The sequence below is a fragment of the Elephas maximus genome, chromosome 16, assembly GCF_024166365.1.
Source record: "Elephas maximus indicus isolate mEleMax1 chromosome 16, mEleMax1 primary haplotype, whole genome shotgun sequence".
Classification (NCBI taxonomy): Eukaryota; Metazoa; Chordata; class Mammalia; order Proboscidea; family Elephantidae; genus Elephas; species Elephas maximus.
In genome coordinates, this window is record NC_064834.1 from 69,399,976 (window position 1) to 69,544,154 (window position 144,179).

The window sequence follows — 144,179 nt, forward strand, 5'->3', positions numbered from 1 at the left end:
TTGCTGCCTCTAGTTTGTGCCACAAATGACCCATTCTCACCCCTCCACCCCCACTAAACCCACCCTGATGCACCACAGCTGAGTGACTGGCCCTGCCCACCTGGGCAGGGTGGTGAGAAATATCATACCCACAGGTGAGCAAGCAACAAACACAGCCCACCTGCCCAGACTTAACCAAATAAAACAAAAAAGCATGATGAAACAATCAAATCTACAATCAATAAATGAAGAAAATAATTCCTGAATGTCCCAGAGGCAGCAGACAATATCAAAATAAACAGGAAAACAGGAGAGGATGGCTCCAGAAAGTGAACAAGATAAAACACCAGATGACCTTATGCTAGAAGAAAAGGCACTGGAACTACCTGATAGGGAATTCAGAACTCTAATATTCAGATTCTCCAATAGATGAAGAAAAATGCAGACAAAAAAAGGGAAAAAAAAGACAAAATCATGGAAAATACAGACAAAACAGTGGAAGAAATTAGGAAAATAATAAGAAACAAAATGTCAAAATAAATAAACAACTAGAAATCATACAAAAACTAGAAATCATACAAAAACCAAAAGATAAACAATACAATTTCAGAAATGGACAGTGCAATAGAAGGTTTTAGGAACAAATTCGAAACAATGGAAGACAGGATCAGTGAAATTGAAGACAAATCCTTGGATACCACTTTGTTTGAGGAAAAATCAGAGAAAAGAATGAAGAAAACCTGAGAATGAAAAAAGCAAATGTTTGCTTGTGATTGGAGTTCTAGAACAGGGGGAGAAAATGGAAAACACAGAGGGGATCATTGAAGGTTTGCTGACAGAAAACTTATCTAATACTATGAAAGATGAAAAGCCAACTATCCAAAAAACTCCATGAATACCATATAGGATAGACCCCAAAAGAAAAACACCAAGACATATCATAATTACACTCACTAAAACCAAAGACAAAGAATCTTGAGAGCAGCTCAAGAAAAACAAAAAGTCACAGACAAAGGGGAAACAATAAGACTAAGCATGCCATGCAGGCAAGAAAGCAATAGGATGAAATATATATAAAATCTTAAAAGAAAAAAACTGCCAACCAAGAATAATATATTCTGCAAAACTCTTGCTCAAATATGATGGTGGAATTAGAACATTTCCAGATAAACAGAAATTAAGGGAATACATAAAAACCAAACCAAACTTACAAGAATTATTAAAGGGAGTCCTTCAGTTAGAGAACCAACATCATCAGACAACAACCTGAATCTAGCACATAAGACAGCATCAGCCAGATACCAGCTTAGATAATGAACTCTCAAGGACAAAACAAAACTAAAAAATTTACAACAGGGAACCAGAGATATCAATTTATAAATGACAACGTCAGAACAATAAAAGAGGGCATAAACAGTGTAGGTATAGAGCTTTCAAATGGAGAGGAAGTCAAGGCATTATCAAGTAATAAAAGGCTGGTTTACATGTGGAAGATAGGGGTAAACTTCAAGGTAACCACAAAGAAAGTTAACAAAACTATTCATTAAAATAAAGAAGAAAAACAAAGTCTCAGTAAATACAAAATCTAAAAAAAAAAAAGATAAAAAAATAAATAAAAGAAACAAACAAAAAAATACATAAGCAAAAGGAATTCAGCACAGAAGAGTAACAAGAACAAAGAAAACATCAGCACCGCAAAAAAAAAAAAAAGCACTACAAAATGACAATAAACTCACACCTATCAATAATCACACTGAGTAAACAGCTTAAATGCACCCATAATGAGACAGTGACAGAATGAATTAAAAAACAGGGTCCATCAATATACTGTCTACAAGTGACACACCTTAGAAACAAAGACATAAATGTATTAAAAATCAAAGGATGGAAAAAAATATATCAAAGGATGGAAAAAAATATATCAATCAAACGGCTACCAAAAAAGAGCAGGAGTGGCAATACTAATCTCAGGTAAAATAGACTTTAAAACAAAATCCACTGTAAAAGACAAAGAAGAGCATTATATATTGATTAAAGGTACAATCCACCATGAAGATACAACCATAATAAAAATCTACGCACCCAATGATAGGGCTCCAAAATACATGTATTCTAATGGCACAGAGAAGAGAAATCGATAGTTCCACCTTAATAGTAGGAGACTTCAACATACCACTCTCGGTAAAGGACAGAACATCTAGAAAGAAGCTCGACAAAGATACAGAAGATTTAAAGGCCACAATCAACCAACTTGACCTCATAGACATATATAGAACATTCCACCCAACAGAAGCAAAGTACACATTATTTTCCAATATGCATGGAACGTTCTCCAGAACAGACCACATCTTAGGCCACAAAGCAACCCTCAAAAAAAAAAACCAAAACACTGAGATAATACAAAGTATCTTCTCTGATCACACCACCATCAAAGCAAAATTAATAACAGGAAGAGCAGGGGAAAAAAGAATCAAATACATGGAAACCGAATAATACCCTGCTTAAAAATCACCAGGTAATAGGAGAAAGAAAAAATGGAATTAAAAAATTCCTAGAATCAAACGAGAATGAAAACACATCATGCCAAAACCTTTGGGACACAACAAAGGCAGCACTCAGAGGTCAATTTATACCAATAGATAGATGCACATATCAAAAAAGAAGAAATGGACAAAATCAAAACATTAGCTACACAACTCAAAGAAATAGAAAGAGAACAGTAAAGGAAACCCACAGCTCCCAGAAGAAAGGAAATAATAAAGATCAGAACATAAATAAATGAAACAGAGAATAGAAAAACAATAGAAAGAATCAACAAAACCAAAAGTTGGTTCTTTGAAAGGATCAACAAAATCAACAAACTATTGGCCAAACTGACAAAAGAAAAACAAGAGAGGACACAAATAACCCAAATAAGAAATGAAACGGGGGACATTACAACAGACCCAACTGAAATAAAAATGATCATAATGGAGTACTTTGAAAACTATACTAAAACAAATTTGAAAACCTATAGGAAATGGACAAATTCCTAGAAACACACTACGTACAACATTGGCATAACATTTTATAAAGAAAATGTTTTACATTCTACTTTGGTGAGTAGCGGCTGCGGTCTAAAAAGCTTGTGAGCGGCCATCTAAAATATCCCACTGGTCTCACTCCATCTGGAGCAAGGGAGAACGAAGAAAACCAAAGACACAGGGAAAGATTAGTCCAAAAGACTAAAGGGCCAGAACTACCTCAGCCTCCACCAGGCTGAGTCCAGCACAACTAGATGGTGCCTGGCTACCACTACCGACTGCTCTGACAGGAATCACAATAGAGGGTCCCAGACAGAGCTGGAGAAAAATGAGAACAAAATTCTAACTCTTGCACACACAAAAAAAGATCACTTACTGATCTGACAGAGACTGGAGAAACCCTGAGAGTATGGTCCCCCAGACACCCTTTTAGCTCAGTCATGAAGTCACTCCTGAGGGTTTACCCTTCAGCCAAAGATTAGACAGGCCTGTAAGACAAAATGAGACTAAATGGGCACACCAGCCCAGGGGCAAAGACGAGAAGGCAGGAGGGGACAGGAAAGCTGGTAATGAGGAACCCAGGGTCAAGAGGGAAGAGTATTGACACGTTGTAGGGTTGGCAACCAATGTCACAAAACAATAATGTGTATTAATTGTTTAATGAGAAACTCGTTTGCTCTATAAACATTCACCTAAAGGAACTAAGCAACTGTTACAAAAAAAAAGGTAAGAAATGTTGAGCAGCCAACAGACAGCCAATGTCCACCAAACCTGTAGGATGGTGATAATCACACTGTATTAGTTATTTAGTGCTGCTATAACAGAAATACCACAAGTGCCTACTTTTTACAAACAGAAATTTATTTTCTCACAGTTTAGGAGGCTGGAAGTCCAAATTCAGGGTGCCAGCTCCAGGAGAAGTCTTTCTCTCTCTGTTGGCTATAAGGGGAAGGTCCTTGTCATCAATATTCCCCTGGTCCAAGAGCTTATCAGCTCAGGGACACCGGGTCTAAAGGGACCCCGAGTCTAAAGGGACCCCAGGTCTAAAGCTCCTGGCTCTTCTTTCTTGGTGGTATGAGGTCTCCCTCCTCTCTGCTCAGTTCTTTCTTTTATATCTCAAAAGAGATTGACTCAAGATATAACCTAATCCTGTAGATTGAGTCCTGCCTCATTAACATAACTGTCTCTAATTCTGCCTCAGTAACATCAGAGAGGATTTATAACACATGGGATAATCACATCAGATCACAAAATGGTAGACAACCATACAGTACTGAGGATCATGGCCTAGCCAAGTTGATACACATTTTGGGGGGACACAATTCAGTCCAAAACATACACCCATTTTACAGATGAAGAAACTGAAGTTCAGAGAGTTAAACAGTTTTCCCAGGGCCACACACTTCGTGCAGAGCTGGGATTCCAGCTCCATTGTTTAGGCTCCAAAGGTGGTGATCTCCCCACACATCGTTCCTAAGTCTCTATGTACCATGAGTGGGTCAAAAGAAGCATACATCACCCCAAATTCAAGGCCCTGCCTGAGGAAGAACCAAGGCTGGCTTGCTTGGAGGAGTTTTACCTCTGTACACTGGTCATCTGGAAACCGTGGCTTCTCAGAATGTCCGTGTGTTTTCACCCCAAATGGAAATTAAGGCCGTGACCAAGCTCAGGACTTGTTGCCGTGATATGGGATGCTGCTGGGATAATTATCTTATTATAGCGGGCCCAGAGATATAATTTCTCAAACCGTCTGGCTGGAGTACGTGCCTGGGAAGGACAAATTATGATGCCCTTGGAGAGACTAATCAAATAATAAATGGCAGACACACTCCCGAGAGCTCTGGATCACAGTGAAGTAGCCCTGGAAGCTGTTAAGGACCCTGAGGCAAGACAGGCAGCTCCGTGTCCACCTGCCTTTATGCCCTCCTGTCCAGAGTAAGAAGACACCTGTTAGTCCTAATGGTGAGTGGAGAGGCGGGGGGGGGAGGGGATTGGGTTCCAGATGAGAAGCTTTCAGCATAAACGAAATGAGCTTGTTTGTTTCTCTCCTGAAGAGCCCAAGTGATCGTATTTGTGATGAAACATTTCAGATACAATGCCTCGGTAATCTCATCGCCACGATAATAACTAACGTTTAGGCTGCACTTTTCCCCCAGACAGGTGGGGGAACAAGGGAACAAGCAGAAAGAGACAGGCTGCTATACTTGCAGAAACATCTTCAGTCTGAGAACTGCCTGTGAGCAGCGATAAAGCAGCTCTCGGTGACAGCTGGCTCACACCATGAGATAAGCCATTCCCTCTGTGGGCAGCTCCGCACCACAGGACAGCCCGTTGCCCATGAGGCAAACATGATCTCTCTTCTCCAGTTTAAATTAAGCCTTCTCTCCTTCCCTTCTTCCTTCTTTCCTTTCCTCCCTCTTTGCCTCCCTCCTTCCTCCCTTCCCTTTCCCCTCTTCTCCGTCTCTTCCCTTCTCCCTCCTCCCTTCCTTCTCTTCACCCCCTTGCTCCTTCCATCTGTCTGTCCTTCCTTTAACATCCACCACATGGAGAGTTAAAAGCTTGTAGTCTGCTCTTGGGTGCTTGTGCACCCAGGAGCAGGTCCCAAGGGCAGAATTTGGGATCCATGGCTCTGAGGTGCCCAGCTCCTAGCAGGGGGAGGAGAAGGAAACAGCAGAAGCTCAAAGGCAGCGTTTTGTAGTGGTTGAGCCCTGGGTTTCAATCCTGACTTGGCCACATAGGAGCTTTGCAACCTTGGGCAAGTCGCCCTGTGCGTCAGTCTCCTCATCTGGGTTATTATTCTTCACCCACGCCTCTGGGTCCACCCCTTGTCTTCTCCATGTTCAGCGAGCAATGTTCTGTGGGCTGGTAACCATTCTCTTTATGTGCCAGACAGCAGCATTTCCCACAGGAACTTAGAGCAATGACTCCCCAAGAGCAGGGCCTGCAGCCCCCACCCCCCGAGATGGATTACGGGGAGACCTGGGGCTGGTGGGGACTCAGACTCCAGTGGTCTCCCCCTACAGAGCCCAACCCCCTGAAAACTCCATGGGCAGAGAAATGTAGGAATTGGTCTTGCCCCTCACCCTCCACCAGGGGGCAAGACCCTCCTTCTCAGGCACTTTCCAGGCCTGCTGTCAGGCCCTTAGCTCTCCTGAGGAACCAGCTGAGGTGCTGAGGAACCAGCCTGATTCTCCCCTCCCTCAACACGAGCTTCTTCTCCAAGCTGCTGCCATAGGAACTTTGCCAGGCAGAGGTTAATGCATTGTCAACGTGATTAGGGGTAATGGTGCTTGAGTCAGACGAGAGGTCTGTTTTTCAGCTCCTTCAGGTTGGGGTTTGGAAAGCAGTCCCAGCACCGCTCAGGCTTGCTGCTGTGGCCCTCTGCCTCCTCCTGGCACAGGCTCCAGTTAAGGAACATGAGACGCACAGCTCCGCTCAGTGGAGCTCAGATCCGGAGGCTTGGCCACATCACCTGGTTCCAAGGTCCCGGTGCCTGCACCCGGCCTTGCACAGGGACCCTGCCATCTCAGGTGGGCAGGGACAATCTAAAAAAACCAAAAGTCATGTTGCAAGTTATGCCACTGCACCAGGGCCAGGCCCTTCAACCAAGCAGCTGCGCGGCCTCACTGGAAAGGAAAAAGGAGGCCCCGGAGGTGTCTCAGGAAGGTGGCCGCCCCTGCCTCTCCGTGCCATACAGCCAGCCAGCTCTTTCTTGGCAGAGTCCCTCGGTCCTGTGTGTTTAGAAAAAAACAACAACTTTCTAACACTTTCAGCAGCAGATCCCCCAAATGTAAAAGCGGTGAAGTGAAGGCAGAGTCTGATGAATTTGGGGAGCTCTGGTGCAATCGGTGGGGTGTGGGGAGGGGTGACTCACCCAAAGGCCTGTGTGGTCCTGCCTCCCCACGACTGGCCAACTGAGTCCTCTGTGAGGCCAAAAACGCCAGCGCACTGAGAATCACATACCAAATATCCAACTATCCTTCCATAAAAAGTAGCATCAACTCTAAAATTCTCGAACGAAGACTGAATGGGCAGTTCCTGTCGGGAGGCAAGATGAGAAGGCATCAGGCAGGAAATTTGGTTAAACAGACAAATAAGTCATCTGGAAAACTGGCAAGTCTCAGCAATTGCATTTGGTGACAATTTTTTTGACTGATTCACCCAGACCTAGGGCCTGAGAGGTGGCTCTGTCCCTCTGCCCCCAGGTTGTCATTTGAGAGGCAGTTGGGACCAGCATTCTGATGGGAGGTTTAAGGCTGGGACCTCATCCACTGTCCCACTTAGAGACACCCAGTGACTCAGGAGGCTGCTCTAGACAGGCTGGAGGGAGAGGAGGGCCCTCCAGGGTGGGTCCCAGGAGAAAAGGTGTAAGGCTGGTCTGGCCTGGAGGCCCAGGGAGTCCTCAGAGCCTGGTTTGTCGTTGAGGACTCATTGAAGCCTGGGTTCTGCTCGAGCCGTGCTTGTTGACATTGCTGCCTCATCTTCCAAGGACCAACCCAAACACCACCTCCTTCAAGACTCACTTGCTTCTCTCTGGGCCCCCTCAGCACACTGCTTCTGCAGCTGGTGAGCGCTGATTTCACAGCACTTCGGACATAAGTCAGGCTTGAAACGGAAGTCAGCTCTTCCCAATTCTCTGCTCAAAGCCCTTGGGGCCCCCTGCTTATCTCAGAGTTAAAGGCCTCCCCAGTGCCTCAGTCTCCCCAAGAATGTGCTAGAAAAAACAGATCCCAGGACCAGATTACCCAGTAAACCAAGTGCACACTGGCTTACTTTTCCGTATCTACTAACCTATAATGGACAATTCACCCGTTTTTCAAACCCATGTGAAATTGTTCACTAACCCAAAAAATCACTACAGATTAATAAATACCTGTAAACCGTGCGTACCTTGCTTACTGTTAATCTGCCCTGGGGACCCCACAGCAGACGGCTGTACCCTGGGCTCCCCTCTGTGGCCCCTCAGCCCGGCACCGAGCCCTGTGTGCCAGGCAGCGTCACCCAGCCCCTCGGCCTTCTTGTTCTCATGACTCCAGTCCTCTCCCAGTCACGAGGAGAGGCAGGCAGGCAGGGAAAGATTATTGTAAACCAGTGTATACCGGACTTACTGGTTACCCTGGCGCAGGTGCCGAGAACGTGCCACAAACAACTCAGCATCCTCCAGCTCCAGAGCCGTAATTACACCTACTCGTGCTCTGGGAAAGAGCTTGTGTGTCTTTACAGGGGAGTGTGCGAGGATGGCTGAAGAGCAGGCTGCCTCGTTCCAAATGGCAATTCTCCATTACTCCTGTCTGCGTCACGTGGGTAGTGGTGAGCGCCACCATCTTTTGAGCATTACTGAGCGGCTGGAACTGGGCGAGGCATTCGTCCACACAGTATCCATTCCTGATCCTCCTCTTGGCCTTGGCAAGACTGACGGAGGGGTAAACTGAAGTACAAGGGAATGTAGCTTCTTATTCAAACCGCTCTGGAGAGAGCAAGCCAGGATATGAACCCACGGGTGACTTGAGAGCCATGGTTGGACACTTGCTTATTAATCACGTTCAATCTCTATGCAAGGGCTGTGACTTCTCATTATTACGGTCCTCATTTTACAGCTGAGAAAAACGAGGCTCAGAATGATTCAAAGGGTGTTCAAGTTCCCTTGGCTATGAAGGGGCCAGGATCTGAGCTCAAGTCGGACTGATTCCAAGTCACCTTTGACCAAAGTATGTCTGTGGGCAGAAGCATCAGCACCACCAGGGAGCTTGTTAAAGCACAGAATCTTGGGTCCCACCCTACTGAGGCAGGATCTGCATTTTAACGAGATCCATGGGGGACGTTCGAGTTGAGCAGTGCTAATTTAGAGGTGGTTTTCAGCCTTGGCTGCACACTGGAAGCATTTGGGAGCTTTTAAGCACAATCGGCGCCCAGGCACTGTGCCCAGAGGATCTGATTCCCTTGGCCTGGGGGAGGCCCAGGCTTCCGGTAGATTTTAAAGCCCCCTCAGGTGATGCTAGTGTGAAGCCAGAACCAGAACTCGCCTGGCCCCACAGCCTTCCTGGGTGTCTGGGGCTTTCATTTCTCCATCTCCCCTTCCCTCCCCTTCTGATCCCTTGGGGACCTGGAAGCACCAGGCTGTGGAAGATGCTGTCACTGGGCCCTGAGTTCTGTCATCTGAGCATGACAGCCAGTCACAACAAGCCATCAGCCAGGAGATGCTTCCCTTTCAAAACAACTGCATAGCATCCCTGCCTACACCACTTCCCATGGTGCTAATTACCAGGAGGGCAACAGTCAGAACCAGCCCTAGTTACAGATTGCTGATACCCAACCCAAGCTGGGCCAACAGTACAGGACAGAGGGGACCCAGGCCTCACAACCCACTGGCAGACCGACCAACCGACCAACCAACCAACCACTCCTTTCCTGGCCTGCTGCCTGTGGAGGAGCAGGTCTGGACAGGAAGGCTCTGGGCAAGAGGGAGACTGCTGGGCCAGGGGAGGGGCTGGGTAAGAGGGTGTGTGAGGACAGGAGGAGCTGTGTGCCCTGGCTCCCCCACTGGAGCTCAAAGCCAAGGCCCTTGAAAAAAATCCAGTTGCCATCGAGTGAACTCCGACTCACGGTAATCTCATGTGTTACAGTGTAGAACTGCTCCATAGGGTTTTCTTGGCTATGATCTTTACAAAAGCAGATTGCCAGGCCTTTCTTCTGTGGTGCCACTGATGGGTTTGAACCACCAGTCTTTAGTTTAGCAGTCGAGCACAAACCATTTGTACCACCCAGTGCCCACTGGGCACCAGGAGGGATCCTGGCGGCTCCTGGAAGAGCAGCAGCTGGTATGTGGTGGAAGCCAGGATACTCCAATGCCCAGAGGTCTCCAAGGTAGCCAATAGAGCAGACTTGTTTGCTAGCACCTAGGAGATTCCCTCTTGGGTTTTCCCCAAATACCTCATGGGTAAGGTGTGTGGCTGGAGATATAATAGTTGCTGTTGGTGCCCTGTCCAGATTTCCTTTTTTAACTAGCACTCATTTTCCACCCTCCTTTAGAAAACTGCCTTCAGAAAGGGCAGCCATTTCACTCAATAACTCCTGGGAAGTTATGCCTGCCCTGCAATGGAGGGTCAGGGGTTGATTGATGTGAGGTGCAAAAGGCTGACCCCGTGCCTCAAGGTAGGACAGCTCTGTGGCACCATTATGCTCCACAGCTCCACGGAGCCAGGCTGAGGCTAGACTTACGCCAAACCACATCTTTGCTTGGCTCCTTCCCCAGCCCTCCCCCGCTTTCCCCACTCACTTAGTGCTGTCTCTGCGGTACCCCAACCCCCAGCAAACCAGCTGCACAGAATGCCTGCCTCAGGCTCTGCTTCTAGGAGCCTGTTTGAAGAAAAGGATTGAGAACAGTTTTCAGGGCTTGCTCACATCTGGCCAGTGAAATTCTGAGGGACCAGGACCAGATTAAAGCATGCGAAGGCCCTAAGCATTGATGATCTGCAGTGCCCCTTCCTCTGCCTGCTCACACACATTTGAATGGGTTATGTGAGTTTTATATATACATGTATATATATATATATTTATGTTTATGTGTGTCTTAGCTATCTGTGATGTAACTTTTTTTTAAATGCGACTATAATATTAGTGATTGAATGCAAAAGTGGTGTATGCCATTTTAGCAGAATGAGATGAACTGGATTATAAAATTTTTAGTGGATGCAGGGTGCTAAGATTTTTACTATATACCAAATTTTCTACAAAAAGAATATTCCACATATTCTACAACAAAGAAAATGAGTCGGTAAATTTAGTTGCTTCAACAGTCAACAAAAAATTGGCTTCCACCAGTTTTCCTTTAAATGGCTCATACTTCAGTTTTGATGCTTGTTTTATAAGTGCTATAATTATAAATTAAAAGGTGTCACAAAAAATTTAATGATCAGAAAACAAATATTACAACAAATAATTATGTTTTATTTTTAGATTGATCTTTCATCTCTAACATGTTATAATTAAAAACATTTCTATTCTTTGCTCTTAACAAATTTTTCAATGATTTCAGCACAATTACGCTGGTGAAAAATACCTACTTCCATACATAATAAGGATAATGAATCAAGTCTTTCTTGAATCATTGTACGCTGAGGGTTTTTTAATCAGTATGGGGCAAAAATGAGCATTCTGTCATTCAGTTTGTGATCATTAAAGTTAGGAATATGCATAAAAGTTTCAACAATGGGAGATATGCACTGTATTTTTTCTTCTGTAATGGACTCATACATGCCTACATGAGTGAATTTGTCTTTCCTGAGTCTATAAACTTGGTTCTCACGTAAGAATGAAACTGTTGCACTGTCTGTAAAGGTTTGTATTTAAGTCACTTGGATGCCTTCATGCATTCTTCATCAGGTATATCCACATTGTTTAAGAAGGAAAATCTGTTTGAAAGAATTCGTACACTTTTGCCCTTCTTTTCATGCAAGATTCAAGTGTGTCAAAGATGGTATAGTATATGGTTACTCAGAATTGATCTCTGGCACTCAGTGATACTTCTGGAGCACTTCCGTCATTTTCTTGTTTCTTTGTAATGTTTCTGCAATGGTGAACTGCTTGATAATCAGTTTTGTTGCATTTTCGAATTTTTCAAAATCTCTTAAATTATGTAAATACTCTGTTAATGACTGGTAGAGATCTGTGCTGTCTTTAAAATTACTTCTGAATCTTGAAGAGCTTGACTCATCTGACGAAAATGCTGCAACTCCTATTCCACAAAACCAACATAAATACATGCTGTAGTGTTTGTGCTTTGTTGGCGATGTTTTCAGTTCGGCTTTTAGTATCTCCTTTTTGTGTCTGGTCTTCAGCAATATTTTCTAAGGCATCTAGATTCTGAGAGAACGATTCCAGGATTGCACTTGTTGCTACAGTGTGCACTTCCCAATGCGTATTAGAACATTTTAACACTTTCATCAGTGAGTAACGGTGGCAAAAATATGTAGAGTAACTGAACAGTAGAAAGAAAAATCAACTGCTTCTGGACAACAATCTACAGTGATACATGTCCTACAAGATTAAGTGACTGTGTGGCACGTGGTATGAAAATGGCATATTCATTATGTTCTAAAGTTTTCTGTTGCATGCCTTTATAACACCCTGACATATTGCAGCATTATCATAGGACTGGCCTATGCACTTAGAAAAATCAACTTTGCAAATTTCACATAAATAATGAAGTACTTGATTTGCAATTTCTTCACCAGTATGACTTTTTAAGCCAGTAAATGTGATAAATTGCTCTACAGGTTTTTCACCTGTTGGAGCTGCGTATCTTAAAACAGTAACTAGCTGATCTGTATAAGAAAGATAAGGAGTGGGATCTACAGACAAACTAAAATATCAAGCTATACTTATTTCACTGAAAATAGTTAATCAAACTCTATCACTTATTAAATTTATTAACCCTTCACACATTATTTTAGACATATATGATGGGTTGCCCTTTCCTGTGTTTCCATGTTTTAAGAAGTGAACTGCTAAAAATGGATCAAACTTAGCAACGAGTTCAAATAAACTAAAAGAAATGTCCATTTTGTGGGGACTCAAACACTTAATTTCTTCCCTGAAAAGATAGTCCACATTCAGCAATTGTTATGACACCAACAATGTGTTGCAAAATAGCTTTCCAACACTGACTTTCTTCATTAGTTTGTGTTTCCAACTCATGAGTTAACCCAAAACCATGTCTTCAGTTCAACTATGACAACATACAATCTCTGTGAATTTAACTGTTTTCATGTTTATCAATCACACTCAAGTTGCACCAATCGCTAAATCCATCCTTAGCAAACCAAGAATTAAATGATTTAGGACTGAATGGTCTGAAAACAAAATAATATACAGGGCCCACTAATGGAGAATACAGTAGCTACTCCCTCTTATAATTTTCCCTATTAGCTTTGCACCCCAGAAATGTATTCTGGCTACAGAACCTTGTTTGTTTACCATCCAGAAATTTTTGACAAATTTTCAAATGGTCCACTGTGATGTTAACAATCACTAGGCCCTTCTCTTAGTTATCTAGTGCTGCTGTAACAGAAACACCACAAGTGGATGGCTTTAAGAAACAGAAATTTATTCTCTCACAGTTTAGGAGGCCAAAAGGCTGAATTCAGGGTGCCAGCTCCAGAGGAAGGCTTTCTCTCTGTTGGCTCTGGGGGAAGATCCTTATCAACAATCTTCCCCTGGTCCAGGAGCTTCTCAGCACAGGGACTCCAGGTCCAAAGGACCCAGTCCCCTCCCGGTTCTTCGTTCTTGGTGGTAGGAGGTCCTTCTGTCTCTCTGCTCATTACTCTCTTTTATATCTCTAAAGAGATTGACTCAAGACACAACCTAATCCTGTAGAATGAGTCCTGCCTCATTAACATAACTGTCTCTAATCCTGCCTCATTAACATCATAGAAGTAGGATTTACAGCACACAGGAAAATCATATCAGATGACAAAATGGTGGACAATCACACAATACTGGGAACCATGGCCTACGCAAGTTGACACACATTTTTGGGGGATACGATTCAATCCATAACAGCCCTCTTTCAATCCAATAATTTACATGATTAGAAGAAAAATTATTCCACAAAGCAAGATCTGTATATCTGTTATTTATGTGGTCTGAAGATGTCACAATTTCAGATTCTAAAATAGTTTCACTGTCTACACCAATATTAATTTTTTTACTACAGCAAGGAATGGGTGCAGAATTTGGAATAAATTGTTATATTTGTATTGTTATTAGTAATTTCAGCACTAGCAGTACTAGTACAACGATTTGTACCCATTAAACTTGAGCATTCAATGAGGAAGGAAGTTAATTTTGGAATTGTCTTCAGGGATTCACAAATCCTTTTCTTTCTATATTCTGTGAGCTTTCATTTTTGTACTCCACTTAGTTGTTGCCATTTTATTTTACCTAGATATAAAATTATGTCACTTTTTAAATTTGGTTCTACCATAGCAAATAAATTTGAATAATTGAAAATAAATAAAATTTACATTCAAATTTGAGCATTAACACAAAAGTTTATATTTGGAAATTAATTTAAAAAAAATTATTTGAAACATGTAATTTTGTTCTTCAGGTCTGAGATAGTCAAAAGAAATGGTATTTATAACGCAGTCAGAAATAATTTCATTTGTTGTATGATGTTTGTTGGCGGGCCCTTCACAGATCTCCATGAGTGTTTTTTGCCTTGAAATAATACTCTAAAACTTGCGCACTCACTTTCCATCCTTTGATGCTGCATCTGCACAGTTCATTGGACTTCTGCTGGTACCCAGCAGGGGTGAAAGTGATCACAAAGAGCATGATACAAAACAAGGGTACACTCAATCTGAAGACAGGTTTTGGTTCACTTTGCACAGGACCAGGTAGTCACAAGTAAAATGATTATAGTGACGCTGGTGCATTCTTGTGTTGTCCATGAGAGATCAGTTATCCCCAATCAGCCCGAAATGAAAAGGAAAATATAATTGTTATCATATACAAAATTATAAAATGATATCAATTTCATTTAGTCCCTTCCACTGTGGCAGCTCCCTTCTCCTTGTGTCCTGTCTGCTTGGCATCTATGGGTCTTTGTTTTGAACAACTGCTGCCCATCTTGTTGATGCCCTAAGCACATTGCTTACCTTGCTTTTTGTGTAATCTGTCCCAGTAAGGGACTTTCCAGCTCGGATGTTCAGGCCTCAGCTTCCATTGTTCACCTAGAAAAAGCCAAATGGCCAATCCTGCATGCACAAAGACTCCCAAAATAAGGGACAGATGGGTAGCAACATGCTGATGGGAAATTGTTGATGTTTCTATAGTTCCTCCAGTGATTTGTTAGCCTCCCAGGCAAATAGGACCTCATTTGGGGAAAGCGTGTGTGCTGTGCAGGCAAGAAGTCTCACGTCATCAATCTCTGGCAGGAAATAAGGGAGTGTATCTACGAGGCACCGCCAGCCAGGGCAGCAGGCTAATTGGCCCTGCTCCCCACAGCCTTAATGGAGGGTGGTGTGGGGAAGAGGGGGCAGGATGACAACAATGGGACCAAGGAAAGGAAGCCAGCCGGCTGTGCCCTGTAGAGGAACCATAGGGGAAGCTAGCAGGGAATCCTATTTGACTAAAAAAAAAAAAAACAGATGGGGAAATTGAGGCCTGGAGAAATTGTGACGGAAACAGAGCCACCAGTGTGTCTGAGAAACATGCCTCCCTGTGCAGCTCTGCCAATGAGGCATTTCTGAGCCACCTCCCTTTTTTCTGGGCACATGGGAGGCTGGTCTGGGAAGGCGAAAGCAAGTGTCAGATGAAGACAATGAGAGTCTTTAGCAGCTCCCCTAGCAAGAGCCAGCACACTGCCCAGTGAGTGGAATCCTCATGGGAGATGGAGAAGAAGCAACCACCCCTGCCACGCCAGACCTGCCTCTGCGGCTTCTCCTGACTCACTGTAGCCGTACCCCCGGGCCAGCCAGGGTGGTGATCAGCTCTCCCTTTGCAGTTTTACCTTTTGGGCCTGACAGGAAGCGACTGTTGGCCTCTCTGTGCAGGCGGGGGTGATGCTGACAAAGGGGTGCTGCCAGCTCCCGGTACAGGGTCAGAGGATGGAAGACACTCTTGAAGGCTTTAGGATGCCACTGTAGCAAGAGCAGTACCTGGCACAAACGGGCTCTCAATAAACACCTCGTTTCATGGGTTTGTATCCAAGCTCGCTCTTGGGTGACCTTGGATAAGGAAGGGCTGGCCAAAAGAGCCTCACAGAGCAATTGAAGGATGATCCAAGACCACACATGCAAGGAGAGAGCTTAGCCCAAGAGATGGTTGCCCCTATGATATAAATGAGCCCCTGGGTGGCACAAACAGTCAATATGCTCAGCTGCTAACTAACAAAAAGGTTGGCAGTTCAAGTCCACCCAGAGGTGTCTCAGAAGAAAGGCCTGGGGTGCTACTTTCAACAAATCAGCCATTGAGAACTCTATGCAGCACAGTTCTTCTCTGCACACAGAGGGCCACCATGAGTCGGGTGTAGTTGATGGCCACTGGGTTATGATGTAGATGAAGATGAGGACGAGGATTCCATGTGACCCACCATTGGCATCCATCTAGCCTCATCACCCGTGCTAGGTAGGCCAGCAGTGTGTCTAGAAAGACAATTCTCAGCAAGGGGACTGTGGCTTGGGCATACCCAGGCTCTTCTTCCAGAGTTCCTTCCCAGTGCTCTCGGGTCCTGCTCCCATATCCATAGAGTGCCGTCTTCTCTCCCAAGGTCTTGCTCTACGTCCCTCATGAGAGCCCACAAAGGGTGCCCCATGAGTATCAGACAGCATGTGGTGGGACTCCACCCAGGAAAGTGTTGGCTCCTGCAATGCCAGGCGACCCAAACCCTCTCAGCAGGACACTTCCTGGTCAATGACCCACAGGCACTCCGCTTATTGCCCTCGAATGACTGAGAATTGCTGTTTCTGGTGATTCTGGCATTCAAGGCCCCTGTGACGAGAAACCTGGAGTATGAAGGGCCAGTGGGACCCCTTAAATGACCCTGACCCCACCCCCTGCTCACTCTACTCCCCAGACTCAGAGACTGCAGAACCTAAGGGCGAGAGCAGAGGTCCTACCAAGCTGAATCTCCTTCCCTGGATAATGATCAGAGCCAGGCCTGTTGCCAGAGTAACAGGAAATCCGTGTATTTGAGGGAATCAAGAGTCCTGTTTATCTTTCATCTGTATCAACAAGCCCTCGTTGGCAGAGGACTCTGGGGGACCTCACTGAGAAGCTCAAGGTGAGGATGTGTGAGTTGACGAGCTTCCCCCCTGGACCTTCCTGGCTTCCAGAGTCAATTTTCCTGCCCTTATCACTTGCACTGCACAGATGAGGGAAAGGAGCAGGAAACGTGAGCCCCAACTTTGCTCCCAGACCTGCACACCCCAAATCTTCCTACAGGTTCCAGCTGGGGGCAGGGCACTCCGATCCCTCCCTTCCCTGGGTTCCCTACCAGCCCCACCAGACTCCTTGCTTGGGAAAAGGCTGCCTTTGCCCACCAGGTAAGTGCTAGCTGCTTCTCTGCTTTATTAGTCACACCCCTTACCCGTTAGGGCAGAGGGAGACACCCAGAGCTGCCCTGCAGAGCTTATAGCGTTTCTGCACCAATGGGAGGAAGCTGCCCCATGAGCCCGTCTCAGCAGCATTTTGGGGTAAATGCTTGGTTCCTGTAAAGTGTCCTGAAATGTTGAAGTGGCTCAGAGCCTCATGTTCCTGGTGCCACCCTCAAAGTCTGCAGTGTGGCCCAAGACTCAAGAGAACAGCCTTTGGGAGTCAGATCTGAGTTAGACCCCAGTGCTAGGCCCTGGTAGCTGAGGGGCTTTGAATAAATCAAAACCAAACCCGTTGCCATCAAGTCAATTCCGACTCATAACGACCCTCTAGGACAGAGTAGAACTGCCGCCATAGAGTTTCCAGGGAGCACCTGGTGGATTCAAACTGCTGACCCTTCCATCAGCAGCCATAGCATTTAACCACTACACCACCAGGGTTTTCTGGGCTCTGGATAAGTTACTGAATTTCCCTGAACCTCACTTACCTTATCAGTAAAATAAGGTTGCAAACAAGTGTCGGTAGCTTCCTCATTGTGGTGGGTCTTGGGGATAAAAGGCCACCTGCGTGTGAAGTGTTTTGTGCACAGCTTGACACTGGAAGCATGCAATCGTTGGAAGCCACTGTTTTTATCTAGGGACTTCCATTTGGGACCGCAGCCTTGGAGGAGGCTTAGGTTCAGATCTGATAAAACGGGCACTTTAGATTACCATGGAGATTGTCTAGTCTAACACCTGGAGGCTGCTCAGTAACTGTTTATCGAGTTAAAAGAACACAGGAATCTAATTTTAGTCCAAAGGAGGGAAAGTTAAAAGGCAACTTGAATAATGGGCTTTGGCTAGACAAAATGATAGTACTGTAATTGCTACCGTGCTCTCGGCACTTAAACAGCACTTCCTATATGATAATTGCTTTACTTTAAAGAAAACATCACTGAAACTCACTATAATCATGGTTAGTCCTTGGGTCATGCAAATGGTAATGTGTTCAGCTGCTCACTGACAGGTTGGTGGTTTGAGTCCACCTAGAGCTACCTCAGAAGAAAAGTCTGGCAATCTACTTCCGAAAAATCAGCCATTGAAAACCCTATGGAGCACAGATTTACTCTGACACACATGGGGTCATCGTGAGTCAGAAATGAACACATGGGGTCATCGTGAGTCAGAAATGAACACATGGGGTCATCGTGAGTCAGAAATGAACACATGGGGTCATCGTGAGTCAGAAATGAACACATGGGGTCATCGTGAGTCAGAAATGAACACATGGGGTCATCGTGAGTCAGAAATGATTCTACAGCAACTAACAGCGACACAAAGTAATCGCAGCTACTACCATTTTCCCCAGGAGCGACACTGGCCCTGTTGCTAGTATAAGCCCCAGTGAGGAGAAGTGAGGACCACAGTCACACTGCCTAAGTAGCCTGGCCCAGAACTGCCTGCCTCCAAAGCCTGAGTTCCCAACTAGCACCCTATACCCAACAACCCAGAGATGGGCCAACAGCATCTCCCTGCTCTGTGCCATGCTGTGTTAGGATTGCACTTTGAAACCCTTGCATCAGCTCCTGACAATGGGTGATCACTAAGGACCAGGCTCTGAAGCAGACCCATCCAGGTATGGGTCCCGACTCTAATGACAAGGGAGACCTTGGACCAGTCATTCACATCAGCAAGCTCAGCCAGCTCACTGGAAGATGGGGCTGTTGTCAAAGATTTCATTTTACTTCGCTCTACAATCAACGCCCATGGAGGTAGCAGTCAAGAAATCAAACGATGTATTGCGTTGGGCAAGTAAAAGACCTCTTTCAAGTGTCAAAAGGCAAATATGTCAAAAAAAAAAAAAGCAAGACAGACGAACAAATCTGTCTTGGAAGAAGCACAGGCAGAATGCTCCTTAGAAGCGAGGATGGCAAGACTTTGTCTCACAAACTTTGGACATGTTATCAGGAGGGATCAGCCCCTGAAGAGGGATATCATGCTTGGTAAAGTAGAGGATCAGCAAAAAACGAAGACCCTCAACAAGATGGATTGACACTGTGGCTGCAACAATGGGCTCCAACATAGCAACAACTGTGAGGATGGAGCAGGTCCTGGCAGTGTTTTGTTCTTTTGTACATAGGGTCACTATGGGTTACCCAACGACAATAATAACTGAAAAGTTGGTAGTTCGAACCCACACAGCGACACTGTAGAAGAAAGGCCTGGTAATCTCTCATAAAGATGGTTGTTGTTTTTGTTAGGTGCTATCAAGTCGGTTCTGATTCATAGCGATTAGAGCCAAGAAAACTCTATGGCAATTTGTGGTCGCCGTTAGTCAGAATCTACTCTACAGCAACGGGTTTGGTTTCTAGGCCAGTCATACCTATGGCAAGTCAACTCTCCAATCCCTATCTAGAAGCCAAAAATGTACTATCAAAACCAGCAAGACACCACTATGCACAAAACACAGGTGACTTCACACGTCAGCCTGTTCTGTTCAGACTCTGACTTGAAGATTAGCACTTCAGTAATCTTAACACAATTTTTTTTTTTTTTTTTTGTGACTGAGCTTGTAAATCAGCCATCATGCCCAACAGCAATGTGCAGATTGGTGTTATTGCTGCTCCCTATCTGGCTTCTCGGAGGCCCATCTGGCTTCTCAGAGAGGAATTAGAGAAGCTCAGATTCTGGTGAGAACTCTTACTTCATACCTTTTTGTCGTCTCTGAGAATCCCAGGGGATTTTTTAAAACTTTTTATTTTGAAATATTTTAGATTTATAAAAGAGTTGCAAAGACGGTACACAGAGATCCCGGTACCCTCACCCAGGTTCTCCTATTGTGATATAAAACCATGGTACAGTGATCAAACCTTAGACATGATCGTTTGTACTACATGATCAACTAAACCAGATTTTATATGGATTTCACCAGTTTTCCACTATGTTCTTTTTGCTCCTAGATCCCATCCACCATCCCACACTGTGTCTTGTCTCCTTCAATCTGTGACAATTCCTCAGTCTCTCCTAGTGGTACATGACCTTGATACACAGTCCTGGTCAGCTGTCCTGTAGAATGTCCCTCCATTTGGTTCATCGGGTGTTTTCTCATGTATAAACAGAGCTTATGGGTTTTTGGAAAAATACTACCAAGGTGATGATGGAAGTGTCCTTCTCAGTGCATCCTCTCAGGGGTCCATGATAGCATGATTCATCACTTGGTGATCCCTTGGTAAAACTGCTATCTACCAGGTTTCTCCACTGTAAAGTCATTAATTTCCTTTTCTGTACTCTATTTGCTAAAAGCTAATCACTACGTCCAGCCCACACTAGACAGGAGGGTAATTAAGCTCCATCTTCTGGGGGGAAGAGTATCAGAGAATCTGTTGTTGTTAGGTGCCGTTGAGCCGGTTCTGACTCACAGCAACCGTATGTACAACAGAACGAAAACATTGCCCGGTCCTGCGCCATCTTCACGATTGTTATTATGCTTGAGCCCATTGTTGCAGCCACTGTGTCAATCCATCTTGTTTAGGGTCTTTCTCTTTTTCACTGGCCCTGTACTTTACCAAGCGTGGCGTCCTTCTCCAGGGACTGATCCCTCCTGATAACATGTCCAAAGTATATGAGACAAAGAATCTACAGACGTGTTAAAACCACTGGAGTAATTCTTTTTTTGGGAGGGGATAAACTTGAGGCTATGCAACTGTCTTGTTTCTCGTTAAAACTTTCACCCACGAATTTAGCATTCATCAGTGAATGTCGCCTGCAGTAATTATTACCAGGGTGTTTTAATGGTGATTTTTTTTTTTTTTACATCCCCCCATTCCTGCAACATTTACTATTTGGAATATTTCTGTAAGGACGATGTACCCCTTCTTAAGTTTATGAGATTGTAAAGGCCCCTTTTGGACTTCCACCTTCTTTTCAGCTGGGTCCAGAGATTCCATCAATTCCTGAACAACTGAAAAGGGTCTCAGGCGGAGCTCTCTCACCTCCTGAATCTCAGCTTCTGTACTGAGTGGTGGGACCCAATCCTTTTTCCCAAATTACCACCACAGGCCCAAGAAGTCTTGACTCATCTAAAAAAAACAAAACCTCCCTTTTTTCTGAAACAAAACATTTATCTACTGAACATCTCTTCAAATCCCCATACCATTTCTTTTCCCAAATATTACAGGCTTGAATCTCCTACTACCTTGTATGAAAGGTAAGCAATGTTTAGGCTCAAAGGTTGCCAACTGCTAGTTTAATGTGTTTTATCTCATGGAAAATATAGTTCGCTAAAAACAATAAAATTGTGTGTCATCCTCTGGTGAGCCATCTGCTCACCAAGCTATCCACAGGCCACAAATGCATCTTTTTTTTTTTTTTTTTTTTATTGTGCTTTAAGTGAAAATTTACAAATCAAGTCAGTCTCTCACACGAAAAATTATATACACCTTGCTACATACTCCCAATTGAGAAAGCCAGCTGTCTCCCTCTACTCTCTCTTTTCGTGTCCATTTCGCCAGCTTCTAACCCCTCTACCCTCTCATTTACCCTCCAGGCAGGAGATGCCAACATAGTCTCAAGTGCCCACCTGATTCAAGAAGCTCACTCCTCACCAGCATCCCTCTCCAACCCACTGTCCAGTCCAAACCCTCTCTGATGAGTTGGCTTTGGGAATGGTTCCTGTCCTGGGCTAACAGAGGGTCTAGGGGCCATAACCACTGGGGTCCTTCTAGTGTCAGTCAGACCACTAAGTCGGGTCTGTTTATGAGAATTTGGGGTCTGCATCCCACTGCTCTCCTGCTCCCTCAGGGGTTCTCTGTTATGTTCCCTTTCAGGGCAGTCATCGGCTGTAGCCAGGAACCATCTAGTTCTTCTGGTCACAGGATGGAGTAGTCTGTGGTTCATGTGGCCCTTTCTGTCTCTTGGGCTCGTAATCGCCTTGTGTCCTTGGTATTCTTCATTCTCCTTTGATCCAGGTGGGTTGAGACCAATTGATGCATCTTAGATGGCTGCTTGCTAGCGTTTAAGACCCCAGATGCTACTCTTCAAAGTGGGATGCAGAATGTTTCCTTAATAAATTTTATTATGCCAATTGACTTAGATGTCCCCTGAAACCATGGTCCCCAAGCCCCTGCCCTTGCTACACTGGCCTTCAAAGCATTCAGTTTATTCAGGAAACTTCTTTGCTTTTGGTTTAGTCCAATTGTGCTGACCTCCCCTGTATTGTGTGTTGTCTTTCCCTTCACCTAAAGTAGTTCTTATCTACTATCTAATTAGGGAATACCCCTCTTCCACCCTCCCTCCCTCCCCCATCTCATAACCACAAAAGAATGTTTTCTTCTCAGTTTAAACCATTTCTCAAGTTCTTATAATAGTGGTCTTATACAATATTTGTCTTTTTGCAGTTGACTAATTTCACTCAGCATAATGCCTTCCAGGTTCCTCCATTTTGTGAACTGTTTCACAGATTCCTCACTTTTCTTTATCAATGCGTAGTATTCCATTGTGTGGCTATACCATAATTTATCCATTCATCTGTCGATGGGCTCCTTGGTTGCTTCAATCTTTTTTCTATTGTAAACAGTGCTGCAATAAACATGGGTGTGCATATATCTATTCGTGTAAAGGCTCTTATTTCTCTAGGATATATTCTGAGGAGTGGGATTGCTGGATCGTATGGTAGTTCTATTTCTAGCTTTTTAAGAAAGTGCCAAATCAACTTCCAAAGTGGTTGTACCATTTGACATTCCCACCAGCAGTGTACATGTGTTCCAATCTCTCCACAGCCTCTTCAACATTTATTATTTTGTGTTTTTTGGATTAATGCCAGCCTTGTTGGAGTGAGATGAAATCTCATTGTAGTTTTGATCTGCATTTCTCTAATGGCTAATGATCGTGAACATTTCCTCATGTATCTGTTAGCTACCTGAATGTCTTCTTTAGTGAAATGTCTATTCATATCTTTTGCCCATTTTTTAGTTAGGTTATTTGTCTTTTTGTAGTTGAGTTTTTGCAGTATCATGTAGATTTTAGAGATCAGACATTGATTGGAAATGTCATAGCTAAAAACTTTTTCCTAGTCTGTAGGTAGTCTTTTTACTTTTATGGTGAAATCTTTGGATAAGCATAGGTGTTTGATTTTTAGCAGCTCCCAGTTATCTAGTTTTTCTTCTGCATTGTTAGTAATGTTTCATATACTGTTTATGCCATGTATTAGGGCTCCTAACATTGTCCCTATGTTTTCTTCCATGATCTTTATCGTTTTATATTTAGGTCTTTGATCCATTTTGAGCTCATTTTTGTGCATGGAGTGAGGTATGGGTCTTGTTTCATTTTTTTGCAGATGGATATCCAGCTATGCCAGCACCATTTGTTAAAAAGACTGTCTTTTCCCCATTGAACTGTTTTGGGGCCTTTGTCAAATATCAACTGCTCATATGTGGATGGATTTATGTCTGGATTCTCAATTCTGTTCCACTGGTCCATGCATCTGTTGTTGTACCAGTACCAGGCTGTTTTGACTACTGTGGCAGTATAATAGGTTCTAAAATCAGGGAAAGTAAGGCCTCCCACTTTGTTCTTCTTTTTCAGTAATGCCTTATTTATCTGGGGCCTCTTTCCCTTCCACATGAAATTGGTGATTTGTTTCTCCATCTCATTAAAGAATGTCCTTGGGATTTTGATCAGAATTGCATTAAATGTATAGATTGCTTCTGGTAGAATAGACATTTTTATAACGTTGTCTTCCTATCCATGAGCAAGGTATGTTTTTCCACTTATGTAAGCCTCTTTTGGTTTCTTCCAGAAGTGTACTGTAGTTTTCTTTACATAAGACTTTTACATCTCTGGTAAGATTTATTCGTAAGTATTTTATCTTCTTGGGGGCTACTGTAAATGGCATTGATTTGGTGATTTCCTCTTCGATGTTCTTTTTGTTGGCGTAGAGGAATCCAACTGATTTTTGTATGTTTATCTTGTATCCCGATACTCTGAACTCTTCTATTAGTTTCAATACTTTTCTGGAGGATTCTTTAGGGTTTTCTGTGTATAAGGTCATGTCACCTGCAAATAGAGATACTTTTACTTCTTCCTTGCCAATCTGGATGCCCTTTATTTCTTTATCTAACCTAATTGCTCTGGCTAGGACCTCCAACACAATGTTGAATAAGAGTGGTAATAAAGGGCATCCTTGTCTGGTTCCTGATCTCAATGGGAATGTGTTCAGGCTCTCTCCATTTAGGGTGATGTTGGCTGTTGGCTTTGTATAAATGCCCTTTATTATGTTGAGGAATTTTCCTTCTATTCTTATTTTGCTGAGAATTTTTATCATGAATGAGTGTTGAACTTTGTCAAATGCCTTTTCTGCATCAATTGATGAAATCATGTGGTTCTTGTCTTTTGTTTTATTTATGTGGTGGATTACATTAATTGTTTTTCTAATGCTGAACCATCCCTGCATATCTGGTATGAATCCCACTTGGTCATGGTGAATTATTTTTTTGATATGTTGTTGAATTCTATTGGCTAGAATTTTGTTGAGGATTTTTGCATCTACGTTCATGAGGGATATAGGTCTATAATTTTCTTTTCTTGTGGTGTCTTTACCTGGTCTTGGTATCAGGGATATGGTGGCTTCATAGAATGAGTTTGGTAGTATTCCATCCTTTTCTATGGTCTGAAATACCTTTAGTAGTAGTGGTGTTAACTCTTCTCTGAAAGTTTGGTAGAACTCTGCAGTGAAGCCCTCTGGACCAGGGGTTTTTTTTATTGCGAGTTTTTTGATTACCTTTTCAATCTCTACTTTTATTATGGGTCTATTTAGTTGTTCTACCTCTGTTTGTGTTAGTTTAGGTAGGTAGTGTGTTTCTAGGAATTCATCCATTTCTTCTAGGTTTTCAAATTTGTTTGAGTACAACTTTTCATAGTAATCCGGTATGATTCTTTTAATTTCAGTTGGGTCTGTTGTAATATCGACCAACTCATTTCTTATTCGGGTCATTTGCTTCCTCTCCTGTTTTTCTTTTCTCAGTTTGGCCAGTGGTTTCTCAATTTTGTTGATTTTTTCAGAAAACCAGCTTTTGGTCTTGTTAATTCTTTCAATTGTTTTTCTGTTTTCTATTTCATTTAGTTCAGCTCTAATTTTTATTATTTGTTTTCTTCTGGTGCCCGCGGGTTTCTTTTGTTGTTCTCTTTCTATTTGTTCAAGTCGTAAGGATAATTCTTTGATTTTGGCCCTTTCTTTTTGGATGTGTGCATTTATTGATATAATTGGCCTCTGAGCACTGCTTTTGCTGTGTCCCAAGGTTCTGATAGGAAGTGTTTTCATTCTCACTGGATTCTATGAATTTCTTTATTCCATCCTTAATGTCTTCTATAATCCAGTCTTTTTGAGCAGGGTATTGTTCAGTTTCCAAGTGTTTCATTTCTTTTCCCTGCTTTTCCTGTTATTGATTTCCACTTTTATGGCCTTATGGTCAGAGAAGATGCTTTGTAATATTTCAATGTTTTGGATTCTGTTCAGGCTTGCTTTATGACCTAATATGTGGTCTAGTCTAGAGAATGTTCCACGTGCACTAGAAAAGAAAGTATAGTTGGTTGCTGTTGGGTGGAGTGTTCTGTATATGTCTACGAGGTCAAGTTGGTTGATTGTGGCATTTAGATTTTCCGTGTCTTTATTGAGCTTCTTTCTGGATGTCCTGTCCTTCACTGAACGTGATGTGTTGAAGTCTCCTACTATTATTGTGGGGCTGTCTATCTCACTTTTCAATGCTGATAGAGTTTGTTTTATGTATCTTGCAGCCCTGTCATTGGGTGTATAAATATTTAATATGGTTATATCTTCTTGGTGTACTGTCCCTTTAATAATTACATAGTGTCCTTCCTTATCCTTTATGATGGAATTAACTTTAAAGTCTATTTTGTCAGAAATTAACATTGCCACTCCTGCTCTTTTTTGATTGTTGTTTGCTTGGTATATTTTTTTTCCCATCCTTTGAGTTTTAGTTTGTTTCTCTAAGGTGTGTCTCTTGTAGGCAGCATATAGATGGATCTTGTTTTTTAATCCATTCTGCCACTTTCTGTCTCTTTATTGGTGCATTTAGTCCATTTACATTCAGGGTAATTATAGATAGGTATGAATTTAGTGCTATCATTTTGATGTCTTTTCTTGTGTGTTGTTGAGTTTCTTTTTCCCACTTAATTTTATGTGCTGAGTAGATTATCTTTATATATTGTCCTTTCCTCATATTTTTTGTTGATTTTGTTTCTGCTGAGTCTCTTTTTTTTTCTTATATTTTATTTTGATGGGTAGGATAGTTTGTGTCCTTTGTGGTTACCTTATTATTTATCCCTATTTTTCTAGATTTATACCTAACTTTTATTTCTTTGTATCGCTGTATCTTCTTCTCCATATGGAAGGTGTATGATTACATTTCTTCTTGTTGTTGTTGTTAGGTGCCGTCGAGTCAGTTCCGATTGACAGTGACCCTATGCACAACAGAACGAAACACTGCCTGGTCCTCCGCCATCCTTACAATCGTTGCTATGCTTGAGCTTATTGCTACAGCCACTGTGTCAATCCACCTCATTGAGGGTCTTCCTCTTTTCCGCTGACCCTGTACTCTGCCAAGCGTGATGTCCTTCTCCAGGAACTGATCCCTCCTGACAACATGTCCAAAATATGTAAGACGCACTCTCGCCGTCCTTGCCTCTAAGCAGTATTCTGGCTGCACTTCTTCCAAGACAGATTTGTTCGTTCTTTTGGCAGTCCGTGGTATATTCAATATTCTTCGCCAACACAATTCAAAGGCGTCAACTCTTCTTCGGTCTTCCTCATTCACTGTCCAGCTTTCACATGCATATGACATGATTGAAAATACCATGGCTTGGGTCAGGCACACCTTAGTCTCCAGGTGACATCTTTGCTATTCAACACTTTGAAGAGGTCCTTTGCAGCAGATTTGCCCAATGCAATGTGTCTTTTGATTTCTTCACTGCTGCTTCCATGGCTGTTGATTGTGGATCCAAGTAAAATGAAATTCTTGACAACTTCAATCTTTTCTCCATTTATCATGATGTTGCTCATTGGTCCAGTTGTGAGGATTTTTGTTTTCTTTATGTTGAGGTGCAATCTTTACTGAAGGCTGTGGTCTTTGATCTTCATTAGTAAGTGCTTCAAGTCCTCTTCACTTTCAGCAAGCAAGGTTGTGTCATCTGCATAACAGATGTTATCGTTAATGAGTCTTCCTCCAGTCCTGATGCCTCGTTCTTCTTCATATAGTCCAGCTTCTCGGATTATTTGTTCAGCATACAGATTGAATAGGTATGGTGAAAGAATACAACCCTGATGCACACCTTTCCTGACTTTAAACCAGTCAGCATTCCCTTGTTCTGTCCAAACAGCTGCCTCTTGATCTATGTAAAGGTTCCTCATGAGCACAATTAAGTGTTCTGGAATTCTCATTCTTTGCAGCGTTTTCCATAGTTTGTTTTGATCCACACAATCAAATGTCTTTGCATAGTCAATAAAACACAGGTAAACATCCTTCTTTTTTTTTTTTTTTAAACATCCTTCTGGTATTCTCTGCTTTCAGCCAGGATCCATCTGACATCAGCAATGATATCCCTGGTTCCATGTACTCTTCTGAAACCAGCCTGAATTTCTGGCAGTTCCCTGTTGATATACTGCTGCAGCCGTTTTTGAATGATCTTCAGCAAAGTTTTGCTTGCGTGTGATATTAATGATATTGTTTTATAATTTCCACATTTGGTTGGATCACCTTTCTTGGGAATAGGCATAAATATGGATCTCTTCCAGTCAGTTGGCCAGGAAGCTGTTTTCCAGATTTCTCGGCATAGACGAGTGAGCACCTCCAGTGCTGCATCTGTTTGTTGAAACATCTGAATTGATACTCCATCAATTCCTGGAGACTTGTTTTTCACCGATGCCTTCAGAGCAGCTTAGACTTCTTCCTTCAGTACCATCGGTTCCTGATCATATGCCACCTCTTGAAATGGTTGAATATCGACTAATTCTTTTTGATATAATGACTGTGTATTCCTTCCATCTTCTTTTGATGCTTCCTGCATCGTTTAATACTTTCCCCATGGAATCCTTCACTATTGCAACTCAAGGCTTGAATTTTTTCTTCAGTTCTTTCAGCTTGAGAAATGCCGAGCGTGTTCTTCCCTTTTGGTTTTCCATCTCCAGCTCTTTGCACATGTCATTACAGTACTTTACTTGTCTTCTCGAGAGGCCCTTTGAAATCTTCTGTTCAGTTCTTTTACTTCATCAATTCTTCCTTTTGCTTTAGCTGCTCGATGCTCAAGAACAAGTTTCAGAGTCTCCTCTGACACCCATCTTGGTCTTTTCTTTCTTTTCAGTGACCTCTTGCTTTCTTCATGGATGATGTCCTTGGTGTCATTCCACAACTTGCCTGGTCTTCGGTCGCTAGTGTTCAATGCGTCAAATCTATTCTTCAGATGGGCTCTAAATTCAGGTGGGATATACTCAAGGTCATATTTTGGCTCTCATGGACTTGCTCTGATTTTCTTCAGTTTCAGCTTGAACTTGCATATGGGCAATTGGTGGTCTGTTCCACAGTCAGCCCTTGGTCTTGTTCTGACTGATGATATTGAGCTTTTCCATCATCTCTTTGCACAGATGTAGTCAATTTGATTTCTGTGTGCTCCATCTGGCGAGGTCCATGTGTAGAGTTGCCGTTTATGTTGGTGAAAGAAGGTATTTGCAATGAAGAAGTCATTGGTCTTGCAAAATTCTATCATTTGCTCTCTGGCATTGTTTCTATCACCCAGGCCATATTTTCCAACTACTGATCCTTCTTCGTTTCCAACTTTCACACTGCAATCGCCAGTAATTATCAATGCATCAAAAAAAAAAAATTCTTAGTCCTTCTTTATTATTCTAATGTTGTCTTCTTTTATACAATAACATCACTGTTACCCTGTTTTGAGGTTTGTTTGGTTTTTTTTTTTATAATCTTGATTTGGTTTTTTGGATTTCCCTGTCTGGGTTGACTTCTGGTTGCTCTGCCCAGTGTTCTAGTCTTGGGTTGATACCCAATATTATTGATTTTCTAACCAAAGAACTCCCTTCAGTATTTCTTGTAGTTTTGGTTTAGTTTTTACGAATTCCCTAAACTTGTGTTTGTCTGGAAATATCTTAATTTCACCTTCATATTTAAGAGACAGTTTTGCTGGATATATGATTCTTGGCAAGCAATTTTTCTTTCCTTCCATTTTTTAAATATGTCATCCCGTTGCCTTCTTGCCTGCACGGTTTCTGCCAAGTAGTCTGAGCTTATTCTTATTGGCTGTCCTGTGTAGGTGACTTTTCATTTATCTCTCACTGTTCTTATAATTCTCTATCTTTGGTTTTGGCAAGTTTGATTAAGTCTTGGTGACTTTCTTTTAAGATCTACCTTATGTGGAGTTCGATGAGCATCTTGGATAGATATCTTCTCATCTTTCAATGATATCAGGGAAGTTTTCTGCCAACAAATCTTCAACAATTCTCTGTATTTTCTGTTATCCCTCCCTGTTCTGGTACTCTAATCACTCGTAGGTTATTTCTCTTGATAGAGTCTCACGTGATTCTTAAGGTTTCCTCATTTTTTTTAACTCTTTTATCTGGTTTTTCTTCACATATATTAGTGCCAACTGATTTATCTTTGAGTTCAGAAATTCTAGCTTCTACTTGCTCAGTTCTGCTCCTCTTTCTATTGAGTTGCCTACTTCTGTAGTTTTAATGTTCTGAATTTCTGATTCCTGTCTATGGATTTTTCCAGCTTATTAAACTTTTCATTATTTTCCTGAATAATATTTCTAATTTCTTCAATTGCTTTATCTGTGTGTTCCTTGGCTTGTTCTGTGTATTGTCTCATTTCCTTCCTGATGTCTTGAAGGATTCTGTATATTAAACTTTTGTATCCTACATCTGGTAATTCCAGGAATGCACTTTCATTTAGAAGATCCCTGGATTCTTTGAGAGCCTGTTGAGGTGATCATGGTCTGTTTCTTTATGTGACTTGATATTGACTGTTGTCTCCGAGACATCTATAAGTTATTTTATTAATTTATGCTTGCTTACTGTGTTGTAGCTACTTGCTTTGTTTTGTTTTGGTATACCCCTATGGGTTGCGTGAGTGAACTAGCTTGATTATTTTTGCCTTTGGAGCTCTGACATCCTGTCCCCAGATGGCTAGAGCTGTTATCAGGTATATCAGTCTAGGAGTCCATTCAGATTTCTTGTATGAATTCAGCTCAGGTTTCCAGGTAGCTGATCATCAAGTGTGTGGTACAGGCTCTGCCCTACAGTCTTAGAGGGGCAGGGGTGATTGGCGTATATACCGGTATCTGACTGCAACGGGGGGTCACGCCCTGAACAAGGCAGGGGCCTAAGAACTGACCCCCGAGTGTCTCTGAGGAAAGCGCGTCCCTGTTCCCTAGCATGTGCAGGTGGGTGGGTTCTGCAGATGGACCATGGGCACCCAAAGTTTTTGGTCATAAGGACTAGGAGGTACCAGTTATCTTTGGACCCCTGTCACAGGTGGCTGGGTGACCTGAGTGGAGCCACCAGTTCTTAGGTTCCTGATGTGGGTAGGCGAGGACCTTGTTTAATAGGGAAAGCAATGTCAAATGTCAAACACCCACCTCTCCACCTCACAGCTGAAATGATTGGAGTTTGCCAACAAGGGCCTTTTCTCGAAAAATAGGCCCACACAGGTCCATGCAGAAGGGAAAGTTGCTCAAAGTCCACGGACGGTTTATGCCTGGACAGGAGCCACTTCTGTTCTTAGCTCCCCCGGTTAGTGGAGCTAGCAAATTATATTTTCCCCGAACTGCTAATTTTTTCCTTCCCCAAGGCCGGGAGGATGGCTCTAGGTGCTCAGCAGGGCCTATCTCAGACCCAGGGAATTCAGCACTGAAGCCGGCTTGTGGGTGGGGGTGGTGCGTTAACATATACGCAAGTACTTAGCTTTTGCCGAGTGCCGTTCTCAGGTTCTGGAGGTGAGAGTAGGCTGTGTGGCTGGCTGCTACTCCCTGAGGACACTGCAGCCAAATGCTAGTACCAGCCGACCGCCGCTACCCGCTCTGGGAATGGTGCCTGAGGGCTCCCTGCGATTCAGGTCTGGTAACTCCTCTCTGCTTCTGAACAGTTTCTTCCTCCCCCTACCCCTCAGTTCGTTTTCTAAGCTTGCCTTTGAAGCTCAGGGTTCCCAGCTTGTCACAAATATACTCGTTTCACTTGTGTTTTTTTTTTTTTTTTGGTCGTTGTTGTGAAGAGGGCTTGCCGGAAGCGTCTGTCTATTCCGCCATCTTGGCTCCGCCTCCCATAAATGCTTCTTTAAAGCCTGAGATTCCACAATTGTCCAAATCCAAGGGGCCACAACAGGCTGTTGGTAAATCAAAATCAAACTCGAATGATGTAGAGGATTCAATCCTAGCCCTGACTTATTCTATTAAATTTTCTTTGGTACAGCTGTTAGATAAATTTATACCTACTGGACATCCATTGCACACAGGAAGCTAAGCACTTTCCTTTCTTGTGTGATTTTATCTTCCCAAAACAGAAGCCCTAAAACTTAACTCGTCTTGGTGGTAGGTTAGAGTTAGAAAAAACTGGGTATCAACCGCCCTAAAAGGAGCCATTTTATCTGGCATATGGTCTCCCCGTTGCAGTCAAGTGGATTCCAACTCATAGCAACCCTTTATGACAGAGTAGAACTGCCTCATAGGATTTTCAAGGAGCAGCTGGTGGATTCAAACTGCTGACCTTTTGGTTAGCAACCGTGCTCTTAACCACTGTATTACAATAGTCACCAGAATTCAGGAAATGATTCTACCAACTCTACCCAGATCCCTTCTTAGGTACTTTGGAGCCTCCACTTTGGCTTGGTTTGGACCAATCAGCCATGTGGGAGTGAGCTGACCATTTCCAGGTGCCTGCTAAGTGCCCAGGACTGTGCAAGGTGACTGCCATGCAGTTTGTCCTTTAATGCCCACAACGATCCCAAGACCTGGGCGTTAATTAGCCCCACTTCATGCAGAGGAAATCGAGCCTCTGAGGTGAGCTTGAACTCAGCTCTTCATAACCCCAAAGCCCAAGTTCTGCCACCAGATGCAAACAGAGATCATGACATCTGCCTGGTAATGGCAAGGGCCAGGTGACAAAAAAATGTCCAGGAAGCATGAAGTACTCTACACTTTCCAAGAGGTGTTCTTAAGTGCACGACCGTCAGAGTCATGTGGAAAGAACCACTTGGTTGAAAAACTCTTATCTAAAATCTCACTTTCCAAGAGCTCCATCTGACTTCACACCAATTGATAGGCACTGCATGAGTGGCTAGCCCCCACAGGGCTATGGAGTGTTGGTCTAGGAGGTTAGGCAACGAGACAGCAATCACATGCAGAGAGACTCAGACTTATCAACCCCAGCACCTCTGAAACGAGAAAGCAATGAGTGGAGCTATTGGGAATAAACTGGATGTGCAGGCCCACTTGGAGTCCGTGGGGGGTGCAAACAGTTAATATACTCCACTGCTAACTGAAAAGTGGAGGTTCAGATCCACCCAGTGGCATCTCAGAAAAAAGACCCAGTGTGGTGATCTAGTTCCAAAAAATCAGCTTCTGAAAATCCTGTGCAGCACAGTTCCACACATGGAATCCACACACTGGCAACTGGTTTGGGCAGGTCCATTTGCTGGTGGGCCCTGGCACCTGCACTGTAGATCCTCCAACAGCCAGCCAGGCCGATAGATGCTGCCTTCTAGAAACGCCAACCTGCAAGTCTGTATGGATCCTTATAGCTGTGAGCTTTGGCCACAAGTCCCTGAAAGAGAAACCTACACCCAACTACGTCTTTTCCATAGGATATCTTCAACTCTTACTCAGGAGAAGCCCAAAAGGCGGACGCCCACAGGGAGGGGGTTCTGTGGTGGTCCAGTAAGTGCTCCTGCTAGAGATGCAGACATACTGTCCTAGCGGGAACAGGCCCTGGGCTGCCCTTTGATTGGTGGACACAGCACTTCTGCCCCAATCAGTGCTTCTCCTAGGGAAGAGGCCGGGAGACACCTCTAGGGTGCAGGACACAACCTTAGCCTCTGCACTCCCTTCTCTGGGGCACTACAAAGCACCCTCAAGTCATCCTTGCAGAAATTGCCTCGGTGGAAGGTGGCCAGAAAATTCAGAGACGAAGCAGGGGAAGCCTGGTGACGGGTCCACAGGTCCCAGCCAAAGCAGCAGCAGTGGGGGACTTTCCCACTCCCCAGTCTTTCACATGGCTCCTCCCACCTCAGGAGGCTCCTGGAAAATGCAACTCTTGGCTTTACTGGTCCTTTCTCTTACTTATATTCTATTTCCTTTATTTCTGCTCTCCATGATTATCTCATTAAAGTTTTGCTTTTCTAATGCAAGTGCTTAGTTTTTTTTTTTTAATCTCCCTATAAATACCATGTTAGCTGCATCCTCTAAGTTTTGTAGTACTTTATTAAAATTTAATTTTTGAGTTATTTTCTAATTTCTACTATAATTTCTTCATTGACCCCAGTACAAGTTTTATTTTAAAATTTATATACATATGGGTTTTCCTTGTGATCTTGTTTTTGATTTCTAATGTAACTGCATTGTGATCAGGATTCCATTGCAGTTAACAATTTCACATCAAAGATGTGGTGAAAACCACGTGAAACTATTCACACAAATTAGTAAGTACACACAAGTAAGGCCATGTTTACTGGATCATCCATCCCTGTCAGGGACTGTCAATTTGAAAAGCAGCTTTGAATCTGCAGGAAGGTGCTGTGGGGTTGGGAGAGAGGCAGATGCCAGCCATTATCTAGAAGCTAATCATTGATGAGATGAAAAAAAAAAAAGTGAAATTGTTCACTACAAATTAATTAATAAGCCAAGCACAAGGAAGTCTACATGCATTAAATATTTTTGGAGGCTAGCACTATGACCTAGCACAAGATCAATTCTGTAAGCGTTCTAGGTGTGTTTTAAAAATGCTCCTTTTCTTACTGAGGGGCACAATGTCATATATACATGTATATCCAGCAGATCAAATTTATTAGCTGAGCTAGTTACATTCTCTACGTCCTTAATGATTCTGTCTTCTGCTTGATTAATTATTGAGGAGTGTTCAAGATGTCCATTATAATGGTAGATTAATCTACTTCTCCTTACACGTGTGTCCATTTTTTCTTTATGTATCTTCTGGAACATTATTAGGCACTTAGGTGTATCATTATGGAGTTTACAGTTGTTACATCCTACTGGTAAATTAGGCCTTTTACCACATGTAGGGGCTGTCTATCACTAGTCACTTAGGGGAGAGGCCTAATAGTAGTAGGTGAAAACTGAGGTTCAGAAAATAACCTACCCAAGAACACACAGGTAGTTATGCTGAGACTTAAACTTTCGCTCTCAGATTCTACACGTGGTATTATTTCTACTATGTCATGCTTTTTGAAATCCAAACTGTTCCAGAATTTTGTATTATTGTGAAATGGGTAAGCTGAAGAAATAAAACACACATAAACACACAGAGAACCAGCTCCATCTAGAAGAGGTATGTACTCAGTAAAACCAACAAACCATCTGCTAAGGGAAGGGAGAAGGTTTAAAGCACACCCTACTTAACTGATTTAAAAAAAGTTGAAGGAAACCGTCAGATGCAAAGGCAAAAAGTCACTGAATCCTGCTGTTAGAGGTTAAGCAAACAGCAGGTACCACGAAAACACAGCAGAGGTTAAAAACGCGGACAGGTGGGGTGGAGGGGAACCGATGAGAACTGGCACGCTGAGAATACCGTAGGAACACACACTTCAGAAGGCTTGCGTGAGAAACTAAAATTATAAAACGAGGTTACACAAAATCTGGGGGATGTCACTGACTTCATAGCATTCAGTGTTTCAGAAAAAACATCGAAAAACCAAGCAAAAACATCCTCAAGTTATAAAGTTGATTAAAGATCCACCAAAGAAACTGCACTAGTGTTTTAGAAACATCAACAATTAAAAAAAAAACCCTACACGTGTGTGTGTATAATTACACACACACACGCACGCACGGTTTACTACTGGTACAGAAGTCAAGATCAGCAGGCACCCTAAGGCTAACTGTATCCATGGCGTAACAAACATGAACTGAGCACGGTTAGGAAACCCTGGTGGCATAGTGGTTAAGTGCTACGGCTGCTAACCAAGAGGTCGGCAGTTCGAATCCACCAAGTGCTCCTTGGCAACTCTATCAGGCAGTTCTATTCTGTCCTATAGGGTCGCTATGAGTCGGAATCGACTCGACAGCAGTGGGTTTGGCTTGGAGCATGGTTATAGTTTAGGAGGCATTATGAATACACTGTAAGCAAAATCGTATGTTCTGTATTATAACAGAGTTCCGGTGTGCCAGGTATCAACATAACAAGGCCACAGACATCGGTACATGATTTATTTCATTAGCCACAATGTTTTAGTGATGGTAAATACCTTAACACAGAAGGGGTGATTCAAAATCCATCAAAGGTTAAAGGTCAGAACCAAAGTCAGTGGCTTTGAATCCCAGGTCAGTAAGAGTTTCATCCACCATTTTTTTTTTTCTTGATTTAATAAGAGTTGATGTAGAGAACACCCTGTTCTAAACTCCTCCGGGTCTTCCGACAAGAAGCACCACCAGGGACCAGACTTCATGGCTTTATTCTGGCTCTGGCTGAGCTGGTGGGCAGCAGAAGCCTCTTGCCTACGTTTGACCTTCAGTTGATCCACAAGCATTCCATTCCCAGCCACTGCTCCCCACAACTTCTCATCTGAACAATTTCTCCTGAATTGTTTGGCTGTAATATTGACAAACAGGACTAATGAGAGCAATCAAGTTGCCATCTGTTTAACAAAATACGCCCTCCTAAGATCCACAGTCTTATTGTAGTTAGTACAGTCACAACATTGACATGACATGTGAAAATCAATACAAAATGTTTATTTTTCAATCCACAGAATTCTTAACCCCAAAGCCACATTATAAACTTCCCAGAATTGTTCAAGCCATTAACATTTTTCTTAACAAGACAGTCCAAGCTCATTTCAGGCTGGCCAGCACAGTGCAGCACACAGGAGGGTTCTAGGATAATGTACCTTTGCCCAGCACTTTCTTTCACTCTCCCACAGCTGCTCCACCCTGGCCAACACGGTGCAGCACACAGGAGGGGTTCTAGGAGAATGTATCTCTGACCAGTACTTTCTTTCACTCTCCCACAGCTGCTCCATCCCGGCCAGCACAGTGCAGCACACAGCAGGGTTCTAGGAGAATGTACCTCTGATCAGCACTTTCTTTCACTCTCCCACAGCTGCTCCATCGACAGAAATACGTACAGGCTGTGCTACTCGGCTCTGGGAAGAGGTTCAAACTCAAAATCGGGTCTCAGGCAGTGGAGGAGGGGCATGTCAGTGACTCAGTTAAGAAACAGTGGGGACAGAAGAGGAATCCTTTCCCTTGTGAAGGACAAGGTTCCTTTCATCTATTCTGGTGGCCAGAAGCTGGGTTAAATTTCAAGGGGGTAATGAAAGTAACAGGAGAGCCTTCTCTCCATGAACTCCTACGACTTCCACTTACTTCTGGTAAAAGTGACCTTCATCTGATGTGCTCTTATTGAAAACAGTAACCATAGCCCAAAAGGTCCTATAAACTCCAACAGATGTCAGTATTGGGATTCACATTCTGACTTAAAATTCTGAAGTCCCCTTAAGAGGCCCACACTTGGACTAAGTAAACATAATACTCCAAGCTAAGAAGCTTAATGAGACACCACAGAAAAACCAACCCAACTCAAAACATCCAAATAGTGGCCGGAGAGCTAATGTAGGCTTTGTTTTGCTTTTTAGTTGTAAAGTTTTTAATATCTCAGATTAGTGTATACTCATAAAACAATACTCAGTTATTTTAATAGCTGCTTATTAAACAACTGAATTTTAGCTCAAAGGCAATGATGCTTGCATAATAATCACAGAATAACTTGCTGTAAAACAGAAAACAAACACAGAAGAAAATACAGCCAGCCTCAAAAATAAGACAAAATTTGGATGGGTATGCTGGTAGGTGAAACAGCATTATTTAAATACTATGACACGAGTGCTCCTGGTCACATTAGCATTGCAGAAACCGTTTCTGTTTGCTACATCACCGTTACCTTTGCTAGTAAGGGTACAGACCACCACTCTGAAGTTATCCTTTTGTGCTGAAAGACGTTCAGATCCTTCGTTTGGTCAGTACAAAGTATTTCGAGGTGATGCAAGTGCAAACTTTTCCTGAGGAATTAGTTGTGTGTGCAAATCTGCAACCAGACAGAAAGCAGGGTGTGTAGCAAGGGGAGGGCCAGTGGACACGTCCGCAGCACAGGAGCCGCATGTGCGGCATCCCCAGCCAAGGTCATCGAACCTTCTGCAACCATTCACTCACAAATTCATTTCCATCCTACGGCCCCCTAAAGGAAGGGAGGGTAACTGCCTCGAACTTGTAAACTTGTAAAAGGCAACTTTTCCACAAAGTTTAAAAATGCACAACTCATGCAGTCCAGGTTTGTGTTTTCCTTAACCCCAATAACAATTAGATAAGCGTCACTATCCCAGGTTTTGCTTTCTGCCCCCACAAAGAAAAGCAGTAGTTTCTGTCAGGTCTGGGTGCAGCTGTGACAACACAGGTAATGAGATGGCACTGTGACTGAAGCGTAAGGCCAACCTTTAACAAAGTACCGTCTCTGAAAACAATGGTCACCTATTTACTATTATAGGTCATTACTTCAAGGTGATTCCAGAGCTGAAAAGGACCACAATATGAAGCGGCTCTTGTTGAAGGGTCTGACTGCAGGCTGTGCATATGTACTAGTCGGTTTAGCCAAATCAACCACCTGTGCTGGCAAGCAGACAATCAAGCTGCATGTCCAATTCGATGAGTTGGGCTCCACAAAAGCCAGCACTTAACTGAGGTGGAGAAGCTCTGTACACCTCCCTAGCAAGAACACACTTAACCATGACAAGAAAATACTTCTGGCAAGCAGTGCTCATCAATACATAGTGGAGGGCAAATCGCATTTCTTTTCATGTTGCAAACTAAGAACTTTGTTAAGAATTCTGATTAAATAAGCAAGGTCAATTTCATCTAAAAAGTAAGTTTTTCATCCTGCAATGTACCTCCAGGGGCCGAGGTGAGTGACAAGGTGCACCAGGAGGGTGTGTAACCCTTTCTATAGTGCCTTCCAACCACAGCTTTGCAGTACCAAGCCCCGTCCCACAGAGGGCTGCAGACACTGTGCAAAAATTTACAGAAACTAAATTTTGCCCACTTTTTGTTAACACATACACAATAAAATTTAGACAATAAGAAATACTTCTACCATTAACTTAAAAATGCAAAAGCATCCAAAGACTTTAATGCTAATTCACATCATAGTACAAGGCTTTCGTAGGGAAAGTTCCGTTGCTAGCCAAAAAAGAGTGCCGGCTCCCAGAAAAACCACTTGGGTATATAATTAGGGTACTTGAAGAACCCATCTGCCTTTAAAGAAATGTTCCAATTTTACTTTCTTTTGGAATTATTATTAAAACCAATCAGGGGACTTCAGTTCCGGGTGTAAATGATAAGCCTGGGGCAAACAAACCAATTCCACTGAGAAAAGGAAAATTTGGACTTCATGATAAAATGGAGTATCAATTTTCTTCCCTGAAACTAGAACGTTACTGATGTAGCAAATCAAATGGTACAGGTCATACTGAGAGTTCTATATTCTCAGAGTAAGTCGGGGTTTACCAATACACTCTAAGATGCTCACAGAGTTAAAGGAGTCCAATTCAAAGTCCTCCACAAAACCCACCAATGCTGGTTAAGTACGTAGAAAAATAAATCTGACAACCTTTTCTTTTACTTCTCTAAGGATTTTACAAATCGAGGGCTTCTATTATTAGATGACTTCCTTGCGTCCAATCACACTTCTAGATCTCCCACTCACCCCACTCCCCCCAAAAAGGACAAACTGAACTGGCAGAGGCGGCTCTACAGAAACACCTGCACACTGGAGTGTGCCAGCAGCCCTGCTACCGAAAAAGGATGTTATCGGTCTGACAGCACCAGAGTGAAGCCTATGCTCAATTTAGATTCAAGCAAAATCGCAAGGAAAACCACTTTTCCCTTGCCGCATCTTTGCATTTCAAAAACTAGAATGAGCTTCAGAGCCTTTTTATAGAGAACACAAGGGAAACAGCACTGTGGGCGTAGAAGAGCAGGAAACACAGCCTGCCTCAGCGGGAAGGCAGCCCAAAACAGCAGTGCTACTTCTTCCTAGACACGCCAGAACGCCGGTTTAACAGATGCAGACTGCAGGCTTCTTTTAAAGTACTTATCGCACCCATTGAAAATGCAATGGATCAGGAGCCCCACATCATTGATTGTATTTAAGTTTAATAACCATTATCTGCTTCCTAGAGCATCAGAGGAAGTAGCTCTGACTGCTGGGTAACTCGCAACACAAGGAAAAGGGGAGCTTTGGTGCTGAGGCATCCACCCCAAACTAGCATACTGACATCATGACAGCAGCTGGTGATACCGTGTTAAGGGAGAGAGTGAGAATGCTCTACACGAGTTGGTCCCTGACACCAACATGAAGATGCTAATAGTGAAGCAGGGGGAGAGTCTGACCAATGTGTAACGTGTTTCTATTTTCCCACTTAATTAACATGGTGCTCCGAAGTCACACCTAGCATCTCGGTGGGTTCTTTTTTGATACCGTTAACTTCTTCAGGAAGCATTTGTAAGTTTTACATGGTCACACAGTTGCAAAGTGCACAAAGCTCAAGGCACAGAGTAGAAAAGAGAACTGATGGAGGGAAAAGGTATAGCGAAAGCAGAGTTAGTAGTTTTCTTTAACAAGACTTTCTAATGCTAAACAAAGACCAACTCTTTTAAAAGGGGTTGTTTTGGTTATGGGCAAAAAATACTGTATTGTAATGATCTGCTTGTTTTTCAAAGCAAAAGATATCTTGACATGTGAAACCAATACACCAAAGAGCCAAGTCCACGAATGAACAAAACGAGTGCTGTAAAATAGAAAGATTATTCTTCTCTTATATTTTTGGAGGAAGCTGCTGATTTTGGCTGCCGGTTCTCACTTAGCAGTGGTCACTTTCCAAGATGCCTGTTCCTCATGAAATCCATAGATAAACTCATTAAGAGGCTGCCCCATTTCCATATCATCCCAAAGTCTAGCAGCAACTGTTTTTTTTTTGTTTGTTTTTTTTAAAATTACAAACTCAAGTCAGAAGTCCAACATCTTCTCCCAAGAACAGCTTTGTGACAGAGCTCCTGTGTGTGTACAGGACGCCCGCTGTGCTCTGAAGAGTCTGCAGCTCCAGTGTGTCCTCTTTGCAGGAACCAAAGTACATTCAATACATTCACTATCTGTAGCCTCGGGAACTTGCACATGCTGACGAGCTGTCTGAGAAAACACGGGAGCAGAAGTATGAATAGCATCTGATAATGGTAGACAATCTGCTTATTCGACACCAACTTATCACCCCCCTCACAAGCCCCTAAAAGGGGGCTTTAAAAAAAATAGTAACTGCAAAATTATGTGGAATAATCTACATAGTGAAGTGAAGGGGGGCTGGCTCATCAGAACTGAGACTGGGTCATTATCCTATCCTAGCATATGCTAATAAGGAGCCCTGGTGGTGCAAATAGTTAAGCACTCAGCTGCTAACTGAAAGGTTGGCAGGTCGAACCCACTCAGTGGCTCCTGGGGAGAAAGACTTGGCGATTTGCTCCTGCAAAGATCACAGCCTAGAAAACCCTATGTGGCAGTTCTACTCTGTCACATGGGGTCGCTATGAGTCAGAATGGATTCAATGACACCTAACAACAAGGAGATACTAGAGACTCTGAGCTTTAGTGGCCTCTGGACAACTGCCATCAACTGGATTTCAGAGCTGCCACAGCTTGCAGAATACTTGGCTTGACCCTGATCACACACAGTACCTCATGGGAATCCCATCAAGAAGATGACAGATGTTGTTATACTCACTGCAGTTTCTGCCAGTGGCTACCCTACATCACAGAACCATCAGAGATGGAAAGGAACACCAGTACTTACTATAAGCCAACTCATCCCCAGCTCTCTTCCGGGACTGGTCGCCTCTGGAGACAAGAAAACAAGACGGAGTCAACAGACTTCTTCAAACCCCAAAACAGGAGAAACAAATTGATACAATTGATAATGGAAGTATAGCAGATATCATATCTCCATTCTAACCAACAACCTATTTAAAAATAGACATTAAACTTAAACATAATACCTGCTGCCGTCAAGTGGACTCATAGCAACCCTATAGGACAGAGTAGAACTGCCCCACAGGGTTTCCAAGGAGCGGCTGGTAGATCTGAACTGCCAACATTTGGTCAGCAGCCAACTGCCTAACCACTGTAACACCATATACAAAGGTAAATTTCAAATATGAAATAACTCAAAAACCACCGTCATCAAGTCAATTCCAACCGACCACACGACTGTCCACTTATCACCCTAGGCCCTAGCTGGACCGTGGCCTCCTCAGAGGCATTACATGACCAAATGAGCTGGAACGGCCCTTCACACATGCCCCGGTCACTTACTCTCGATGCCATTCTGTTTTATTTTCTTCCTAGCACTTACTGTTACTTGAAGCTATTTGCTTATTTAAATGCTTAGTATTTATCTCCGAACACTAGAGTATAAGCTCCATGAAATCAGGAACTCTCCCTGTCTTGCTCACCCCAGTGTTTGGAACAGTGTTTAGCATACTGTAGGTACTCAATAAATACTTGTCAGATTAACAAATCAGTGAATAATTTAGTCTCTAGAGATTATTAAAATGCTAGCCCAAATAATTATTTCCTGCTTTTGAATAATCTTTCAGATAACCAAAGTTTCTCACTTTCTTTTCTGGTTATGCTTAAGACTAGGGCAGAAGCTGCTGCTTCTTGCTGGGTGCTGTGAGGAGCCTCGATGACTGGCAGGAAGAAAACACACCAAAAGGCCTCTGAAGGTTTTTTTTCCCCCCCAGGTGAGAAAAGCACACACAGAGTTCAGTATGAACTCGCTTCTGGCAGCCTAAAGAGTCCTAACCAGATCCTCTGCCATGCCACTTTTTAAACACCTCTCTTGTTAACACCGTACCTAGCCAAAGCCAGCCGCATGTCTTACATTGTTATTCACACTAGTACCATCACAGCAGCATTCACCAAATATCCTAAAATAAGTTAGTGCTGACCAAAAAGGAGGATACACAGTTTTATATCTAGAACTGCAACTTCCACAGACAACCTTCATTCCCAATCTCCAACAGTTAAATAAAAACGAACACACAAAAACAAGAGGAGAAAAATACAAGTGTGAAAACAATGGGAGGCAAGAAGAATACAAATGTGATGTATGGAACAGGCTGCCAAAGATACTATCTCACCTCACACGTCTGGAAGGCTATAGGCTGCCCTGGAAACTGTAGTGTGACCCACTCAGGTAAAACCGGCAATACCCTACAAGGTTCTATTTAGGTAACAGAACTAATCATTTTAGAAAAAACATTTTATTTCCTTTAAAAGTTACTTGGTACGTCCTCTGAAGGGGACCATACAGGTTGATGGGAAGGAGGCTGCTTCAGCAGAGGCCTGCCATTTTAAAAGTTCCCAAATGAGCTTCTTTTCCAGAATGTAATTTTTGACATGAGGCATCAATCCAGCCCCATCCCCAAAACTGACTAAATTATGCAAGCACCAAATAAAAAGAAAGTATTGCTTTTAGCTTGTCTGTTAATTCTAGCTTTGAAATAAATTCACTCTGTATTTCCGTAAACCTCAAGATCATGTTTTACATAAACTCCAGCTCAGATGAGAATCTGTCCACTAACTGCCAATATTCACTTCTTATTTCAAAACACTTCAAAGACTTGCTCTGTGCCGTCCACATTAAGTCTTGTACTGCCTCTCCTGAACCCCTACATCACGTAAGTGGGACATCGTCTTAAATGAAAAAGTAGTTTGCAAAGCTGAGCAACAATCCTGTGGCTGGGTAGGCAAAAACCATAAAATGACTGCTCGTATTAGAACAGCCAGGAACAGAATTCTTGTGATATCCTGTACTGTATTCTCAATGTTATTTTTACATCGGCGGACGTCATATCTTCCAAAACTATCGTAGCCAAAGAAGATCACAGGTGGCATGGTGTTTGGCAGTGCAGGCTGTGAAGGGTCATCCTCAAGAGCTGGACGCAGGCTGGCTTTCCACCAGCTGATGAGTGTGGTTTGTGCAAGTCCTTTCTAACCAATACGAGTAAACGCAGAGTTCAGTGGAGTGCATGTGAGACTGTGAGCTTACATAGGGTGCCACCAGAATAATTTATGGGGCAGAGTTTAATCTTCACAGTAAGTGTACAATAAATTGTTAATTTAATAATAAAAATGGCCCAATTAAGTTTGTACACTAAAACATTTTAATTTTATTACCTCTTCGAATATTGCCTATTTAAATTGCAGCCAGAAGTTGTATGGAAGCATTCCACTCAAGAGAAACAAAAGTTCCAATTTACACCAAAAATCCCAGGCAATTCCCTGAATGTGGACTAACTTGGCCTTGGCCAAACAGTGGCATGTTTAGACCTTCATGTATAAAGGCAATGTTACCAGAAGGGCTATTTATGGCGTCAGTACTCATCTCATCCAAGCAAATTTTACACTAGAGCTACTATATACCAAGTGGCCCTGCACCCTGTTCTCTTATTCCAGTTCTAGAATGAAGATAAGGGGAACGTCTCTGGACTCATTCATACAGTCCCACACACTGTCCTAGAGGGTGAACCCAAGGTGCTCTGAGAATCCTCAAGAGCTATATTCCTCCACTGCTTCAGTGATAAAAGCTCTCCGAAGAACTTTTAAAGGTATGAGTAAGCTCATCTCTCAAATTAAAAGCGAACATTCAAGGAAAACATAAAAGACTTCAAATTTTTTGTGAACTTGACAAAAACATAAAAGGTATACACAGATCACCTGGCATACATTCAAAATTATTTATGGGAAAATTTAGCTGTAACTCAAGACCAGTTCTCCCGAGATGGTTTGACCTCAGAACCTTTGGAAGGGTATGCACACCAGACCCACGTGAGTCAGAGCTCAACCTGCTATTTGTGGACATAACTTGGCCTAAGTTAGGACTCAGTGTCTTCCTGCATTTGCCAGGGATTCAATAAGAGAAGATATGTAAAAGTGCCAAGTAACCAGGAAGGATTATGGAAATGTAAGGTATTACTGTGCCCTTCAATCATCTGGTGACATAAATTGGTGTTTACCCATAGGGAGTCACAAAAATCTTTATTTTAGTTGAAAATATGCACTTCACAAGATTCTCTGGGATATGTGCATGATACTAAATTGCAAAGTTTACAGAAATTAATAAAGTGTATACATCAAAACCCAGGAATATAAAATTTTGAAACATATAAAGAGATATCCCTTTTAAGAAGAAACAACTAGGCTTTAAATCAAAATATGAAATACAGAATCTAAAGCCTCTTTGAAAATTTAGGGATAAAAGTACATTATAACTACCTATAAAACTCCTACAATGTTCTTTCAAATGTTCAGAACTAACAGGAGAGAATCAGAATTGGAAGAGTTCTTAGAGGCTGCCCAGCCGATGAGAAGTCCCTTCTTTAACATCTCTTTAGTAAAGAGCATCTTCCATAAAATCAAAGCTCAGCTTCAACATTCATAGCCAAAGGGCACTAACTCCTCTCCCCGGGTAGCACCTTTGACTCTTGGGTGGCTATTTCCCTTCTAAGACCCTTGTAGTACCCCTCCCCTGCCAAGCCAAACTGGCCCAGGTAACGGACATATTTGGTCACCAAAGGAGGAAGAAAAGAAAAAAAAAAACTTGCCTCATGAAACCGTTCTGTATAAGTTCTCTTTGAAGTTTCTGATCTTGAGCAGCATATTCAGAAAGTTCAGATTCTACCGCCGGAGGGAGAATGTTTGGAATAAATTTAGAAAACAGAGTTGGAGCCATCTGAACCCATTCTGTGAGAGAAGAAAATGATTCATTAAGAAAATCATATGGAGAGGTTAAATCAGCTGGAAAGGAAAAATTTTTTCTTTTGTTCAAAGAACAAAAAAGTCAATTAAATCCAATTTAAAACGGGGTAAAAATGCAATCCCATTCTGGAAAGCACATACATAGAGGTTAAATTTCCTTTCTAAAAAGAACTTAAAATACAAAGAAAGCAGGCAATTTTATATTTTATACATTCAAATGATCTAGAGAATTTAATGAAAATTCCTAGAGAATTTTCTAATGTATCTTGTCAAAGAATTTCTACATATGGAGAAAAGCATGAGTAAGATCATCCAAGTATTCTAAGTGGGCCCTCCCACTCAGAATTGGAGGGGAGGGTCTGTCTGCTGGAAATACCAGCTCTACTAGGCATTAATTAGAGCAATATACTGGCCCAAGAATAGGAGAGTACAGGTAGTCATAAGCAGACAAGACAAAAAAGGAAGTATCACAAAAGGCAGGGGGGGTGAATATTTAACCAGCAGCTGGGATAACTGATTAGTACTGTGGAAACAAAAATCTACTTTGGTCCATATTAAGTTGTAACATATTAAACAGTATAAGAAAAGAATTAAATGGTTATCAAATTATTAAGAAAAACATCGAAAAAAATCTATAGACAAAAAAACTTTCATGTATCAAAATAAAAAGGCAAAACGAAAACTGAGAATATCTGCATTAGATATGACAAACGTGAATTATTATCTTTATTATAAAGCATTTGTACAAATCAATAAGACCAAACAAATGGGTGAAAAATAGGACTGGGTAATTCGAAAGAAAGAAAAAAACAAGCATTAATATGTAGACTTGTTAATATTCAGAAAAATTCCAGCAAACTATGTAAATACTCTCACCTCCCTATTTAATGAACATTAAATTTAAATAATGCCCACCTGCATGGGGGGGCATGAGGAAACCAGGATCCTCCTTCCTTCCTTGCTGGCCCTAAATTAGCACTGTTAACCCTTCTGAATTCTTTTAATTCAGGTCTTTTAAATGTTCCCTTTTGGAAAACATTTTGACTGCCCATATTAAAAACCAAAAAAATGTCAATGCTCTTTAACTGGGTAAACAAAACCCAAGCCAAACCCTCTGCTATCAATTTGATTCCGACTCAGAGTCAAGTAAGCCCACCTTAAAAAGTGTAATTTGAGTTGGCAGCCAGGTCCAGTAACGGTTTGCATCACCAGGGACTCCAAATAATAAATACCAAAAAGCCACACTTGACACTGTTCAATGCTGGGTCAGCAGAAGCAATCTCTACATCTACTGATGTTGACAGCAGCTAAGTCACAGCCAGCAATGAACAAGGACTCCGAAGGACTCAAAGGTCAGTGCACTCACCACCCACACAAATTCGTGGCAAAATGTTGGCAAGTGTCCCTCCTTGAGCTCAACTCAGATATGGCTTTAAAGAGAGTCCTAATACAGTTTCAGTTGGTTAGTGGGTAATTACTAACTAGCCAGTCTTGGTTAGTGGGTAATAACTAACCAGTCAGTCACAGCCGGCAGGAGTCAACCCTATCTGCCACTCAACAGAATTCTACTCCAGGCAGTTGTTAAAATAAAGACAAAGAAAGTGCAGGTATTATTAAATGAAGAAAGGCAGGATGGGAATGCTGGAACTACTTCTAAACTAAGCTTCTACAGACTGGCTGGAAACACCAAAAATGACAAAAGTCATCAGAATCTCCAAGGATTAGGGCCCAGGAATCTGCAGTTTAAAAAACCTTCTTAAGGTGATTTGGATGCAGTCTACACAGACCAGCACCTGAGAACCACTGTGATGGAAGGAACGTTCACACTTAATCATTGAAAACTGTCTAACCTTAATCTGTCAGGTGAATAAAAATGCTTTAATAAAACAGGAATATAATGAGTACTGGCAAGGAATGGAAATGTCAAAATATGTTTAACAGTATCTCAGAAAATGCCTGGGGCAGCAAAAGGTTAGTCTGTGCTAAAATTCGCCTTTTCAAAAGGCCAATTCTCGACACAGAATTCTCCTCAGAAGTACCGTGAACTCCACTGTAAGAGCCCAAACCTGGATAAAACAGCATTCAGAAGAACGTGTATCTACAATTTTTTATACCCTTAGTGATTAGCTTTATTCTGAGATTTTGTTATTTCTGATAAAAGCTAGAACTGAGTTATGAGAAAACTGCCTGCTTGGGAGGCAGAATTCAGGAATTTGCCATGCTGCATACCAGTGGATGCCATCTAAAACACAGTCATACGCTAGCACGAAAAAAAGCCATGAGCCATTCTCATCACACTGTAATAAAATGAAATTTAAAATTCTGAGAAACTAGAAAAAGAAAAACATTCAGTTGATTGGACACACGTAATAAAATATTTGTGCTATTTCATACAAGTAATTTCTTTTAAAAATTAGGAGGTATAGCACTGAAGACGTGATCCAAATTTAGGTAACATTAAAAGTAAATACTCTAGAAGTCACTAGTAGTTTAAAGCAGCCTGAGAAAGAAGGTAATTCCTGACATCACAGTCCATCCTTGATACCACAGTTTTCAATGGATTTCCATTTTAACAAGCTAAATCCTGACATGTCACCTTTTAAATGAATTAGTAAATCAAATAATCAAGCCATCAGATAATTAAAATAAAATAATCATTAAACCCAACTGGCTAGTAGTAGCAGTAGTTAATGTTGGCATGCTTGTTTATGTGTTGGGTACTGTGTTAAGCTCTTTATATCACATTTTATTTCATTTAATTCTTAAACGACAAAAGATTTTGACAAAAAGGCAATTACTAGAAAGGGGCATCCCTTCTGTCTACAGACCATACAGCAGTGTTCTACCCTGAGAACTTTTGCAATCTCTCTCCCACGGACATTTTTTAAATGACTAAAGAATTGTATAGGAAGTTTTACGTCCTAGCTTACAAATACAACCAAAAAAACAACACCCAAATCCACTGGTGTCAAGGCAATTCCGACCATGGAGACCCCAGGTGTGCCAGAGCAGAGCTGCAGGTCATAGGGTTTTTAATGGCTGTAGTCTTACGGAAATAGGTCACCAGGCCTTTCTTCCATGGTGCCACTGGGTGGATACTAACCATGAACCTTTCAGTTAGTAGCCCAGAGCAAACCATTTGTGCCACCCACGGACTTCTGGCTTACAAACAGGTAGGAGGATAAATAAGAAATTATCTTGGGACTCCTTTAAATCTATGTTTTTATTCTAAGACCAAATCAGAAGCCAAACCCATTGCTACTGAGTCCAATTCTGACTCCTGACAACCCTATAGAAGAGTAGAACTTCCTCATAGGGTTTCCAAGCCTCCAAACTTTTACAGAAGCAGAGTGCCACATCTTTCTCCTACAGAGCAGCTGGTGAGTTTGAACCTCTGACCTTTCAGTTAGCAGCCGAGAGCATAACCACTGTACCACAAAAACAAACAAACAAACCCATTGCCACTGAGTCGATTTCAACTCATAGCGACCCTATACGACAGAGTAGAACTGCCCCATATAGTTTCTGAAGAGCGCCTGGCAGATTAAAACTGCCACCTCTTTGGTTAGCACTCGTACCACTTAGCCACTACGCCGCACCAGGGCTCCATTATTCGGAGACACATTACACTCATTTACAGATCGTGCTTTTGAATACAGTGATTCTTGATTTTTGGTTCTGCTATTCTGATTATCTCTCTCCCTAAAATATCCTTATAAAATGACTAACTTTCCCAGTACTGCTAGACTCCTTGCAAGGTACATAACAGGCCTAAGAAAATGGAGTTGTGAAGTGTGTATCTGCAGTGTGGGGTAGGAAGTGAAAGAGAAACTCCATAAAAATAAAGACAAAGATTAAGGCCGGATATGCGATTTGATTTTATCTAGTGTCTCCTACAAATTATTTCTTGTATTTTCCTCACAGATACTGCAAGAACCAAACCATTATGTTTTCAGTAGTAGAGAGTTACAACTGAGTCCTGAGTTTACATTTCACAATCAATGTCTTCAAATTTTCTGTTAGAACGAATCTAAATACCATTTAAAAAAACAAAAACCCACTGCCGTCGAGTTGATTCCGACTCATAGCAACCCTATAGGACAGAGTAGAACTGCCCCATAGGGTTTCCAAGGAGCAGCTGGTGGATTCAAACTGTTAACCTTTTGGTTAGCAGCTGAACACTTAACCACTGTGCCACCAGGGCTCCCTAAATACCATCAGCCCTCAAAAAACACATATGGAAACACTGCCCCTCGGATAAGGCTGGAACTACCATAAACAGGTCCAATCCCAAAAGAAATTATGAAAGTTTACCTGGTCTGAGGGTATACAGGCCTTTCACAATATTTGCCATAGTTGAAGGTGTGACCTGAAATGGTGTTGACTGGGCTTCTAAAAGTAAAGCTAAAATAAGGGAAACGATGTTATAAGAGGAAAAGAACACTGATTGTCAATGTTTACATTACTCCCTCTCCCAAGGACTAAAGGGTAAACAAGTGCAAGAAAAGAACAGTCTAAGAGGACAAACCAAGAGTTTACACTAAGGTTTTTTTTTTTTTAATAAATCCGATGTAGTAGTTCAATCTAACAAGTAAATATCCGCAGGTCTCTTGGAACACTAATGGGAATGATTCAATTCACAGAGGTTCTGAAAACAAGTGAGCAAAACTTTCCAAAAGCAATAGTATTTGTCTCAGTTACCTACTGCTGCTATCATAAAAATACCACAAGTGGATGGCTTTAACAAACAAATTTACTCTCTCACAGTTTACAAGGCTAGAAGTCTGAAGTCAGGGCACCAGCTCTAGAGGAAGGCTTTCTCTCTTGTGTTAGCTCTGGCGAAAGGTCCTTGTCTCCTTTCAACATCTGTGGGCCTGACTTTCCTTGGAAATCTCCTTGTGTCTTGGCATCAATACGCCTCTGGGTCTAGGAGATTCTCAGCGCAGGGACCCTGGGCCCAAAGGATGTGCTCTGCTCCCAGCACTTCTTCCTTGGTAGTGGGTTCCTCAATCTTTGCTTGCTTGTTTTATCTCATTTATATCTCAAAACAGATGGACTTAAGATACAACCTAATCCTATAGATTGTGTCCTGCCTCATTAATGTAACTGCCTCTAATCCTGCCTCATTAACATCATAGAGGTTAGGATTTCCAACACATAGGATAATTACATCAGATCACAAAATGAAGGCTAATTACATCAAGATCACAAAATGGAGGATAATTATATAACACTGAAAATCATGGCCTAGCCAAGTTGACACACATTTTTGAGGGGACACAATTCAATCCCTAACAGTATTCATCTACTTAGCGAGTGAGCTGAAAGTGCCTCCATGAAGTTCATGATACAAAAGATTTACGTTTGGGGACTAAAATGTTCTCGACTTTAACATCACACAATAAACTCCCTCAATCATTTCTCCTTCCACCAAATCACCATATCTGAGGCTCTTGGCCTTTTTCTGAAAGGCACATACTGGTAATTTTAGTTTTTTAGTGATCAGGGTCAGAGACTCACTTTCCCAAATGCTACCGCTGCAAGTGCATTTTCTCTAACTGAGGGCATCCTGCTCACTTTCACAACCCTGGTAACCATGTGACCCTGTCTCTGCCCATGACCACAGAGCCGGTTTTCTTTTACTTTCTGTACTACCACACAAATACTTCATAATTTTTTTAATAAAAAATGAGTAAGACTATTCCTCTAAATAGGAGATATGGACTACTAGATTTCCTTTTGAATATTCCGTATAAAAAAAATTTTTTTTTATATGCATAACAAAGTTCATTTCCAAATTGCCAGGAAATATAAAAACATATTTACAAAGTAAATAAGCTTTTTACCAGATGGTAGCATTTCTCTATAGCATTTTAATGGGAAAGACTTCAAAATGCTGTATTCTATTTTACAATGAAAGCAAAATGACAATATCAACCTCAGAGGAAATACCTGAATGGTTATAATTAATAGCTGGAATAACTCATGAGATAATGTCTAAAGATGTTGGGAACCATCTCTCCAACCTTCAAGAAAAATACACGGCATATCCCAAAGATTCTAGAATCTCTTGGGAACATAAAAATGAAACATATTATTCTCATCTACAATACGATTTGAAAACACTACCTTTCTAAAATAAAGTGGCCTAATGTTTAAAAATTCCTTCTCTTAATTTAAATGAAAAAGAGTTTGTGGTTAATAATACAATAATCCTTTTGTAAATCCTAGTAAAAGTTCACTGTAAAACCCACTGCCATCCAGTTGATTCCGACTCATAGCAACCCTATAGGACAGAGTAGAACTGCCCTATAGGGTTTCCAAGGAATGGCTGGTGGATTCGAACTGCCACCTTTTGGTCAGCAGCCAATCTCTTAACCACTGGGCCACCAGGGCTCACTGTAGTAGAAACTATGACTAAAAGGAAACAAAAAAATACATACTGCAAATCCAAATATTATGAGTGCAAAATTCTGAAACATGACTTGATATATCACATAAGATATGAGCTTTTAGAGGATGCCAACACATTAGGTTATAGGGACTTCCTAAATTCCACCTGGAGAGAGATATTCTTAGGATCAGAGTCTACCTACTGTTTTGAGGGGCAGGGAGCACAAGAATGGTAAGAGAAGAGAAACTAGCTGCGCTTAGCACTTTGATCTGCTTTCTTAATGATGCACATTGCCACATTAAATATTTTACAAATCTCAATTTTACAGAAAAGCTTACCTAAGATACACAGAAAATGACAGAACTGACCAACTTGACCCACTGCCATCAGGTCAATTCCGACTTATAGTGACCCTACAGAACAGAGTAGAACTGCCGTACAGGGTTTCCAAGGCTGTAAATCTTTACAGAAGCAGACTGTCATGTTTTTCTCCACAGAGCGGCTGGTGGGTTCAAACCACCAATCTTTTGGTTAGCAGCCAAGCACTTTAACTAAACACTGTGCCACCAGGGCTCCAGGACAGAGCCGGAAGAGTCAAAATCAGAGAGAATTCTGTACTACCATTTCAACAATGTAACACTGCAATCCTTCTAAAATTACTGGTAACAAAGTTAGGGGTGAACCCCCAATAATATTTCTCCAATCAGTGGGAGGGTAGAAAAAAGGCAGCGAGTATCAGGCCAGACATGAAGGCATTGTCCAAAGGATAACCTGGCTAAGTTGCTATCAGCTTACTGGGTGACCTTCAAGTCACATTTTCAATTCCTCAGTCTCTCTATAAAACAAGGCTCCAGCGCTTCTTAACATCTGGTTCCAAAGCTGTCAATGCTGGGGTTTATATGGCAATGCTCTCGGACAAAAATTAGATCACCAATGGTGTTATCTCACCCTTAAAATAAATTCACTGACTTACGCATTAGGCTGTAAATGTGCTTTTCTGCAACATGTTCCGTAAACAGCTTTATAAGATCATCCTTTAAGTCTCTGTTAAGCTTGGTTTCGATGTAAAATTTATTCTGGAAAAAAAAAAAGTCCTTTTCAGTGCATCAATAAGAAGAAAATCATTAGTTATTCTAATGAACTGAAGATCCTCCCCACCCAAAAAAAAAAAAAAATTACTTTAGGAAACAACACATAAAGGTGGTCCTACCCATCAACTAAAATATAAAAATGCAACATCAAACACCAAAAACCCTGCCACTATAGTTCAATGTCTTTCTGGCAAGAGATTAAAAGTACTTAAAGATAAAATATAATGAGCCATACACTTCCAAAAGAACACTGGAAGATAGCCCAAAAATTAACTAGACAGGAAGGTACAGACATTTTGGAATCACACGGTGTGACAGGCACTTAGTATGCCCTTTAAAAATACCATATCATCACCTAAAGGCAACCCTGGAAAACACAAATGAAAAAACAAAACCTGTTGCTGTCGAGCTGATTCCAACTCACACTAATGAAAGGTACTCCATTTATCAATGACCAAGGCTGAAAGCGGGCAGCGGACACGGACCAGTTGATTCCCCAACATACATTCTACTCCAATGATTAGTCCAAGTCATTCAGCTTACGACATTCCCTAGAGACTGCCTGTGGCTCAGAGGTAGACATGTGACCCAAGATAGCCCAGACTGAGAGAAACCTAGGTGTGAGGGAGGGCCTTCCTACAGTCATTTTACAACCACAAGGAGAGTAAGATGAAACAGATATTGTGGACAGGAAAGAAACAAAAAGAACCAGAGTCCTCCATTATACTGCTGAATGATGAATTCAACCAACCCTGGAGACTGCATTATTGCTGGCATTCTATTGCAGGAGATAGTACTTTTCTTCATTTACTTAAATCGCTTTTAATCAGGTTTTCCATTTCCTGTAGCCCAAAGCATCCCAACTAAAATGATTTACAAAACCCAGATCAAATTTGTTCACGTTTAAATGCTAACTCAATGCATAAGAGTAGAAAATATAAAAAGGGTGCTCACTGATTCTCTTAATTCTTAACCCAACATTTTCCCCCCTTTCAAAATTTTGTTAAAAAATAAAACCATGTAAAAGAGTATGCAATAAAAACAAGCCTTCCATCCCAAACCCTCTTCCCACTGGTCCCATTCCCAATGGTACCATTTGACAACTGGGAAGACTTTCACATATTCTTTCTAAAATAATCCTTGCATAGATGTGGACATGCTTTTTATTTTCTTAAAAAAGAAGGAAAACCACACTAATGAGGGAATATTACACACTGCTTTGTACCTTGATTTCACACCTAACGTTTTGTCTTCAAGATTTTTCTCTAAAAGTACATATAGGTATGTCATTATTTTTAACTGCATATGTTTTCCATAAATTACTTAAATTATCCTGTTATTATTGTTAATTGCTGTCGAGTCAATTCTGACTCATGGCAACCCCATGTGTGCAGAGTAGAACTGTTCCAGAGAGTTTTCAAGGCTGTGATCCTTCAGACGCAGATCACCAGAAGGGTCTTCCAAGGCATCTGTGAATGAGTTCGAACCATCAATTTTTTGGCTAGTAATCACCATTTAATCCTTTGAGCCACCCAGCGATTTCCCTACTGATGATGATACAGATTTTTTCCCCAATGTTCTGCTAACTAAAAACAATGTTACAACGTCATTCTACATATATATTCATATATACTTGAGTTTATTTGTATGATAAATTCCTAATGTTATAATTTCTGTGTCAAAGAGTTTGTATATTTTTAACTTTGAACAATAACGCCAAATAATCTTCCAAAGAGGTTTCACCAATTTACAAAAATGTGAATTATTTTCCTACAGACTCAGAACTGATTATCAACATTTTCTACTTCCAGTAATTGAAAGAGGTTTAAAAACTTTTGTTTTAATTTTTATTTCTTTAATTACGATGTTGAGTGTATTTTCATGTTTATAAGCCATTTGTATTTCTTTTTTTCTGTGAACAATCTATTCATGTCCTTTCTCCTATTTTCAAGAGAATAGGGTTCTTAAATTGTTTAAAATTAATTCCGAAGACCTAACTATTTACCACGGAAAGCAGTATTTTGTCTTATGTTTTACAAAATTTACTGCAATTCCTTCCATTTACTTTTGGTTTATGGTATTTTGCTGTACAAAAGTTCTTAAATTTTACACCGTCAAAAAGTCTAATATATCTTCCTTCGCGGCTTCTAGGTTTAGGGTCTTATTTAGAAAGGTATTTTATTGCTCCAATATTTGTAACATGATTTCTTCTAGTTCTTTAATTCATTTTTTAAAATTATTCCATCTAGAATTTTTTATAAAGAATATGGGAATAATTAGTCTCCCCTGCCCCAACCCCAAAATGACTACCAGTCATCCTAACAGCCAGCTATGGAATAATCCATCTCTTCCTTACTGGTGTGAAGTGTCATCTTAGGTTTTTACTAAATTCCTATTTCTGGGCTCTGTTCCATTGATCTATTCCTGCACCAATGACAAACATTTCTAATTACTATAGCCTTATCATTCATTTTGGAAACTCTGGTGGCATAATGGTTAAGTGCTATGGCTGCTAACCAAAAGACTGGTGCTGGCTGCTAACCAAAAGGCTGGTGCTTTGAACCTACCAGGCACTCCTTGGAAATTCTGTGCAGCAGCTCTACTCTGTCCTATAGGGTTGCTATGAGTCGGAATCAACTCGACAGCAATGGGTTTGGTTTTGGTTTTTTTTAATCATTCATTTTTATATCAGGTAATGATAGTTACCCCTTCATAGTCATCTTTCATAGTAGTTTTCATGGGTATTAGGTTTATTTTTCTACATGGATTTTATCACAAGAGACTAAGTTGACTGCCGTATTTTATTTCTAAGAATTTCTTTTCCCCTTCGGAAGTAAATATTATCTGGTGAAGCCGTTTATTTTTTTTAATGAAAACCTCAATTATAAAGCTATTTTCACACTCGAGATTTTTAAATCAAAATATGGAGCAAAAATTAATTTGGCAGTCTTTGAAGTGAATCAACATCTCTTTGACAGCCCTGGTGGCCCAGCGGTTAAGAGCTCCACTGCTAACCAAAAGGTCGACAGTTCAAATTCACCAGCTGCTCCTCGGAAGCCCGATGGGGCAATACTACTCGGTCCTATCGGGTTGCTAGGATTGATGGCATCAGGTTTGGCTTTTGGGTTTTGGTTGAGATTTTGTTTCATTTACATATAAGAATAAAAAACAATATAATTGTTTAACTCCCAAAGGAAAATCTTCTGCATTTATAGTACTTTTCACTTCTGGTATATTGTCCCCTTAACATTTAAGGCCTCTGGCACAGCTTTTAACCAGAACCCATTAAAAGATGAAATTATAAAAACTTCTAAAGGACTTAGAAACTCTAAAGTACTTCTACTTCTTTAACAGAAGATGTCCAACTTTTTCTCAGTATGATCGTTTTAAGCTCCAGTATTCCAAATAAGTATATATATTGTCTTTATTTGATCTCTGTGCAACAGCAATCTTGTCTGATAATTTAAGCTCTTAGACGCAACTTATCTTCTACTTTAATGACTGGATTTTTTTTTTTTAATAATTTTTATTGAGCTTTAAGTGAACGTTTACAAATCAAGTCAGTCTGTCACATATAAGCTTATATACACCCTACTCCACACTCCCACTTACCCTCCCCCCGCAATGTGTCAGCCCGCTCCCTCCTTCCAGTCTCTCCTTTCGTGAACTTTGCCGGTTTCTAACCCTCTCTACCCTCCTATCTCCCCTCCAGACAGGAGATGCCAGCACAGTCTCAAGTGTCCACCTGATACAAGTAGCTCACTCTTCGTCAGCATTTCTCTCCAACCCATTGTCCAGTCCCTTCCATGTAATGACTGGATTTCTTAAATACCAATATAGACAGACCACCTAAATCAAAGACGTTAATTGTGGCAAGAAATGCTTAACAAAATTCCTTTTCGGTTACTGTAACTACAAAGGATATTCTGCTGACTATAGCCCTCAACGTTAACATTTCAAACTGTTTTCTTTAAATAATATACTTTCCCGACAGAGCAGTGACAAAGATCAACGCATTTCTATCTTCTGGACAACAAAAAGTTTTCACAAATAACTAGAAAGCAAGTTTGAGCTCTTAAATCTGTATGACAAGTTGTAGTTTAGCTTTATTTTACAACCAAAGATCCTTTACTTGAATTTTGCTCGAAGAATAAGTTGTGGTTCATTTATTCTTAAATGAAATCTACTTCTTAAAGCCCTAGGATCCTATGATAAAGTTTAAGACAGCCAACTGTGGCACTATAGGCAAGTGTGAATGTTAATCACTTTCCTGATTTATTTAAACTAATTTTTGAAAGATTGTTGTTGTTAGGTACTGTCAAGTCAGTTCTGACTCATAGCGACCCCATGTATGACATAACAAAACACTGCCCAGTCCTGCGCCATCCTCACAATTCTTGCTATATTTTAGCCCACTGTTGCACCCACTGTATCAATCCATCTCAGTGAGTGTCTTCCTCTTTTTCATTGACCCTCTACTTTATGAAGCACGATGTCCTTCTCCAGGGACTGATCCCTCCTGATAACATGTCCAAAGTACGTAAGACAAAGTCTTGCCATCCTCGCTTCTAAGGAGCATTCTAGCTGTACTTCTTCCAAGACAGATTTGTTTGTTCTACTGCCAGTCCATGGTATATTCAATATTCTTTGCCAACACCATAATTCAAAGGCATCAATTCTTTGGTCTTCCTAACTGTCCAACTCCCACATACATATGAGGTGATTGCAAACACCACAGCATGAGTCAGGTGCACCTTAGTACTTAAAGTGACATCTTTGCTTTTTAACACTTTAAAGAGGTCTTTTGCAACAGACATGCCCAATGTAATACACCATTTGATTTCTTGACTGCTGCTTCCACGGGCGTTGGCTATGGATCCAAGTGAAATGAAATCCTTAACAACCTCAATATTTTCTCTGTTTATCATGATGTTGCTTATTGGTCCAATTGTGAGGATTTTTGTTTTATGTTGAGGTGTAATCCATACTGAAGGCTGTACAATCTTTAATCTTCATCAGTAACTGCTTCAAGTCCGCTGCACTTTCAGCAAGCAAGGTTGTGTCACCTACATATCGCAGGTTGTTAATGTGCCTTCCTCCAAATCTGCTGCATTCTTCTTCACACAGTCCAACTTATCCGATTATTTGCTCGGCCTACAGAATGAATAAATACGGTGAAAGGATACAACTCTGACACACATCTACGCCAGTATCCCCTTGATCTGTTTGAATGACTGGTTCTTGGTTTTTGTACAGATTCCTCATAAGTACAATTAAGTGTTCTGAAATTCCCATTCTTCACAATGTTATCCATAATTTGTTATGATCCACACAAACAAATGCCTTTGCATAGCCAATAAAACACAGGTAAACATCTTTCTGGTATTCTCCGCTTTCAGCAAAGATCCATCTGACATCAGCAATGACATCCCTCATTTAATGTCCTCTTGTGAATTCGGCTTCTATTTCTGGCCGTTTCCTGTCAATGTACTGCTGCAATTGCTTTTGAATGATCTTCAGCAAAATTTTACTTGCATGTGATATTAATGATATTGCTCGATAATTTCCACATCCCGTTAATCACCCTTCTTGGAATGGGCACAAATATGGATCTTTTCCACTCGGGTGGCCAGGTAGCTGACTTCCAAATTTCTTGGCACAGACGAGTGAGCGCTTCCTGCATTGCATCCATTTGTAGAAACACCTCAATCGGTATTCCGTCAATTCCCGGAGCCTTGTTTTTCACCAATGCCTTCGGTGCATATTGGAATTTTTCCTTCAACACCATCTGTACTCGATCATATGCTACCTCCTAAAATGGTTAAATGTCAACCAATTCTTTCTGGAACAGTGGCTTTGTATATCCTTCCATGTTTTAAAAAATAGCTATTCCCATTTTGCCTCAAAATCCAAACGATGATAATTTACACTTTTTTTCATTACTAATTCCCCTAACATGCTCACTAATAAATTCCATTGAAACAGCAGACATGGAAATAAATCCTCTTGCCTACTCTTAACTCCCTTACCCACAAATAGGCCCTATCCTTCAGCTCCATTTCCATTCACAGTCTCTCCTCATTTGAACCTTTAAAACAGCAAGAATAAGGAGTTTGTTCGCAGTTTCTAAGATATCTACCTAACATACGCTCCTAATGACATAACCCATGAGAGGATTTCGCCAAAATGAGAAACATCATACAATGTGGCTACTTCCCAGGCTTTCCTGATCCTTTCCAAGAAGTTAATTCCACCGAGCCAGATGCACTGATCTCTAATATCGCCAATGATATTCTTGCCTAAAGTTTCATGATTCAGAAAGGAGTTCTGAAACTTAACAAAAAAGTCTTTTCAATTCATTTTCTTCCAAGGTAAGTCTCGTAAAATACAGGCAAAAAAGTTCTTTCTGAATTATAATAACTGGAAAACTCTACACTCTGCCCTCATTTATCGACATGGTTAGGTTCCAAAGACCAGGTCATTATATGAAATCGGTGTTGTGCGAAAATGGAAGCTGACCACGTCAGATCACAAAATGGAGAATTACTGCATCATTACATAACTGCCAAATTACATTACCATGTAATTGCCAAATTACATCATTTCTTAACTGCCAAACCACTGAGACTCATGGCTCACTCAGCCAAGTTGATATATAACTTTAACCATCACAGCCAGCACTACTCTTGTCGCACCTCAATGTTCATTACTGCCAGTTGTATACATCCTTAATGTGCAAAATAATCAGATTTTTACTATTGTTATAAATGTGAGATGTCAGATAACAAGGCAGTCAATAAGTGAGAAGGTATATTAACTTCTAAAATTGGTATTAATACCTGTCCTAGTTATCTGGCACTGCTATAACAGAAATACCACAAGTGAGAGGATTTAACTAACAGAAATTTATTTTCTTACAGTTTAGAAGACTAGAAGTCCAAATTCAGGGTGCCAGCTGTAGGGAAAGGCTTTCTCTCTCTGTCATCCTTGTCTCTTCTGAGCTTCTGCTCCTAGGCGATCTTCATATTGGTTGGCTTGTGTCTTCCCCATTTCTTCCTGCTCCCTTGTTTAATCTCTTCTATATTTCAAAAGAGACTGACTCAAGGCACACCCTATACTTATCTTGTCTCATTAACATAACAAGGATAACCCATTTCCAAAGGGGATTATAACCTTAGGCATGCACAGAGGTTGGGATTTACAACAGATATTTTGGGGGGACACAAATCAGTCAAGTACATTCTACCCTCTGTCTTCAAAAAATTCATGTCCTTATCATGTGCAAAACACATTCACCGCATCACATTATCCCAAAAGTCTTAAATCAACTCCAAGTCCAGAGTCTCATTTTCCGAATCATCTCAATTAAATATAGGTGAGATTTTAGGTGTATTCCATCCTGGGGCAAATTTCTCTTCACCTGTGAACCTGTGAAATCTAGAATACAAGTTATTTCCAAAGTACAATGGTGGGACAAGTAGGTGCAAGGTAGACATCTCCATTACAAATGGGAGAAACTGGAGGGAAAGACGGGATAACAAGGACCACGCAAGTCCAAAACCCTGCAGAACAATTTACATTAGCTTTCAAGGCAGATAATCCTCTGCTCTTTGGGCCCATCTGGGCAAGGGCAGTCCCCTCTAGACTCTGGGTGCTGTCCATGCTCTCTGGACACTGGGTGGAGGCTCATCAGCCCTGGGCTTAAGCTCAGCCTTCCAGATCCACTGGGACAGCAACTCTGCTCCCTTAGCTTTGGGCAGGCCCCATTCTTCTGCCCCATGGGCAGGGCAGCCCCACTCCCTCAGCTTTGGGCAGAGGCCCCATCCTCCTGGCCCCACATTCCAGAACCTAGTTGGTAATGATCAGACTCTTTGAAACCTAGGAGGCCATGGCTCTACCCTTTGACACCCCAGAGGCCCTGGCCATACCCCTTGAGCCCAAGGCAGTTCTGTTTCCTGTGCTCCTTCCAACAGTTCTGCTGATCTCTGAGCTGCTCCAGGGACGGTTCTTTTCTTTTCTTAGAGAACAAGGGATTAGCTCCTTTGATCTGTTTCCTGCCTGCAGAATTCCATGAGGCAGACAGGATTCTCTCTTTTCGTTCTCTCTGTCCCCTTCGGTCTAAACTGATGGGTTTTCTGCTGTGGGAGTTGGTTAGGTCCATCAGTTACAGGCTTAAATCTCTTTAATGGAAGACTGTGCAGCCACATCATCCTTGGTCAAAATTCTAGGATATGTGGCTTTAGTTCATACAAAAGAATTTTCCAAATCTTTAAGGTTTGTTTTCATTTTACACAGTTCATGTTAAAGTCCATCTCACATTTTACTGTAAGCAGCAAAGAGAAACCATGTGACCCCTTTAAGATCTTGCTTAAAAATCTTCTCAGCCAAATATTCAAGTTCATCATTTACAAGTTCTACATTCCACCACACATTTGAACATAAATTCAGACAAGTTCTTTGCCACTACAGAAAAAGCACCGCCCTTCTTCCACTGTCCAACCACATGTCCATCGTTTCCTTTTAAAGCCTCGCCAGAAGCACATTTAACGTCCACATTTCTCGCGACATTCTGTTGCTGGTGCCATATGTGTTCTCTAAGATGACAGAGACATTCTCTGTGGTTCTCCTCACTTCCTTCTGAGCCATCATCAGAATTGTCTTCGATGTCCATAATTCTACCAGCAGTTTCTTTAAGGCACTCTAAGCTTTTACTATCAAACACCTTAAAACTCTTCCAGCCTCTACCTATTGCCCAAATTCAAAACTGCTTCCACATTTTAGGTATCTGTTAGAGCAGCACCCCACTCTTCCAATACCAAATTTTGTCTTAGTTATCCAGTACTGCTATAATATCTCCAGTGGGTGGCTTTAATAAACAGAAATTTATTTTCTCACAGTTTTGGAGGCCAGGTGTCCAAATTCAGGGTGCCAGCTCTAGGGGAAGGTTTTCTCTCTCTGTTGGCTGTGAAGGAATGTCCTTATCTGAGCTTCTGCTCCTAGACTATCTTCAGGTATCTTAGTACATGTCTTTCCTCATCTCTTCTGCTTGCTTGCTTGTTTAATGACTTGCTGGAGAATGACTGAAGACGACTGAAGACGCGCCCTACACCGATCCTGTGTCATTAACATAACAAAGACAATCCATTCCCCAATGGGATTATAACTTTAGGCACAGAGGTTAGGATTTACCACACATATTTTTTGGGGACACAATCAATCCATAACAGTACCTAAGGAATGAAGAAGTATAAATGAAAATCATATACAACATGATCTTTTGTAAAGAATCTTCTAAATTAAAAACAGTTTTTTCAAAGTACGCACGTGTGTCGCATATACATTCGTGGTCCCATAAAGCTATAACAGAGTTCAGAAATTCTGATCGGAGAATAGGACACAGCAACATACTCTGCAAGAGATCCCATCTGTCTCTCTCTAGCTCTCCAGGTTCAGCATTCATCCTGGCCACGGGGCAGCAGGGGAAAGGGGTCCAGGAGCCCATCTGTGGCCTCCTGTCCCACTGTGCTCGCCTCAGGCAGGGACTGCACAGACGCCACTGGAGCTGCTGAGGGGAATGCCCCTCTGGAGACTGCTGCCCAATTCAGCCCAGGTGCCCTGCATGTGACCCCCAGGCCTAAGGCTGCAGCTCCTCCCGCGGACGTCTAATGGTCTGGCAGACTGGGAAGGAAGGTAGAGAGGATGGACAGGAAGGGACCAGTGGCTGGCTGGAAAGCGAGTGTGCACTGTACTCCAGTGGTGGTGGAATTCAAGTTTTTTCACAGTCAGTCAGTATGGAAGCAGCGTGAGTCCCGGACCCAAACAGTAACCATCCTGAGCGTCTGTTTCCTGTATGTAATATGATGTTCGCATTACGTCCAAATCACATAACATCCTATTTCACAGAACGTATTGTAGACAGTAAGCAATGCATACCTGTATATTTTATTTGAAAGAAATCATTTTTAAGATCAATATTCCACATATAGCAATCTACATGATACAGAATGTAGGATCAACCAAAATATCCTATTCCCCAATCTATTAAACAAAGAAGAGTTAAAAGAGATTGTTTCTAAGAGCCCCTCCACTCAATGGAAACACTAACATTATAAGGATCTGTGATTTTATATATTTAAAAGCATAGGAGGTTAGTTAACAAGGTCAACAGTATATCAATTACATTCATGGCACAAATCTCCAAATGAAAGAGATGATCAGAATGGAAGTAAATGTTTTTCTGCATTACTTTTTAAGGAACTAACTTGGGATTTATCATACATCGCATTTTTGGATAGATGTTTTAGCTCTCTGCTTTCTGAGGGCAAGAAATCATTCTTATACATCTTTATCTTCTGAGACCGAGTACAATGCCTTCCACATGGCAGAAATAAATGTGTACAGAGTGACTGCTGATTCTCAGTGTCTGTTTATTCAGTAACTGTCACTTATGGAACTTAATAACAGAAAAAGGAAAAATAACTAATTCTTGTATTTTAACAACAATTAAACATTATTGAAATAGTTTAATTTCCATTTCTAACACAACTAATAGTAAAAGAGAAATAAAACACGCTGAAACATCTGCATCTGTCTGTGTTTAGACCAGTAAACCTCCCATCTTAATGGGAAAGGAGGAAACGGCTCTAACTTACCATATATATGAAAAGAGGCACAATGCTCTGCAACGCTCCCATGTACTGTCCGAGAGCTATATTAAATCTTTCAATATAGAGATCGGGAGGGCTGGCCTGTGTAGAAGAACATAAATGTGATCATTCTGGGAAAGCAGGTATAAAGCCCTATTGCCACAATCTGAAATGCAAATATACCTAGAAGGAATTCAAAATGCATAATGAAGTACGCAGATAAAAGGAGGAGGCTAACCCCCTGAAGTTTAGTAAGACTTCTCTATCTTTGTTCCAAAATCTGTGACGCAAAACTGAGATTCGGTTTAGCCATCTTTAAAAACTATGCAAACTTAACATGCTACTTAAAAGGCTTGCTCTCTTAATATGTTAAAAGGGCACATTCAAAGTTAGGACAAATGATAAAATTATGTGAATTATATAGGCATTTCCTATAGAAACCAAACTACGTTTGGGCCTGAAGGAGAGAAAAAAAGAAATTCAAGGAAGTGGCACAGACTTAATAAATTAGAATGGCTTATGAATGTTTACAATGACCTTAAGCCAAACCAAACCAAACCCAGTGCCATCAAGTCGATTCCGACTCATAGCGACCCTATAGGACAGAGTAGAACTGCCCCACAGAGTTTCCAAGGAGCGCCTGGCAGATTCGAACTGCTGACTCTCTGGTTAGCAGCCGTAGCACTTAACCACTACGCCACCAGGGTTTCCACAATGACCTGACCTTAAAAAAAAAAAAAAATTAGGCCCTGTTAATTCTGAGGTTTTTTTGGGTTTTTATACTAGCTTGGTTGTAAAACACTTCTGTAGCTGCTCAGTTATAAGCATCATTAGCTGGAAAGCAGGGACTAAAATATACATCTGCAACTCTGGATAACAATAAAAAAAAAATGTAATACATGCCTGGTATTTAACTCCTTACCAAAAACCAAATCATGAAGTATCGAAAGAGAACACTTCAAACTGTGTGTTTTCAAAATGCATCCATGTAAAATTTCATTTTATTCTCTGAAGCTAAATGGATCAGGAACCATTTTAATACCGAAGAAACACACAAATGGGCAAATCATTGGCCTAAGACTAGAGAGCTAGGAAATGAAAGATCCAGGTCTTCTCACAAAGAATTCATTCCTGGGGCTGGGAGCTGGTGTGTGTATGGGCGGGGAGGGGTAGCAGACATAGCACAAAAGATAATGCAAACAAATTTGATTCTATACACATTCTCACTTGTCGCAGTCTCATAACATGGCAACCAGATCTGATAAAGTCTTGCCTTCAAACAAGGATGTAAGGAAATGCCACATTTAACAATTCCTAAATATTAAACATGTTAAATTATAAAAGCATTTCAGTTGGACTGTTTTAGGAATGTCCAAATGTTCCAATACCATTTTTAAAGAAGACTTAATTCATATTTTTTCAATCCTCCTTAGATACTTAGGATATGTGTAGTGAACTGCCCTTACTTTTCCCAATTCATCTTCCATTACTGAGTGCTTAGCAGTTTTTGTACTGTGCTAGGTGTTTTATTTACATCTCTTTTTTTTGTCCTCCTAACTGCCTGCAAATTGAGTGTTTTCCCATATTACATATGAGGCAATTGGGGCCCAGAAATATTTAATCGCTTGACTATGGTCCCACAGCTTATAACCAAAGAACAAGACCCAAACCTTGTTCAATCTGACTCTTCAGTATCTATTTGAATTCTTTTGTTGACACCCTGAGACCTTTAAATAAAGTTTGAACTTCTCAATTTAGAAAGCATAGGGTCGCTATGAGTCAGAACTGATTCTACCACGAGTTTGTTTTAGTCTACCTCTCACTTTTCATATTCTGGTTCTTCTCCCATGCAAGCCCAGCACACAGATCCCCTGGAGCTACTAGCAGTTCCCAAACATCGGGGTTCTGTTTTAGGCCCTCTGACTGTCCTTTCTACCTGAACACCCTTCTCCCCATCCCATAACCAGACTCACTCTGGCTCATTTCTCCTATTTATCCTTCAAGACTTGTCACTTCCTAAAAAAAAAATCTGAGCTAGATGGCCCTTCGATGGGACAGGACCACACTTCCACACTTCTCCCAGTAGGGGGGTGGGGAGGGGGAGATCTGCCACTCAACTCCAAGCCCCTGGAGGACAAGATCTGAGTTTGACACAGTAAGTCTAGATAAGTACCTTTATTGCAAGAATAGAGTCTGAAGTTTTATTTAAAAACTCTATTTTACTATTTTACAAGGCTATATTAGGCAATTCATTTAGTCCTCTGAATTTCAATTTCCACACATATAAAATAGGAAAAACACTAATTGTGTTATTTCCAAGACGTGCTGAGAATCAAAAGCAAACGTGTACATGCTTTGAAAAATGTCAAATATTATACACACAAATGCAACTAATAAGAGCAGGCAAAACTCCTTTCTGAATGAAGTACCCATTTGTCTAATATTTCAGAAAAACCCATTAACAATATTAAGAGCATTCTTTGTAAACTAAAGAACTTGAGGGAAAATGATTTCGAATTGTGGGCAAACTTTCAACTACAACTAATGAGCAGAATCACAGGCAATATCTTCCTCTCAACTGCTTCAAAGAGCTCTGGAAATGATATTTCAGTACTCAAAGAAGTAAATTTTAGCAGTATTACATGAAAAGAGAAAATCTGAAGAGCTGATATATTAAAATAATTTTCCTTTTTCATAAAAAGATATTTTATCTATCCAAAAGGTAAAAGTATGAACACTGATCAAAAGACACATTTAATCACAGACAGAATAAATAAAATTGATTCCTTCATTATTCAAAAATTCCAAAAGCCTCTAAGGTTCTGAGCATTAAAAGTACTTTCTGTACTAAACGAAACATCATAACATTTACTTAGCTTTTTTACTTCCACATTTCACACAGCACATATTCGAAACCTTTTAAGTGACAGGACTCTAAATTATCACAGTCTTCTAATATAAACCCAATCTCTTTCCTAGGAACCTCGTAATAGACTGCCATTAAAAAAAAAAAAAAAAAAAACTAATCAAACTGTTCCTCCTTAAAACTTAAGTTCAATATACTTTGGGCCCCATTGGGGAAATTGCTACCTCTTTGATTTACATTATTTCAACATGAATGTATGTCTTGGACATTAAATGAACTTTTCTATACCTAAAATAAACAAGCTTCATTTTCTTCTCAAATAAAACAAGAAAAAAGCTACCAGACAAGGAATAACTATTATTCCAAACTTGTTTCAACTTTTTCACAAAGACCTAGGTTTCCTGAAATTGGTAACACAGCTGGGCAGGACTGTTTAAATTTCTCTTTTTTTTTTTTAGATGGGTAATGCATTCATCTGGTTTAAAATTCATAAGAGTTCAACAGAGTTTACCTTTCATTGCTTCTCCCCAGCCACTCTATTTCTTTTCCTGATCTAACCAACACTTATAGTTCTTTTATGTCCTTCCAGAAGAATTTTGCATATACACAAAAAAATAAGTATTCCATTCATAACCCTTTTCACACAAATATTAGCATACTATCACACTGGCCTACGCTTTCCTTAACCACGTATTTGGAGACTGTTCTATTCTAGCAGTTCTCAAACATTTTGGTCTCAAGGAACCTTAAAAAAAAAAAAAAAACCCATTGCCGTGGAATCAATTCAGACTCACAGCAACCCTGCAGGGCAGAGTAGAACTGCCCGATATGGTTTCCGAGGCTGTAATCTTTATGGATGCAGACTGCCACATCTTTCTCCCACAGGGTAGTTGGTGGGTTCGAACTGCCGACCTTTCAGTTAGCAGATGACTGCTTAACCACAATGCCACCTGGGCTCCTTTCGAGGACCATTTACACCCTTAAAATAACTGACTATTCCAAAAGGCTTTTGTTTATAGGTGAGTTAGATCTACCAATACTTACCATATTAGAAATTAAAATTTTAAAGGTACTTATTAATTCACACTAAACTGATAACAAACCTACAGCATATTAACATTTTTATAAAAAGTTAACTATATACATATTTTTTAATGTAGTGAGTAGAATGGTATTGTTTTTACATTCCTGCAAGCCTCTTTAATGTCTGGTTTAACAGAAAACAGATAGATTCTTATGTCTCCTGTATTGAATCTGCTGTGATATGTTGTTTCGGTTGAAGTAAATAAAGGAAATCTAGCTTCACACAGATATGTAAACAGAAAAGGAAAGAATATTTAATAGAAAGAATTGTAGATGTTCTTCTTTGATACTACACCAAAACTCGACTAGTGGTAGTTTCTTAAATGTTAGTTGCAATATGAAATCTGAAAATGTACCAAGAGCTTTGTCTTCTATTCTGAATGGATCTTTTAACACACATTTTATAACATCACACACTGGTCATTTGGAAAATATTCACTTACTAAGTCATATAGATCTTCCAAATGTTGACACTCTTCATTACACAACATTAAAAAAAAAAAAAGTGACTATTACCACTTATCTCAACAGAAAAGGTTTCTGTAAGTATTGAAAAACTCAAGGTCATGGTGGTACATACAAGTATTCCAAAATGCTAATTTCCACTTTGAAGCCTGAATTTTATCATTGTCAACAACTAAGTTGTTTTCTTTGACGTGACAGATTTATTTCATTCACTTTTGAGAAAATATCTGTCAGATCCCAAAGTCTAAATAACCACAGTTTGTCTATCAGTTGTTCTTTCAAGCTGTTTTTACCTGAACACTGTTTTTGTGTTCTATTGGTGGGGGGAGGGGCTGGCTAGTTTAGCTCAAATCTCATGCAATCACACAGCGCTTTTTCTTTAAACAGCCTGTACTCTGGCATGCAGCTTCCCAATTTATTTACACAGAATTTCAGAATTACACAATCTGATAAAATTAGCAATTTTCACTATTTCATTTAGGAAGGGCATTCTTAAGTAAAACTGGCTTGTTTTTGTTTTTCATCGGGTGTGGAAGTAAAGATTTATGCTAAGGCCTCTGGTTAGCTGCCAAGCGCTTTAACAACTGTGCCACCAGGGCCATACATATATGAGGTAAATATACCAAAATGTTAAAAAAAAAAAAAAAAGTCTACAGCCTTGAGTATGGATTATACCTCAACATAAAGAAAACAAAAATCCTCACAACTGGACCAATAAGCCACATCATGATGAACAGAGAAAATATTAAAATACTGAAGTTGTCAAGGATTTCATTTTACTCAGATCTACAATTAACACCCACGGGAACAGGAGTCCTGAAATCAAACAACACACTGAATTGGGTAAATCTGTGGCAAATTCTCTGCAACAGGAACAACTTTGCTATGTTGTTGCTGTGCGTCCTTAAGTCGATTTCAACTCATAGAACTGCCCCATAGGATTTCTTAGGCTGTAATCTTTACTGGAGCAGATCACCAGGTCTTTTCTCCTACAGAGTGGCAGGTTGGTTCAAATTACCAACATTCTGGTTAGCATCCAAGTGCTTAACCACTGCGCCACCAAGACTCCTTAACTTTGCTTTAACAACTGCTTTAAGTTCTGGTTTGGGTTACAAGAAATATCTCCAAAAAACTTATTCAGAGTAAGTTTCAACAGAATACACATGCAAAGAACTGTTCACCAGTTGGCAGTATTTATTACAGCTGACACCTATAAAGAAAGGGTAACAGGCAGTTTTCTTATCTAAACTCGTCCTCATTCAAGCAAGGAGTAAACAGCATATCTGGAGGAAGCAATTAAAAAAAAAACAACACATTTTGTAGTTCGGTAGATACAGAAATTAACTAAAGCCTTTAACGACATAAAATGTCAAATGACCACACAAGACAACCAGTTTAGTTATGCTGCCACCTACCGGAAGAAACGCAAATAGCAAAGCAGTCCTTTCTCTGATTTTAAATACCAAAAAATCTGGCTTAGTTTATTGGTAGTTTGGCAGTAAGGCTTTTTATATGCAGTCTGACGCCTGTGAAGAGTGACTCAAAGTTAAGTAATGTTGACTAATTATGGTTTAGTTTCTATTCATTTCCACTACCAGTTAATTGGTTTGAGAGCCTAATTATATCTAATTCGACCAAGATATATTTAGCTTAAAAGACATCAAAATTACCCTAGTTTTACTTAAATGAATGCTTTAAATGCAATTAGTTAACTTCCTTTTAATTGAAATAGTGGACAAACACTTCAACTATTTTAAGTTCAGCCCTATTTGAGAATAAAAACTGAAAGACTGTCCTCTTCTCCCTTTGTCTTTGTGATCTCTTTTCCTAGGATCCTGAGCTCTGGCTAGTATTATCAACTGCTATTTTATTCCTGTCACTTTAATGTTACTATCCTGGCCTGGAACCAAATCTCTGTTTAAACACTATTTTGAGGTAACGTACAGTGTAAGTTCCAAACCACTGACAAAAAACTGCCAGAAGGAACGCAACCTGCTAATAGGTTACTGACTATACATACTAGAAAAAAACATAAAAAGCTACTTCATCAGAATGTCAGAATATTTTTATTTGGGGAAACTGAAAATACACTCTTAATAAAGCAAATTAATTTAGACAATAAATTGATCCACACCACTTGAGACAGAAAATGTGCTATTACTGCAGTGAATTCTGGATTCAGACATACACAAAAATAATCAAAATGGGAAAGTATCATTTAAGGCAGTTTTTAGATTCAATCTGCTGCAAACGACCTCTTGAAAGTGTTAAAAAGCAAAGTTGTCACTTTGAGGACTAAGATGTGCTTGACCCAAGCCATGGTGTTTTCAGCTGCCTCATATACATATGAAATCTGGACAATAAATAAGGAAGACTGAAGAAGAATTGATGCCTCTGAATTATGGTGTTGGAGACGAATACTGAATATACCATGGACGAGCTGGTGGCGTAGTGGTTAAGAGCTATGGCTGCTAACCAAAAGGTCGGCAGTTCAAATCCACCAGGCGCTCCTTGGAAACTCTACGGGGAAGTTCTACTCTGCCCTATAGGGTCGCTATGAGTCGGAATCGACTCAATGGCAGTGGGTTTGGTTTTTGGGTTTACCAGAAGAAGGAAAGAATCTGTCTCAGAAGTACAGCCAGAACGCTCCTTAGAAGCCAGGATGGCAAGACTTCATCTCCCCTACTCTGGGTATGTTATTAGGAGGGGCCAGTCCCTGAAGAAAGATACCATGCTTGGTAAAGTGGAGGGTCAGCGAAAAAGACGACGACCCTCAACGAGATGGACTGACACAGCGGCTTTAACAATCGGCTCAAACATAGCAACGATTGTGAAGATGGTGCAGGACAGGCCAGTGTTTTGTTCTATTATACACAGGGTCACTACGAATGGGAACCGACTCAACGGCCCCTAACAGCAACAGATTTTATTACCCAAATGGTGGTACAGCAGAACACGACAACTACTCAAAACACTGGCAATTCAAGTACTTACTGTATCAGTGAGAATAGGTCAGATTATCCTTGGTGACAAACAACCCGAAAAAAATCTCAGTGACTTAAAATAACAAAGCTTGAGCAAACAAAATGTGGTATTACACATATCACACATACACTAGAATATTATGCAGCCAGAAGAAAGGATGAAGTATTGATTCAGGCTGTATTATGGCTGAACCTTGAAAACATTATGCTAAGGAAGTAAAAGAAGCCAGACACAAAAAGCCATGTACTGTATGATTCTGTTAATATGAAATGCCCAGAACAGGCAAATTCAGAGCGGCAGGAAGTAGCTGATTCCCAGGAGATGAGAAGTGGAGGGAATGGGGAGTGACTGCAATGAGTAAGAGGTTTCTTTCTGGGATGATGAAAATGTTCTGGAACTAGATAATGATGATGGTTGAGTGATTTTGTGACTATCATTTTAAAAACCACTGAATCATACACATTAAATGAATAAATGCTAGGGTATGTGAATTATATCTCAGTACAAAAAAAAATTTTTTAATGGATTTAAAAAAAAAAGCTTTCTTTCTCATTCACATTACATGCCCATCTCAGGGTGTCTGCTCCATGTCCTCCTTACTCAGGGAACCATATGGAACACTGTGGCAGAGAGAGGAAAACACGGCAAATTGTGCAGCAGATATTAAAGGCTGCAGACTGGAAGTGACATGCTACACTTTCACTCACAATTTATGGGCCAAACAAAGCAAGTCACTTGGCCAAGTGTAGCTTCAAAGGGATAGAGAAGTACAAGCCTACCATGTATCCAGCAGGAAGAGAACAGGATATTCGGTCAACAGCATTATGACTAGCCCATTTACATCTAATGAATACCTAAGCTTAATTCAAGTCCACAACAGACCAAGAGAAACTAACACTAGTAAGTCAGGATCCTTGCCCTCAAGAAGCTCCATGTTGCGAGGATGACATCCTAATTGATAACTACATCCTATTGATAACCAAAATACATGCCAAGGTGCAAAAGCAAAGCAAAGGAAGAGCTTAGTTAAGTTTGCCAAGAATAGTGATTTTAAAAGCTAAACATAACCTTAACTTCAGAACCACGTCAAGTAGAATGCCTCCCCTGGCAGAAAGAGAAGGGAGGAAAAAAGTGATAAGAAAGCATTTTATGTAAAAGAAACCAAATGAGAAAAGGCACAAGATGAAAAGACACAACCTGTTAAAATATAAACGTATAAATCGTCACACTATCTCACTGAGTTCAGACTTGCCTTAAAATCCTTGTTAAGGAGTGTGGTCTTTGCTCTTCAGGTAATGGAGAGGCAAAAGGTAAAGAAAATGGGCAACATAGTAAGTCTGAGAACAATAAACATAATGGATCAGGGGAAGGTGCAGAGCAGAGATACAAACTGGAAATCTGGTACTGTTGTCCAGGCAAGTACAATGAGAACCTAAACCACTGAGGTGGCAGAGAATTCACAACGGGGGAAATGAGTTCTTTTACCTCTTCCTGGGCAATTGCAAGGGTCTTAGAACATTTTCAATCCGTTTACCCTTTCCACCTTATATGCTATTGTCATGTGTTTTGATTACACATATTTTTACACCCAAGACAGTATCATTATTATTGTTCTATACCTACATATTTATTTTTGCTGTTTTTCACTCCTACCTACAACTCCAAGTTTTCACCTAGAATCATTTTTCTTCAATCTGAAGAACACTCATCATTATTCCTTTAAAGTAAGACACTACTGGTGATGAATTCTCTCAGTTCTTGTCTAAAATTATATTTCATCATTCTTCTTGGTTTTATGATCACCTCATCACTTAAAAAAAAAGTTGTTTTTTTTTTTTTAGTGTGGCTAATTATTTCTGACTTAGTAGTAGCAGATATTGTTAACGAAAAATGATGCAAACAACTTGATGCCTAGGATAATGTTATGTTTCTCCAGAAAGAATTTACTTTTGCTTCTAATAAGAAGCTAGAGGCACTAGCAAATCAAGATAATCTTTAATCCCATCAGGAATCTGGCTCCAGCTACTGAGATGGCTAGTCTACATCCTGTTGTTACTATTCCTGGGATATGGTCATTCAGGATCCCAGCCAGAAGCCCCTGGGAGGAGGTTTTACCAGCTTCCCATCTTTGGTGAGCCCTAAACTCCAATTTTTATCACCCTGGCCCCACACGTCTAGCAAAGCTCTGTTCATTTCCTCAGCCTATTTGCCTCCTCTTCCAGAATCTACAGATGCCCCTAGGAGAGAGGAGCCTCAGATGGGTTTCTTTTTTCCAGATCTTGGCCCTCTAATTCTTCACTTCTTTTTTAGCTCCCTTGCCTAGTTTTTGTAGTTGTTCTCAGCAGAAGAGTTGGTCCAAATTATCTAGTCTTATCAATCGTATATTTACCGCTACACCTAGTAGAGTATTTTGCGTATTTGGATAAAACCAAAAACCAAACCGAACCCACGGCTGTCGAGTCGATTCTGACTCATAGTGACCCTATAGGACCAAGTAGAACTGCCTGATAGAGTTTCCAAGGAGTTCCTGGTGGATTTGAACTGCCAGCCTCTTGGTTAGCAGCCGCAGCACTTAACCACTATGCCACCAGTGTTTCCTTGGATAGGAAAGTGCCAGCTTTATCAGGTTTCCTATAAGGAATCCCTGCAACTCATCAACCAGTGTGGTTTTTTATACTGGCCAAGAAACCAACTGTGATTGAGAAAGGCAACTGCAAGTCTTCAAGGTTTCTAAACAAGAATGGAGCACTGCGATTGATTACTTTTGTGCGTGGCCTTTCTAGTCATGGCCTTGTAACTCCCACCCAGGTAACTGTGCGGGACTGTGTAATGGTGTATTTGTGACCTATCAAGGGGACTGATCAGTTTTGCCTTAAAAGAGAGCCAATTCCAAAGCAAAGAGGAGGATGCTACCACCACCAGGGAAGAACAGCCAAGAGCAGAGAGCACAGCCTTTGGGCCTGGGATTCCTGCGCTGAAAAACTCCTGGAAGCAGGAGACCCAGAGAGAGCAGGGATGTAACCCTGAAGACACTGAGAATCGGTGGCAGGAGAGACTTGGCAGGAGACGGTGCTGTGAGCTTCCCAGCCCATGGAGAGAGAAAGCTGAGTGCCTTTGGGCAGAGGCCTAGGGCCAGGGAGAGATGTGCCTGCAAGCACCGTTGGAAAGAAGCTGTCCTGATGGAAGAACTGTATCCTGAGTGTTCCGGAGCCTGAACTGTAACTGTTATTTCCCTAATAAGCCCCCAAATAGTGAGTACGGTCTGTGAGTTCTGTGTGGTCACTGTGATGAAATATCAAACCCAGTACAGAGTGCTGTGTGAGGAACACTTGGTGTCAGAATTGGTAAAGATGGCAGAGGGAAGAGCTTGTCTGGCCTCCGCCTCACAGAAGTTAGCCTTGCACTGTTGATCTTGGTACTCCTTCTCCCTTGTGGGGTTGGAGGTGGTCAAACACTGCCCCCATGTCATTTTTATAACTGGAATGCCCATCGAATTAGTGTTTTTATAAGATTAATCAAAAAAAAGAAGAGACTACTGAAAGGCAAACCAGTTAGAGAAATAACCACCGTAAAATGGTAGTAGGAGTGTCAGAACTTGTGTAACTTCATGGGGGATAATGAGCATCAAGATCAGCCTAAGACTGATCCCTATGACTCATAGCGACCCTATAGGACAGAGTAGAACTGACCCATAGAGTTTCCCTATGAGGTGGAGGTCAGATATACCTCCACTCTCCCACCTTTCTACCAATTCTGACCACAGCCATTCCTCCACGCCACTCTCTATGTCTCTTCTGGATTCGATAATCCATTGCAATGGCCCCATAAAACTCACAGACATTTCATTTGAGTAAGTATATTGACCAATCCCTGCAGGGTGCATAAAACAGACCAATCACAGGGCAGGCTGCAGCCCAGGACCAAACAAAAAGTATCAAACCACATGCTGTTTACTGCTTATGCAGGAAATGTCAATCAACCTAGACAAAAGTAAGAAACCCTCTGGAGAAAACTAGGGCAAAAGTAACTTCTCAGGGCTTGGGGTGGGGGGCGGGGGGTGGATCTCTCAAACTATTTTCCAAAGAACCAAGGCAAAAGGACACGTAAAGGAACTCATTTCACAACTGCATTTGTCCAGGCATGAGCCAACAATGACACAGCAGTGACAGCGATGGGAACAAAAAGGGACAGGAGTAAGAGACATTATAGTATCCCACCAACCTTGAATAAATCACCGCAAAGAGAGAAAAAAGGAGTGAAAGATGAATACAAAATCTCAAGTCGCTGAGAGAAACAGATTTGGGTGAAGATAATTTAGATCTAAGCATGAATAGGAGGTATCCATATGAAGAAATCCTAATTGAAATATTCAACAGGCAACTGGAGGTCCTGGTCTGAGCCCTCCCTCCTGAAAGTGTGGAGATGGCTAAAAATTTCAACAGAATTTTCTTTTAAAACTAATCAGACTATTATTTACTAAACTGGTGCACCAATTTTCCCCCATAGTCATCTCTTCCCATTCAGTGATATGTCAAAGAAATGGAATTAGAAAAAAAGAAATAAAATACACAATTTCATTATCACATTTAAAGAAGAGAGGAGTTAAGGACAAGAGGGAGGGGGTAAATGGTAAAAAAAATAAGGCAAAATATACCATCACAGTTCCAACAATCCAGCAGCAAATTAAAAAGTAAAGATACATATGCAGTGAAATATAATAGTAAGGAGAATAAGTGGGTTTAGCTATTTGTTAAATGATTTTACTAATTTAACAACAAAACTTTCTGAAGTTACTGAAGTGGTATAAAAGTAGCTTCCAAAATGAAGCAAGTGTGTGTTCTGTTTTGTTTTACAGAGGCAGCAAGTTAAATTATGATATATAAAAATATTTAAGTTCAACAAATTAAAATGATCTTTTAAAATTTCTGAAAACAGTACACTATAGTTTTTAAGTCCATAATACCAAAATATAACTGAGAACATCGACCATTATTTCATATACTCTTCAATCTCCCCAACAGAATATGCCTTTGGATCAGAATAAATAAGTCACTCTAACATGTGAACTATACAAACCAGCAGCCATTTTAAGCTGCCCTTGACAAAGGCCAACGCCTGTAGGTCCAACTCACTGATTTATCGATCCAACACTAAACTGATGATCTGCCAACCAAATGCAATTCATCCCACACTCTTCTTTTGGCTCATAACAACAGTGTTTCACTGCAAAAATCAGCACTGCAAGCAAAATCTCTACCCAAATAATCTCTCTCACTCGTGGGACCGGGCAGAAACTCTTGTTCTTTGTCCCCCTGAAAACTGCCTGAAGGTCTCTATACAGCAGAGGTTACACCAGGCCTCATGCTTGTAACACTGAATAAGAAGTTAATAAAATGTCTAAGCTTCTAGAGGAGTCCCTGGGGGGGTACAAACGGTTAACACACTTGAGTGCTAACCAAAAAGTTGGAGGTTTGAGTCCACCCAGAGGCATCTCAGAAGAAAGGACTGGAAATCTACTTCTGAAAAATCAGCCACTAAAAACCCCATGGTGCACAGTTCTACTCTAACACAGATGGGGTCACCATGAGTTGGAATTGATTCAACCTCAATTGGTATTATTTTTTAAGCTTCTAGAAGACATAAAGATTAGTAGTCTTACAGGCAAATTATGCTACCTGCAGCACGATGGACCACTTTTGTGTGGCACCATGGTCTTGTAACTCCCACTCAAGCGATCGGATAGGACTTTGCAAATAGGATAATTGTGTCCCACCTAAGGGACTGGTCAGTTTTGCCATCCCCCTGGGCCTGAAATGAGCCATCCCAGAGGTGAGAAAGAGAGGATCCCACCATCATCAAGGAAGGAGAAACAATAGCAGAGCATGTCCCTTGGACTGGGATCCCTGTGCTGAGAAACTCCTGGCACAAGGGGAGGAGGGAGGGAAGGAGAGAGAGAGAGAAGAGACTGCTGTAACACTGAAGACAGTGAGAAGCAGGAGGCAGAGAAAGGGCTGAAGGAGAGACCTGCAGAAGACAGCACGGTGGGCTTCCTGACCCACAGAGTGAGAAAGCTGAGTGCCTCTGGGCAGGAGGCTTGCTGGTGGAGTAGGGTGCTCCCGGATACTTGGTGGAGCTAGGTTTCACAACCCACAGAGCTAGAGTCGAGCGGCTTTGGGCCGAGGCTTACTGGCAGAGTGGGTGCCCGGGGTACTTACTAGCAGAGCTAAAAGAACTTTGCAACACTTGCCCGGGCAGGGCAGAGGCCAAGGGCCAGAAAGAGGCATACCAGGGAGCACATCTAAAAAGAGGCTGTCTGATGGAAGAACTGTATCCTAAGCATTCCAGAACCTGAACTGTAACCTGTTACTTCCCTAGTAAACCCCATAATCATGAGTATTGTCTGTGAGTTTGGTGTGGCCATTGCAATGAATTATCGAACCCAGGAGAGAAGCAAAGAGTGCCCTGGGAGCTACGGTTGGTGTCAGAAGTGGTAAAGATGGCAGAGAGAGGAGGCAGCATGTCCGACCTCGGCCTCATGAGTATCAGCCTTGGGCTGTTGATCTGGATTCTCCCTTCCCCTTATGAAGTTAGAGGAAGTCAGACGCTGCCTCCATGCCATTTTCACACTACTCTTTGCATTAGTATAAAGGTCAAATTTAGTTGCTGGACAGTCGCTCTACAAAACATTTGCTGAGTTGTAACTGTGCCAGGCGCTGAGGACAAAAAAAGCCTACAAGACACTCCTAGCACTCAAAGGTGGACCTGTGAAGGAGCCAGACACGGAAGCAGAAACAGTATCATGGCTCAAATAGAGCTGTTATTGCCAAGATGCTGTGGGTACAGAGAATCAGGAATTCCAACAATCTGTTTTGTTTTGAGGTGTGCGTGGGTTTCATGAAGCCTTACACATTACACAGGTGGACACAAATGAGTTTAAGCCTCAGAAGAATGCAGAAGCATTTGGCAAGCAGGGAGCAGAAGAAAAAATATCTTCGAACTTAGCTTAAAGGAATCGCACATATTTAGTAAAGCTACTTCGCTTTAACGTGGAGAAAATTTCTAAGATGCTATTAGCAGATTCAGTCAAAAGCTGGTCCAAAAGCCCAGGTTCGTGACTCTCAGTTCAGTTTGTTTCTAACCACTCCACCTTACTATTTAATAATGGCTACAGAATTTATAACCTTACAAAAGACAGCATTTTGACGTGAATCTGTTTACAGGACCATCCTGCTGACCCCCAAGTAGGACATGTACTGATTTTATAAATAAACTAAATTCCCTAGTTTTACATCACATATAACCTTATTATCAAACAGCATCAAAGGGCCCATCATCTTTGTTTTAATTTTTAATAAGAATTATTCGCATGTTAAATCCTAAGTTAAAATTATTTGGTGTTGTGAACACTGTACTAGTAAAGGTAAGGGGAAACAGGCACTCTAATTTATAGCTGGTCGAGATGTAACTTGATACATACTTTTGTGAACCGCAATATGGACTTAGCAAATGACACCGCTTACAAGACTGATTATTCACTGCGGCATTGTTAGTAAGAGTCAAAGAGAGAAAACCAACCGAACATTCATCAGTCAAACACAGGGTAAGTAAATTAAGGGACATCCATACAATGAAATACTACGCAGTCATGACAACAATGAGGGTGTTCTTCGTGCACTGACAGGGAAAATGCCAACATCTCGGAGACGTACTCTCTGAACCACAGTGACACTAAAGTGTGAACACCCTGTGCAGCCCACATGGAGCAACTAACAGGTTATTTCACATTATTGATAACTCATCAATCAAATTCTTGCCCAAAAAAATACAGCCACGTAAAGTGTCCTTCCAAAACTATTAATTAGATTGAGCTTGATAATACTAGAGTGCCCTCTAGCTTTAAAAATATCTTACAGTAATATTCTAACTGTAAGAATAAAAATTCTTCCAGCGCTTATAAAACGAAATACAAGAGCAATCTACTCAAAGGGAAGCTGCACTATGAGAAATGAATTTAGCAAATCACAATTCTATCAGTCATGTTAACAACCCATGTGTGAAGGCAATACAGAAGTGTAATATATTATAAAATTTCCAATTCCTATTTCATAGGTCAGTTCTCTAAGCCAGATACGTAATATATTCTGGCCTAGTAATTTTAACTGAAATGGTTTACATTCTGTTTTACAGAAGAACGTTTAGTATTATATCAATAATACCAAAATAGCGTTAATAGAACGATCCTTTTTGAAGTCACTGAGTTTTTTGCTGATCTAATGAAAACTCTGGTACTTCTATCCCCCTCCAAAACATGCTCTCAATTCTATGTAAAATATCAAGAGGTTCATAGTTCTACCAACATTGCCTGCACCCAAGACCACCTAGACCTCAAGTTAAGAAACACAGTTAAATTCAGCTTTCTAACAGAAAACTTTTTCACTAACAAACAGTAAATATTTATTCATAAACATTCATTCAATATACATTCCATTCAATAAATACTTAATCCTAGTATGTATAAGGCACTGGGCTAAGCACTGAGAATACAATAATAAAGAAGACACGTTCCTCTGTCGCCTCAAGAGTATAAGGGGGAGTAGGAGAGAGAACAGGGAGGGGAACAGCTAAATAAGCAATTGCAATAAACAATAAACTATGATAAAGCACCAGGTGCTTCAGAAGCACACATGAAGGGCTGCCATACCCAAACTTGGGGGAACAAGGTTTCAGAGAATATTTCGCCAAACAAATGATGTCTAAGTTTCAGCCTAAATGATAAAAGTTCGTATCGACCAAAACAAATAAGAGGGCCAAGCAAGGCAAAGAATGAATGTTCCAGGCAGTTAACACAGCAAAAGCCAAGAGACAAAGAGAGTACAGATGATGTGCAAACAACTCAAATAAGTTCAGCACCTAAGAGCAGAGGTAAGACATCAGGCCACAGAAATACACAGGAATCGGATAATAAGAGGCTTCCTACACCACGTTAAGAAAGCTTAGACTTTATTCTAACAGAAATGTGATACAATCAGATTTGTGCTTTAGAAACATCACTCTGCAACACAAAAGAGTGAGTTTGATATGTTAAGACTAGGGGAGGAGCAACCAGCTGAGATGAGCACTTTAGTAAAACACTGAGAGACAGATGATGGTGACCAGGACTAGGGCAGCGGCAATAAGTATCTCAGGAAGTGACTCAGAGTTGAGAGATATAGGAAGGAAATAGGATTTGGCAGTGAACTAGATATGGGAATTGGGGTAGAAGGTGGAGTCAAGAATTAGAAAGCAAATCATTCAAAACCATAATGCATGGATTTTAGGTTTCTTTACAATTTGTAAACTATATCCTTGGAAACTCTATGAGGCAGTTCTACTCTGCCCTATAGGGTCGCTATGAGTCGGAATCGACTCGAGGCAGTGGGTTTGGTTTTGGTTTTTATCTAGGCATAAAATGTATTTGTTGAACGAATAAAGATCTTACATTTAGACGTATAAGATGAAGAGAACAATTTACACTAACAAAAGGAAAAGTATTTATCTGGCTATGATAAAACACAGCTCTGGATATAATTTTTTTAAAAAAGGTACTTAGCACAACAGTTGCTTGGGGTAAAAAAGACTAACATACCTCAGACCACAAGGTAAGTGAGGAATAATTATCTAAGCCCAAACACTCCTCACCCCTTGCTAGAAAGTGTGGTTATCCCAGAATTGCTGGGGCACCTCCCGCATGTGGTGTGGACCCTGGAAATCTACTGCTAAGTGACTTTTCTAGACATCACGTTACTTCTGCACCAGAACTAAAATGTGATCCGGCCCTGGCATAAAGATAGCCCCTGACCTTCAAGTACTGGAAGCTTCACTGAGCCAGAGAGCGTGGGGAGGAGGGGAGTCCAGAAGCCAAATGTTCCCTTAAACAGAGTATTTTCTATAGCTTGCCCCCAGATTTCACAGCTGGGATGACAGTTTAAGGTCTGGAGCATTCAATTTAGAAATTTTTATAATTTATGGTAAATTTCCAAGTTAATAATCTATACCAAAGATTAGCAGGTACAAGATTTGGTCAACATTCATCTAGAAAACATCCCTGGATTTATATCATCATCAAATTAACAAGTTTCCAAATGTATATTATATAGGCTAATTCCAGTCAGTCAGAAAATCCCAAGAAAGCAAAAATCAATACAATTAGTTCTTTACCTGCAGCTCCTTTGAGACTCTCTCTAAGTGATTAGTTATTTTTTTAATCAGATCACTGTACATCTGTTCTGAGTGCTGCTGGCATACACATTTATACACGCAACTGTGAAAAAACAAACAAAAACAAAGTCAACAACAAAGCCCTTAACCTCTGGTTAAAGCACACTTCCTGTATACAACCACTGGTCAAATAAATAATTTAGGCCTAAAAAAAGTGACCCGCCACAACTTTCAAATAAAGCTTTCCCCTCCCCCAATCAGTTTTCAGATAAAAGCGATACTACCACCAGCTGCAAATAATCTACTTCGAGTCACCTCTTACACGTTGAGTCAGTCGTAGACAATCTAGTACCGAGTAAGGATCTGAGGGTCTGAATATGGCAGCTACTCATAAACCAGGTTCTCAGTAGCTCATTGGCTGTTTTTTGAGTGGCAAAATAAGGAAGCAAGAGCTATAATCTGTAGAGAAAAAAGTATCTAACTTGCAAAAATGTTTGCAATATTACCTCTTTGCACATCAGTTGTTTGGAGCAACACAGTTGTCACTTCCCCTTCTGTGACTGTGCTAATCTCATATTCCACCCCAGTTCTTCACTAATTTACTGCTTCCTTCCATTTACCAAGAGCTGGGGACACAACAATCAAAGCTTATTAGAACGGTGTGTCAATAAGCATCCATGGACTAAGTTGGGTCTCCCTGGGAGACTAATAATATGTATTTTTGTGCCAGATTCTTCACGACAGTCTTGCCTTTTTCACTTAACCTCCACAGCGTTTGCAGGTGGAAAGCTGAGGTGGCAGGAAGTCTGATGTCTAGACAAGTGGAGTTTATCTTGATTTGCAAATCACTTTCGAAGCAAAAAGTATGAATCAAACCTCCAATCCACAAGTGTGGGGTATATAAATATTTACAGAGCCTCATCTTATGTATTATATATTATATTATACATATTGTCATCATTCAAGTTGCAGTAAACCTTAACATACCCTTTCAAACTCAGGAAAACTAAATCTTGACTTACCTGTATATCTGTTCATAGGATATAGGGATATAGTCACCAGGACTCTGGGTTAAAAGTTGATCTATGGCACCATCCAATTTTGGCCAGTATGTGCTCTTATAATCTTCAATAGTTATAACATTCATTACTAAAAGTAAAAGGTAAAATAAACATTACTACGTGCCACATGTAAAAGAAACACAAATCTTAGCAACTTGGAGCTCTCAAATTCCTTCCATTTACTCTCTGATTTGACATCAATACTCTAGCACCTAAATACAGCTCCATTACTATTCTATGTCAGTAAAAAAGCCACCTGGACAAGGATTTTAAGCAGCCATGAATCACGATTTAAAAGGAATTACTATGAATCCGCCCATCTTTGAAAAGAAAAGCCCAACAGCTAATTATCACTGGCTTCCTATCCCGTTTTCCATGAGCTTCTGACACTAGTGGAACAGTCTCAAACGTGCACTGACCCCCAAATACATGCTGCCATTTGATAAGGTTCTGAGGAACTAGGAGCCCCAACAATCAACCTTTACAGACACTCCCAGGAAAATCTACCTAAGGATAGGACTATGGGGATTAAAGTCTAAATAGTACAGTAACAAAAGAGGTCGCTAGAAAACTTGCTGAGATCTATGGCACCCCCAGTACGTCCTTGACATGCCTACAGCTCTGACTTAGGCTCAACAGGAAAAAAAAAAAAAAGCCAAGGAACTAGAGCCTTACAACAAAGGCTCACCTCTTTCCTACTGGCTGGCTCTTTTACAGGAGCCCCGGTGGCTCAGTGGTTAGGACCTCAGGCTGCTAACCAAAAGGTTGGCAGTTAGAATCCACCAGCGGCTCCTTGGAAACCCTATGTGCCAGTTCTACTCTGTCCCATACGGTCGCTGTAAGTCAGAATCAACTCAACGGCAATGGGTATAGGTTTTATAAAGCATTTCTATCTTCTAGTCCTAACTCTGAAATACACAGGTGACACTATTTCACAACAATGAGATGCAAATATTCACAGAGCTACCTAAAACATCCTATGTCTTAGGAACCACTGCTACCCCAGGGGAAAGGAGCTAGTGACTACCAGATCAGGTATTTTAATATTTCTTTTACCAGAACTAGGGGATCAGAGAGGTTAAGTGACTTCCCCCAGAATACAGGGCCAATTATTGACTGAAGTGCTGGGTAAAAGAAAGCCTTTACCTTGAATTTTTCTATCACATCATCACCAATTTCCAAACCTTAGTCGTTCAGGTATCTTTCAAGACTTTTCTCCTATCTGCATACCACCTACACTATGCTTTAGGCAATTTTTTAAAAAACCAATTCACTTTTTCAAAAATTAAATTTATTGAAAACGACACTTGAGGAATGAACTATGGATTCACACAACTTTAAAGGATCTTAAATGTACTTTGCAAAGCAAAAGAAGCCCGGCCCCAATTTAAATAACACTGATAGAAGGCAAAACTAAAGAGGAAAACAGATGAGTGGTTGCCAGGGGCTGGAAGGTGGGGAGAAGGGCTGTCTAAAAAGGGGTAGCCTGGGGGAAGTCTTAGGGCAATGAACTGTTCTGTTTGGAAATGTGGTATTGGATGATTCACTCTGTGCATTTGTCAAAACTGACAGAATTGTACACAATAAAAGTGGATTTATTGTATGTAAATTTTAAAAAGTCAACCAGGATGTAGGAGGAAAGATGAAATGCAAATTGTGACAAACGAATTCAACTAATTTATGAGTGAATCGTCTGACACTGAAGAGAATGGAGAAGAAAGGAGTATTTTGACTAGATAAAAAGCTAAAGACAAAAGGAACTGTACGTGCACCAACAGACAGGTAGGTATGTAGAATAGCTAGAAGGGAAGCCAGATCACGGGAGGCCTCAGAGGCCATTGGAAAGACTGGCTTTTTCTGAGTGTGATGGGGCCACTGGAGGGTTTTGAGCAGAGGAGTGACATGACCTGACTCAGGTTTTGCATGGATCACTCCGGCTGCTCTGGTGAGAGTAAACCAAAGGAAGTAAGCAAAGTCAGGAAGCTGTGGGGTGATGGAGACTGGACCAGGTGGTGCCCAGGAGGGTGAAAGGAAGAGGCCAGATTCCGAATGTATTTTAAAGGTAGAGTCAACAAGTTTTGCTGATGGACTGCACGTGGGATGTGAGAGAGGGGTCAAGGATGACTCCGGGGTTTTTGACATGGGCACCAAAGACAGGACTGCTGTTCCTTAAAATGAAGAAGACTGAGGTAAAGCAGACCACTGTTACTTCCAGACTAAGATGAAGTAGGAAGAAAGACCTGGCAACCTACTTCCGAAAATCAACCATTGCAAACTCTACGGATCACAACTGTCTGATCCACAACCAATCACTGTTATGGTATCGGACCGGGCAGCATTTCCTTTAGTTGTGCAATGGGGTCACCAAGAGTTGGGACGAACTTGACAACAGCTAACAACATATCTGCTGCTGGGGAGCAGGCCTACTTCTCAAGGACAGGCTTCCCAGTTTAGCAAATTACCAAGTCAAAGACATGAAGGAGGAGGAAACATACGCTCAAGTGTGAAGTCCTGCACCTGCAGGATGAAGTCCCACTACACAAGCAGAGACTGCTGGTGCCTTTCTAGTATCTTTCACATAGCACTGCAAGCACGTGGCATTTTTTTTAACGCTCTGCTTTTAAATATCTTTGAAGTCTTGAAAATGAAAAAGGCGTAAGTGAGTCACAGTAGAGAATCTTAAAGCCTATTTTCTCATCCAAAAACGCTGTGTCTATTTCCATTCTGTAACTGTACATATGTTATATAATACACATGTTCCCGTATTTATTTTGCTTAAAAAAAGAAAAAGGAAACTAATTCAGCTAATCTTGCTTGCTAGCTAACATGATAACCAAAAGGGAAAAATTAAAAAGCTCAGAATTTCACATACAATCCCCAGGCTTTTCTCAAAGTGCATTACAAGTGGTTAAATAGTACATACAGATTTCTAGTGAGCTAAAGAATTCCTTAAATTTCACCTTTTAGATGTTTCTGTGCGCCCTCAAGTCCACTCCAACTCACAGGGACCTACAGGATAGAGTAAAACTGGGGTTTCCTAGGCTGTAAACTTCATGGGAGCAGATGCCAGGTCTTTTCTCCTACAGAGCCGCTGGGTGGCTTTGAATCAGCAACCTCTCAGTTAGCAGCCAAACATTTAACTATTGCACTACCAGGGCTCCTTCCCTTTTAAAGAGTTAATACCTTTTCTGAATGTAATATGCAGCATCAGCAAATAGTAAGAATCAAAGCATGGGAAGTGAAACAGAAATGAAATTTATCATTTAAGTACTAAATTTTAGCTAGGCTAGATTTTCCAGCTTGAAAATAATGTTCTGCTTTTAAAATCTGTTTAAAGAAGGCACTAAAATGCAAATGCCTGAAGGCCCATGTGGTTAACACAAAAAAAATAAAGCAGGCCTCATACAAGAAAATAAAAGAGTGGGGCGGGCTTCCGTGAACTGGAGAAGGCATGTGCTCTCTAGACGAATATTCAAGTTCAACAAATTGTAAAACTCTGTGTACGGCTCCAAATACATCATGCCACCTGGTTTAAACCTAGAAACCTGTTTATAAGCTGACAAGCTCATACAACCTAAGTCCTACTGAGAATGTAGTTGAATTGGCCTTTACTAAAAGTCTACAACACATGATATAGCTGGAATTGAAGATTCAGGAAATATTATCAGGTTCCTAATAAACAGGAAACTATTAGGAATTTGCACCCAAACCAAAGCCACTGCCGTGGAGTCAATTCCAACACACAGCAACCCTACAGGATAGGCCAGAACTGCCCCAAAGAGTTTTCAAGGCTGTCGTCTTTACAGTAGCAGATTGCCACATCTTTCTCTGCAGAGCAGCTGGTGGGTTCGAACTGCAAACCTTTCAGTGAGCAGCCAAGTGCTTAACCACTGCATTACCAGGGCTCCTGGAATGTGTACCAGGCAGGAATAAATATGTACAACTCTCATACGTTTGTATCCGAAGAACTCATCAAAATCTGACATACTATTATTTTATTGTCGATCTACCTCAAACAAGACATAAAACCCATGGAAGAGAAATTCACTGCATTGAGCCCCAACTCCAAACAGTGCCTGGCACATGGTAAGTACTCAATAAATGCCTGTGAAATGAATTAATTTAATAAAAGTCTAAGCAAATGCTTAATATAAAAATAGTTCAAGACACACCACTTATTAGTAATTTTAGAATTTGCGGTGCCATTAATTATTTTTGGGTGTGGCCTTTCTAGCCAGTCGGCTTGTAACTCCCACCCAGGTGACTGTGTGATAGACTAATTGTGACCTACCAAACGGATTGGTCAGTTTCGCCTTAAAAGAGAGCCAATTCCAGAGCAGAAAGAGCCCACCACCAAGGAAGGAGAGACCCAGCAGCAGAGACTGGGCGGCTTCCCCGCCCATGGAGAGAGAAAGACCGAGGCCCAGGGAGAGGTGTGCCTGCGTGCATGGCTGGGAAGAGGCTGTCCTGATGGAAGAACTGTATCCTGAGTGTTCCTGAGCCTGAATTCTAACTGTTGCTTCCCTAATAAACCCCATAATTGTGAGTATGGTCTCAGAGTTCTGTATGCCCATTGCAATGAATTATCAAGCCTAGTTGAGAATGCTGTGGGAGGGACAGGGGGTGTCAGAACTGACAGAGACAGCAGAGAAAGGAGACATGTCTGACTTCCACCTCACAGGAATCAGCCTTGGGCTGCTGATCTTGATTCTCCTTCCCCATTGTGGGGTTGGAGGAGATCAGACACGCCTCCCCCAAGCCATTTTTACAGAATTAAAGGTTCAATCATATTTGATTTTGCACAGACTAAAACAAACTAGTTCATCCTTACTGTTGTTGTTGTCATTAGGTGCCAGTGAGTCAGCTCTGACTCATAGCGACCCCACGAGTAACTGAACGAAACACTGCCCAGTCCTGCGCCATCCTCACGACCACTGCTACGTTTCAATCCATTGTTGCAGCCACCGTATTAATCCATCTCATTAACGGTCTTCCTCTTTTTCGCTGACCCTCTACTTCACCAAGCATGATGTCCTTCTCCAAGAATTGGTCCCTCCTAATTTTTTTTTTTTAATAACCTGTCCAAAGTATGTGAGATGTAGTCTCGCCACCCTCGCTTTCAAGGAGCATTCTGGCTGTACTTCTTCCAAGACAGATCTGTTTCTTCTTCTGCCAGTCCATCGTATATTCAATACACTTTGCCAACATCATAAATCAATGCATCAGTTCTTCTTCAGTCTTCCTTTTTCACCGTGCAGCTTTCGCACGCATATGAGGCAATATCACCCCTACTAGGTACTCCTTTTGGTTCTTTTTGCTTATTAATAAAAGTCATCGTATAAAAAGGAACATGAGAACCAACAGCCCCCTGCTCCGCCCTTCCCCATTCCCAAACCTGTTACCCAGAGTCAATCGTTTTGAATTCTTTTAGCTATTTCTGCTGGTGTTGAGTCACACATTTTAAGGTATCTATGGAATATCAAAGGTCCCTAGGTGGCACAAACGGTTTGCACTTGACTACTAACCTAACGATTGGTAGTTCGAACCCACCCAGTGATGTGGCAGAAGGGGAAAATATACGCAGAAATTATAATAAAAAACCCAGTGCCGTCGAGTTGATTCCGACTCATAGCGACCCTACAGGACGGAGCAGAACTGCCCCACAGAGTCTCCAAGGAGCACCTGGCAGATTTGAACTGCCGACCCCTTGGTTAGCAGCCGTAGCACTTAACCACTATGCCACCAGGGTTTCCATAATTATAATAGAAATTATAATAAGCATTACTAATTCACGTTTGGTCTACTCTAAAGATAGAGGATTCTTAATTAAAATAATTTTTCCTTGGCAATTTGAAGCAACTGCTCCACTGACTTTCAGCTTTCAGTGGACACCTCTACTCCTCCCATATCTAAGTCAAAGGCAATGCCATCCATTCAGTCATCCAAATCAGCAATCTTGATTCTTACTCTTCCCTCACTCACCCCCAGATTTTCTGGCCTCTAGTCCCTGGGTGGTGCAGTTAAGCACTCAACTACTAGCTAAAAGCCTGGCGGTTCAATACCACCCAGAAGCACCTCAGAAGACAGGCCTGGTAATATGCTTCTAAAAGGTCATGGCCTTGAAAACCCTATGGAGCAAAAAACAAAAACTAAAAAAACCTATGGAGCGGTTCTACTCTGCACATGTGGGGTCATCATCAGTTGGATGGAATTGACTCAACAGCAACTAACAACAGACCCTAAATATTTCCAAAATCTGAAACCTCCTCTTTTCCAATACTTTCTTTGTTCAGATCATCATCTCTAGTGTAGTCTACAATACTCATGACCTTTTAACTAATCTCTAAACCTCCATTTTCATTCCTCTCTAATCTAATACACCAAAACAATTTTTATCAAGTTGATTACTTAATATCCTTCCAAAACCAAACCAAACCCGTCGCCGTTGAGTTGGTTCAGACTCATAGCGACCCTACAGGACAGAGCAGAACTGCCCCACATGGTTTCCAAGGAGCGCCTGGTAGATTCAAACTGCTGACCTTTTGGTTAGCAGCCCGTAGCTCTTAAGCGCTCCCATTTCTAAAGAAAATCCTACCTCTTTAACATGTCGTGCCCTTCACAATCTAACCCTTTCTATCTATCCAGATTTAACTGGTGCCACTCCCTCCTGACATTCAACATTCCAGAAATAATTTCAACTCTGGGTCTTTGGGACAGGCTGCCCACTCCGCAAGGAATTCTCTTCTCACCCATCCCCTGAGCTCCTGGCAAACTGCTATTCATCTTCATAAAAATTCTTTTTTTTTGCCCCTTTCAATACAATAAATATTTACCAAGCACCTACCACTTAGCAGGCACTTCTTAAGACACTGGGAATATAATAATAACATGGCAAAGTCATTGTCCAGGGATGGAGCTTGTACATTAACAATTCTAGATCAAATAACCTTTCTTCAGAGAAACCTTTCATGACATAACCCTGCCACCACCCTGCAACCTAGGGCCCTGCAAAGACAAAACTCATCTTGCTTTCCTCTGTGCTACCATGTACATTATATAACTTTATTATAGCACTTAACCATAACATATCATAATTGTCTGTCATCTCCCACACTAAACTGTCTCATTCAACACCAGAGGCTAAAAATATTACCTTGGCATACAAAAAACACTAAATATTTATTGCATAAAATGCCATTTATGTCTAGGCGGCACCCCTACAACTACAAATTATAGATCTCTACAACTCTGTCCACAGACATTAATAGCCAAATGGTCATAAAAGTAGAAAGAAAAATAAATAAGCCAGTTCGCCCTGCCAAGACACATTACAAAAGGATACTGACAAGTTCAAATTCACCAGGCGCTCCTTGGAAACCACTGAGGCAGTTCTACTCTGTCCCATAGGGTCACTATGAGTCGGAATTGACTCAGTGGCAATGGGGTTGGTTAGCTGGTTGGTTAAGTTTATAATGTGGCTACGTATTGTCTATGAGGAAGCAAACGGCATTCATTTTCTTTAGGGATTTGGGACCGGAACTTCTATAAACATTACCATGGCTTTCTCTTACAGTTTGATTCATCAATGTCACTTTGTGTGATACATGTCAATAAACGACAACACAAGATCCCAATGAGGTCCTGGAATTTGGCCAGCGGATGAGTATCACCATGATGCTTGCTGCAGCAAAACTCCACTAAGCTGGAAGGCAAGAAAATGCCAAGCAACCACCATGGATGCTGCAGACATCCTGAATGCGTTAACTGATCCAGTTGTAAAAGGGTCAACCCACCTGCAAAACTGGCAGACAGGACATGATCAAATAAAGGGCAACTTTATTTAAGACATATAATAAAACCAGGTAACATTTCATTCAATTCAAAAGTGAGTTTTTAACCCACTTTTGAGTCAGTTAATTTAAAAAACAAAATAATTTCATCGGGTTCAATTAAAAACACTGTGAAGCTTTCGTTCACTTGGGGGACAGAACCTCTGGGACACAGAGTTGAGTAATTAACTCTTCTCAGATCATGGCACATTATCATCAGTCAGTATAGACCCTGTCAACTACAAGGAGAGAGAGTGGAGGGAAGGAGCGTGCTGTCTCATTGGGGGAGAGCAATTAGGAGTGAATAGCGAGGTGTGCATAAACTTTTTTATGAGAGACTGACTTGATTTGTAAACTTTCACTTAAAGCCCGATACAAAATAATTAAAAAAAAAAAAGATCAAGTCAATTACAGACTTTATCGCCAAAGTGAAGAGACAACCTACAGATTGGGAGACAAATTTGGGGAACCATGTACCTGATAAAGATTTAATATCATTAATATACAAAGAACTCCTACAACTGAACAACAAAAAGGCTACCCAATCAAAAAAATGAGCAAAGGACTTGAATACCCATTTCACCAAAGGGGGTATACAAATGGCCAAGAAGCACATGAAAAGATGCTCAATGTCATTAGTCATTACCAAAAAAAACTAAACCAAACCCAGTGCTGTCGAGTCGATTCCGACTCATAGCGCCCCTACAGGACAGAGCAGAACTGCCCCACAGTTTCCAAGGAGCGCCTGGTGGATTTGAACTGCCGACCCTTTGGTTAGCAGCCGTAGCACTTAATCACTACACCACATTAAAAAAGATGCAAATCAAAACTACAATGAGATACCGCCTCACCCCCACTCGAATGGCTATGATCACAACAATGGAAAATAGTGGCAAGGATGTGGAGAAATTTGGACCCTCATTCACTGCTGGTCAAATTGCAAAATGGTACAGCCACTGTGGAAAACAGGTTTAACAGTTCCTCAGAAGTTACACATAGAACAACCATATGATCCAGCAATCCAAATCCTAGGTATAAAAAAAAATACACCCCCAAAAATTAAAAGCAACAACACAAACAGAAACCTATGTACCAATGTTCACTGCAGCACTATTCACAATAGCCAAAGGGTTCGAACAACCCAAATGTCCATCAACAGATGAATGAATAAACACAATGGACTGTATACATATGATGGAATATTACTCAGCCATAAGGAAAAAATGAAGTTCTGATACATGCTACAACATGGATGAACCTTGAAAACATTTTGCTGGGTGAAATAAGTCACAAATGGACAAATATCACGATTCCACTTATATGAAGTCGGCAAATATATAGAGACCAGTGCTTATTAGTAGTTGCCAGGGGTGGGAAAGAGGGAGAAAAAGGGATTCATTTTTGGTTAATGGTGGTGGTACAATTTGGAAAAGGATAGTGGTAATGACTGCACAACAGGACGAACACAACCAATGTCACTGAACTGTACATGTAAAAATTGCTGAATTGGCAAATGTTTGTTATATATACTTTTAACCACTATTTTAAAAAATAGTTTAAAAAATCCATTTATATAAACACTGATAGTTCCGGATTTACCACAGGGGCTCCATTCCAACGACTCCATAAGTCAGTTCTGACATAAGTCAAATACCTCATTTTTAAAATTTTTTTTTAGTTTTCATGGTTATTGCCTTTTATTATCAGTATCTTTATAAATCTGATCTTTGACTTTGCGGGTTGGAAACATTACATATAAACTTACAGACCTATTTTAATACATATATACATACATAAAAAGATACACAAATCATATTTACTCCAATGATGAAGAAGAATTAGATGATGCTGGCATTTTGTCAGTTGCAGTAATAACTCTAATTATGGAAGGTTCTGGATCATCTGGATTATTCTTGGAAATGGGGATGTGGGGATAGTTTCTAGTCAAAAAATTAGTGAGAGATGTTTGTTATAATCCTTTTTTTTCTTCATACATTTCACGGTAACATCTCACTGCTTCCCGTATCTGCCTATGGATTTTAGGAAAGCGTAAGCATTTGGGACCATGTTTTCAAGCAACTGAAGCCCCTGCTTTAGTTTAGAAAAAAAATCCAGCTAATCCTTTCACTGTAAAAAATTTTTGATAACTTCTCTCCTTCCTCTTCACCATTCTTTCTTTCTTCTTCAGCATTTCTTTTCTCTTCAAAATCCATGAAGTCCTGATCTGTCAATCCCCCTTCTTTGTGATCTATGAGCTGTTCCACATCAGTGGTATCAAGTTCTAAATTCGGTGTTCTTGCCATATGGATGATTCTTCCACTGATCTCTTGCAGCGTGTTCACATAATTCTGCAATATTTCCATATCCCCTTCATGCATTTTCCTGTAACTTCCTTCCAGGAAAGTGTACTAACAATAAGATGTACAAAAAAAAAGACAGTCATAAGTTCAGCTCATGATAACTCAAATACATCGGAAGTCAGGAACAACCTGCACCTACATACATACGTATGTATTGACTTTTATGCTCATACGCCACACCCACCTGCCCTTATCCCCAACACGTTCAGACAAGGAAGCATTCTTTTTTTTTTTTTTTTTTAATTTACATGTATTCTAGATGTGGTCTATTGCCATTCAGTTGACATTCCCACCCTCTGATGTACCTTCTTGCATCACAGGAACTGGGTGGCAGGCTATTATTATCGTTCTTAACTATCTACCTTCTCTTCTTGTGAGAGGATTAAACATCACAAGCCATTGCAGGTAACCTGCAGGGCCTCCTATTAAACTATACACCCCACTCTACCGACACTGGACTTGGCCACGTGATTTCCTTTGGCCAATGTGATATGAGCAGATGTGACATACGCCACATCCGAGCAGAAGCCTTAAAAGCCATTTTGTGTTTCTGTCTACTCTTCTCTTTCCCTCTGCCAAGAACGATATGACTCAGAAAGAGCTGCTCTTCACGCTGGGTCCCAAAATGAGAAAGCATGTAAAGCAAAGTCACTGTAAACTCTCAGCTACTAACATGTAACATAAGCAAGAAATAAACCTTTGTTGTTCTGTTAAGCTCCTGAGATTGTGGAGTTCTTATCATAGAAAACTGACTAAAGTTGAATGGAAAGTTAAGTTTAATAATGTCATACTTGGTAAGTTCCACCAATAATTTGCATTTGAGTGAGATTTGGGAGGCCAAAGTAAGGCAAAAAAACATATTGTTGCTGCTGCTGGTTCTGACAAGTTAAGGTTAGAGGTCTGCGCATTTGTGGCAAACTCCAAGTTGCAGTATCTGGTCACCAACTCCATGGATGAAGGAGGCAGTTGTGACGAAATAAGAATGGCACCATGACAGCAGCGGCAGGAGCTTCTTGGCCACTGGAATGCAGCCTCAGTAGAGTAGCTTTGCTAACTTCTACACCTTCAAACCTTTCCAGTGATTTATAAGCACCTAATTTCTTGTATTAAAGTTCCTTCTTGCTTTGGATACCTAGAGTAGTTTCTGTTTCTTACACCGAACTGTGACTGATAAGCAGAATTTGGTACTGAAGCCAAGTCAAGACTTAAGCAAAGACGCTCAATGATATCACCTGAAACCTTGGGAGGAAATGCATATTGTCCTCGTGCTTTAACTCCAAGCAGCTATCACTGCCTCTAGACCTCCAATTAAAACCAGATGTTCTGTAGGAAAAAGTACCAAACCTAAATAAACAGGCAACAGCTTACATTCCAAAAGAACTACAAGACTCCACCACCTTATGTTGGCAGAAATCTGGGGAATACACGTGGAAGTGAATTCTGAGGGTGCCAAATGAGAAAGGAACAAACAGAATTTTAGATAAGACTGAATTGATCAAAAGGGTTACACTTATTAAAGACTCTTTATTCACTGTACAATCTCAAGAAGCTAGGTATGGTTCCAATATTCTGCTCAGTTAACTGAAACTGGACTCAGTGACCAAAAAGAAAAATCAAAACAGTTGCCACGGGATCAGCTTGGACTCAAGGCAACCCCATGTCTCAGAGTAAAACTGTACTCCACAGGGTTTTCAATGGCTGATCTTTCAGAAGCAGGTCACCAGAAAAAAAGGCCAAAAGCACACGTGAAGGAGAAATGCAAAATAAAACCACAATGAGTTATCACTACTAACCCTCTAGAAATGCTAAAATTAAAAAGACTGGCAATACCAAGAATATGAAGCCTAGCCAGTACAAGAATCAACAAGTATGTGGAGCAACTGACAGTCTCATACATTGCTGGTGGGAATGTACAACGGTACAACCACTCTGGGAAAGTTTGGCAGCTTCTCATAAAGTTAAACAAATAGTATGTAAAATAAAGGAGAAGATAGTTCCACTGACAAAAAAACCCTATAAAAGTGCTTTAAGAAAATATTTAAAGTCTTCCTCCTGATCCTTCCGAACACAACATGCAGCTATTTATCAGGGGGACGATGCACTTGGCAAACGGAATCACTCAGACTTTCCAGAGATTATTCAACACTGGCTCCAAGCTGTACTAGCTCTCAGGGACCAGAAAGTCACTGCAGTAAAGCAATTAGGTACTTATGGAGGTCATGTGATAAATGGTGTTTTGGCCTCTGTTCATTGCACAGTAGGCCCAGTAGATCCATGGACCCAGAGTGTAATTTCTACAGCTCCTGAATGCAGTTAGTGACTCTCTGACCCATGGAGTAAGGTATCAGCATAGGAAGGGCCAAATGGAATCCTCTAGAGCTGCCCCATAACCCGAAACAGCAGCATATTCCTGGGGAACTGCAGAGTACCACCACCTTCATTAGACTTGAAAAATACAGAGATGATGACTCTTATGACATTCTAATTTCATTAGCCAATTTGGCCAGTGCAGAAGAGACAGATCTCGAAAAACAACTGTAAATTATAGTAAACCCAATCAAGTGGTGACTCTGATCTTAGTTGCTGTTCTACAGTCTCTTTACTAGGATAAATCAACAGTGTCCCTACCACCTAGTATTCATCCCCTAAGCTAACGAAAGTTTTCTTCTCTATTTCAAAAGTGGAGATCAGAAGCTGTTTTCACCTTCCAGCAGTGCACCTTCGCCGTCATAGCCCAGCACTACAGTAACACTCCCGCTATCTTTCATTATCTGGTCTACAGGGACCTTGAGCATCTTACCATCCCAAAGGTCCACTACATTCTTACTCCCACAATCGAATTCTCTTATAACCCCATGTCCCCACCAACACTTGGCATTATCCAACTTTCTAATTTTTGCCAGTCTAAGGAGCCCTAGTGGCACAGTGGCTAAGCTCTTGGCTGCAAATCCAAAGGTCGGTGGTTCAAACTCACCAGCCACTCTGTGGCAGAAAGAAGTGACAGTTGGATTCTGTAAAGATTTACGACCTTGGAAACACTATGGGGGCAGTTCTACTCTGTAGTATAAGGTCTCTAGGAATCAGAATCAACTCAGTGGCAAAGGGTTCAATGCATAATAGGTGGAGACATTCCATTACTGCTTTGTCTCTGACTATTAGTGATTTCAAACATCTCTTTCTATGCCTGTTAGGATTTTCTATTCTGTAACTACCTATTAAGTCTTTGCCTATTTTTCTACAGAGGTTGCTGCCTTCTTGCTGAGGTGTAGCCCCTGGTATTCTCTGGATATTAATTTCTTATAGTTTCAGGCACTGAAAAAGTCTCATTCGTTCATCTGACTTTTGCTGAGTGAACATCCTTAATTCTTATATAATCAAAGTCATTAATTTTTCTCCTTATAAGCTTCTGAAAGGAGACCTGGTGGTACAATGGTTAAGCACTCAGCTGCTAACCAAAAGGTCGGCAGCTCAAACCCACCAGCTGCTCCAAGAGAAAAAAGATTTGGTGATCTGTTTCCGTAAAGACTTATAGCCTTGGAAACCCTGTGGGGAAATTCTGTGTTCTACAGGGTCTAGGGTCGCTGACTCGGAATCAGTTTGACGGCACACAACAACAAGTTTCTGAAGCTTTAAGTCCTTGCCTATCCCGAGGGAAAGGGCTTCTTCTATATTGTCTTCTATTAACTTTATAGTTTTTCCATTCACACTTAGGTCTTTAATCTATCAAGTCTACCCCATTTATGGTGCTACCTTTATTTTTTCTACATATAGTGAGCCATTTTCCCTAATACCATATGCCTCCTTTCTCCAGTGATTTTTGGCACCATCTTAATATCTTAAGTTTCCATATATACACAGGTCAGACTCTGCTCTCTAATTTGCTCCATTGTTCTATTTTTCTATTTTTGCACTTATACCACAGTTTTTATTACTAGCCTTAAAATATTATCTTAACTTCTAATAGGGAAAGCCTCCCCAAAACAGATTTTCAAGATTGACTTAGCTATTCACAAACATTATTCCACCATATAAACTTTAGATTTAGGTTATCAGACAAAACCACCAGAATTTTTATCACATTTACATTGAATTTATAAATTAAAATGGAGAAAAATGACATCCTTATCATAATAAGTAATCCTATCCAAGAGCACAGAAAATCTTGCCATTTATTTAGATCCTCTTTTCATTCCTTATTAAGGTTTTGAAGTTTTCACCTTACAGCTCTTGTGCATGCTTGAGTTAATTCCTAGATACTTTACAGTTTTGTTGTTATTGTATACAATATTTACTTTTGATTATCTTTACTAGTTGGATATTGCTAGTGCAGTAAATATTAAGTTTTATAGGCTGATATTAAATTCAGCAACCTTGCTCAACTTAGTTCTAACAGTTTCTCTGATTCTAATGGTTTTTCTAGGTAGGTGATTATATTATCTGCAAATAACAAGTTTTACCTTTTCCTTTCAAACCTCATACCTCTTACTTTTCCCCTTTGTAGTGCTAGCCAGGACTTTTCTTAAAAACCAAAAACAAAACTGTCACTGAGTGGATTCCAACTCCCTATAGGGCAGAGTAAAACTGCCCCACGGGGTTTCCAAGGCTAAACCTTTAGGGAAGCACACTGCCACATCTTCCTCCTGAGGAGTGGCTCGTGAGTTTGAATCACTGACCTTTCAGTTAGCAGTCTAGTGCTTAACCACTGCACCACCAAACCCACTGCCATCTAGTCAATTCTGACTCATAGCAAGCCTATAGGACAGAGCAGAACTGCCATCATAGAGTTTACATGGCTGTACTCTTTTACGGAAGCAGATTGGCACATCCTCTGGAAGAAAAGCTGGTGGGTTCGAACCACCAAACTTATGGTTAGCAGCCAAGCTCTTTAACCACTGCGTCACCAGGGCTTGGGACCACGTTAAATAGTAGTGACGGAACGTCCTCATCTTGTTCCCAATCTCAGAGTGACTGTCTCTCAAATTTCTCCAGACGTATTATTATTTGCTGTAGGTTTTTGGTAATTACCTTTGTGCAGTTATCTTGTACTCCTAGTGTGCTAAGAGCTTTTATTATAAATAAAAAACCCATTACCAGTGAGGCGATTCTCACTCATAGTGACCCTATAGGACAGAGCAGACCTGCCCTGTAGGGTTTCCAAGGCTGTAATCTCTACGGAAGCACCGTCTTTCTCCCTCGGAGTGGCTACTGGGTTCAAACTGCCAACTTCTCAGTTAGCAGCCGAATGCTTAACCAGTGCATCACCAGGGCTCCTTTTCATAAATACGTGCTGGAAGTTATCAAATTATTTTACAATATCAATAGTATTTCTCCTTTAATCTACCAACTTAATAAGTTAAAAGATGTTGAACCATGCTTACATTCCTAAGACAAGCTCTACGGATCATGATTCTTTTAACGTATTGTTGGAGCTGATAAGCTAATATTTTGTGTAGGACTCTCATATCTGTGCTAATAAATGAAACAGACCTATAATTTCCTCTTCTTATGGCAGTTCGCAGGTTAGCAGTTCGAATCCACCAGGTGCTCCTTGGAAACTCTATGGGGCAGTTCTACTCTGTCCCATAGGGTCGCTATGAGTCGGAATTGACCCCATGGCAACAGGTTTGGTTTTTTGGTTATACTGTCCTTATCTAATTTTAGAATTGGTATTTTACTAACCTCATAAAAACAAGCTTAGCATTTTCTCTTTTTTTCCTATTTTCCAGAACTCATAAAAAGGAATTATGCGTTACTTAAATTTGATGAAACTCTCTTTTAAGACTACCTGGGCCCAAGCTTTTTCAAAGAGGAGGTCTTTAACTACTATTCCAGATTATTAAATATTTGTCAGTTCAAGCTATCTTCTACCAATGTTCGGTTGATATTTCCCTAAGAATTCATACATTTCATCTTGGCTTTCAAATTATTACCTATAGCAGTTCATAATACCCTTTTTTAAAAAATCTCATGTTTGCAATTATCTCCTGCTTTTCATTCTTTATTTGCATCTTTTTCTTATCACTTTTTTCAGAGTTCTAGCTAGCTTATTTGTCTTTCCAAAGAAAAATCTTTTGACTTGGCAAATCTTTTTGTTCTTGATTTCGCTGTTTTTTTTTAACTTTTCAAGTGAACTTTAAGCACTAAAGCAAGTTCCTTCAGCATTTAGGTAAGTCACCCTGCCACTTTGTACAAGGTCTGATTTCACAACATAGACTTCGGCACACCAACTATACCATATAAACGTGATTCTCGTGTATGCATAATAAAGGAAAAGTAACATACAAATTTAATCAACCATGCCTACACAGTATATGAATGTCTTTCACTAGAGCAGTGACTTGAAGGCAGATAAATATTAAGGTTATGTGCTGTTCCCACAAAAATCATCGTGTAAGTCTGTGACTATCTGAATAAAGTTATTTTTTCTGTATAGCTAATTGGGCAATTAATGGTGCAGCTTGATAAAATTAGTAACTAGAAATTAAATCTCCAGTTGCTTTACCAGATGCCATTCAAAACAAACTCGCAGTTAATAATAGAGAAAAACCCGGCTACGACTGTCACAGTTTCACACACACACAAAAAAAAATCACTCGAAGCAAAAGCAGACTTCTTTTCCTGGCTATGCGAGTGTAATATACATCCCGGTTGGGGCAGTTTCGGATTACAAACCAGATTCTGCCTGTGATAGAGCATTAGGGCAGATCATTAACCTGACAAAGCTCAACTTTTAACAGAATCTTGGGTTTGGACACGTGCTGAACGGCTTACTCGTCTGAGTGGAGGCTCTGAAAAGTGATTTTATACATTATTAGCTTCAAGACGGATGTCGCAGCTCCCCTGTATTGTGGCACTCAAAATGTAACTCCTACATGTCCCTACTGGGACGCAGAAGACGACACTGGAGAGGGGAAAGAATGAGGTGTCGATATAGGTCAACTTTCTAACTGCTGACTTGTTTAACGCAGACTGGCTAAAAGCACAAGAACACAAGTTGTTGCCAGATTTCTTTTTTTTTCCTCTGGATGCAGGAAAAGAATGAAGTTGAGGGCCTCTTCCTAATGAAACTCGGGCAGCCGTATTTCCCCCTCACCTCTGAGGGGGAAACTTTAAAGGCGGACGGAGGAGAACAGAGCTTCCTAACGTTGAGAGATAGCCAGCTGCGATAAGGACCGAGCTGGAAGGAGAACTCGGGGCTGTGCGCGCACCAGGCTGCTCCCCTAGGCCAGGTAACACAAGAAGTCAGGGCGGTCCCGGCAGACACCAAACGGGAGAGGGGGCGGGGAGGGGAGGAAGGGGACGGGACGGAGGACAGACCCAGGCCCGAAACAAAGGCAGCGGGGCGGCTCCGGCGTCCGGGGCGGGAGGAGGAAAGCCAGGACTGCCGAGGGAGGGCTGGACTCACAGAACTTGGAGGTGGAGGTGTTGATGTTGATGGTGGAGCTGGGGGTGGGGGCAGGGGCCGCCTTGGCCACGGCGGCGGCCGCGTCACAGCTCTTCAACATCATGATCACCCCATTGGACTCCGGCGGTGGCGGCGGCCCCATCGCCAGTGCCTCCTTGGGGCCTTTCCTGTCCACGGACACCGCGGGCACCGCCAGCAGCTGCCCTCCCGGGGGCTCTCGGGCAGGGGCTGGGATCGACGACGGCGGCGGCGGGGGCGGCGGGGGCTGCCGGAAGCCGCCCACGGCGGCCTCCCAGTTGTTGTGGTTCTGGTCGTCCATCATCGCCTCGTAGCTGCCCCCCTCCTCCTCTTCCATACTCTCCTCCATCCTGCTGGCCCCCGGCACCCGCCCGCCTCGCAGACACCTGCTGCCCGTCTCAGCCCCGGGCCAGCGGGCACTGCAGCCTCCTCGCGATCACATCGCCGGAGGCCAGAACGGGAGCAGCGGAGAGGGCAGCGGCGCACCGGCTCTCTCACTCTGCTCCGGGCCGACTCTCAGAGACACGGCTGACGGCGGCGGGCGCTCCCGGGTTCGCATCTGGGAGAGGCAGCCGTAAAGTGGCGGCGCCCCTCACGACATTTTACAGCAGCTTCCAACAGGCAGTTGCAAAGGGCCGCTGAGGGGAGCGGCCACGAGGGCACGTGGTGCGCGGAACGAGCCGGGAGAAAGTAAAGCGAAGAGGGGCGGGAGCTGTGAGTCAACCGCACGCCATAGGACAGAGGCTCGCCCCGCCTCGAAGTGCGCTGAGAGGGGCGGGGAGGCAGGGCTCAACGAGCATTGGTCGGCCCCGCCCCCGGCCGGCTTCACGTAATAAGGAGTTTGGCTTACGCACGCGCGTTCTAGATCTGGTTACCTGGGCGACGACAAGGCGCCCTGCCAGCTCCTGAGGATGCGTTCGAAGCTGGGCGTTCGTTCTGTCTAGCACAGACTAGCATTTCGGAGATGTTTTTCTCACGCCCAACTTCTTTACCGGCCTTGGCACGGCCGAGGGGCTCGCAGCCTCGGCTTTTGCGTGCGGACGGAGATAGGGAGCCGCAAGAGGCCTCGGGTTGCAGATTGGTACTGTCCTGGGCTACCCTTGCTCCAGCTACTCACGGACGCCGTCCTCGGCCCTGGTGGTCCAACCCTCAAAGCCGAGCATAAAAACCGAAATTTAGCAGGGTGGCGAAAAAAATAAATGCGTTTGAGATATTAACAATTTTTAACTACCTCTGGATACGCTTAGGCCAGAGACCCTATTTTTTTCAAAAATGTCGAGCTTACTGCCTTATTTCACAAATTGGCTACAAATGGGAGATTATGTGAGCGTCTTAAGGACCTAAGAAGAAATAATATGTGCCTTTATTATTTCTTTCATTCCTCAGGGTAAATTTGCATTCTCAATACCGATAGGGGAAACCCTGGTGGAGTAGTGGTTAAGTGCTACCGCTGCTAAACTACGTCAGCAGTTTGAATCCACCAGCTGCTCCTTGGAAACTCTATGGGGCAGTTCTATTCTGTCGTTTAGGGTTGCTATGAGTTGGAATCGACGGCAACGGGTTTGGTTTTGGTTTATACCAATAGTAGGAAACCCTAGTGGCATAGTGGTTAAAGAGCTAAGGCTGCTAACCAAAAGGTGGGCGGTTTGAATCTACCAGGTGCTCCTTGGAAACCCTGTGGGGCAGTTCTACTCTGTTGTAGGGTTGCTATGAATCGAAATTGATTCAATGGCATAATGGGTTTGGTTTTTGGTTTTATGCTATAGTAGTAGTATATATGTAAGAATATACGTTGTAATTGGAGCTCCTTCTAGCCATTAATAAATTACCTGGAAGAACCATTTAAGCTAGCAGGTAATGAATTTTTATTTCCACAAGACAGGTAATTACTGTGTGAAGCGTCACTTAGGCCACTGAGAAATTGTTGCTGCTGATGTAGTTAGGAGGAGCCCTGGTGGTGCAGTGGTTAAAGCGCTGGGCTGCTAACCAAAAGGTAGGCCTGCTCTGTGGAAGAAAGATGTGGTAGTCTGCTTCCATGAAGATTTACAGCCTTGGACACCCTGTGAGGCACTTCGACTCTGTCCTGCAGAGTCGCAGTGTATCTGAATCGACTAGACGGCAGTGGGTTTGGGTTTGGTGTACTTAGGTGTTTGCATTTGTTTCAGCTTCTTTACACATATTTTTCCAGTATATTTTGCACTATATTTAATGGAACGATTTTACCAATGACTTAGAATTACTTAGTTTCAGAAAATGCTGCTTCATATTAACTGTGTACATTTTTTGAATCAGCACACATTTTTTTAATTCTCTGTACTGCAACTATACTAATTCTCTGGCACTGGGACATTTTAGGGATACCAAAAAAAAATTTTTTTTTTAATAAAAGGGAATTGAGTGAAATGCAGAAGGTAAAAAATGTGAACTCAGAATTTTATATCCAGCAAAATAAAGATGGAAAGAAGACAAATTAGTCTTTTTCAGACAAACTGCAAGAATTTGTCTTTAACAGACTCCGTGTATGTGTGTGTGTGTGTGTGTGCATGTAAGAAAGAGAACGAGACTAAAGAGGGGCCTCTACATAATAAAAATTTCGTTGCACAGGGAAGATACATGAGTCATAAATGTATGTCGCTGATAATATGATCACAAAATATATGAAGCAAAAATCGACAAACCTACAAGAAGAAAGAGAAATCTACCTTCAGAGTAGGTGATTTTAACATAGCTGTCTCTAATAGATGGCAGTGGGTTGGTGGTGGCCCCCAAAAAGATGTATCCACATCCTAATCCCTGGAGGCTATGAAGTTACCTTATTTGGAAAAAATGCTTTGCAGGTGTAATTAAAGATCTTGAGATGATATCATCCTGGATTATCCAGGTGGGTCATAAATCCAATGACAAGCATCCTTTTAAGAGAAAGGCAGAGGGAGATTTGGGACACAGAAAAGGAGAAGACACACAGAAGAGGAGAAAACACAGAGAAGAGGAGGCAGTGTGCCCACGCAGAGGTTAGAGTGATGTAGCCACAAATCAAGGAAGACCAACAGCTTCCCGAAACTGGAAGAGGGAAAGAATAAATTCTTCCCTGGAGCCTCCAAAGGGAGTGAGGTCCTGCCAGCACCTTTATTTCAGACTTCTAGCCTCCAGAAAGAATAAATTTCTGTTCTATTAAGCCATCTAGTTTGTGATAATTTGTTACAGCAGCCACAGGTAACCAACACATTGATCAAGGGGACCAAAAAAATCTTTAAGGGGCTAGAAGATTTGAGTAACACAATTATCATGCTTGATCTAATGGATACATATAGAACACTGCACTCAACAATGGCAGAATACACGTTGAAGAACCTTTACAAAAATGGCACGTATTGGGTCATAAAGCAAATCTCTCTACATGACTAAGCATGGGTATCATAGAGATCATATTCTCTGACCACTATTCAGTTAAGTTAGAAATTCATAACCAAAAGATAATTAGTAAACTCCCATATTTCTGGAATTAAAAAACCTGGCTGTGACTGTCACATTCAGTTTCTCCCTCTCTCACACACACACACACACACACAAAATCACTGAGAGGAAATGCACAGTTCTTTTCCTAGCTATGGAAGTATACATCTTGGTTCAGGGCAATTTTGATTACAAAACAGATTTTGCCTGCAACTGAGTATTAAAGCGGATCATAAATATAACAAAGTTCAACGTTCAACAGAATCATGAGTGTAGTAGGCACATGCCGAATGGCTTACTCATACAAGTGGAGGCTTTGAAACGTGATTTTGAGGGAACGGATGAAAGCAAGAACAAAAAATTGGGATCAACTTAGAAGGTTTAAATGGGTACTATACTATAGGCCCACTATAAGCCCAAGTTCAGTGGTAGGATTTTCGCCTACCATTCGGGAGATGAGGGATCAATTCCCAGCCAATGTACCTCATGTGCGGTGACAACTCTTGTCAGTGGAGGCTTGCATGTTGCTATGATGCTGAACAGGTTTCAGAAGAACTTCCAGATTAAGACAGACTAGGAAAAAAGGCCTGGTTATTTACTTTTGAAAATCAGCCAATGAGAACCCTATGGATCACACAACAGTTCAATGCATAGTCAATCACGGGGATGGCGCAGGACCAGGCAGCATTTCATTCTGTTGTGCCTGTGGTCACCATGAGATGGGGGCAGCTAACAACAACAATCTAATCCTCTGGAGCCCACCCATTACCTAGCCTCACCACTTCCTCCCCACCATAACTAATCTTATCAATATATTTATGCAAAATTGTGAATGCACTGATTAGAATCAAGAAATATATGACTCGTGTTCGTTCAATTACAAGATACGTATGTGACTAATTGTCTAAAATAGTTAAAACTTGGGGGGTAGAAGGGGTAGGCAGAGACTTTGTCACTAAGAATTTAGTCTTTCTATAATTTTATTATGGCTTTAAATACCTTAATGTCAGCTTTCCCACAGAATATTTCATTACAGTTGTTCAATATTTTCAAATGAATAAATGCATGACTCATTGAAATCTTATTTCATATCAACAGTCTTTTTCTAGTCATCTCTTAAGACACAACCTGTACTATGAAATACTTTTTTCCTAAGAGTAAACAAAGTTTACTGTTGCCATTTTTACATCTTTTCATCCACCCTACCCACCTAATTCTTGCATTGTTATTAAGGGATAAAATTGCCAGAGGTGAGCAATAAAAGGAAGGAAGGGAGAAAAACAATGAACAAATCCGCAAACCACACGTGCCTCTCCTAAGTAGTCACATAAGAACTGGGTGACTCAGAGGAGATGGTAGTGGACAACATAAAAACATAGGTGATTTATTTTAATTGCTGTTTCATTTTAAATGTACTATTAACTTTGTAAAGGTGTTATAGATTGAATTGTGTCCCCCAAAAATGTGTATCAACTTGGCTAGCCATGATTCCCAGTATTGTGTGGTTGTCCACCATTTTATCATCTGATGTGATTTTCCTATGTTTTAAATCCTACCTCTGTGATATTAATGAGGCAGGATTAGAGGCAGTTATGTTAATGAGGCAGGACTCAATCTACAGGATTAGGTTGTATCTTGAGTCAACCTCTTTTGAGACATGAAAGAAAGAAGCCAGCAAAGATACAGGGGGATCTCCCGCCACCAAAAATGAAGAACCAGGAGGGGAGTGCATCCTTTGGACCCGGGGTCCCTGCACTGAGAAGCTCCTAGACCAGGGGAAGATTGAAGACAAGGACCTTCCCCCAGGACCAATAGATAAAGCCTCCCCTAGAGCTGGCACCCTGAATTCAGACTTCTAGCCTCCTAAACTGTGAGAGAATAAATTTCTGTTTGTTAAAGTCATCCCCTTGTGGTATTTCTGTTATAGCAGCACTAGATAACTGAGATGAAAGGCATTAGTGCAGACAACTTAAAAATACAATTTAGATAGACACAAAGACAAGAGATATTAGGATGAAGAACTAATATTTTTCCCCTAATCCCTAAAAGACTATAATTGTACCAATACAGCTTTGACAAAGAAATGATTTCCAACTGCATAATGCAATTGGAAGTCTGAATGCAAAGCTACTAGAATGATCTCAATTAGAAGGTAAGAGGATTAGAGACTCATAAATAACTCTAAGCCTCAGTAGTCACACACTGAGATTACTGCTCACAGGGACGATGTATAGCCACTCAGGGGCAGTATTCGCTATGAGGTATTTCTTTCCATGTTGGGTTTTCTTCCTTCTTTTACATTTTAGAATCTGAATCCTAAATTCCATCCCAGCAGGTTAACAGAGATAATGATGCAGATTCTGTGGTAAACTTGATGAATTTAGGACGGAAGGAAATTAATTTAGGCTGAAGGAGGCTATAGAAAAGGTTTTCCTCCCAGCTCCTCATGGCAGGCCTGTCCCTTTCATTCAGTCATTCACAAACATTTCTGTGCTCAGGCACTGTGCTGGAGCTACATGGAGTTTCCATTTCTTTGCCGTGTCGGCATTAAACAGTGAACCACATGAGCCAAGGCATGACAAGCACTATGAAAGAGAATACTAGGTGCTATGAGAGGGCACCGGTGACTCAGTGGTTAAGGGCTTGGCTGCTAAAAGGTCGGTGGTTCGAACCCACCAGCCACCCCATGGGAGAAAGATGTGGCAGTCTGCTCCTGTAAAGACTACAGCCTTGAAAACCCTATGGGGCAGCTCTACTCTGTCCTATAGGGTTGCTATGAGTCCAGACTGACTTGATAGATACGGGTTTTGGGATGAGAAAAATATTTTACTTTAGGGGTGTCAGGGATACTCTTAAAAAAAGTATATTTGTGCTAATACAAAACGATGAATAAAAGTTAGCCAGATAACAAGTTATGAAGAGAATATTCTGTGCAGAAGAAACCACAAGAGAGAAGGAGTGTGACATTATCTAGGAACTGAAAGAAAGGTAGTGAGTGTCATGAAGGGGAGGAAGAGGGGGATGGCATATGGTCGAAAGGTAGGAGAGGGCACAGTTATGCATAGACTTCTAAGTCCTGTTGAGGATTTTGTATTTCATCTTGAGTAAAAAGTAGAGAAGTGGTGTATGCTGTGACTTCCATTTTATAAGGGCATCTGACTGCATTAAGAAGAATAGCCTGTAGCAAAGAAAGTGTAGAAACAGAGCAATCAGGGAGTTATGGCAATACTTCAGGCAACAGATGATGGTGGCTTGGACTAGGGTGGTGACAGCGAACGTAGAAAGAGGTGGTAGGCTGGAGATACATTCTGGAGTTAGAATTGACAGGACTTGGTGATGGACTAAATATTAAGGGTAAGGGAGAGAAACCTTTCAAGGACGACTCAGCCGCTCTGGTATAGGTATGGGTAGATGATCATGTTCATCTGAAACTGGGATTTTATCTCAAGAGCAGTGAAAAAAAAAAAGTGTGCAGTGGAAGGAGAGTTGAGTGATGGGACTGATGAACCAGCCATGGACTCTACAGTGAATAAGAAAGCAAAGTTATAGGGTCATGGTTTCATGGGCCCTCCCAGTTAATTGGCCTAGTAATGTATTTAATGCTTCTACCTCCTAATTTGTTGGGTACTGCCTGGGGTCCTAAAAGCTTACAAGCAGCCATTCAAGGAACAACAAGTGGTCTCTATTCACCTGGAGCAACAGAGGAAGAAGGAGAGTTGGGAATAGGAAGAGGAAATGGATTGTGTGGCCAATTGCCTCCATGAACAACTCCCTGCTTCGCAATGAGATCAAAAGAAATGGACGGTGCCTGGCTACCATTACTGAACGTTTTGATCAAAGATTCCATAGAAGAATTCTGATCAAAAGGGGAGAAATGCAGAACAGAATTTGAAATACTCATGGATTCTAGACTTTTGGAGCCAGGGAGGGCGGATGAACCCCTGAAACTACTGCCCTGAGGTAATGTTTAAACCTTAAACCAAAATATCCCCTGGAGTCTTCTTAAAACCAAACAATAAGTCTGCCTTGAGCGTTATCCTCTTTTAAGAACTATCTATATGCGATCAAATTAACAGCAGCAAATTGAAAGATTAGATAGGAGCCTTAGTGGGCAGTGAATTTATGTTAATGAGGGAGGAACAGCTTGAAAAAGGAGGGTGAGAATGGCTGCACAACTCGAAGAATGTAATCAATGTCACTAAACCGTACATGTAGAAACTGTTGAATTGGTGTATGTTTTGCTGTGTGTAATCCCAACAACGAAATAAATAAAATTTAGAAAAAAAAAGAGAAAGCAAGGACAGATGGGGTAGATGGGTAGAGAGAAGGCAGAGTTGTTTATGATATATGTCCTTAAGCAAGTGGACTAGCAGGACAGGTCATAATCAGAAAATGGAATGTATGAAATAGTGATTTCAAATGTGGTACAGTTGCTCTGGTGATAAGACCTACAATGGGTATAGTGAACATTGGCCTGTTTGTGTTTAGCTACCAGGCACCCAGATTTCCTTCCTATTTAGACACATTCACATTTTGGGAACTTTTATAAGAGGCAAACCAACCTACTGCTGCACAGGAAGCCAAAAGGTGCCAGGCGAACCCTCTCCCCACACGCCATCATCAGGGGCAGGAACACACAACCTAAGCTTTAGCCAATCAGACCCTTCTGCCAAAGGATTTGAACCTGAAGATAGTGACTCAAAGCCACAGGAATTGCTGGAAATGATTCAGGACGTCTGCAGCATCCGAGTCTCACAGGGAGGTCAGCACTAGAAGCAATCTGTTGACCGGACTGTCCTTTGGCATAACCTCACTGTGTTCTCAGCTACCCAGCTTCACTTGGTTCTTGCCCTTGTTCCAGGCCAGGTTCCTCAAACTTCTTGTTGATTCTGTGAGCTACTCAATGTCCTTCCAATAAATTCCTCTTCTACTTTAGTTCATCAGAGTTGGTTTCTGTCATTTGCAACCAAGACTATAGACTAGTACAAGGGACTCTGAGAGCAGTTCACCAAGATGGAGAGGAAGCAAAAGTCCCTGGAGGTGAGGATACCTCACCTGAAGAGGCCACTGTCTCCATTTTAGAAGGCCCTGCATATCACATACACACACGTGCACACACACACGCACACACACACACACACACTAAATTTATCAAAGCACACGTGGGCACCTCTGCCAGTTGGGATTCAGTGCTTAGAGCTGGTATATATATTCAAAACAAAAACTGTTGCATCGATTCCATTCAGACTCATGGCGACTCCTTGTGTGTCAGAGTAGAACTATGCTCCACAGAGTTTTCAATGGCTGATTTTTCAGAAGTAGATTGCAAGGACTTTCTTCCAAGGCATCTCTAGGTGGACTCGAACTGCCAAACTTTCAGCATAACCATAATCCTGACCATTCACTCTCCTGGCTAACACCACTCATCTCCCAGATAAATGCTTCTCTACACCCTACACCTCCAAACAAAAAATGACCTCATCTGGATGCCATAAACTTCTGTGGATGGTACCCACCAGCGGGCGGCATAAGAGACAGATACTGTTTCAGAGTATATGGAGGATTTGAACAACACGAGCACTTAAAAGAGAAGACAAATTAATTTCACAAATCCTTTCCTCTTGGCGAAATGCCATAGATTCTTGCAGAACAAAGTATCATCTCCCAGTGGTGCCAAGGGTCCATTTTCATGTTTGAATTCATGGTCCTGGAGGTACTTACTGTGTTAAAGCAGTTTGATTTAATTTAGACAAGATATGAGATACACTAGAAGAGTTAAGTGAAACACCAGAGGATCCTTTAATATAAGCAAGTTGTGGTCTTCTGCACAAAATGAAATTACTTTTGCATTTCACTATCCACAGTTATTTGATATGGACTAACGCTTACAAATGAAAACCAGATTTTAGTTTGTCTATGTCATTTTTTAAAGGATTAGATTTTTTCTTAATTCTTAAAGAAAAAATTTTTTTAATAACTTTTATTCTGCTTTAAGTAAAAGTTTACAAATCAAGTCAGTCTGTCACGTATAAGCTTACATACACCTTACTCCATACTCCCACTTACTCTCCCCATAATGAGTCAGCTCGCTCCCTCCTTCCAGTCTCTCCTTTCGTGATGATTTTGCCAGCTTCTAACCCTCTCTACCCTCCTATCTCCCCTCCAGACACGAGATGCCAGCACAGTCTCAAGTGTCCACCTGATACAAGTAGCTCACTCTTCATCAGCATCTCTCTCCAACCCATTGTCCAGTCCCTTCCATGTCTGATGAGTTGTCTTCGGGAATGGTTCCTGTCCTGGGCCAACAGAAGGTATGGGGACCATGACCGCTGGGATTCCTCTAGTCTCAGTCAGACCATTAAGTCTGGTCTTTTTATGAGAATTTGGGGTCTGCATCCCACTATTCTCCTGCTCCCTCAGGGGTTCTTTGTTGTGCTCCCTGTCAGGACAGTCATCGGTTGTGGCCGGGCACCATCTAGTTCTTCTGGTCTCAGGATGATGTAAGTCTCTGGGTCATGTGGCCCTTTCTGTCTCTTGGGCTCATAGTTATCGTGTCACCTTGGTGTTCTTCATTCTCCTTTGATCCAGGTGGGTTGAGACCAACTGATGCATCTTAGATGGCCGCTTGTTAGCATTTAAGACCCCAGATGCCACATTTCAAAGTGGGATGCAGAATGTTTTCATAATAGAATGATTTTGCCAATTGACTTAGAAGTCCCCTTAAGCCATAGTCCCCAAAACCCCGCCCTTGCTCTGCTGACCTTCGAAGCATTCAGTTTATCTGGAAACTTCTTTGCTTTTGGTCCAGTCCAGTTGAGCTGACCTTCCGTGTATTGAGTATTGTCCTTCCCTTCACCTAAAGTAGTTCTTATCTACTAACTAATCAGTAAATAACCCTCTCCCACCCTCCCTCCCTTCCCCCCCTCGTAACCACAAAAGTATGTGTTCTTCTCAGTTTATACTATTTCTCAAGATCTTATAATAGTGGTCTTATACAATATTTGTCCTTTTGCCTCTGACTAATTTCACTCAGCTAATGCCTTCCAGGTTCCTCCATGTTATGAAATGTTTCACAGATTCGTCACTGTTCTTTATCGATGCATAGTATTCCATTGTGTGAACACACCATAATTTATTTAACCATCCACCCGTTGATGGACACCTTGGTTGCTTCCAGCTTTTTGCTATTGTAAACAGAGCTGCAATAAACATGGGTGTGCATATATCTGTTCGTGTGAAGGCCCTTATTTCACTAGGGTATATTGCGAGGAGTGGGATTTCTGGGTTGTATGGTAGTTCTATTTCTAACTTTTTAAGAAAATGCCTGATAGATTTCCAAAGTGGTTGTACCATTTTACATTCCCACCAGCAGTGTATAAGAGTTCCAATCTCTCCGCAGCCTCTCCAACATTTATTATTTTGTGTTTTTTGGATTAATGCCAGCCTTGTTGGAGTGAGATGGAATCTCATCGTAGTTTTAATTTGCATTTCTCTAATGGCTAATAATCGAGAGCATTTTCTCATGTATCTGTTAGCCGCCTGAATATCTTCTTTAGTGAAGTGCGTGTTCATATCTTTTGCCCACTTTTTGATTGGGTTGTTTGTCTTTTTGTGGTAGAGTTTTAACAGAATTGTATAGATTTTAGAGCTCAGGCGCTGGTTGGAGATGTCATAGCTGAAAATTTTTTCCCGATCTGTAGGTGGTCTTTTTACTCTTTTGGTCAAGTCTTTAGATAAGCATAGGTGTTTGATTTTTAGGAGCTCCCAGTTATCTGGTTTCTCTTCGTCATTTTTGGTAATATTTTGTATTCTGTTTATGCCTTGTATTAGGGCTCCTAAAGTTGTCCCTATTTTTTCTTCCATGATCTTTATCGTTTTAGTCTTTATGTTTAGGTCTTTGATGCACTTGGAGTTAAAGAAAACTTTTTTTTTTTAAATAAAAGAAACTATGTGTAAAATATGCAACAAAAAAAAGATGTAAGACAATCCAAACAAGGAAACAAAAACATTTGCATGACTATGAAGAAGATTCATGTATAAAATTTTCCCAAACTAATTTCTATAGAGACATTTTTGATCATTGTTTTAGGCTGGGTTCTCTAGAGAGAGCAAAACCAGTGAAGTGTATGTATACATATATACAGAGAGAGAGAGTGAGAGATTTATCACAAGGAAATGCCTCTCGTGGTTATAGAGGCTGGCAAATCCCAAGTCCATAGGTCAGGTGTCAGGCTGGAGGCTTCTCCTGACTCACATAGCTGCAGGGGCTGACAAACCCAAGATCTGCAGGTCAGACGGCAAGCTGCTGGTTTACAGGATGTAGAGGTTGACTAATCCCAAGATCAGCAGGCAATACCGCAGGCTGCTGGCTCAAGTCCCAAGAACCAAAGGTCGGATGACGAGCTGGATGCAGAATCCAGAGCAAGCAAGCGAGCTTTGTCAGAGCATCCATGTATATATTGGATGCAGGCCACACCACTGAGGAAACTCCCCTTACAACTGACTGGCTGATCACATCAGATCACATCATGGAGGATAAATACATCATTGCACAACAGCCAAATTCCACCAATACATAACTGCCAAACTACATTACATAACTGCCAAACCACTGAAAGTCATGGCCCAGCCAAGTTGACACACAGCCTCAACCATCACAGTCATTATAGATCAAGATGTAATCTGGAAAGATATTTAACAAATTGACTAACATGCTGCTGTTTTATTTTCTTTATTATATCCCAGCGTTGAAGAATTTGAAAGAAAAATACTGGAAAATATTGTATGGCTTTAGCTATTGCTTTAGGTGACACTGAGATTCACGATATGACAGCAGTTTATTTAATGAAATTAAAATGTTTTGTACTATTTTCTCTGATAATAACTATTAATCATATATGACCCAAATTCATTTAAAAAAATGTTTTAACATGACTTGTTAAATCTATGATTCATTTCCGATCTAAGTATTGCTTTAAGAATTTAATTGATAATTCCAGTTGCCTCCATCTTAGCTGAACATAGTTTCTCAACTTTGAAATTAATGAAAAACAACCTACGAATCACAGTGTTTCAGAGAAGTTTGTCTAATTTGTCATTACTCTCAACAGAACACAAATTATGTGAAAATCTTAATCCTAGCAACATAATTAGCAATTTACTAAAATGAAGGCAAGAAAATTAACATTTATGGAGTAAATATAATTTATGAATTATGTATGACTTTATTTTATTACTTATCTAAATATTGCCAGCCCATTGAAAGAGCACCCAAACATACACAGTAATAGTTAAACTCAGTCTTCTTTGATATTTTACCATAACTTTACATCTATAATTTTGTTGTCATATAAAGGTGTATTTGTCAAGGTAGAAGGATAGGAAATGTTTTATTTAACAGTTTGTTAGCTGAATATATAACATTTAAATATTTGGACAGACAGTTGTGTCTCCATTTGTACTCTTCCTGCAAATATTAAAACTTGGGCCTGGAAAGGAGGCCGGGATGTAAGAGGCCAGAGGACTAGAAGGGGCATCCATGTGGATAGTGAAGTGAGTCTCAACGGAGCTCACAAGAGGGAAAAAGAGTGGAATGAAAGCAACTTTGGGAACATGGAGGACACCTCCACCACCTCCCTACTCTGAGGAATATATGTTGTTATGTTGTTAGGTGTCGTCAAGCTGGTTCCAACTCATAATGACCCTTTGTACAACGGAACGAAATATTGCCAGGTGCTGCACCATCCTCACAATCATTGTTATGCATGAGCCCGTTGTTATAGCCACTGTGTCAATCGATCTCATTGAGGGTCAATAGGAATATATAGGGTATGAAAAAAAAAGTTTCCCCCCCTGAAAGGTAATGGGGAAGCAGTGCTCAGGGGACAGCTAAGTTCAGGGTCATGCAAGGACCTGGAGGAAATATTTGAAGAAAAATATATAGAAGGCTATGCTGATCGTGGAGCAGGAATTCTAGGAGGCATAGTGAAAGGGGTTGTGTGGGAGGAAAAAGGTGAGGATTGTATCAAAAGAGGATAACAGAGGAGTTTGGAGGTGAGAATTCATAACTTTATTAAGAGTCACTGCTTGCGTTTTGGGTGATGAAACCATGTGGAAAGGTACGTTGCAACCCATCCTGATGGAGTCTTAGAGGAAGGGATCACCTGGGCCTAACATGGTTCAGCTGTGGCCTGGAAGGGACACTTTCCTGGATGGTAAAATGTGGGACTGTCCCTGGGTCATGCAGTAGCTTTGGTAGGTGCCATGCGCATCTCACTGGCCGGCAGCAGTGAGCAAAATGCACCTGCTTCTTCATGGTCAGTTAATCCAGGCAAACCTCACTGGCATTCCTGTGGTTGCCCACAATACTTTGTGATCTTGAGGCCAACCCTCTCAATGGACTAACCTGGGTGGGGCCCAGCGTGCTTTTTAAAGGCCACCTTGATCATTCGGTGCCCTGGTGATGCAGTGGCTAAAAGTTTGGCTGCTAACCAAAAGGTGGGCAGTTCAAATCCACCAGCCACTCCTTGGAAACCCTATGGGAAAGTTCTACTCTGTCCTGTATGGTCACTATGAGTCAGAATTGAGTTGTCAGCAATGGGTGGTGATTACTGGGTAGAAGTAGGTATCCATCTCATTGTATTTAAGAAGGGGCAGAGGCAAATGGGTCTCAACTTCCATTTGTCTCACATACAATCAGCACTTTCATGCATTATACCCCAAATTGCCTTTCTTGCTATAAACTCCAATATTTCAAGCTTTGGCCCAGTGGTGCCTCCTGCCAGCCAACAGTTCAGTTTTGGCAGCATCTCTGTCTTCATCTGGTCAGCAATATATATTTATGAAAACTGCATATTTCTGCATTATCGTTTTATAGAAATGAGTAGAAAATAGAAAACAGAGTGAATACCAGTGATAAAAAAAAAAAAAAAGGCTTGGAATCTGTAAAGTTAATCCAAGTTAGACACAGCTGGAAACCATTGGAGTGCTGCAAGCAGGGACCCTGGTCTCCATCGGCCAGTCACTCACGTGTTTAAGTTATAATGTGAAAGAACAACATCACGGTCAAAAGGCATTGAAATACTGTCAAAGACTGCCCAAAAGGACAGCTGTAACTGAGCATTTCATAATATTTTTAGCTTTCTGAGAATAGAACAGCCTTTTATAACCATGTGGATCCACTGTTCAACTTTCATATATTCCGTTGTCCCAGTGCATTTTGAGGAATGTGTTTTGTAAGGAAGCAGAGCCTGCCCATACAGTCATTAAACCAAAAACCCCAAACCCATTGCTGTCGAGTCAATTCCAACTCAGAGCGACCCTATAGGACAGAGTAGAACTGCCCCATAGGGTTTCCAAGGACTGGCTGGTGGATTCGAAATGCCAACATTTCGGTTAGCAGCTGAGCTCTTAACCACTGCACCACCAGTCATTAGAGACTCAAAATGGAAACCTCCTTCCTGGAGCACGAGGGCTTTGCGGTGGCAGTTTAAATACCACTCTTACATGCTGGCCTCCTCCCCAGGCTCGATTTTAATATCTGCATGAAGAGTGCAAATGGAGACATAGCTGTATACCCAAATATTTAAACATTTTATATTCAGCTAACAAACTGTTAAATAAAACTTTTCTTGTCCTCCTACCCTGACAAATACACCTTTGTATGGGCACATATTATGTACCTACTATGTGCTAAGTCCACACCAAGGTTTCTTTCACCCACCATGGCTGCCTGTCCTCTGCACTCAGAACTACCCCTAAAGCCAATGCCTAGAAGGAGTCTGGGGGTCCTGATGGCCAGAACGTTAGCGAGCTTCTCCATGTGGCCCATGATAATAGTAATATTAATATATTAAGGTGACAAATAACAGTGGTAATAATAAGACCGAACATTCACTGCATGCTAACTACAAACCAGACACTGTACTAAGCATTTTCTATGGATCATCTCATTTAATTCTCTTAAGAAGGCAGTGAGATGGAGTTTTACAGACAAGGAAACTGAGGCTAAGAGAGCTTAAGGAAATTCTCCAGGTCAGAAGTGAGAAGAGCTGGAATGTAAATTCAGGAAGTCTGACTCCAGGGCCTAGCCACATGTCCATCACGTGCCATTGCCCAGAGTGGGCCCCAAAGGGCAGCAGAGGGAAGCAGGCTTAGCCAGTGACTAGCAAACATCCCTGTTGGAACCTCAGGTGGCTGGCCAGCAGGAGGAAGGCTACTTCTGGAGGCTGCGTGGTATGATGGAAGAGCAGGGCTTGGGGTCAGACAGATTCTACCCTCCTCAGAGAACTGCAGAAGGCATCACCTGCAGCGCTTACGGTCATCCCCTTCTGTCCAACATGCTCTTTCCAGGGCAGATCTCTCAGTAGTCCCCAGAGACAATCGGCCACTCCCACAGCCATATGCACTTCTCTTTCTTCTTCCAGTGAGCTCTTTTCCTTTATCATCTTCTAGAAGTTTATCTCTTCCCTCTCTCTTCCCCATCCTTTTCCCCTGCCTTATATTTCCAACAACACCTACAAGTAATGCTAAAGGTTAGTCCTTAGGAATATAGAGATAATAGATATCTGATGGAGAGTTGAGCAGCAACTTTTTACAGCTGGATTCCAATTTATTGCAGACCCATGTTGGGTTCCATCTGACCTGCCTAGGATTTGGCCACCCTGACTCCAAGCATGGACTGTTGGTAGCCTAGCCAACAGCTACCTCCTCCCCCAAGTGCCTCTACGAACTTGTTTGCAGGTATCAGGCAACCACGGGCTCCAGGAAAAGCCCTACAAGATGAATCTTGATTTACCCAAGCCATCAAGGTCTTTCCAGTGATTGAGGAATGGGCCTATTCTCAATTCTAGCCGAGTCATGAGGAGAAGCCTACTGGAGGCCCAAGGGATGCAAGGAAGGACTGCCCTTTTCTGGGAGGATGGAAAAGCTTGGGGCTGCAGCAATCATTGTACGCCAGTGGACAGGAGCCAACATGCTGAAGTTGGCAGAGCAGGAAGCTGGAATAGGCCTGTGTTCTCAATGACATTTCTAAGAGCAAATTAACCAACCTGGAACTGTCTTACCTCTAGACATTCTGCTGTGCGATTATAAATCCCTCAAGGTTTGAGCCATTTTCAGTTGGCTCTTCCATTACATGCAGCTGAACGCACTCCTGGTACAACAGCCCAGCAGCAGCTGGTGGCCCTAGCCACCAGTGGGACATTTACCAGATCCAAATCCACCACATGGGGCACCAGACTGGGGGTTCTCTAGAGAACTTAACTAGTTCAATTACTACCACCACAGACCTATGGGCAAAATGAAGTGATTAAATGGGAAATTATATGATGAACTTTCCATGAGGCCAGGAAAAGTGTCAAAGTGCTTTACAATCAAACCTAATTGAAAACAACAGCTCTTTAATCTAAATTTACAACATAATCAGCCTTCTGATTACCTAATTATAATTAAATTAGATTGGCAGTATATTTCATATATGCTAATTGAAAGCATTAAAAGAAAAACTGCATTTGGTAATTGTTGTGTTTTCTCACTCCCTATGAGAGCCAAGTAGGAAAGAAATCTCCCTGGGCCGTAAGCTTGGAGACCTGGGTTCTAGTCCCACCTCTGCTCAAACTGGCTGTGTGACTATAGGTGGGTCACTTAGCCCTTTCGAGTCTCTCTGTTATATTAGTAAGATTCCAACCAAGGGGTTATTTGGGGGAAAGTACTTGGAGTTACACAAAGTGTCATCATTTAATTAATTTTGCCTGTTCTTGAACATCATGTAAATGAAATCATACGGTACGTACTTTTCTGTGCCTGGTAAGAAGTCTGCTACATTTTTTAGTGCATTTTATTGCCAAAGAAATGACAAGTCCAAACTAACAAAAATGTTGGTTGTTCAAGCATTAAACAACCCTTGGGCCCCCAAGATTGCACAGGCAGGCAGTTGGCTTGTGAAAGCTGTACAGCCTCTAAATAGGGCAAACTCCCCAACATCCGCTTTAGATGTGGCCCAGGACATAATGAGGAAGCTCCCAGAGGGTGGAGTCAGAGTCATAAAGAACAATGGACCAGAGAGCTCCTCCCAGAAATCAGAATGAGATCTCATGGAGGGATTTCCCCGGACCCGTGGTCAAGCATGCCCAAAGTCTAGCCAGCAGGCTCTCACAATTGCTAGGAGCCAATGGCTGCTCTGTGTCTTCTCTTCTTCCCTTTTCTGAATACAGGTGGGTGCTGTAGATATGCTGCTTCTGCTCCACCTTCGTATATGGGGCTGGGGGCGGGGGGTGGGAACAGGCCACTCGTACTTTTAGTTTATAAGTCACCAAAGCAAGAGAAGCCACCTCCAGACTTGAGAGGACTGTACATCACCTGGAGGTCCCCTGCTTTGAGCTGGACACAATGACCTCAGAGGTCTTTGGACCTGTTGTTAATCGCCATGGAGTCGATTCCGACTCATGGCAACCCCATGTGTGCACGGCAGAACTGCTCCATAGGGTTTTCACAGCTGTGATCTTTTGGAAGCAGATCGCCAGACTTTACTTCCAAGGTGTCTCTGGGTGGGTCTGAACTACCAACAATGCTTAACTACTTACTTGGGCCACTCAGGGACTCCTGATTCCAAGGTAACCCTCCCCCAACACAGTTGAGCTTGTGGTACCAGGGACTTGAAGTGGAGACAAGCAATGAGATTTCTCCCTCCTCTTCTTCCTCCCTCATCTGGGAGTGGAGGGGACCTTGGTCTGCCTCTGGGCCACCTTCAGCTTTTCAGGGATTGGGGGTGGGAGTCAGATATCAAGAAACAGACAAGGGTCTCCTGGTGCAGCTGGGCGCTTTGCAGTCCTCTCTGGGTTGGTGGGTGCTGTTTGTCTGTTAACCTCTGTTGGGGACAGGCTTCTAGGTGCTGGTGCCTTGTGATTCAGGGGCCCTCCCTTGCCCAGTCCCCTGATGTGAGCCCTCTGTTTCCACTCCCCAACCCACCTCACTCCCCCACTGGCAGTACATCCACAGCCTCGGGCTGCTGGATCCTTTTGCCCCAAGTCAGCTACCTCCCGCCAGGTCTCCCGAGAAGCTCACACATGTGGGTGTGCAGGGCCACACATGAGTGGACAGGTGCCTGCAGCCCTGCTCTCTACCTTGCCATTTCTCTCCAGCCCTTTCGCCCCTGCTTGTCCACAGCCCCAGCACTATCTGATCTAGGATGGGGTGCCAGGCGCGTCCTCCTACAAACACCCCCATTACCTACAAGAGACTCTTTTGCAACCTCCCCCTTTCACTGGGCTTGGTGGCAGGGAGGGAGAGAACACAAAGGAGCAGCTTCCCACCTGCACCTTGGGGAGGAGACAAAATTGCCCCTCACCGCCCTCCCCAAAAGACCCAGGACAGAGTGACTCTCTGTCCTCATTGCCTTGGGCCCAGAGCCTGTCAAACAACCAATCACTTCTTGATCTTCTGATCAAAGCTTCCAGGGTTAGAATCTCTGGCAAGTACTATAAGCCCAGAGGCCTTGTGAAAACCAGGCTCCTAGAACAGTGCTAGGACTGAAATGATTGTTTCCTCTCTCTCCTCTTCCCTTCTTCAATTCTCCTAGTGGCTAAAGGAATATAAACTGAATTGACTGCATATGAATTCCAGGAAGTGGTCCTTAAAGAAAGGGCAGGATCTTCCCTTCTTCATGATGGCTAGAGGTTGAATACAATGGCTGGAGCTGCAGCAACTAAAGTAGATGGTATATGACAAAGGTGGCAGAGCAACAGAGTAGAAGGAGCCTGGGTTCTCGACCATCACTGAACTGCTTTGCCAGCCCTGGGCTGCCTGCCTTTGGTTCATTTATGTGAGGAAGATGCATTCTTTAGCTTGTTAAACCACTCTTCAAATATTCTGCCTCTCATAGCCAAACCTCATCCTAATAGTCTGGCTCTGAGCTTTAGGCCTGATCTCTATTTATTTTCTTGAGGTAATCAGGATTGAGGTAATTGGAAAGGAAATGAATCATAATTCAAACAGAATATTGAATCAATATTCTTTAAACCTGTCTGTGCAGAACTTAAAGCCTCTCTCCACCACAAGTGCTAATGCTTTACAGAAAGCTCACAGCTTTCAAAGTCAGTTGAATCCAGGATATAACTTGGTCTCTAAGATTCACCAATTGTATAACCTTGGGCAAGTTACCTATGTCTTAGTCATCCAGTGCTGCTATAACAAATAGCACAAGTGGATGGCTTTAACAAAGAGAAATTCATTCTCTCACAGTCTAAGTGGCTACAAGTCCAAATTCAAGGTGCCAGCTCCAGGGGAAGGCTTTCTCTCTCTGTTCGCTCGGAGGAAGGTCCTTGTTGTCAACCTTCCCCTAGTCTAGGAGCTTTTCAGGACGGGAGCCCCAGGTCCAAAGGATGCACTCCTCTCCTGATTCTTCATTCTTGGTGGTAGGAGGTCCCTCTCCTCCCTGCTCACTTCTCTCTTTTATATCTCAAAAGAGATAGACTCAAGACACAACCTAATCCTGTAGGTTGCAACCTGCCTCATTAACATCATAGAGGTTAGGATTTACAACATATAGGATAAATACATCAGATCACAAAATGGAGGACAACCACACAATACTGGGAATCATGGCCTAGCCAAGTTGACACACATTTTGGGGGGACACAATTCAATCCATGACACCCCACCTCTCTTAGCTTTGTTTTATTAAGAATAGTAATTCCTGCCTTGCAGAGTTCACGTAAGCAATTTTTATTGTACATCTACTATCTGCATGACATTGTGCTGGAGATACTATGGAGAAAAAGACAGACTAGGCCTCAACCTTCATGGCTTAAAGTCCAGTGGGGGAGAAGCAATAAAGAGCAAATAAATAAACAAAATAATCATATAAACAGAATGCTGTAACAGAGAACAACAGGGTATGGGAGTGCCCAGAACTGGGCACTCATCCCCTCTAAAGGCTAAAGAACGGGCTCGTGTAAAGCTCTGAGCACACTGGCTGATTATGCTATAGCTCTGGCCCACAAGCCATCAAGCCCTCTCCCCGCAGAGAGGTCCATCCCATTATACAGAACCCAAGTGGCCCCACCATGCTGCTCATGCCCAGCCCCAAGCAGGTCATTCAATCTGTGTTTTTTTCTGTCTGTCTGAGGATGGACAGAGGGCAGAATGGACAGACTGCCAGCACAGAAAGCTACTGGCTACAGAGACCCTGCCTGGCACAGGCCCTGCATTGAGCTGGCTTTGTTCCTTTGCCTAATGGGCACCACCTGGGGTCCAGGGACTGCAGCTGGCATCAATTAGTCCTCATTGAACCCAAGCTGGAGCGGCACTCTGGCTCCCTCCCAGGTAGTGGCGTCAGGCAAGCAGCCTGCTCCTGGGCTCTGTGTCCTCACCACCTCAATGGGTGACCTTTTCCTGAGCAGGCGGGGCCTATCAGGCCCCCAGCTGCCATGACCACAAGAAGCCTGGCTCTCAGAACTAAGTGATCAGAACTTGACTATGACTGCATGTATGGAGGGGCCTGGTATGGGCACCGAGGATAACTTAAGCAACAGAGAAACTCTGAGAATTATGTAGAATTATGTAGAAAATTATGTAGAATTTCATTCAGGACAGAAGGATAGGCGGTCTACAATTGGTGGTATTGCACGGTACCTCAGCAGTGCTACAGAGGCAGACAGTGTGGGAGGGAGCAAATCCCTACTCATTTGGGCCAATTACCCTCCCTAAGCCTTGGTTGCCCCATCTTAAAATGGGCATGATAATAACAGTACCTACCTCATACAGAGAAGGTTAAGGAAACTAATAAAATGCACTTGAAAGCGTTCAATATGCGTCTGCAGTGATTCATCTTCATTCTCACTCAACAAACATTTCTGAGCATCTAATATGTGTTAGGCTCTGTTCTAGGCTCTGGAAATGCAAAGACAAATAACAAAGCTTCAAGGACTGTTGAAAGTCATCTGATCTGGTGACTGTCCGCTTACGTTGGACTAAAGACTTCATGTTCTACCTACTCCACTGTATTAATTAGCATTTCCCTTGCAACAAAGCACCCCAAAACCCCGTGGCTTCAAGCAATAAACATTTCTTATTTCTCACAGTTTCATGGGTGATCTGGGCAGTTCTGTTCTGGGCCAGCGTGGCCGGAGCTGTGTGGTCGAGGATGGCCTCCTGAGTCCGGAGCCTCAGCTGGGATATCTGCAGCCTCTCTCCCCATGGTCTCTCAACCTCCAGGAGGCAATCCAAGCTTCCTCCCTGGGTCCAGAAGTTTCCCCACAATAAGAGAGAAGGTAAGCTCCAACTCTCCAGTGCTTCTCAAGCTTCTCCTTGAAACACATTTGCTATTGTTCCTTGGCCAAAGCAAGTCACAAGGCCAAGCCCAGAGTCCTACAGTCCATACGAGAGGTTACGACCCAAGGGCATGGATCCAGGGAAGCAAGAACAAATTGGCGACACCACTGCAACAATCAGTCATACTAACCCACTCCCGATTTCCAGAGGAAAAATAATTGATAATAAAGAATTCGAGAGAGAACATATGGGAACCACTTACTATGTGCTTCAGTGGTCTCCAAATGTTTTAAATCAAATATTCCTTAAATATTTTTACTCTGCATCTTCAAGATGTACATATTCATGTGTAAATTATATAGTTTATTTTTGTTATTATTTGCCATCAGGTCAACTCCAACTTATAGTGATTCCATGTACAACAGAACAAAACATTGCCCGGTCTTCAGTCATCTTCAGGATCATTGGTATATTTGAGTCCATTGTTCTGGCTATTACATTATATATATATATAAAAAAAAAGTTCCATTAAAAGGAAAAGTTAAATAGATGAAATATAGACTATTTTAAATGTCTTGTTAATTTTGGTGGTTTTTTACTATTATTAAATAGTAAGGCACAATATACAGTTTTATTGTTGATGACAGTGCACATAAATCCACCTTTCCAGGAACTTCCCTGATGACTTTAATTTGTCGGGAGGTGGGTGTCTGACTTCTTGTCTGCCTCTTATAATGCGGCTGATAAAGAGCTAATCCTGTTGGTGTCAGCTATGCTTATTTCTTGTTTACTGTCTTTAATCCACTGTGTCTCTACAACAATCTACTAAAGCCATTTTTCCATTTTGTAAGGATTAGTTTAAACTAGATCATGTCATTCATAAATCCACTTACCTGAGTGCATGTAAACCATAATACGTCAAATTCCCAAGAGTGGATGCATAGGCGGGTGGCCACAGCACCCCCACTGTGGCACCCTTGAGGGCCCACCTGTGCCGTGGGTGACACAGGACCCTCCCACGTACCTACCGAGTGAAGCGACTAGTGCCAATCTGAACCCTAAAATATTTGTAAAGCATAATTGCTTTCTGTGGGGCCATGAGGACAGCCAACAAGAGGACAAGCTTCTAAGGAGGACAGATTGGGAAAAGCCCAGATCCAAGATAGCACTGAAGAGTTGCCCAATTAGCCAGCCCTGGAACTGCCCTATCTCGGAACTACTTGTTACACGTCCTCATTGTTTACTCCACCTTTCCTTGCAGTTTTTGTTCCTTACAACTCAAATCTTCCTAACTGATTCAGATGCTTCCTCAGAAGAGGAAAGTCCAAGTTAGTGAGAAAGATATGTTGATTTTATTTTCTTTCTCATGTTTTTATCCAAGTGATTCATCTCTGGGGCAGAGCCTCTGACAAAATCTAAAGAAATGTGTTTAAAAAATTATTTGCTTCAATGGATGCCTCCCAGATTTGATTTTGAGTTTTAACCTTGAAACTCCAAGGCTACAAAATTTTATGAAATGAGTTCTGGCTGCATGGTGTGACTTTTGATGCTTTGCCCAGTGATGTGGGGACCCCTTGAAGACAACTTCAGACCCTTGGACTTCAGGCCCTTCCTACAAATACAGGAAGAATTTCAACCAAGCATAAGGTTTGTTGGGGGATGGTCCCTCCTTCCAAAGAGAGACTCCTAGGGTCTATTAGTCCTTCAGGGGCTCTAGGTGGCCAGGGTGAAGTTGGTTCTTTTCACATGTTGTTGTTGTTGGGTGCTGTCAAAGCAATTCCAACTCATAGGAACCCCATGTGATGGACTAGGTAGAACTTCTTCATAGGGTTTTCCTGGCTATAATCTTTATGGAAGCAGATTACCAGATCTTTCTCCCATTGAGCCAATGAGGGTTTGAACTGCCAATCTTTCAGTTAGCAACCTAGCATATAACCACTGTGCCACCAGGGCTCCCTCCTTTTTACATAAAAATTTTTTTTTTTTACATAGTAGCGGCTAAATTATAAAAATCAAGTTTAATCCACAAAAATGATCTTTCTCCAGCAAAAATGAACATGTTTCTTCAACGTGACACTCATATTGACACCAGAATAGACAGCACCTTTAGAAAGTACATTAAAAGATCATTAAGATACAAATAAAAACCATCATGAGATACCATCTCACACCCACCAGGATGGCTATTAACCAGAAAAACTGAAAATAACAGGTATTGGTGAGGACATGGAGGAATTGAAACCCTCATCCACTGCTGCTGGGACTGTAAAATGGTGCAGTCACTGTGGAAAATAGTTTGGCAGTTCTTGAAAAAAGTAAACATGGAACAACCATAAACTCATTGCCGTGGAATTGATTCCGACTCATAGGGACCTCCCCCACGTGTATGTCAGTTTGTTGTACTGTGGGGGCTTGCATGTTTGTGTGATGCTGGAAGCTATGCCACCCGTATTCAGATACCAGCAGGGTCACCCATGTAGGACAGGTTTCAGCTAAGCTCCAGACTAAGACAGACTAGGAAGAAGGACCCGGCAGTCTGTTTCTGAAAAGTATTAGCCAGTGAAAACCTTATGAATAGCAGTGGAACATTGTCTGATATAGTGCTAGAAGATGAGTCCCCCAGATTAGAAGGCACTCAAAAGATGCCTGGGGAAGAGCTAGCCTCCTCAAAATAGAGTCGACCTTAATGACGTGGATGGAATAAAGCTTTCGGGACCTTCATTTGCTGATGTGGCATGACTCAAAATGAGAAGAAACAGCTGCAAACATCCATGAATAATCAGAACCTGGAATGTACAAAGTATGAACCTAGGAAAATTAGAAATCGTCAAAAATGAAATGGAACACATAAATATCAATAACCTAGGCATTAGTGAGCTGAAATGGACTGGTATTGGCCATTTTGAATCAGACAATCATATAGTCTACTATGCTGGGAATGACAACTTAAAGAGGAATGGTGTTGGCATTCATTGTCAAAAAGAACATTTCAAAATCTATCCTGAAGTACAATGCTGTCAGTGATAGGATAATATTCATACACCTACAAGGAAGACCAGTTAATATGACTATTATTCAAATATATGCACCAAACACTAGGGACAAAGATGAGGAAATAGAAGATTTTCATCAGCTGCTGCAGTCTGAAATTGATCAAACATGTAATCAAGATGCATTGATAATTACTGGTGATTTTAATGCAAGAGTTGGAAACAAAGAAGAAGGATCAGTGGTTGGAAAATATGGCCTTGGTGATAGAAACAATGCCGGAGATCGAATGATAGAATTTTGCAAGACCAATGACTTTTTCATTGCAAATACCTTCTTTCACCAACATAAATGGCGACTATATATATGGACCTCGCCAGATGGAGCACACAGAAATCAAACTGACTACGTCTGTGGAAAGAGACGATGGAAAAACTCAATATCATCAGTCAGAACAAGGCCAGGGGCCGACTGTGGAACAGACCATCAATTGTTCCTATGCAAGTTCAAGCTGAAACTGAAGAAAATCAGAGCAAGTCCACGAGAGCCAAAATATGACCTTGAGTATATCCCACCTGAATTTAGAGACCATCTCAAGAACAGATCTGACACATTGAATACTGATGACCAAAGACCGGATGAGTTGTGGAATGACATCAAGGACATCATACATAAAGAAAGCAAGAGGTCATTGAAAAAACAGGAAAAAAAGACCAAGATGGATATCGGAGGAGACTCTGAAACTTGCTCTTGAACGTCGAGCAGCTAAAGCTAAAGGAAGAATCGATGAAGTAAAAGAACTGAACAGAGGGCGGCTTGAGAAGACAAAGTATTATAATGGCATGAGCAAAGAGCTGGAAATGGAAAACCAAAAGGGAAGAACACGCTCGGCGTTTCTCAAGCTGAAAGAACTGAAGAAAAAATTCAGGCCTCGAGTTGCAATAGTGAAGGATTCTATGGGGAAAATATTAAATGATGCAGGAAGCATCAAAAGAAGATGGAAGGAATACACAGAATCATTATACCAAAAAGAATTAGTTGGTGTTTAACCATTTCAAGAGGTGGCATATGATCAGGAGGAACCAATGGTACTGAAGGAAGAAATCCAAGCTGCTCGGAAAGCATTGGCAAAAAACAAGGCTCCAGGAATTGATGGAATATCAACTGAGATGTTTCAACAAACGGATGCACCACTGGAGGTGCTCACTTGTCTATAGCAAGAAATATGGACGACAGCTTCCTGGCCAACTGACTGGAAGAGATCCATTTATGCCTATTCCCAAGAAAGGTGATCCAACCGAATGTGAAAATTATAGAACAATATCATTAATATCACACGCAAGCAAAATTTTGCTGAAAATCATTCAAAAATGGCTGCAGCGGTATATCAACAGGGAACTGCCAGAAATTCAGGCTGGTTTCAGAAGAGGACATGAAACCAGGGATATCACTGCTGATGTCAGATGGATCCTGCTTGAAAGCAGAGAATACCAGAAGGATGTTTACCTGTGTTTTATTGGCTATGCAAAGGCATTCAACTGTGTGGATCATAACAAATTATGGATAACGTTGCAAAGAATGGGAATTCCAGAACACTTAGTTGTGCTCATGAGGAACCTTCACATAGATCAAGAGGCAGCTGTTCGGACAGAACAAGGGGATACTGCATGGTTTAAAGTCAGGAAAGGTGTGCGCCAGGGTTGTATTCTTTCACCATACCTATTCAATCTGTATGCTGAGCAAATAATCCGAGAAGCTGGACTATATGAAGAAGAACGAGGCATCAGGATTGGAGGAAGACTCATTAACATCATTATGCAGATGACACAACCTTGCTTGCTGAAAGCGAAGAGGACTTGAAGCACTTAACTAATGAAGATCAAAGACCACAGCCTTCAGTATGGATTGCACCTCAACATAAAGAAAACAAAAATCCTCACAACTGGACCAATGAGCAACATCATGATAAACGGAGAAAAGACTGAAGTTGTCAAGGATTTCATTTTACTTGGATCCACAGTCAACAGCCATGGAAGCAGCAGTCAAGAAATCAAAAGACGCATTGCATTGGGTAAATCTGCTGCAAACGACCTCTTTAAAGTGCTGAAGAGCAAATATGTCATCAGCCCAGGAGTCCCACTTTTCTGAGCCCAGCCTCAGCTTCCTGTCCTGTAAAATAAGGATAATTTCCCTGCCTCGCAAGAGACGAGCTCATGTCATAGGCCCCAGAACATAGTAAGGGCTGGAACATGTTGGCTGTCGTTATTGGTCACCTTCCCACCGAATCATAAAGCTTTATAGCCAGAAGGGACTTCAGAGCTGCTCTTCCCAACCTTCAGAGTACAAACCAATCACCTGGGGTCAAAATGCAAGTTCTGATTCAGTAGTTCTGGGGAAGCACCTGAGATTTCACATTTCTTTTTTTTTTTTTTTTAATTAACTTTTATTGAGCTTCAAGTGAATGTTTACAAAGATTTCACATTTCTAACAAGATCCAAGGTGTTGCTGAGACAGCTGGTCCCCAGAAAGGCGTTGCTATGAGTCACAATCAACTGGATGGAAACGGGTTTGAGTTCCTCCTTGTTTTCCAGAAGAGGAGACCGAGGCTGAGAGGAGATGGATGTTGCTTACCCAGGGAGGTCCAGAAAGCTGTTGAGAAAGGCAACACAGAACACAGGCCCTCAGCAGGGCAGAGAGATTCACTTTCCAAAGCTATTGCTGATCAAGAACACCCAAGTGAGGATTAATTTATTCATCCTGAATTCACCCCCTCACCCTCAGCCTGACGCTCCATTTCCTGAAGATGCTAAGCTTTATTCTCAACTAAGGTGGGAGGAAAAGAAGGTGAGACAATTTCAAAAAAAAAAAAAAAATCATTCAGCTGAGATGGGTAATGTTTTACTGGGAGAGAAGAGGAAGTGTATTAGCTCAGGGCTTGGGAAGGAGCAGTTGTGAGTTTTAATATCCTTAAAATAAGTAAATAAATAAATCAAGGTTTTCAGGAAATTGGCAAGGGTGGCAGGAATAGTAATTGCTTTTCCAACATGAGACAATTACCGTGTTTCCAACATTAGGGACTTAAACCCAACTCACTCCTCTTTGGGGAGCCGTCCTGGCTGATGCAGCTGCACTGTGTGGCCAACTGCAGTTTTCCCAAGTGCAGCACAGGGTTATTCTTTAACCAGGGGGCTGTATCCATCACATTCCACCAGCTGTGGCCCTGCCCACACGCCCCTCCCATTTATCACCTCCATGGGAATCTATTTCCTCCTTCCATATCTGACCCTTTCCCCCATTTGGCTCAACCTGAAGCTCAGCCCATGCTCCTAGGCGCTGCTAGAAAGGCAGCAACTAAAGAAAACACACAGCACCTCTATTCAAGGAAAGTGCTAGAATCCACCAGGCCCTGAAAGCAATCTTTTACAAGACATGACTCAATCCTAATTAGGGTCTGATGTTTAACAAACTTCCATGATCCACCAGCCCTGTTTGCCTCAGCAAAGTTTTTCCCACAAGCCTCTGGAAAGGGGAAGAAATGTAAGCTAATCAGTCTGCCAGGTGTCACTTCTGCCCCAAAGGCTGTGGGAGTCCAGAGGTGCAAGTACCTGTGGAACACATATCGGTTCTTCCGCATTATAACAAGTGTCCCAGCAAATCTTTTCATTTTCCATCAGAGTAAGCCAGCAAACTCCCACAGGTCTCTGTGCTGTTTGGTGGAAGTAAAGAGACAAAAATGGAGCCCTAGTGGCACAATGGTTAAGAGCTGGACTGCTAAATGAAAGGTCAGCAGTTAGAACCCACCAGCTGCTGTGCACAAGAAAAGGCTTAGCAATCTGCTCCTGCAAAGATTTTCAGCCTAGGAAACCTATGGGGCAGTTCTACTCCGTCCTATAGGATCGCTATGAGTCGGAATTGATGCAACAGCAATGGGTTGGCGTTTGAGTGGTGCAGTGGTTAAGTGCTTAGCTGCTAACCGAATGTTCAGCAGTTCGAACCCACCAGCCACGCCTCTGGAGAAAAGACCTGGCAATCTGCATCTGTAAAGATTTAACCAAAAAACCAAACCCACTGTCAACTCATAGTGACCCTATAGGACAGAATAGAACTGCCCCATAGGGTTTCCAAGGCTGGAATCTTTATGGAAAGACTGCCACACCTTTGATGGTGGGTTCTAACTGCCAAAACTTTTAGTTGGCAACCAAGCACTTTACCACTGCACCACCTGGGTTCCTTATCTGTAAAGATTTACAGCCTAGGAAAACCTATGGGGCAGTTCTACTCTGTCCTATAGGGTTGCTATGAGTTGGAATCAACTCAATGGCACACAACAACAAAAGAGACAAATAAAACGAGGAGCTCTTACTCTCAGATTTGGCCGTCTAATGATGATGCAGATAACTAGGAAACAAAGTTAAGAGTGGTTCCTGTCCTAGAAAGGGTAGGATTGCTAAGAAGGGAAATGCGAGCCCTGGCCTTGGAGGCAGATCACTGCCCTTAGGGCAGTTTGTCATGGTTAGCTTCATGGAACATGACAGGACTTATCAGTCCTGCATTCTCAACTTTCCTAGGGATGTTTCAAGTATGGGACAAGTCTTCTTACCACAAAGAGTAAATAAAAATGATACTGTAAACAGGCAGCCCTTTGCTTTTATACACATGAAAATATGTATAAAATTAACTGTATGGAAGTGGAGCAAAAGACTTACATATTAAAAGCGGGTGTTCCACCCCAAACAGCACTGTTGTGTACTGTACAAGGGGACCAGGCCAAAGGTGTAATTTGGGACTTAAATCCAGCTACGTACCTGTGTGAAGCCCTGGTGGCACAGTGGTTAAGAGCTTGGCTGTTAACCAAAGGTCGGCAGTTTGAATCCACCAGCCGCTCCTTGGAAACCCTATGGGGCAGTTCTGCTCTGTCCTATAGGGTCACTATGAGTCGGAATTGACTTGAAGGCAATGGGTTTGGATCTTTTTATGTACCTGTGCAGGGTTATATTTATAAGGAAGAAGTGCCTTTTTCTAAGGTGCACAAGGCTAGTAGTGGCCCTGCTCCCAAAAGAGATTTTTTTTTAAATATTTTAAAATTCCAATCAAGCATTCATAGCATTTTATTTCATGTTGTTCTTTTCCTCTATCATTGAGTCTATAGTAAATCCACTTAAGTCCAATGAGCATCCAACTGACGCCAAAGTTTGGCCACCTTAGGCAATGGTTTCCATCTTTGCTGCAAGTGTCGCAAGCATAGAAGATCTATGCTGCTTATCTCTGATGTTATAACCTTTTCTCTTTTTTTCTACTTTCCACTTGTTTTTATAAAACATCATGGGCAAAATGCAATCATATTTGAAACAGTTGCACTTGCACTGTTCAACAAAGAGGTGTCAACAGGAACCGTTGGCTGGCAAGCAGCGCCATCTTGGGGCAGCTCAAGTTATATTTCCAGTAGCTGGTATATGACAGTCCAAAATTGTTTTAGGAAGGCAGATTAGAGGGTCAATGTATAAAATACTTATCTGACCTTTCAGTTGAGGACAACCTGTAACATTTGATTTGTTGATTTTTCTGGAAGTCCACAGTATATTCAATATTCTTTGCCAACACCACAATTTGAACGCATCCATTCTTCTGTCTTCCTTTTTCCTTGTCCAGCTTTCCCATGCATACGAGGCCACTGCAAAGACCGTGACTTGGGTCAGATGCACCTTAGTCAATAAAGTGACATCTTTGTTTTTTGACACTTTAAAGAGGTCTTTTGCAGCAGATTTTCCCAATGTAACAGGTTGTTTAATTTCTTGAATGCTGCTTCCATGAGCGTTGACTGTTGATCCAAGTAGAATGAAATTCCTGATGACCAGGCACAAGGGCGAGCTTCAACATTTCTCACTAAAAAACAAAAAAAGCAGGTTTTCTTTTTTTAAAATAATTTTTGTTGTCATTGTTGAGAATATACACAGCAGAACATACACCAATTCAACAATTTCTACATGTACAATTCAGTGACATCGATTACATTCTTCAAGGTGTACAATCATTCTCACCTTGCTTTTCCAAGTTGTTCCCCCTATGTTTCCTATCTAATTTTTCAAGTTGCTATTGTCAATTTGATCCCAAATAGCTAGATGTTAAAAGAGCACAATGTTCAAGGCTGACATTCTTTACTAATTAAACTATTGTTTGGTTTAAAGAAGGCTTAAGAGGACATTTTTGGTTTAAGGTTTAAAGATTGTCTCAGGGCAATGGTTTTAGAGGTTCATTCCACCTCCATGGCTCCAGAAAGTCTGCAGTCTATGAGAACTTGAGATTCTGTTCTACATTTTCCCCCTTTTGAAAATCAGGGTTCTTCTATAGAATCAAAAACCGGATTTTCTGTTTGCCTTTCTGAAAAGGAAGTTTCTACAACTTCTCAAATCTTTCAGACCTAATACTGGTTCCTCTCTCACTCAGAAATTCCAGCCTCATCCCTTGTTAAATAATGGCCCTCTATCCAGAAGAGTTGACTCCTTTGAATTGTGGTGTTGGCAAAGAATATTGAATATACCATGGACTGCCAGAAGAACGAACAAATCTGTCTTGGAAGAAGTGCGGCCAGAATACTCCTTAGAAGCAAGGGTGGCGAGACTGCATCTTACATGCTTTGGACCTGTTGTCAGGAGGGATCAGTCCTGGAGAAGGACATCATGCTTGGCAGAGTACAGGGTCAGCGGAAAAGAGAAAGACCCTCAACGAGGTGGATTGACACAGTGGCTGCAACAATGAGCTCAAACATAACAACGATTGTAAGGATGGCGCAGGACCAGGCAGTGTTTCGTTCTGTCGTGCATAGGGTCGCTATGAGTCGGAACCGACTCGATGGCACCTAACAACAACAACAACAACATCCAGTCAGCACGAACCACATCCGCTTTTAAATAGCTGATTCCAGCTAGCATTCTCCTCTCCCTTTCCCAACCCCAAGAGTATTGTGGAGATTAATTAACAAGAAGGCAACCACATTATGAGTCTCTTGAGAACAAGACCCATGTACAATTCAGCCACTCATTCCATAAATACTTACTGAATGCCTACTATGTGCCAGGCATTCTTCCATGCAGTGGAGCTCAGTGGTTATGGGCATGGGCTTTGCAGCAAGACTGCCTGGGCCCCTCTCTCAACTCCACCACTTACGGATCAGATGATCAAGCTAGCATTGGGGGCACGGGAGGTGTGCTCAGTGTGGAAGATGCCGAGGACTCTACAGCACTGCCAGGAGCCATTCTAAGTCACAAAGAGTGCCATGTTCTGAGATTAAGCCACCTACCCTCTTCAGGTTGGAAACACAGTCTTTGCCATTTAAAGGGACAGAAACTTCTCTGCACAGATGCAGTGCTGCTCAGTGACTCTGCCACAGTTGGGATGCCTGATTTAGGAAGAGGCCACAGAAGCCAGGATAGCCCAGGGCCTCTGGAAGGACTCTCCACAGGCAGCTAAAACTTGAGACCATTTCAAGACTGGGGGGCTGAGTCCACTGTTCACTCTGAATGGTTAGTGGTGGGGGGAGGAGGACTGAGGAGGTGTAGGACAGCCCACAAGGCCCTCCATCATAGACTGGTGGTCCTGATGAGGGAGAGCTGGCTGACTTCCAGAAACAAGGGGATGAGGAGGACGAAGGGCCTGCATTCCATGAGAGGGCCTGAGCTGAGGCACCCCTTCTCTCCAGGGGACACCACACTGGCCCTCGCCTCTACCCCATTTGCCCTTGTCACCCGGTTTGTGCCTCTGCATCACATACCTACCCGGGTGACAGCAGTCATCCATCTTCCTGTGCAGGCAGCCAGTGGTCATTAGGAGGAATGAACCTGGTGGACTCGGGTTCAGCAGCCACTGCTGCAAGCCGAGTCCAGTGTGGCCAGCACCACTGGCACCCAATGCCGTGGGTTCGGGAATAATGACCACCACGCACAGGAGCAGATCACACAGCACCACTGAGAGTGCAAACAACTGGCCTCCTCACCTCTCCAGGACTCTTCCGTGGCCGCCCCTCGGTCTCGGTGGGTTCGGTCACAGTGTGTGACTACACGCCAGGCCAGACCGACAGGAATAAGCACCTGTGTAGGTGATCAAGGGTCTCAAATGCCAGCGAGCAGGGCAGCAGCCTCTGCAGCTCGTTCTGTACTACAGGGGTGGGGGCTTTGCCTCTCCCTCAGCTCCTGGGCCCTCTCTCAGCAACACCACCTACAAGTCATGCCTATTGGACCCTTCCCTGTGGTCCCTTTGGTGCTACTGGTGCTGTCAACCAGTATCACAATGGCCCCAGGGGGTTCCACTCTTCAGCTTGTCTCCTTTCTTTTCCTTCTCTTTCCACATTCATTCAGTGGACTGGATGGTGAAATCTAGCAGCTAGACAACATGGTTACTGCCCTGTGGAAGGAAGAGAGGAGCTAAAAGGGAGCAGAGGCAAGAAGCACCCAGGTTGCCCTTGGAAACAGAGGCTGCTGCTCAGAAGAGCCAGAGCAGGAAGAGGCACAGGGCAAACACAACCACAAATACAATACAAAAAGGTATTACACATTGGTTCAATGCCCAAGCTCTGGGGTCAAACTGTTCTTGTTAGTTGCCATCAAGTCGATTCCAGCTCATAGCGACCCCATGTGTTACAGAGTGGAACTACCCCATAGGGCTTTCTTGGCTGTAATCTTTACAGAGAAGATTGCCACAGAGCCTCCGGGTAGGTCTGAACCAACCTTTGGCTTAGCAGTCAAGTGCTTAACCGTTGCACCACCTACCCAGGTTCAAATAACCTTGGATGATCTTGGATAAGCTACCTAATTTCCCTGAGCCTCAATTTTCTCATCTGAAAAATCGGGGTAATGGAACCTCAAAAGGCTGCAAAGAGAATTAGATGAAACAGCATTTAGATCATGCCTGGCATACGGCAGACGCTTTAGAACTAAGAGAACTTATTTTATTGGAAGGTAGATACCTCCTGCTTTGAATGTATTGGGTATAGGGACACCACATCCAGGAAGTCTACTGAGCTTCCCTTTAAGTTTGTAGAGTATTTGGGGGGAAAGAGACAGCAGTGGAAAGTGCACTAAGGGGGATAAAGATAAGGAACAGGCATGTATTTTGCCCATACCCAGGGCCGGGCCCTGTGCTGGGCCCTCGATACACTAGTCCTCATTCTATCCTCCCAGCAGCCCAAAGAGGGGGCATTCGCGTTGACCCAATGAGACAACAGCCCAACCTCAGCCACTGACCTGTTAGTTGCTTCCCAAGTGTTTCATGTGGGGACATGTAAGACCCAGTGGAAAAAATCACAGCCAAATAGCTCAGGCCTACGTTAGCCTTCAGTGATGGCTCAAATGCAAGAATTCACAGAGGAATAGAGGCTGATCAGTACAGAGAGTTGCCCCTCTCTTCTAAAGCATTCAAATTGTGAGCACCAGAACACTGCCTTTTCTGCGTCCAGAAGAGCGGGGTTTCCAAGTAGGAAGCAGGAGTGCAGGCATGTGCCCATCAGAGGTGAAGACAGACATGGTGCTCAGCTCGGGTTAGAAGCTCAACATCACTACGGCACAGCCCATTCTCTGCACCAGGTCTCAGGGTAACCAGTGAGGCGGCAGTTCTGGAATGATCTGCTTGGCTCTCAGTAAATGGCTGTTTGCCATGGCAACAGGGCACTGCAGAGGCTCTGAGTCTGCTCAGAGGGGAAGCTGCTCTCCAGAGGCATTCAAATGCATGGGAGAAGGACTTCTCATAGAATGTACCCCAGGAGCTCCCCCCTTCCCCTTCTCATTGGCCCCCATCCTCTCCTTGTTCTCCTTTCTCAGGAGTCTCAGAGCAGCAGACAATGGACGTGGAGAGGGAGAAAAGGTGGCAGGGAGTTGGGGTGGACTGCCTCTCTGAGAATGTACAGCCCCCAGAGTTCTCTCCCCGGTCACACCTCCACCAGCAGAAGTCAGGAGGCCCAGAAAGCACTGTCTATACCCACACCCCTAGTGAAGATGGTTGTTGTTAGTTGCCGAAGAGTCAATTTCAACTCAAGGTGACCCTATGACAGAGTAGAGGTACCCCAAAGAAATTGACTTAAGACACACCCTACACTAATACTACCTCATTAACATAACAAAGAAACCCCATTCCCAAAGGGGATTAAAGCCACAGATATAGGGGTTAGGATTTACAACACATATTTTGCGGGGGGGGGGTGGGGGGAGGGGAACAAATCAATCCATAGCATGTGCCTCAAACCCCTTCCCACATCCCAGCTCCAGGCCCTCCACAAAGCGTTTCATTCCTGCGGCAACCTGCTCTGATTCCTGCCTCCACTAAATTCTTGTCTTCTGCTCTGTGTTCTATGGCTGGTTCCCGTGGCACCCCCCCAACCATTAGCACAGACACACTACCATCCACCCTGGCCTTGAGTGAGTGGGAGATTGCACTGGTGACTGGGGACACAAAGGGCAGATGGAGCCACGAAATGAGTTAAATTAAATCTTGGACATGTTCCTTCTCAAAAAGAACCTCAGCCACGTCATAGGCCTGGGTGCCAGCTCAGCTCCAGCTACACTACTCAGCCTTCTCCTTGGTTACTGCCTCCTGGGACTTCAACTTCTTCCCCGTGCACACACACCTTCTTATACGGGCACCTCAGCTTTCTCCAGCACTGACCACCTAACAGCCCAGAAAACCATTCTGCATGTTCATCGTGGTATGTCCCCTCAGTAGTAGGCCACTTCCTGTGAGCTCCCTCCTTTCCTCTGCACAAGGCAATAAAAAAACCTGTTGTCGTCGAGTCGATAGGACCTGGTAGACACTGCCCCATAGTGTTTCCAACGAGCGACTGGTGGATTCGAACTGCTGACCTTTTGGTTAGGAGCCAAGCTCTTAACCACTGAACTACCAGGGCTCCTCCAGGCAATATACACATGTATTTCCTCACTGATATGACCTATGCCACACGCTCCCCCTAGGAAGGCAGGCACCAAATAACATTTTATAGAGGATGAACCAATATTGATATGTTATTATTAACTGAAATCCATAGTTTACACTAGGATTCTCTCTTTATGCTGTGCAGTTCTATGTTGTTGTTGTGTGCCATCAAATTGATTCTGACTCACGGTGACTCTATACGATAGAGTAGAACTGACCCAAAGGGTTTCCTAGGCTGTAATTTTTATGGATCGCCAGGTCTTTTCTCCTATGGAGAAAAACCTAGTAATTCTAGGTCAAGTGAAAAGCAGTCTAATTCAAATTGCCAGAATAGAGAGTCAAGCCCCTCAATCAAATCCCAGACTTGAGCCAATTTACAGACCCAAGAACCCAACCAATGAAGAGAAGTCTGGGTCCCCTTGAGGAAAGATTCCGCCGCCAAAAATTTATACTGTTAATATCTCTCCCAGCTTTCTCCAAAGGGATCTACAGAATTTTGTGAGAGTGACTATTCATTGGGGAAAAGAAAATAATCAGACTTTTTGGAGATTACTGGATACTGGCTCTCAGCTGACACTAATTCCTGGAGATCCAAAATGTCACTGTGGCCCACCAGTCAGAGAGGGGGTGTATGGAGATCAGGTTATTAAGGGAGTCTTAACTCAGGTCTGTCTCACAGTGGGTCCAGTGAGTCCCCAAACTCAACCTGTAGTGATTTCCCCAGTTCCAGAATTCATAATTGGAATTCAGCAACTGGCAGAACCTCCACATTGAATCCTGACATGTGGTAGGAAAGGCCAAGTGGAAGCCATTAGAATTGCCCCTACCTCGGAAAATAGTAAACCAAAAGCAATACTGCATTCCTGAAGGGATTTCAGAGATTACTGCCACCATTAAGGACTTGAAAGATGCAAGGATGGTGATTGCCACCACATCCTCATTCAACTCGCCTGTTTGGCCTGTATAAAAAAACACATGGATCTCGGAGAATGACAGTGGATTATCGTAAACGTAAACAGGTGGTGACTCCAATTGCAGCTGCTTTTCCAGATGTGATTATATTGCTTGAGAAAATTAATACATCTCCTGGTACCTAGTATGGAGCTATTGATCTGGCTAGTGTCTTTTTCTCCACACCTGTTTTAAAGGACCACCAACACCTATTTCAAAGGCCAGTGATACACTTTCACTGTCCTACCTCAGAGGTATATCAACTCTCCAGCCCTATGTCATAATTTAGTCCACAGACACACTGATCACCTTTCTCTTCAATAAGACATCACACTGGTCTATTACATTGATGATATTATGCTGATTGGGCCTAGTAAGGAAGAAGTATCAATGACTCTAGACTTAGTGGGTAAGACGTTTGTGTATGAACCCAAAACCAACTCGTTGCTGTTGAGTCAATTCCAACTCATAGCGACCTATAGGACAGAGTAGAACTGCCCATAGGGTTTCCAAGGAGTGGCTGGTGGATTTGAACTGCCAACCTTTTGGTTAACAGTTGAGCTCCTAACCACTATGCCACCAAGGCTAGAAGGTGGAAAATTAACACAAATTCGGGCTTTTTTTCCAACTCAGTGAAATTTCTAGGGGTCCAGTGGTATGGGGCATGTCGAAATATTCCTTCTAAAGTGTTGAACCTGGGCCCTCCTACAACTAAAAAGGAGGCACAAATCTTTGGATTTTGGAGGCAACATAACCCTCATTTGGGTGTGCTACTCTGGCCTACTTATCAAGTGACTCGAAAAGCTCTAGTTTTGAGTGTGGCCCAGAACAAGAGAAGACTCTATAACAGGTTTAGGCTGCCATGCAAGCTGCTCTGCCACTTAGACCATATGATCCAGCTGATCCAATTGTTCTTGAAGTGTCAGTGGCAGATAGAGATGCTGTTTAGAGTCTCCGAAAGGTCCCTATTGGTGAATCATAGTGCAGACTCTTAGAATTTTGGAGCAAAGCCCTGTCACACTCTGCAGATAACTATTCTCCTTTTGAGGAACAGCTTTTGGCTTGTTACTGGGCCCTAGTAGAGACTGAACACTGCCTAACCATGGGCCACCAAGTCACCATGTGGCCTGAGGTATCCATCATGAACTGGGTGTTGTCTGACTCACAGAGTCATGAAGTTGGATGTGCACAGCAGCACTCCATCATAAATGGGGGTGGGTATATATGAGATCCAGTTCAAGCAGGACCTAAAGGCACAAGTAAGTTACATGAGGAAGTAGCCCAAATGCCCATAGTCTCCACTCCTGTCACATTACCTTCCTTCTCCCAGTCTGTACTTAAAGCTTCACGGGATATTCGTTATGATCAGTTAACTGAGGAAGAGAAAACTTTAGCCTGGTTTACAGGTGGTTCTGCACTATATGCAGGCACCACCCAAAAGTGGACAGCAGCAGCCCCGCAGCCCCTTTAAGGGACCTCTCTGAAGGACAGTGGTAAAGGAAAATCCTCCCAATGGGCAGAACTTTGAGCAGTACACCTGGTTGTTCACTTTGCTTAGAAGAAGAAAAGGCCAGATGTGCAACTGTATACTGATTCATGGGCTGTGGCTGATAGTTTGGCTGGATGGTCAGGGACTCAGAAGGCACATGATTGAAAAATTGGTGACAAGGAGGTATGGGGAAGAGGTATGCGGATAGACCTCTCTGAATGGACCAAAGAAGTGAAGATATTTGTGTTTCATGTGAATGCTCACCAAAGGGTGACCTTTGCAGAGAAAGATTTCAACAACCAAGTGGATAGGATGATGCTTTCTGTGGAAACCAGTCATCCTCTTTCCCTAGCCACTCCTGTCATTGCCCAATGGGCTCTTGAACAAAGTGGCCATGGTGGCAGGAATAGAGGTAATGCATGGGCTCAGCAACATGGACCTCCACTCACCAAGGCTGACTTGGCTACAGCCACTGCTGAGTGCCTAATCTGCCAGCAGCAGAGACCAAAACTGAGTCTCTGATATGGAACCATTCTTAGGGGCCACCATCCAGCATCCTGGTGGCAGGTTGATTACATTGGACCACTTCCATTATGGAAAGGGCAGCATTTTGTTCTTACTGGGATAGACACTTACTCTTGATATGGATTTGCCTTCCCTACATGTAATGCTTCTGCCAAAACTATCACCCGTGTACTTACAGAATGCCTTATCCACCTTCATGGTATCCCACACAGCATCGCCTCAGATCTACAGACTCACTTCACAGCAAATAAAGGGCAGCAACAGGCCCATGCTCATCGAATTCATTGGTCTTATCATGTTCCCCATCATCCTGAAGCAGCTGGCTTGATAAAATGATGGAATGGCCTTCTAAAGACACAATTACGATGCCAGCAAGGTGGCAATACCTCGCAGGGTTAGAGCAATGTTCTCCAGAAGAATATATATGCTCTAAACTAATGTCCAATATATGGTGCTGTGTTTCCCATAGCCAGGATTCATGGGTCTAGGATTCAGGGTTGGAATGGGAGTGACACCACTTATTATTACCCCTAGTGACCCACTCACAAAATTTTTGCTTCTGGTTCCCACCACTCCATGCTCTGTAGGTCTAGAGGTCTTAGTTCCAAAGGGAAGAATGCTCTCACCAGGACACACAGCGCTGATTCCACTGAACTAGAAGTTAAGAATGCCACTCAGCCACTCTGGGCTCCTCATGCCTCTGGATCAAGAGGCAAAGAAGGAAGTTATTGTTTTGATGGTGTGATTGATCCTGATTACCAAGGGGAAATCAGATTGATATTACATAATGGAAGTAAAGGAGAGTATGTCTGGAATACAGGAGATCCTTTAGGACGTCTCTCAGTACTACTATGCCCTGTGATTAAAGTCAACGGAAAACTACACCAACCCAATTCCAACATGACTACTAATGACTCAGACCCTTTAGGAATGAAGGTTTGGGTCACCCCACCAGGCAAAGAACCATGACCAGCTGAGGTGCTTACTGAGGGCAAAGGCAATACGGAATGGATGGTGGAAGAAGGTGACCAGTTGCAGAAAGAAGGACTGTAATTGTTTTTAGTATTTCTTCCTTGTGTTGTTATACCTGTATGTGTGTGTGTGTTATATATATAACCCATTGCCGTGGAGTCAATTTCAACTCTTAGCAACCCTATAGGAAGGAGTAGAACTGCCCCATAGGGTTTCCAAGGAACAGCTGGTGGATTCAAACTGCTGACCTTTTGGTTAGCAGCTGAGTTCTGAACCACTGTATCACCAGGGCTCAATATGTTATTGTTGGGGCAGATGCAAGTGGTGAGGCCCAAGGGGCCAAGAGACCAAGAGACCAGGAAGCAGAAGCTGAAGAGACAAGGAACACAGGAAGCAGAGCTGCCTGAGTCTCAAAGGGTAGGGCCACGACCTCTGGGGTATCAAAAGGTGGAGCTATGGCCTCTGGGATTTCAAAGGGTGGGGCCACAGCCTCCTAAGTTTCAAAGAGTCGGATCTTCACCAACTCGGTTCTGGAGTGTGGGGCTCCTGTTCACGAGTGCAAGCGTGATGGGGCTGGATCCACTGCCAAAGCTGAGGAAGTAAGGGTGCCATGTCCAAGGGACAAAAGAACGGGGCCTGCCAGGACTGAGGGGGTAGGGTTGCCACTCAGATGGACTAGGAGAATGGGGCCACCAAATGTGAGGGAGCAGAGTTTTGCTCCAGTGGGCCTGGAAGGCAGAGCTGAAGCCCAGGGCTGAGGGGCCTCCACCCAGAACCCAGAGAGTGTGGCCAACACTCAGAGCCTGGAGGGCAGAGCCGTTGAATAAATGGCCTCAGAGAACAGAGGATTAATTTCAATCCTTGAGAGCTAATGTAAACTGTTCTGCTAACTGCTTGGTGACTGTTATCCCTTCTTTTCCTCCAATTTCTTCCATTTGTAATGGAAATGTCTACCTTGTGCCTATTCCACTATTGTACTTTGGAAGCAGATAACTTGTATTCTAGATTTCACAGATGAAGAGGAATTTTGCCCCAGAATGGAATTTGGACTTGGCATTGATTTAAGACTTTTGGTATGATATGATGGAGTGAATGTGTTTTACATGTGGCAAGGATATGAATTTTGTGGGGCCAAGGGGTGGGATGTTATGGATTGAACTGTATCCCCCCAAAATATGTATCATCTTGGCTAGGCCATGATTCATAGTATTGTATGGTTGTCCACAATTTTGTGATCTGATGTGATTATCCTCTGTGTCGTAAATCCGAACCTCTATGATGTTAATGAGGCAGGATTAGAGGCAGTTATGTTAATGAGGTAGGACTTAATCTATAAGATTAGGGAGTATCTTGAATCAATCTCTTCTGAGATATAAAAGAGAGAATCCAGTAGAGGAGATGGGAACCTCATGCCACCAAGAATGGAGAACCAGAAGGGGAGCCCACCCTTTGGACCCTGTGCTGAGAAGCTCCTATATCAAGGGAAAACTGATGACAAGGACCTTATCCCGGAGCCAAAAGAGACAGGAACCATTCCCCTGGAGCTGGCACCCTGAATTTGAACTTTAGCCATCTAGACTGTGAGAGAATAAATTCCTTTTTGTTAAAGCCATCCACTTGTGGTATAGCAGCACTAGATAACTAAGACTATATATATACATCCGTGGAAACCCTGGTTGCATAGTGGTTAAGTGCTACGGCTGCTAACCAAATGGTTGGCAGTTCAAATCCGCCAGGCGCTCCTTGGAAACTCTATGGGGCAGTTCTGCTCTGTCCTATAGGGTCGCTATGAGTCAGAATCGACTCGACGGCACTAGGTTTGGTTTTTGGCTTATATGTATATGTGTATGTATGTATATATATACATACATACACATATAAAATATCTTTGTTTTCTTCCTTTATTCCATTACTTATAAAATATAAGATGTAATAAACAGGGGTAATGCGTTTTCAGTTGCATGTATGTTAGTTCCATCATGTTAGGCACCAGTATAACTTTATAATTGTTTTTATTCAGAGATTATGTATGGTTTAAGGAGATGTGTACAGCTGCCCAGCTGACAAGGGGTGGACCATGATGGTTAAGGTTATGTGACAACTTGGCTATGCCATGAATCTCAGTGGTTTGGCAGATATTTAATCATCCTCCATTTTTTATCTGATGTGAGAATCCAATCAGTTGAAAGCCAGTCAGTTTCCCTGGGGGTGTGCCCTGCAACCAATACAGATGAATGTTCTGGCAAAGCTCTCCTGGATCCTGCATCTGACTCATCATCCTCTGACCTGTGGTTCTTGGGATGTGAGCTAGCAGACTTCTGCCTGACCAGCCAGTTTTGGGTTCATCAGTCTCCTGACATGAGTCAGGAGAAACCTCTAGCCTGATGCCTGACCCACAGATTTGGGACTTGCCAGCCTCCACAACTGTGAGACATTTCCTTGATATAAACCTATATATATATATATATATATATATATATATATACACACAAATATACTTCACTGGTTTTCCTCCTCTAGAGACCTCGGCCTAAGACATTGTTTCACCTGAAAAGCCCCTGTCTGTGGTTCAGAGGGTGCAGGATGGGACAAAATGTTCCCATACGTGTGACCTCCCTAGTCTTTCACTCCAGGAAAAGGGAAAAAGCTGACCCAGCCCAACTTCAGCTCTGCTTGGATATCTTACCGGCGAGATGGCCACAAAGCAGTGCCCTGCTCCCCGAACACCCTGGCAGAGGCTTTTCTACTGTGCACATCTATCCACTAGGTCACCTTTGCAATGTATAAATGTCTAGCTGTCAGCCCCTGGAAACAGTGACAGGGAAGCTGAAGAAAAGGTGGTTGGCAAGGAGTCAGGAATAAAAGCTGGTCAGCCCAAGCACAGGCAGCCACACCTGGAGGCCTCCCGGTGGCCACAGTCAGTGCTGCCTTCTGTTCGGCTGCCCCCACCCCTACTGCAGTATGCCCAGGCCTTCCTGGGAGCTTTTTCACCCTCCGTTAGCCACCATCTGGCAGTGTTATTGGGAGCCTGGAGGGCCGCCAGGAGTTGGCACAGGCGGAGATTGGAAGATTTGCTGGCCTGTGTGCTGCGCCTGGCTCAGGGGACCTAGGCACTCTCCTGATTCGACGATCAGGAGGGTTCCAGCTGCACCGAGAGTGGCCTCCCAGGCCGGCAGATGGGCAGCCCAGGGAGGAAGCCACATGGCAGGGCTGTGTTGTTGTTAAACGCAGCTCATTAGGTTTTATCAGCAAGATGGTGCTCGGCTGGCAGGAACACACCTGCCCTCAGCAGGAGCGGCCACCAGAAGCTTCCAGGGTGCGGAGGCTGGTTGGGGAGGCTGAGCAGTGAGCTTGCTCTCAGGGCCTGGCCTCTTCTCCCCAGGCCTCAGAGGCCCCCTCTGTGCATGGGGCTACAGGGAACCTGAAGGGCATCTGGGCACACTGGCTGTGGCCAGGAAACCCTATATCTGCCCACCCCCACAAAGGCAGCTAGGAGGACAGCCCAAACCTGGGCACAGACAGTTCTTTCCACTGCCAACAGCTGCCTCAAGGTCAACTCAAAATACCTATACCAGGGGTCCACAGACTTTTCCTGTAAAGGGCCAGATAGTAACTATTTTAGGCTTTGTAGTCCAAGAGGCAAACTTAAGGCTATTATGTAGGTACTCACACCAAAAAAAAAACCAAACTCATTGCTGTCAAGTCAATTCCAACTCATAGCGACTCTATACAGAGTAGAATTGCCCCAAAGAGTTTCCAAGGAGTGCCTGGTGGATTCGAACTGCCAACCTCTTGGTTAGCAACTATAGCACTTAACCACTATGCCACTATGGTTTCCATAGGTATTCATATAACCATGTAAAATTTAACCATTCTTAGTTAAATATAAAAACCGTTTTTAGGTCATAGGCCATACAAAAACAGGTGGTGGGCCAGATTTGGCCTGCAAGTTGTAGTTTGCTGACCCCTGGACCACACCCTCCTCCATAAAAAGCCAGCAGAAGATGTTGCCTACAGCTCTTCTCCAAGTCAGGGCTCTCAAATATGGCTCCACAAAGATCTTGGGGGCTGGCCGAGCTCATACAGCCCATGCACACCTGCCCGGATATGTGTCTGTCTCCCCCATGGCACCAGAAGTCCAGAGAGGCCCAGCTTGTACTCAAACCCCAGTGTTGCACCACGCAATGCTGAAGCCTCTCTCCCCACTCAGGACCCACCTGGTCCCAGAGACCCCCAAAATGAACTGTGGCCATCCTGACGGCATCTTATAACCTCCCCCTCTACCCTGCCAAAGGATGCAGGGATGGGTCCAGGGGGTGCTGAGCCTGGAGACCCGGAGCTGTGCCAGGCTTGCTCTAGTCCCAGTAACCACCACCACTCCCTCCTACCCCCCACCCCCAGCTATAGTTAGTGATGGATCCAGCTTGTCTTCCAGACTCCTTCCACCTCAGCGTGACCTCTCTCCTAGAAAACTATTAGTGCATCAGGCAAATTAACTTCTGGGTGGGCCCCAGTGCCCAAGCCCAGCCACGTCTGAATCCTGGTTTAGCCTTACGCTGGGACTTTTCACCAGCCCCACTCCATCTTACAGAGGAAACGGTCACAGAAAGAAACCTGGTTGCAATTCCAGGCTGCCTGAGTTAGAAACCTGGTCGTGTGACCTTGGAGCCAGTCACTTGACCTTGCTCAGTTCCACCTTCCCCATCTATGAAATAGGGGATCTCGGCGTCCAGCTCTCGTGCCTGTAAATCATTCACTGTTGGTGGAAGGGCCCAGCATAGGTCACATACGGCCTGCCATGTATTTAGTGCTCAATAAATAACGATTATTGAAGCTGCCTCTGGAATTGAGGTGTAGAAATAGAATAAGATGGGGAGATGGTGGTGGAGAAACAGCCATGGGGAAGATGGAGGAGGTGAGGGTCTGGAGCTGATGGAGAGGGAGCACAAGGCGGGACCTAAGCGACTTCCACTATGTTTCTCAGGGCAATGCCCACTGACCTTCAGCACAATGTGTGGAAGGCCAAGGGG

At 42.3% G+C, this 144,179-nt stretch overlaps 1 protein-coding gene across 3 annotated transcripts; it reads right to left on the reverse strand.

Moving 5' to 3' along the window:
* Window positions 1-35,071: 35,071 nt before the first annotated feature.
* Window positions 35,072-100,234, reverse strand: CACUL1 (CDK2 associated cullin domain 1). Of its 3 annotated transcripts, XM_049855052.1 has the most exons (9): window positions 99,570-100,234; window positions 81,937-82,063; window positions 80,915-81,017; window positions 63,325-63,420; window positions 52,555-52,657; window positions 49,502-49,591; window positions 45,034-45,172; window positions 41,220-41,263; window positions 35,073-40,565 (listed from the first exon to the last, which is right to left on the reverse strand). In XM_049855052.1, exons 1-9 carry the CDS (start codon window positions 99,934-99,936, stop codon window positions 40,525-40,527), a joined length of 1,110 nt encoding a protein of 369 aa, XP_049711009.1. In that variant the 5' UTR covers window positions 99,937-100,234; the 3' UTR covers window positions 35,073-40,524. The 3 variants fall into 3 exon arrangements, with proteins under 3 accessions (XP_049711011.1, XP_049711010.1, XP_049711009.1); XM_049855054.1 differs by lacking the exon at window positions 63,325-63,420 and having other exon boundaries at window positions 35,072-40,565; XM_049855053.1 differs by lacking the exon at window positions 49,502-49,591 and having other exon boundaries at window positions 35,072-40,565.
* Between the last annotated feature and the right edge of the window lie 43,945 nt (window positions 100,235-144,179).

What these genes read in the sequence shown, in the direction of transcription:
- CACUL1 (XM_049855052.1), bottom strand. Translation starts at nt 99,936, where the DNA reads ATGGAGGAGAGTATGGAAGAGGAGGAGGGGGGCAGCTACGAGGCGATG. An exon ending in TGCCTCTTTTCATATATATG is followed by an intron (nt 52,658 to 63,324) that starts GTAAGTTAGAGC and finishes TTTTTTTTCCAG; the next exon opens with AATAAATTTTACATCGAAAC. An exon ending in TGGGGATGAGTTGGCTTATA is followed by an intron (nt 40,566 to 41,219) that starts GTAAGTACTGGT and finishes GTGTTTTCTCAG; the next exon opens with ACAGCTCGTCAGCATGTGCA.